The 121896-nt window shown below is 42.6% G+C and overlaps 1 protein-coding gene across 1 annotated transcript; it reads left to right on the forward strand.

The window, feature by feature from the left end:
* The first annotated feature begins 5275 nt into the window (after positions 1-5275).
* LOC117360296 (sodium/hydrogen exchanger 2-like) lies at positions 5276-121356 on the forward strand. Its single transcript, XM_033943987.1, has 11 exons — positions 5276-5531; positions 19391-19851; positions 21925-22175; positions 26690-26907; positions 38545-38741; positions 47587-47676; positions 70076-70146; positions 76308-76472; positions 82098-82203; positions 111888-112019; positions 121270-121356. The coding sequence occupies exons 1-11, from the start codon at positions 5276-5278 to the stop codon at positions 121354-121356; spliced, it is 2034 nt and encodes a 677-aa protein (XP_033799878.1).
* Positions 121357-121896: the final 540 nt, after the last annotated feature.

Below are 121896 nucleotides of genomic sequence, written 5' to 3' on the forward strand. Positions count from 1 at the left end.
TGGATCGTAGCCTAACTTTAAAAAGGCATACTGATTTATTAATTTAAAAAAGTTACACTGTATTGTGGAAATTAAGGATCATCAAGAAGTACTTTGATGGGGAATCCTTTTGGTTATTGGTACAATCTTTGGTACTATCAATATTAGGCTATTGCAATATAGTTTACTTGGGGCTACTAAAGAAGACTCTACAAAGACTTTGATTGGTCCAGAATGCTGCTGTGCGCCTGATTTTTGGACTCAAAAAATATGACCATGTCAGTCCTTTCTATGCTAAACTGCACTGGCTACCATTCGGTGCCAGAGTATTCTTCAAGTTTGGGTACATATGTTACAAGGCACTTTTTGGTTTATTGCCATCTTACTTGGTTTCCTACTTGAAATTTTTCTATTCAGCAAAAGATACCAGAAATTCAGGTATTTTCGCCTTCCCTACCCCAAGTTTGCCGTTATAAAACTTTTTTTGACAGGACATTGGAGTACCAGGCTGGGAAGTTTAATTCCTGGTTACATCCATTGATCGCTCAAACTTATTCTTATACTACATTTAGGAAAGTTTTAAAAACATATTTATTTGATAAATTAGATTGTTGATTTTAATTGTGATGGGTTCAATCATTAGTTTTTAGAAGAATCTGCTGTAGGCCATTTTTTATATATTATATTTCTCTTTATTAGATTTTATAATATTTTGAATTGAATAATAGTCTCTACTGCATTTGATTATTTACGATGTATTGTTTTTTGTTATTATGAAATTGTATCCCTTTCGCTAAATTGTTCAGTTTTATTCCTTGTTGTGAACAGCCCAGAACTGTTGGTAGGGCGGTGTATAAGAAAATAAATTATTATTATTATTATTGTACCCATCATATTTGATCTATCAGTGACAATGAAAAAAAAATCCAATATTATCTCCTGCTGCTCAGGCTACTATATATCGTTCCCAATATGATTTTTTCAAGGCTTGGGATAAAGTATCTGGAAAAAGATGATTGGTCCATTCCACAGGCTATTATAACTGCATTCTAGAATGATCCGTTGCCAAGGAAATGAATGATACTCAGTAACTTTGTCAACCCTGGTATGGAATGCCTTCAAGTAGTGGCTGGATCTCTGTTGGTCATTATTAATTTGTACTGGGACAAAATTGCCTTTCTACACAATCGGTAGGTCCATACCATAAGTCTCTTTAGTATCTTCCTCTAGAGTTGCCCTTGGTTGAAATATGTGCTCTCTTGCCTGTCTAGAGGGTCTCATGATAGCTTGTGTCTGATTATCTTCTCTTCCCTTTTCTTCTGCCTGGTTGCCCTGCTCTCACCTTTGTTCTCTGTTTTATCCACCTTCTCCTTGTCCAGCCTCATGAGATCAGTAAAAGAAACTGAGGATAATTCATACCTGCATAAAACATTTCTGATTTCTAACAAATGCAGAAGTCCACACACTTCTTTACCTCAAGCCATGTGCTTAACTTTTCCACTTCAAATCTTATAAAATAGGGACGTCAAAGTACCAAACTGATAGACACTGGTTATCAGCTCCTGCCCTATACAAAGCAACCGTTTGCTGCCTGTGTATCTGCTCTAACTTTCTCTACAAATATTTAATCTACCCTTTTCAAGAAAAATATCTGGCTTAGTATCTAAAATCTCATGAGAGCACACCCTATGGAGGGATGCTTAGAAAATGTTTTGATCTCACTATGCACTCTAGCCAGTTGGAATATGTCCTTCTTTTCTAGGCACATGAGCTAGCAGGGAGCCAGTGGACCCTTTTATATTTTTCCTTCTTTACCTGCACATCCATTATGACCTCAGATTCTATTTTGTGTTGAAAGCAATGTCAATGCCTACACTTAGAAGTTTTCAAATAAAAAAGTCAAAGATAAATTTAAAGAGAAGTGTGACAAATATATTTGCAAGTACTCCAAAAATGGAACATCAATGAGATTGCATCAATTAATAATGTGGAATATGGTGATGTGATTAATAACATAAATGATATGAATATTGTTTGTGAATGAATAAATATCTTTTATGTAGACCCCTGATGTAGGCAGGCATACCGAAACACGGCCCATGCTGGGTCCATCAATACATCGAAGTCTGATTGCCTGGAACTTGAAGGCCCTTTGTATTTTTTTCATGCTTCCTCTTTTGAGAAAATAACAATAGAAGCACGGAGCCTTGGTCATGTGGACAATAACCATAGGCAGGGAGAAGTAAAAAGAAGAATGAATATAACCCTGATCTTCTTTTCTGTTATACGAATGCTGTAATCTGTAAATTGCATTTTTTCTAAAGTTGAAGACAAGTTATTTTCAGTTTTATAACATAATATGCATGTCTACAGCATCTTCTTTCACTCAAATCAATAGGTCTTAAGCCTTGTAGTGAATTAATTCTCCCCCATCAAAAAATATATTTGATTTCATATATGCATTTCTGAAAACTATTAAAGATATCTCTTTTTGAAAAATTCTTAGGAAAGTAAGGGAGATGATATTTTTTTTGTATTTCACTGTGATATAGTCTCTTGATGATGTAAACCGCATTGATCTGGAAGGTATTACGGTCTAGAAATGTATTTTTATGTAACGCAATGTAATGTAATGTAGGTTTGTAGCTAGGTAAGGATCTTTGAACCTGAAGTCTTTGTTTTCCCCTATTGGGATGCTGGACTACTGCAACATACTATACCTACCATGTCCTGCGACCATGATGAAGCAATTGCAAACGGTGCAGAATACAGCCCTGAGACTTGTCTATTCACTAAAAAAATATGACCATATCACAGAGGCATACCATGACTCGCATTAGCTTCCAATAGAAGCGAGAGTGAACTTCAAATTCTACTGCTTACTTTACAAGGCTATCAACGGAGAAAGCCCAACTTACTGGAATAACAGACTAAATCAATCCTCCTCCATCAGACACAGAAGAACCCATTCACTATTCTATTACCCACCATCCAAAAATGTCAAACGAAAAAAACTTTATGACAACCTAATAGCCTCCAAAGCAGCTAAGTTGGACAAACAACTCACCACTGTGTTATCTTCATCCACAGATTACAAAACCTTCAAGAAAGAAATTAAAACCATACTCTTCAAAAAACATGTTAAACCTATCCTGCACAACAATCCTAACCCAACATCCAACACTCTATAAACCCTTAGTACTCTCTAATTTTTCTAGTTACCAAACATTATCTAAAACCCATAATTCTCTCTTAAAATTTTATCTCATCGTTTAATCTATTACTTCAAAGTTGAAATGTAATTCTTGTTTTAGTTTGGATGTAATCCGCCTTGAACCGCAAGGTAATGGCGGAATAGAAATCACTAATGTAATGTATTGTTTATATATACCTCAGTCTGTATCTCGGTCTTATTCAGTGTGCACATTCAGAAGCAGCCACTTAACTCTTTGCCAGTACTTGATGCTGGGGTGATGTGGATGCCAGTAAACGTTGACCTTCTCACTCTTAAGTGGCGTCTTGTCTACTAGTCAACATTTCACGGTATACAACCGTTTCTTCAGGGCTTCCTGACTCCCACTTTCTTTACACAAATTGCACCAGCTGAGATCGTGCGAGCAAACAATGCAATAACATAACATAACAATGCATAACATAACATAACTTAGGTTGTAGTCCTTTGACTTAGATCAGCTTTACCTCTTCTGTAAACCTCTTATGTTGTAGCTCACTGACTTTTCTCAGTTTATCTCTTTTGTAAACCACATAGAACCGAAAGGCTTATGTCATATAATAATAATAACAGTTTATATACCGCAGGACCATGAAGTTCTATGCGGTTTACAAAGATTAAAAAAATGCTACAAATTGAGAGGAGTTAACAAAGTTAAAAGCAAGAGATTAACATTTCTAGGGATCGATTATTATGGAATAAGATTGTGCAGGTTAGTTGCCTAAATACTTCAGGAACAGATATGTTTTTAGGCGTTTCCTAAATTCCCCATAAGTAGTAGGCGTAAGCAGTTGTTCTAGATCTTTACCCCATAATGCTGCCTGATGTGAGAAAAGATGTTGATGATGTCTTTTAAATTTACATCCTCTAACCGGAGGGGAAACAAAATTCAAGTGTGAGCTTCTCTTATGTCTGTTGGCTGAGAAAGAGAAAAGGTCAGTTATATATTTAGGGGCTAAACCGAATAGTACCTTAAAACAAAAACAACCAAACTTAAACTTCACACGTGCCTCCATTGGCAGCCACTGCAGAAGTCGGTAGGAAGGTGTTACATGATCAAACTTCTTCAACCCGAAAATCAGTTTGACCGCTGCATTTTGCACCAGTTGTAGTTGCTGCATGTTCTTTTGGGAAATTGCCAAGTAGGCGATATTACAGTAGTCAAGTTGACTCAGTATGAGGGATTGTACCAGGATTCTGAATGATGACACAGCAAAATATGCTCTAATGGACCAAAGCTTCCAGAGAGTGAAAAAACTCTTTCTGATTATGGAGTCCACCTGGTCTTTCATGGTAAGGCTCTGGTCTAGTGTTACACCCAATACCTTCATAGTAGATTGAATAGGATAACTAAGTTTATTGATGCATAGTGATGTTTTTGTATCAAATGGATGTGGCGAAGCTACAAAAAATTTTGTTTTTTCTCAATTAATATAACTAAAAACTTATGTTATGTTTAGCAGTTATGTAGTATGTCACTTATACTGTATGTGCCATTGCCAAATAGCATCTAATCACGCTGCTGTCACTTTCATGTGCAAGTGACAGTATTCTGTCCATTTATGTACACAGGTGGCATCTAAAAGGTGGGTATCCCATTATGGAATTTTCCTTTCAATGGGAAATCATGAGCCTCAGTCAATTAAGCAGGGTAGTACCTTTGAAATCCCATCATCTTATCAAAATGATATCCATTAATAAATGATCATCCAGGAAGAACACATGATTAAAGTCTTTTTATTACCTAGCAAGTTACAAGAAAATATATCCAACAGAGAAAAATGAGGTGGGAAGGAATCCATTAGTAACTGTTTCAAGAAGGTGGTATATCAATTTTTTTTTTTTTAACCTCTAATATGATTATGTCAAGATAGGACTCCATGCTCTATGAAATCTTTATAAACTAAGCCCCTGATTTCAAGCATTCCAATGTTCATCATTGAATATGGTGAGCACTCTAATAACACTCAGTATCTTCTTACTCATGTTTGCAGCAAGGAATAGACAGTGGCTACGATTATTGCCAGTCAGAGGACATCTCTGGAGAGATCTATTGAAGCAAAAATGAAGCATGCAAGTCTTCTAGCCATAATCCTCAGCCTCTGCGTGCTCTTCTCTTTGGTAAAATCACTGCCCCCTGCAGCAGGTTCTCAGCAAATTAACGAAGTGTCGGGCAACAGAAGCAGACTTTCTAAAGGGTTCAGATCCAATGGACAGATAGAGAGTTCCAATCGCACTTTCTTCTCTTGGCATTATTACCATATTCAGGTGCCTTTTGAAATAACACTGTGGATTATGCTAGCATCGCTAGCCAAAATAGGTAAGAGAAAACTTATTTATTGAAACTAAGAGGTGATTACAATCAGTAGAACTATAGATTTCCAAATAATGTGCATAATGTGTTATTTGCTATGAAGATGGTCTGTGTTTTGCATTATTGAAGGGATGAATGTGCTTTAGGTAATGAGTTACCATAACCAATGTATTAGCCCTGGTTGTGTGACCATAACAAAAATGAGTGCCATGAAAACTTCTTAAAATTGTTTTAAAATTAAAATGACTAGCATTTCATTGCATCACTGTGGTTCTTACTTTCAGATATTTTAATCATAAATGTTTACAGAAAATTTTCAGAAGAAAGACTTATATGGCATTTCATAGCAATATTTCTGTTTCCAGGGGGACAAATGTACCCAACTCTACTCCATCATGTGAAACAGTTTCAGGGCTTTGTGTTTATTTCTTGGTCAAATGACTACTTATTTATTTTTCATTCTGTTTGTTGGTCATGTACACTTTTGTTTGAACTTCATAAAATTCCTGTCAGACATTCATAAGTTTAGCAAATATATTGAACCAGATATGTTAATCCACATTTACTTTCTGTCATTTCTGAACTGTGCATCTTCAAAAGCATTTTATGTAATGCAAGCCCTATTATTTGCAATGGGAACAGGTTTTTACTGAGCAGTCTTTACCACAGACTTTCACTGAAACTTCTCCAGGTTTTTACTGTAAAGCAGGGACTCCTCAAAATGGCCAAACACTGCTAAACTCACTGAGTTAGGTTGGCACTTCTCTGAGGCTCCCATTCTGTTAACCCTTACTTCTGTAACCTTAGTGTTATCAGCAAGACACTGTAGTTTTTTGAACAACTTTCTTTAATAACTTGAAGTAAAGAATAAACACTTTGATGATTTCAAGGCAGTCCAACTTTGTTACATAATCTTCTCACTCTACCAGCACATCCTATCCAAGGGGATGCTGGGAGTGTGTCCACATACTTTGTGGGGAATAACACTGTGTTCCAGACTTAGATACAGAACCTAAGCTGTATTAGGCTAGCGGAAATAAATGGTGAAAACCTGGTGAGAGGACAATGTTAGATCTAAGTTTTCATGCAGCCTTGTGGTCTCACAAAATGGAAATTGTTCTCTCCCAGAAGCTAAAGAAGGGCAGGCTATAGCTCTCTGGTTGGAGCCTGGCTCTCTAGGAGAAGCAGAGCATTCTGGGGATTTGAGTCAACAGGACACACATTTGATTACACATCCCAGAACAAACACATATACTTGTCCTATACAAGAAACTGAGAAACTGCCCTCATGAAATGGGGGCAGAACACTATTTATTAACTGGCAAATTCTATATATGGCACCTAAAGTTGTGTGCGCACATCAGTGCTGATGTGCACATACAACTTAATTGCTTAATAGGCCTAATTGGTGCTGATAACTGGCAATCAACTCTCAATTAAGTTGGAATTAATTAAGAGTTACATGCACAACTTGGTAGGCATATAGCTCAATGCAAGGTTGTCCAACGTTGGTCCTCGAGGGCTGCAATCCAGTGGGATTTTCAGGATTTTCCTGATGAATTTGCATGAGAACTCTTTGCATGCACTGTTTCCATTGTAGGCAGATCTCATGCATATTCATTTGCATGTCCTGCTTCCATTGTATGCAAATTGTTCTCTCATGTATAGGTCTCATGTACATTCATTTGGAAAACCCGAAAACCTGGAACCAGCGAGGCCCGAGGTTGGACACCCTTGGCCCAATGTGCTACGTACCATTTCCAGTGCACAAAGCTGAAAAGAGGGCATGGCCAGGGGAGGAGCATGGACAGATCATAAGCATGAGCATCCGCAAAATCTATGTGCAGAACAACGGGTCAGTGTATATGTTAGGCACAGATATTTATTTATCTGGAATAAATAGGTGTGCCTAAAAGTTACGATACACTTGCGCTTAGCACAATTCCATAAGGTGTGCGTAACTTTCACAGAATCGCGCTAAGTGCCGTTCTAGTCAGCACTAATATTTTAGGTGCTTATATAGAATCAGGCCCTTAGTACATAATTAACTTAAGGGTTGGTTTTTTTTTTAAACTAAAGATTAGCTCATATTATCTGCTCCAGTACCCATTATTGAGAGAACAGAACAGGGGAAAACAAAACCATAGATAAAATACAAGAAACCAAAGATGGAATTGTCCAAGGATGAATGATGTGCACTAAAATAGTGTCCACAAACTCATCTGTAGGCATAAAGATCTTTATTCATCCAATATTGTCATGGTACAACCAATGATTCAGTGACTCGACACGTACATGTTTCAGCCAATAGGCCTGCCTCAGGAGTCTTGAGAATCACAATATGAGCTACTGCAAAAACGCATAGGACGCAACCAAAAGTAATACACAAAATCTGAAAAAACTGGTACGCTGAACAACTCAAACCCGAATGGGATCAGGGCGTTTTACGTTGTTCAGCGTACCAGTTTTTTCAGATTTTGTGTATTACCTTTGGTTGCATCCTATGCGTTTTTGCAGTAGCTCATATTGTGATTCTCAAGACTCCTGAGGCAGGCCTGTTGGCTGAAACATGTATGTGTCGAGTCACTGAATCATTGGTTGTACCATGACAATATTGGATGAATAAAGATCTTTACACCTACAGACGAGTTTGGGACACTATTTTAGTGCACATCATTCATCCTTGGACAATTCCATCTTTGGTTTTCAGTACCCATTATAGTCATACAGATAACATGCACTGAGGTTTAGTCAAAGATCCCTTTAGTGTGCAATGCTGAACATGGACACACATTAAAACTTTAACACAGATTAGTATGGGGTCCTTTTACTACAGCTTAGTATGTGCTAATTCTGTTGGTGTACCCCAAATGCTTTGGAAAGCACTGAGTAAGGCAGGAATGCCAGCGCACCTGACCAGGTTAATCAGATCACTCTACCAAGCTCAAGAAGCAGATATGGACATACAGAATGGTTCAAGGTCAAAAAGGGTATATGATGAGGATGCATGCTCTCTCCTTTTATTTTTTTCAACCTCTATGCAGAAATAATCATGAGGAAGCTGGACTTAGATGATTCAAGTGTTGGGGTGAGAATAGGTGGAAGAACCCTCAGCAATCTGACATCATTGTGACATCGTCAATATGCACCTAAATGGCAGATTGTCACTATAAAAAAAATAGGAATATGTTCCTGACCATACCAGGGATTTTAACCCACCACTTTGGGAAGATGGAGGAGGCGCCTTCGCGCCCCTCTCCCACCCTTTTCCCCGCCTCCCCATGCCACGCGTGTACATTTCCCCCCTTCCCCGTACCTTTTTAATTTTGGCGCCAGCAGCCCGCATCAGCTTCAGCGCTCTCTCTGACATCGCTTCCTAGGCGTGGGTCCCAGAATTGATGGTCGAGAGAGCGCCGAAGCCAACACGGGCAGCAAGTTGGTGGCCGCTCACCCCAAATTAAAAAAAAGGGGCGCGCATGTAGCAGGGGGAGGAGTGGGAGGGGGCAGAGAGGAGGAGGGGTGCAGGTGCCCTGAGCAAGACTGCGCCCGGGGCAGATCTCCCTTGCCCCGCCTCCCCCCTTACTATGCCACTGCATGGGTGGGGAATGAGCAGAGAATGAGCACAGAAGCATTAATTAGCATGCTCACATTACCTTGGGCTAAATGGTTAACACAGAATTAACCCCCTCCCCCTCCCCTTTTCACAAAGCTGCGCAGTAATGACACTGAAGCCCATGAATTCTCAATGGGCTTTGGTGTGATTACCACGGGCTGCTGTGGCGGCTGATGTCATTTCCTTCTGAGATAATGTTAGACAACGTGATGATTCCAGTCAGTGTAAATATCTAGAGGTAATTTTTGATTCAACATTATCATTTAAGCCCCAGATAAAGTCGGTGGTGTCTCATGCATTTTTCAAACTTTGACTACCGCGCAGATTAAGAGACTCTCTATCTGCAGGTAATTGTAGGACTATTATTGGTATGCTATTGACTCCAGTATTCGATTACTGTAATGCATTGTATCTTGGTCTGCCTAAATATGTGGTTCAGGCTCTACAAATTGCTCAAAATGCTGCTGTTTGTGTTATCATACGAGCCTCAAGATTTGATCATGTTACCCTGATTTTGAGAAATTTACACCAGTTGCCTCTTTGTGCGCGTATTGAATTCAAGGTTCTGTCTTTAAGCTTCTGAAAGACAACCGCCCGCTAGTATTGCGCTCTTTGTTGCATGCTTACTAGCCGACATGTGCATTAAGGTCCATGGACAGGCAGATGAGGAGGAGACCCAACAGAACCCAGAGGAAGGACTAGCTGACTGCGCCACTGACACAGACCTGAGACCGGAGAGACAGCTGAGGAAGGGGAGATCTGCTATCGCAGTAGGAGACTCAATCCTGAGAGGAGTGGACAGTCACATAGCTGGAGGGAGAGAGGACCGACTAGTGACATGTCTCCCTGGGGCAAGAACGAAGGATGTCATCGACAGAATTGAGAGGATCCTGGAAGGGGCCGAGACGGAGGAGACAGCTGTAGTAATCCATGTTGGAACCAACGATGTCAGCAGGAGGGACTACAACAGGACTGCACTAACTGATCAGTTCAGGATCCTGGGGAGGAAACTGAAACTGAGGACAAGGAAGATAGCCTTCTCGGAGATCCTGCCAGTACCGAGAGCGGACGCACGGAGGCAGAACGAACTACAAGCAATAAACGGTTGGCTCAGGAGATGGTGCGAGGAGGAGGGTTTCCTTTTTGTTCGGAACTGGACAACTTTCTTGGGAAAGAATAAGCTCTACAGGAGAGACGGACTGCACCCGAGCACAACTGGGACGAGGATGCTGGCACGCAACGTCCAGAGCGCCATAGACTTGGCTTTAAACTGAGGAAGAGGGGAAAGCCGACAGTCAATCTGACACATCGGACAAAAGTATCAAATAAGGATACTGAACAAGGACATTGTAAAAGAGGGCTCGGGACTGAGTGGGAATTTTTGGAAAAAGGACCTAAGGAAACATTACAAGGGCCCAGGGCCAAGGACATTGAGCAAGGACGTTGTAAAAGAGGGCTCGGGACTGAATGGGAATTTTTGAGAAAAGGACCTAAGAACGCAGTACAAAGGCCCAGGGCCAAGGACATTGAGCAAGGACATTGTAAAAAAGGGATTGGGGCTGAGTAGGAATTTTTGAGAAAAGGACCTAAGGACGCAATGCAGATGCCCAGGGCCAAGGACCTTGAACGAGGACACTGTAAAAGAGGGCTCAGAACTGAGTGGGAATTTTTTGAAGAAGGACCTAAGGACAAATTGCAGGGGTCTAGGACACAAATAAAACTGGCAAACAGGACTAACAGAGAACAACGGAATCCAGAGGGACAACCAAAAATGAGGAAACAGGCTGAGGGCGAAACAGACGCACCACAGGAGGAGGATGACCGAGACGAGGCTTGGGGACTGGCAACTCACGAGGGGGTCGCCAGGAGCGCCAAACCACGAGGAAAACCAGCAAGAAAGGTGAACAACCGGGACTTACACTGCCTGTACACTAATGCTAGGAGCCTAAGGGCTAAAATGGGAGAGCTGGAAGCATTAGCCAGCACAAAGAGCCTAGACATAATTGGGGTCACATAAACGTGGTGGACTGATGACAATGAATGGGATGTGGCTTTACCAGGGTTCAAACTCTACAGGAGAGATAGGTCACACAAAAAGGGTAGAGGAATAGCGCTATATATAAAAGATTCCATACCTTCAACCAGGATGGAAACAACAATAAGGGCGGATGACTTGGAATCACTATGGGTTAAGCTACCAGGAGGAACAGGAGCGGACATAAAATTGGGTCTGTACTATCGCCCACCTGGCCAATCGGAAGAAATCGACCAGGACCTGGAGGCCGAACTGATAAAAAACATAAAAAACATAAAAAACACCAAAAGGAGTGTCACTGAGTAGTTAGGAAAGCAAAAAGAGAATATGAAGAGAAACTGGCAGGGGAAGCAACAAACTTCAAATCATTCTACAGGTACGTCAAGGGGAAGCAACCAGCTAGGGAGGAAGTGGGACCCTTGGATGATGGAGACAGAAAGGGAGTGGTCCCCTGTGGAACTCCGCTCGTGACCCATTTCCAATCTGAGTAATGGCCCTTTACTCCAACCCTCTGTTTCCTGTCCGCCAGCCAGTTTTTGATCCATCGGTGGACCACCCCTTGCACCCCGTGGTTCCATAGCTTCCTTAGCAGTCTTTCATGTGGTACCTTGTCGAAGGCTTTTTGGAAGTCAAGGTAAATGATGTCTATGGATTCCCCTTTATCCACCTGGCTGTTTACCTCCTCAAAGAAGTATAATAAGTTCGTGAGGCATGACCTGCCCTTGCAGAAGCCATGCTGGCTCGACTTTAGCTGCCATTGTTTTCGATGTGTTCCCAGATGCTGTCCTTAATCAGCGCTTCCATCATCTTTCCCGGGACCAAGGTCAAGCTCACCGGCCTGTAGTTTCCCGAGTCTCCCCTTGAGCCTTTCTTAAAGATGGGCGTGACATTTGCTATTTTCCAGTCCTCCGGAATTTCTCCAGTTTTTAAGGATAGGTTGCATATCTGTTGAAGTGGCTCAGCTATTTCGTTTCTTAGTTCCTTGAGTACCCTTGGGTGAATCGTCCGGACCTGGCGATTTGTCGCTCTTTAGCCTGTCTATCTGCCTGAGGACATCCACCTTGCTCACCTCTAGTTGGACCAGATTTTCATCCTGATCTCCTTTTACGATCTCTTCGGGTTCCGAAATATTGGTTGTGTCCTCCCTTGTGAAAACTGACGTGAAGAACTCATTTAACCTGTCCGCTGTCTCCTTTTCCTCTTTTACCACTCCCTTTCTGTCTCCATCATCCAAGGGTCCCACTTCCTCCCTTCAATATATTTATTAACGACCTGGAGGTGGGAACAAAATGTGAGGTTATTAAATTTGCAGATGACACTAAACTATACAGCAGGGTCAAAACCATGGAGGACTGCGAAGACCTCCAAAAAGATCTGACAACGCTGGAAGAGTGGGCCAAAAAATGGCAAATGAGCTTCAACATAGGGAAATGCAAGGTCATGCATGTTGGGAAAAAGAACCCGATGTTCACTTACAAGATGGGGGGATCACCGCTAGGGGTGAGCAACCTTGAAAGAGACCTGGGAGTGATGGTAGACACAACATTGAAGGCGTCGGCGCAGTGCGCCACAGCCTCAAGGAAAGCGAACAGAATGTTGGGTATCATTAAGAAAGGTATCACGACCAGGACGAAGGAAGTCATCCTGCCACTGTATCGTGCAATGGTGCGCCCACACCTGGAGTACTGTGTCCAGTACTGGTCGCAGTACCTCAAAAAGGACATGGCGGTAATTGAGAGAGTCCAGAGAAGAGCAACTAAGCTAATAAAGGGTATGGGGGACCTCTCATATACTGACAGACTGAAAAAGCTGGGGCTTTTCTCGCTGGAAAAGCGACGACTTAGAGGAGACATGATAGAAACCTTCAAGATCATGAAGGGCATAGAAAAAGTGGACAGGGATAGATTTTTCAAACTATGGGGAACCGCAAGTAAGAGGGGGCACTCAGTGAAATTGAGAGGGGAAAGGTTTAGAACAAATGCCAGGAAGTTCTTTTTCACCCAGAGGGTGGTGAATACATGGAACGCGCTACCGGAGGATATGATAAGCAGAAGCACGCTACAGGGCTTCAAAGAAGGTTTGGACAGGTACCTGGAGGACAAAGGGATTGAGGGGTACAGATAAGAGTAGAAGGATAGGATTAGAGGTAATTTGTAAAATTAGTCAGAGACCACTTTTCAGGCAGTGGGCCTGATGGGCTGCCGCAAGAACGGACCACTGGGCGAGATGGACCTCTGGTCTGCCTCAGCGGAGGCAACTTCTTATGTTCTTATGGATAGGATATACTTGGAGGTACCATCTTTGAGTGTGGTGAGACTGTCAGGGAACCGCAAAACTATGTTAGCGGTTCAGGGGCTGGTTTGTTGGAATGCAGCAGACTTCGTATATGTTGCAGTTTAGGAAGATGTTGAAAACGGTGTTATCTGAACGTGTTTTCCCTAACTATGGAGACTGATAGGGGCTATTCTGTTTGTTAATTTTTAGGAAAGTTTTTGATTGATCTGTAAAGTGAATTTTTAATGTTCTTAAGTTGGTGTTTTTGCGCTTATGTTTTTTTTATATGTAACTGTTAGTAGCTATATTATATGTTATTTTTAGTCTTTTGTCTTGGTTGCTTTTGCTGGTCTTTTGTTATGTGTGTTTTATTGTTACCCGCATAGAATTGTAGAATATGTGGGCTACATATTTGTACATAAATAATAATTGATTTTGTAAAAGAGGGCCTAAATGCTCCTCTTTCCTCCTAAACCCTCTGCTCCTCCTCCTCCTCCTCCTCTTTTCTCTATCTCAGTAAATAATACTTCCATTGTTCCAGTCTCCTCTGCTCGCAGTCCTTGGAGTCATCTTTGATTCCGACCTCTCATTTTCTACGCACATCCAACAAGCTGCTAAGGCTTGCCGCTTCTATGTCTTCAATATCACCAAAATTCGCCCCCTTGCTCTCTGAACACATTACCCAGACCCTTGTCCACATTCTTGTAACCTCATGCTTAGATTACTGCAATCTACTTCTAACTGGTCTCCTGCAGTGCCGTCTCTTCCCCCTTGCAATATGTGCAAAACTCTGCTGCACGTCTCATCTTCTACCAACCTCACTGCACTCATGTCACCACTCTCCTTAAATCACTTCACTGGCTCCCTATCTGCCATCACATTCCTATTGCTGACCTACAAGTTTGTTCATTCTGCTGCCCCTCAATATCTCTCCTCTCTTCTTTCTCCATATACACCTCCCAGAGAACTCTGTTCCTCAGATAAGCTGCTCTTAGCTGTACCCTTCTCCTCCACTGCCAATTCTGGACTTCATTCCTTTCATCTAGCTGCCCCCATGCCTGGAAAAATTTACCTGAGCTTGTCTGCCAAGCCCCTTCCCTTGTTTAAAAGCCGACTGAAAACCCACCTTTTTCAATCCTTAACCCTACTCCTCTGCCCACCAACCCAGCCGATTAACCGTTCCCCTTAACTGTGTCCATGATAGTTTGTTTGTCTGTCTTGGTTGTTTAGATTGTAAGCTCTTTCGAGCAGGGACTGTTTTCTTCTTTGTGACTCTGTACAGAACTGCGTATGTCTGGTAGCGCTATAGAAATAATTCATAGTAGTAGTAGTAGTAGTAGTAGTAGTAGTAGTAGTATTAAAGAAATGTTTTCAAGTTAAAGCGGTTAAGAGCAATTAGATCATGATTGTCAGAAGATAGTTTTAGACTTATTGTTTAGCCTATTTTGTTGCCACAACTTGACTATTGCAATTCCTTTTATTTAAAAAAATTTATATTCCACTCTACCAACATTTCTAGGCATAGTCCAACAAACATACATAATTTATAACAAATAAATACAGTACTCCCCTGAAATTCGTGGGGATTCTATTCCAGGAGCACCAGTGAATTTCAAAAAACCCATGAATGCAGTTTAGGAGCAGATCGGAGGTGGGAGAGGGCTGCAGGGGTGGCGGCGGGTGCTACAAAAACAATATTTAGGCTGGCAGGCAGTTTGGCTGTGCAGAAGTCTGATAGGCTGACTGGGGAGAGAGGAGGAGGAATCGGCTGTGCACAAGGCTGATTGGCTAACCGGGGGGAGAGGAGGAGGAATGGGCTGTGTACAAGGCTGATTGGCTAACCGGGGGGAGAGGAGGAGGAATGGGCTGTGTACAAGGCTGATTGGCTAACCGGGGGGAGAGGAGGAGGAATGGGCTGTGTACAAGGCTGATTTGCAGACTCAGCCATTCCCTGTATTTTCTGACCGGAAGAGGCAGTCAGAAAATACTGCAAATGACTGAGTCTGTGATTCACAAACAATTTAGAAAAATAAATCAGCACTGATATACTTCCCTACACAAAAATGTTTATGGTTCTGTAACAGCAAAACTGTCTAGACAGCTGCAACTTTTGCCGAACACAGCTGCTAGATTGATTTTTTTCTTAAACACGCTTTACTATTGTTGGCCAAGCTGCATTGGCTTCTGGTGTCAGATAGAGTGGATTTTAAAATTGCATGCTTGATTCATCAAGCCTTCTTTGGACTTTTACCAGAAGGTGTTATTGAAAATATTTTATTTTACCATCAAATTGGTTATCTTCAAGAACTGTGCAAAAGTTAAAGTTGGGTGTCTTGTCAGTTAAAAATATTAGATTTAAAAAACTGGAGAAGACATTTACCCCCTCTATTACGAACGCATAGCTTGGGTTTTAGCACCAGCTGCGGCGGTAACTGCTCCGACGCTCATAAGAATTCTATGAGTTTCGGAGCAGTTACAGCCGCTGCCGGCACTAAAACCCGCCCTATGCGTTCGTAAAAGAGGGGGTTACTTTTTTGAGTGCCAAAGTTTGGAATAGTCTCCTATTGCAAATTAGGCTTTTACTATCATACTTATAGTTTCGTAAAGCTTTAAAATCTTATCTTTATCCTGATAATAAGTAAAGTGTATTGCATTAATAGGTTCGAGTATTGAATTGTGTTTGAATTATATAATTGTTCTCTCCAAGTGTTAGAGGAATCTCTTTTGTAGTATTATTTTTGAAAATAAGTGAAATATAAGTTGCATACAGTATTTAGTATAATGGAAAAGTAAACATGGACTAATTAAAAAAAAAAAGAAAAAGAAAAACTTATATTTCACAGCCATGGTAAAAATAGGCTTACTATGTGGGAAGGCCTACATTAGGACAAGCTTTTTGTGCTAAGCCAATCTTGTATTGCAGCTTAGTAAAAGAACCTCTAAGGGGTCGTTTTATCAAGCTGCAGGAGGGGTTTAACGTGCGTAATACTGCGCGTTAAACCGCCTGCCGCACTAGCCTCTAACGCCTGCATTGAGAAGGCGTTAGTTTTTTAGCCGGCCGCAGGGGTTAGCGTGTGATAAAATGTCTGATGCGCTAACCCCACTAGCGCGGCTTGATAAAAGGACCCCTTAGTTAACTTAGGCCCTCTTTTACTAAGCAGTGGTAGAGGTTTCTACCACAGCCGGGGGCGCTAAATGTTTTAACTCTGCCTCAACATTCATAGAAATTCTATGAGCATTGGAGCATTTAGTGCTCCAGGCCATGGTAGAAACCTTTACTGCATCTTAGTAAATTTTTTTTTTTTGGGGGGGGGAATAGAAACACTTAGAATACTGAAAAATTATTAGTCATATTGCCTATATTGAATGCATCTTCATCTAATCCTCAAACCAACATATTTTCTGTACATAACTGCTTAGTTGTGGAAATGAACTTCCTCGAAGCTTGATTTTGCAATTTAGAAGGCTGAAGGCCCATTTTTATTTGTTGCCTTTTCTTGAATTACGAACTGAATAGTTTTGGGCATTTGGGACTAGATTCAGTAAATGGTGCCCTAATTTGGTCGCCAAATAAATGAGTACCGAGTGCTATTCTATGAATGGAGCTCTGAGTTGGGCACTGTTTATAGAAAGCGCTTAGTGCCAGGATCCAGATCCAAGTTTAGGCACAAGAATTTGCACCAATTGAAAGCTGGCATAATTCCTCTTGCCTAAATTAGGTTCAAATCCCTCAAATTTTATAATAGTGCATTCATCTTCAAGTTTATTTAAAATTTGTTTTGATCGCAATATCGTGATCCAATGTGATTTACAAATATAAAAACAAGGTTTTAGTAAATATAAATAAATAAATAAATAAAGAAGTATACTTTAAGACTCTGACAATACATGAAACAAGAGGGAAACAGGTTGAACTACAATGTTTAGGAGTAAAAGAGAACATATAGGGTTAGGACATTAGGATAGGATAGGGCAGGGGTAGGCAAATCCGGTCCTCAAGAGCTAGAGCCAGGTCATGTTTTCAGGATATCTACAATGAATATGCATGAGATGGATTTGCATGCACTGCCTCCTTGAGATGCAAATCTATCTCATGCATATTTATTGTGGATATCCTGAAAACCTGACCTGGCTCCGGCTCTCGAGGACTGGAATTGCCTACCCCTGGGATAGGGAATTGTTACCCATTAATTTTCTTTTATAAGGCTAATAGCTCTTTGAGGAATATTTGAGTTTAAAAGAATCCCCAAAACTCATTTGAAAGCGTCCTTGAAATGCCAGATTTTTATAAAAGTGCTTTTAACTTGTTAAGCGACTTTTCTTCCCTGATATATATCGGCAGTGAATTCCATCTTTAGTGCAGTGATTCCCAACCCTGTCCTGGAGGAACACCAGGCCAATCGGGTTTTCAGGCTAGCCCTAATGAATATGCATGAGAGAGATTTGCATATGATGGAAGTGATAGGCATGCAAATTTGCTTCATGCATATTCATTAGGGCTAGCCTGAAAACCCGATTGGCCTGGTGTTCCTCCAGGACAGGGTTGGGAACCACTGCTTTAGTGAATGTCCCTGACTCACCCATGCCCCTCCCAGGTAGAGAACCGGTATGGGAGGTGTTTGGTAGTTAGTACTTACTGTGTGCTAAAGTTAACATGGGACCACTTCCTGCCTCCTAAACATGCCTCCCTGGTAATTGCACACTGATTACACACACTAATGGGCAGTTTTCTGTGGGACCTGTATGGAACATTTCCAATGTTTGCCATTTTAAATTTGCAGCTACGGCATGGTCAAGTCCCAAGTTAAGCCATGGTAATTGCAAATTGTACTGAGGCTTAGTATAAAGAATCCTACATAAATAACCCCTCTTTTACGAAGCTGTGTTAGGCTTTTATATCGCTGGCTGTGGCAGTATTAGCCCTGACGCTTAAAGGAATGCTATGAGCGTCGGAGTTAATACCGCCACAGCTGTTGATAAGGAAGCTTAACGTGGCTTCGTAAAAGAGGTGTGTGTGTGTGAAAAGTGAATTCTTATTGTTCTGATGCTTAAATTTGCCTTATTTATTTACTTATTTTGATTTTCCATTTTAGAGGGGACATTAACAGTGTGGGCTATTGTTAAGATTTTGCTGTTACCCCCAGTTATTAGGAGCTAGAACCCATTGCATAAAATGGGACTTGTGCTGAAATACCATGAGGTAGTGGTAAAATAGCATGTCTTAACAGTAGCCCACATTGATAACTGTGCCACTTAAAGGGTCACACCACAATTGTACATATTTCACTTTGACTTCACCTTGGATATATACATGGGAGACAGAATCCCGGTTTAATTTTTTCAGACTCGGCTGACATGTAGACATTAATGTGAATTTACCTGATATTCAAAGTGATTTAAGCGGGCAGGAGAGGCTTTGAGCTGCCTAACCCCTGATATTCAGCAGCATTAAACTGGGCAGGGCCGCTGAATATCATCTCTGACCACCCATGATGAAAGTAGGCACTAGGGAAGAGCTGGCAGTTATGCAGGTGCCTAAACTATTCAGTGCCAGAACTTGCATAGGTAATCCCTTTCCCACCCTTGATTTAGTCCCTCCTCCTTGCCCTCCCCTTCCCCTCAGCCAGTGAGTCACAACACCCTCCCCTTCAAAACAACTCCTGGTTTGGGTGACCCCCTGGGCCTACATGGTATCTCTGGTGGACCAGTGGGGACATTGGGGACAGAAGCAAAGCCCACTTGCTCCCGCCCCTTGCAGCTGCCTAAACAAAATGGCTGCCGCAACCTCTCATAGCAGCTCAGGACTACACAAGTATCGTTTACCATTGCCAATTGAATATCACCTTGAGCATCTTTTATGAAACCTGAAAATGTGAGCTGAATATATCATTATTTTGTTTCTGAACTGTAGCTTGATTGCTGTTGCCTCTTTCTTCTGAACAGGATTTCACCTATACAGCAACCTTCCATCAATTGTTCCTGAAAGTTGTCTGCTGATAATTGTGGGGCTCATCATGGGAGGAATTATTCATATTGTGAAGAACAAGGCCCTTATCATGGGAGGTGACACCTTTTTTCTGTATTTACTGCCACCGATAGTGCTTGACGCTGGCTACTTCATGCCCACTCGGCCCTTCTTTGAGAACCTTGGGACGATTCTATGCTATGCTGTAGTGGGAACATTATGGAATGCATTTGGGGTTGGTATCTCACTATATGGAATATGTCAGGTGGAGGCCTTTGGCCTGAAGGATATTTCAATACTCCAAAATTTCTGGTTTGGAAGTCTGCTTTCTGCAGTGGATCCAGTGGCAGTGTTATCTGTGTTCGAAGAGATCCATGTAAATGAAAAGCTTCACATTTTAGTGCTTGGAGAATCCCTCCTTAATGATGCTGTTACAGTTGTAAGTACCTTGAAACAGAAGACAAATATTATTTATAATCCACCCCCTACTTTATCAAAGTGCACTAGAGGTTTTTAGCGCAGGCTGGTGAGGCAGGCGTTCTGACGTTCATATGAATTCTATGAGCGTTGGAGAATTTACAGTGTTGGCCCACGCTTAAAGCGCAGCTTCATAAAAGGAGCCCAATGTTAGTTGATATGCTCAAAGAGCCCAATGTTAGTCGATATGCTCAAAGAAATGATATAGTGGCATTGTTTTCTAATGCTTTAGATGAATGTATTGCAAACTGTGTGCTGCAGTGAGATTCTGGGTGTGCCACGAGAGGCACGTCATGTAGGTGAATCAGTTGGTGCCGATGCCTTTTCTCCTCGCCGGCACCTCTCCTGCTCTTCACACCTCCCCACCAGTGTAGTAATTTCAGGGTTAACAAGCTCAGGGACCTACCTGGAGGACATCCGTGCATGCGCAAACGTCAACATGATGACATCACACATGTGTATGATGTCTGTGCATGCACGGAGGCCCTCTAGCTGCGACCCCGGGTTTAGTGTACCACGGTTTGGAAAAGTTTGCGAGACACTGCTTTAGATCTTGATGTTCTTTTCAAATTTAGAAGTCTTAGTCATCAAGATTTCTAATTTTTAGTTAGATTCGCTTGATTGTTTCAGTTCACATTACAGCTTTTTTTTTTCATTTATGAAATTTCAATAATTATACAAGAATACTCTTGAGCAGAACATAGAAAAAGTCATCAGAAAAACAAAATACAATAGGAAAATAAAAAAAAAAAATGAGGTAAGATCACAGCTTTTTTATGGCCTCATTCTTCCAGGGACAAAAATTTGAATACCCTCTCACCTTTATGCTTTTGAATGCAGTAATAAGATGAAGAGATTCTGTAAGTGTTATAACTCCAGATTGCAACTGCAGAGCTTTTCTCTGAATAAATGAAACGTGGGAGCCACTTTTGCCTTCAGATGTGCCAGTTCATACAATGGTCTTATTTGCAATGATCTTATTTGCATCCCACTCCAGCAATTTCTTATATTGTTTTCTTTCTCACTGTGATACTGTGAGAGAGGGGGTGAGCCCCACAAATACACAGCCAGACACTGTTGCAAAAATAATGCAAAAACACTTTATTAACTCAAAACCATGAGGCTTGTTACTTCACAGGATCAGGAAAACAAAGAAAAGGAGACAGACTCTTAAGGCATAGGGAAAAGTCTGGAGGCAGGCCTTTAGCTGCTACGTCCCAAACACAGTCTGTAAAGTCTTTATCTTTCTCTCTCTGGGGTTGCAAGGTCTAGCCCCAGCCAAACCTCAAACAGGCTTCCAAATATTCAGTAGGAAAACATTTGGCTTACCTCAGCCAAGCAGAACAGCTAGACACATGTAGTCAAAGCATATTGGTGATCACTCCTTCCTTCCCTGGGCCTTCTTAACCCAACTCTGAACCCACCTTATATATTTCCTAACAGCTGCTTCCCTTGTTCCACCCCTCCCTTGTCACTTCCCCCTTGGGAGGGGCTATGAAAATTAAGGCTCCCTGAACTATGATGGCATATCCAGCAGGGGGAGTGGTAGCATCCTATAGGCTCCCTTACATTTTTCCTGAAACAAAATAACAATGACTAGAAAATGATCTGACCACTTACCCTAGTATTCTATAACATGCATAACTATTGAGATAGAATTCATGCTTAGCACACAGCATCCTAACTCCTACATTTTGGTGATCTTTTCAGGATTACTTCCTATACGGATAGTATCAGGCTGAAAATCTTACTGAATTGCCTACCACTATACATTTAGGTTTGGAATGAGTTGAAAGGTTATCTGGATAGCATCCAATTTTATATTTAGCTTAGGCCTGCTGCAGAAAACATGCTGGCATGATCACAGCACTATTTGGCTATTCATGCATTGATACAGTATTTGTTCTGAGTTGGAATGCTTTCTACACGTCATTAAATAGAAATGGCAAAAGATGGCCATTAAACCATACTTCATAGTTATGCAAATAATATTATAATTTCTTGATTCATAGCATTTCCTGTATTCCTCCTCCAGGTGCTGCACAAGCTTTTTGAAATCTTCTATCAAATGCCTGAAATCAAGATTGAAGATATCGCTGCCGGAGTAGGACAATTTTTTTCGGTCAAATTTGGAGGAATATTGATTGGCATTTTGTTTGGAATTCTCGCAGCACTGACCACCCGTTTTACCAAGAATATCCGTGTGATTGAACCTCTCTTTGTCTTCCTATATAGTTACCTCTCATATCTCACTGCAGAAATGTTCCATTTCTCTGGTATTGTGGCGTAAGTATATATTACCCATTTTTGTATTATACCAAAACAGAGCAAACAATGATAGGAAATCTTTTAGATTTTGGATTTGGTAAATCTTGGTGTGTTGGGGTATGCCAAATGGAAATCTAAATGAAGTCATTCAGGGTCATAATCACATTTTGTAGATTACTCAATCGCTAATGGATAAAATAATTTTCCTTGCACACAATGCACGGAGGATTGAAAGTCCCTTCTATGCCCAATGATTTTCATGTCCCTCCTAAATGCCTTCATGCCCAGGAATGCCGCCCCCTTAATATAGCTAAAAGTCTAATGTGTTGTAAAACCTTATTTATAATTTTAGCTAGATTGAGTGCAGGCAATTGTTAGATAGTCTACTTACCTGGGTAAATGTTATTTATGGAAGCAAATTGTCCTCATTAAAGAGCCCTTTTATTAAGCTGCATTAGTAAACAGCCTTGGCATGCCCCTAAGTGGACTTTTTCTCATGCTAAGACCATTTCTAGCACGGCTGTAAAAGATGCATTTTTTTAATGTGAGCACTAGCATGTGGCCATTTCAAAAAATGAATGCGGGAGCATTTATTGACTCCTATTTAAGAGGCGTTAAGAGCTCCCATGTTATGAATGCGCTAACCAGTTAGAGTGGTGACAGTGTCAGCAAGCTAGCTGAAAAGCATGTATGTTCCCATTCTATGCCCCTAACATGCTCCTCCCCCACAAATAAGCTAAAATAAATACCACATGCTTAGCATGTGAAGATAACAAAACTAACACAGAATGCTTTAGTGTATATTAGGCAGGAAAAACCTGGCTTAATATACTGGCGGATAGCATTATGTAGTCCAGTGGTTCCCAATCCTGTCCTGGAGGACTACCAGCCAGTTGGGTTTTTGGGATAGCCCTAATTAATATACATGAGAGAGATTTACATATAATGGAGGTGACAGGCATGCAAATCTGCCCCATACATTTTCATTAGAGCTAGCCCAAAAACCTGACTGGCTGGTGGTCTTCCAGGACAGGGTTGGGAACCACTGAAATAGCTTACTGGCACTTAAGTTGATTTAGTCACCAGTTGGCATGATTCTGCAAACGACATTTAACTTTGATTACCATGTGGTAGGTGCCGCTTTGCCCTAGCACCTATTGAGTTAGGTGCCATTTATAGAGTCTGGCCCTGGGCATCCGCTGGAAGTCATCTGGCTACCATCATTATTCAGTAAATAGCCAATATAGAGCTCTATTTATGCAGTCATATTTGCTCATATAGTTATCTGGGTGCTGGCACTAAATATTGGCAGCACCTGGATAACTCCCGGCTCCACCTATGCTTTGGCCAAGGATCGCCCTGGAACTAACTGGCTAGTGCTGCTGTAGCAGGACATGATATTCAATAACAACTGTCCACTTAGGTGCTTCTGGATCTCATGGCAGGACCTGATCAGTGAATGTTCACCTAGCAGGATCCAACCCTGCCCTTTTAACTTCTGCTGAATCGACTCCCTATTTTCGTAGAGATGATCTAATCTAATATTTGTATGTCACGCACTCCTAAACAGGCTCTAGGCGACTTGAGAGGAAGGGAGGGAAATGGGATAGGATGAGAGGAAGAAGTGGAAGGGGAACAGGAAACATAAAACTTAGGCGAATTAAATAGAGGTCAGGTGCTTATGAAGATCTTAGAAGAATTAATTGTCGAGGTTTTCAGTTTCTTTCGGAATAGGGTATGGTTGGTTTCTGTTCTTATAGTCTCAGTGAGATCAATCCAGATTTTGACTCTGAGGAAGGTGAACATGGACTGGAAGATTCTTTTGTACTTGAGATTTTTTGTCGAGGGGAGGTTCAATTGGATCCTGTTGAGAATTCAGTTAAGAATTTGATGAGCGGGAAGGCTGAGTTGCCACAGATAACGTGGTGCATGATACTGGCTGTTTTGAATTTTATACGAGCTGTGATGGGTAGCCAGTGAAGTTGTTTGTGGAGTTAAGTTTGTATGTTCATAGTCTCAGAAGATCATGAGAAACCTTGTGAGCTGTGCAATTGGTTTCAGAAAGACAGAATAAAAATTTCAAGGGTTGATTCATAAGTCATGGCAACTAGTTTTTTTTTTCTCTCGAAAATGTGCCAACACTGGAAATCTAATATATAAGTTTGAAAGTGTGTGACATGTACTTCTTAATGTTGCTACCAGATCAGAGATGAGTGCAGCGGTCTCTAGTAGGAGAGATGCAAAATAAAAAAAAAAACTCATGACATTTGAAATTGTTTTATTATGGTGTATAACATGAACAACAAAGTACAAGTTCAAACTGTTTAGCTGTTAACATCCTTCAAAGTAGTCTCCCAGGTTGTCTTGTGTGTCATCCAGTTCATGAGGGACACACTGTGAATGCAAAGTATTACAAGTCATTTCTGCAATACCACCCATGACATGCAGTATGGGAAAAAATGTCCAGAACTGTTGCACAATGCCTTAATCTTATAAGACGCTTTGAAAGATGTTAACAGTTAAACATATTCACTCGCAAGCTGATTGTTTGCTTGGTTTAGTGAAACAGTTATTACTTGCTTGTTAATGAAACGATGATTTCAAATGTCATGTTTTCTGCTTTTCCCCTACCAAAGACCGATGCATTCATCTCTCATCTGGTGGCAACATTAAGAAGAACATGTCACAAACTGTCAAACATATGTATTAGATTTCCAGAGTTGGCGCATTATCAAGAGAAAAAAAATAGTTGCCATGATTTATGAATCAACCCTCGTACATTTTGAGCCAATCAGGGTCTCACTGCATCCCAAGGTGCACTGGGAGGGGGGAAGGGCCGTCATTCTGAAGAGGCAGCCCTATTGGCGGGAGGGTGTAGGCTTCCCTCCTGCTGATTTTGCATTGGAAAGTACGGGGGTGTTAGCTGATGTGTGTGTGTTGACTGATATGAGGGGGAGGAGGTGTCAGGTGATGTGGGGGTTGTTGACTGATGTGGGAGAGGGGGTGTCGTGGGGGAGGGGGGGGTGTCGTGTGATGCCAATGATGTTAAGGTGATATAGGGGGATGTCAATTGCTTTTGGGGGGTGTTAGGGATGTTGGGGGGGAGGGTTAGAGGGCTCTGAGCACAGCAGTTCTCTGTAGAGGGGGGCTGGGGGATCAGTGGGTGTGAGGGAGGGAGAGAGGAATCACATTCTCTCTGCTGGTTCAGCTGATCCTGACAGGGAATCCATGATTAGCTGAGCTGGTGGGTCTCCAGGAAACCGGCTCAGCCGATCAGGATTCCCCTGCCGTGATCAGCTGATGGCAAGCCTACTGGGTTTTTCCCTCTTTGGAGGTTAGGAAGGAGTCGTGGTCACTGAGGAAGTAAAGGGGGTGGGGTAATGCCTTAAACCCTCCAGTGATCATCTTGTCACTTTCGTTTAAATCCCGGCTTGTAAGTTCCACCTAGGATGTCCTGGGAAATCTTTGATTATTGCTTCAAGATGTCCAGGTTTAAGCCCACCCAATGTCCACCCATAACACATCTCCCAACACGCCCCTTTGAGCTCTGGACACACAGCAGATTAGAAGTGCTGCTGAACATCCAGAAAGTTGGTTTTGATTGGCACTTGGACGTCTCTGCTATTAAGATGTCCAAGTTCTGATTTGGGCTGGTTTTTGGACGTTTCAAAGTTTTGACTGTGAGCCTCTAAGATTATAGACTCCTAGCACTAGTGTGGGTGAATGTAACATTCATTCATATAAGCGCTAAGCGATATTCAACAAGCTTAGAAATAGATTTTATAAATCTTCAGGAACTGCAAAGGGGCATACACATGGATAGAGCATGAATGAGGCATGGGCATGAATCCAACCGGGGCATAACTTAGGGAATATCATTAATTTCATGCATTACATGGTGTACTTACATGCCCTTATTTAGACCCACCATTCACCTGGCATAAATGGTCATGCCTACATTTTGGCATGCCAATTTATGCTAGTATTTTATGATCTACTTAGCTTTATTACCACACCAATATACTGTTGGGTAGTATTTTATGATGGCATCATGGCAAATAGATGCTGTTTTAGAATTGGCACTTAGCCTACAGCATCAGCATACTTAACTGGAGGCTTCAAGTTATAACATTATCCCTATAGATTTTATTTTCAAGCCTACTGTATGTACATTATTTTCCATAGAAAAATCTACCTCTGCAGGAAAAGCAGGTGTAAAGTCTGGAGAAACTTTGCATCATTTCAAAGTGAAAATACTCGCATACCTACTCTTTGACAGTTGGTGTAAAGTCCACGGGTCATTTTAGAAATTAGCCCCCTCTTTTACGAATGCATAGCACGGGTTTTAGTGCTGGCAGTGGCGGTAACTGCTCTGATGCTCCTAGAAATTCTAGGAGCGTCGGAGCAGTTACCTCCACTGCCAGCCCAAAAACCCGCACTATGCTTTTGTTAAAAGAGGGGGTAGGTTTAATCCTCTGACTTAGCTTCATAAATATCACGACAATTATTTGTTTTACTTTTTCCCCCCACAGAATTGTCACTTGTTCCCTGAGCATGAAGTATTATATTGAAGCTAACATCTCTCATAAATCCCATACTACAATCAAATACTTCATGAAGATGTGGAGCAGTGTTAGTGAAACCCTTATCTTTATCTTTCTTGGAGTATCTACTGTTGGAGAGAACCATGAATGGAACTGGCCTTATATCATCTTTACAGTTGTCTTCTGCCTTATCTGGAGAGCATTAGGTAATTGGAATGAAATAGAAATAACTATCTGTAAATCAACTGGTAAATTATCTGTTGACTCAACATGAGCATTGCTAAGGGGTATGAAGCTCTTAGTAGACCTATTATTAAAACTGATGATGAACTAAATGTGTTGGTATTTCTATCACCAAAGATGGACCAGTATTACTAGTTTCTATAATGCCACCCCTGATGGGGGCTTCAGTGATTCATGTTCTCCCCCCAGTTCAAAAGTAGAATCTACTATGGCCTGAAGTATATACTCAACCCAGAGTCAAGATCAAGGACCTCCAGGCCAATCAAGCCTCTCCCTAGCCAGGTAAGCACTTTTCTTACCCATTCTGATGAACAGTCACTGAATATGTGCGCAAAGGACAGCAGAATTTCCTAGACCAGGGATGGGCAACCAAGATCCTCAGAGGCCATAATCTACATAAGAATATAAGAGTTGTCATACTGGGACAGAAAAGGAAAGTGGGAAAGGAGCTGGGCACATCAGCTAGGGATATAACAAAGTTTATTACATATAGTCAACTATATATATATATATAGTAAACTAAACGGAACGGCACCCACCCACCTAAACAACCGTCTAAACAGGAACCTCTCAACCAGACAGAGGAGAACCCAATCCCCTTTCTCCTACCCCCCTTTTAAAGGAACTAAACGCAAAAAGATGTATGACAATTTACTAGCAACACATGCAGCTAAACTGGATCCCACTATCACCAACCTACTGACAGCTTCAACTGACCTCAAGGCTTTCCGCAAAGAAATCAAGACCCTACTATTCAAGAAATTCACCCAAACGTCCTAATCCCTCCCGTTTCCCCTCTCACCCCCTCTTAGAATCATCTCATCAAAATTGCTTTAGACCTTACGCCTTCAATTGTATTCCTTTACTGGAAAAGTCCAGCTATCTTTTTTGTTGTACTAGGACCAACTTCTTTAATTGTATTTCTCTTCCTGGAAATGTCCAGCTATCTTTCTGATGTAATCCGCTTAGAACTGCAAGGTACAGGCGGAATATAAGCATGTAATGTAATGTAATGTACTGTAATATAAAAAATATAGAATAACCAAACTATCTTGTGGAAGGAACCACAAGAGGTTTGGTTAATCTATATGTTTCCAAAAGTGACCAACCAGGTCCCAAGTACCTGGCAAGATCCCAAACAGTAAAACATATTTTATACTCCTTATCCTAGGAAGAAGAAGTAGATTTCCCCATATCCATTTTAATTATGGCTTATGGACTTCTCTTTTAGGAAGTTATCCAAACCTTTTTTAAATCCTGCGAACTCCTTTCCCCACATTCTCCAGCAACAAATGCCAGATTTTAATTATACATTGAGTGAAGAAATATTTTCTCCTATTTGTTTTAAATCTACTACTTAGTACAAAATATTTTATAGACCTCTGTCAAATCTCCCCCGAGCACAGGGCTGGCTCAACCTATGGACCAGGTAAGGCCCTGGATGATAAAGGGTACTAAAATCCCAGTCCGGTCTACCTTCAAACTTCTAGAGGAACAGATGCTAGACTGGGATTTTGGCACCCTTTATCATCAATGCTCTGAGCCAGTACCTCACCTTGTTCAGCAGGAGGGGGAAGCTTGAGAGAGAGGGTTTCAATGTATCCTCAACAATGACACCTAGATCCTTTTCCTGGGCAGTGACTCCTAACATAGAACCCAGCATCATGAAGCTGTAGTTCGTGCTCCTCTTTCCCACATGCATCACTTTGCACTTTCTCACATTAAAAGTCATCTGCCATTTTGAAGCCCAGTCTTGCAAGGTTCTCATGTAATTTTTCACACACCTCTTGCAATTTAACAACTTTCTGTCATCAGCAAATTTAATTCTCTCTCTAATTATTCCCATCTTTAGATCATTGATAAACACAGTATGTTAAAAAAAAACCAAAACACAACCAGCGATCCTAGCATAGACCCCTGTGGAACCCCACTATTTACCCTTTTCCATTGAGAATATTGACCATTTAAACCTACTCTGTGTTTTCTGTCTTTTAACCAGTTCTTAATCCATTGCCTCCTATCCTAATTTCCTCAGGTGTCTTTCATGAGGTATTTTGTCAAATGCCTTTTGAAAATCCAAATACACAATATTAACTGGCTCACCTCCATCCACATATTTATTCACCCCTTCAAAGAAATGTAGTAGATTGGTGACTCGGATTTTCAAGATTTCCACAATGAATATGCACGAGATTGATTTGTATGTACTACTTCCATTATATGCAAATTGATCTCATGCATGTTGATTGTGGAAATCTGGAAAACTCAACTGGGTTATGACTCTTGAGGACTGTGGTTATCCACCCCTGCCCTAGACATAGAAGTGAGTAGTATAGAGCTTACTTTATGCCGTGCAGATGCTTGATCTGGATATTGAAGGATGGGTTACTTTTGGCCATGTAGATCTATGATCTAAAAGTTGAGGGCTAGGATCTAAAAGTTTGAGGGCTAGGCCATATAAGCCCTTGATGTGGACTTCAGAAGATAGGGAGTAGGGAGAGCTTATCATCAGGGCTGCTTTAGCTACTGTAGGTTAATGCTAAGATGAACTAAGGAATCTGCTTAACCCTTTATTTGGCATTGTTGCTCAGAAGCAACAGGTGTTTCTATGGCTCTTATGGGAGATCTGCATCTCCATATGCCTGTTACTTGGCACCGTTGCTCTTGTTCAACATCAAGTTACGTAAATCAGCCGTTTTCACCATCTGCCAATTAAAGGATTCAGTTTCAGCATTCCTAGTGAGTTAAGACAAATTGCATTCGTTAAAATAATTTATACTAACTTCAGATTGTGCTGCATACGCCTTTGAGCACTATATAAGTGATAAGTAGTAGTAGAGGAGGCTGTGTTGACAAGTTTAAAGTTTTTATTAAGATTTGATTTGATTACTTGTCTTGTACTAAGCGAAATACAATTGATAAAAAAGCATAATAAGAGTAAAGGACTAATCCAAAATACGGTATTAATCAGCTTTTGAGATCCCATAGGTTCCTTCTTTGAATCAAACTCTCATAATGAATAGCATTGGATGAGGTGTTTATCTGGGTGATAATAATTAATCTAATCTGTTTTGTAACATGAATAGACAAATAAATATTCAAATAAGAGCAATGTCCTTTCTTTAAGAGCTTAGAGTCTAAGGGCTAGATTCACTAAACTCACTGGTCCGGATCGTTGTTGGGTGATTCATGGCTGAGTTCTGCCAGGCGACTGATTCACTAAAGAGTTCTCATTTGCATGTGCAGATCAGATCGGACGCACGCCCCATGGATCGCTGCAGAGCGATCGCGACGCACGTGCAGACCATCCTGGTTGGCTGTAGATGCGAACCGTGCATGCACTTGTTCTCCCCACAAGAGAGGTCAAAACAAAGGGGGAGGAATGGCATAGGTACAGAGCAGCTCCCGAAAGGAATCATTTAAATATGTGCAGGCAGAATGGAACAGAACACGTTTTGCAGCCAAAACAGAACTCACTTTAAACCTACGGGTTAAAACTATGAGCTCATATTTTTGCACAATATGTAAAAAGGGGGGAGTATGCATATGTACAGTTTTTTATCTTTTTTTGTTGATGGTTGTTTTCAGGGCGGCAGAGAGCAGGGAGATTTCAGGGCGGCAGAGAGCAGGAGAGCAGGAGAGCAGTCGCTTCATTTTAGATTGGCAAACCCAATCGGTGTTCCTTCTGTTTAGTGAATCAGGGGCTTCCTACTTATGCATGGCATAGAAACATAGAAACATAGAAAGATGACGGCAGAAAAGGGCTATAGCCCACCAAGTCTGCCCACTCTACTGACCCTCCCTATCAAGACTGAGTGTCTTATTAGGCCTCTGTAAGGATCCCACGTAGATGTCCCATTTATTCTTAAAGTCAAGCACGCTGTTGGCTTTGGCCACCTGCTCCGGAAGCTTATTCCAGTGCTCCACCACTCTTTCCGTGAAGAAATACTTCCTAATGTCACCCCTAAATTTCCCTCCTCTGAGTTTGAGCGGATGCCCTCTTGTGGCCGAGGGTCCCCTGAGTAGGAAGATGTCATCTTCTACATCGACACGACCTGTGATGTATTTAAACGTTTCAATCATGTCTCCCCTCTCCCTGCGTTCCTCCAGAGTGTAGAGTTGCAGTTTGTTCAGTCTCTCTTCGTACGAGAGACCCTTGAGCCCCGAGATATTCCTAGTGGCCATCCGCTGAACCGACTCGACTCTGAGCATATCTTTACGGTAATGTGGCATCCAGAACTGCACACAGTACTCCAGGTGAGGTCTCACCATGGTTCTATACAGTGGCATTATGACCTCAGGTTTCCTGCTTACGAAACTTCTATTGATACATCCCATCATTTGTCTCGCCTTGGATGATGCTTTTTCTACCTGGTTTGCAACCTTCATGTCTGCACTGATGATCACTCCCAAGTCTCGCTCTACTGTCGTCCTAGCCAACGTTTCTCCATTTAAGGTGTAGGTTTTGCACGGATTCCTGCTACCGAGGTGCATGACCTTACATTTCTTGGCGTTGAAGCCCAGCTGCCATGTTGCGGACCAGCTCTCCAAAGTAAGCAGGTCCTGTGTCATACAATCCTGCAAATTATTTTCCCTTACTATATTGCATATTTTGGCGTCATCGGCGAATAATGTTACTTTACCCTGAAACCCTCGTGTCAAGTCCCTTATGAATATGTTAAAAAGGAGTGGACCCAGGACTGAGCCCTGCGGGACTCCGCTGGTCATTTCTGATGTTTCAGAGAAGGTGCCGTTGACCACCACCCTTTGAAGTCTACCACTCAGCCAATCTTTGACCCAAGTAGTTAGTGTCTCACCTATCCCCATTGATTTCATCTTACTTAAAAGCCTGCGGTGTGGGACAAAAGCTTTACTAAAATCCAAGTACACTATGTCCAGAGACTCCCCGGAGTCCAGCTTCATAGTTACCCAATCAAAGAAGCTGATGAGATTCGATTGGCACGACCTGCCCCTAGTGAATCCATGTTGTTTGGAATCCCTCAGATTCCCCTCCTCCAAGATCATGTCTAACTTGCGTTTAATTAGTGTTTCCATGAGTTTACACACTATCGATGTGAGACTCACTGGTCTGTAATTCGCAGCCTCTGCTCTGCAACCCTTTTTGTGCAGAGGAATGACGTTAGCTGTTTTCCAGTCCAGTGGGACTCTCCCCGTCCTTAGGGAAAGATTGAAGAGCATGGCTAATGGCTCTGCCAGGACTCCGCACAGCTCTCTGAGCACTCTTGGGTGCACTTTGTCTGGTCCCATGGCTTTGCTCACCTTGAGTCTTGCCAGTTCGCTGTAAACATCAGCTGGTGTGAACTCAAAGTTCTGAAATGGGTCTTCCACGCTTGGTTTTGCTGCCAGCTGAGGTCCGTGTCCAGGTGCCTCGCAGGTAAAGACTGAGCAGAAGTATTCATTCAGTAGATTGGCTTTGTCGGAGTCCGCTTCTGCATAATTCCCATCCGGGGTTCTAAGGCGTACTATTCCGCTGGTGTTCTTTTTCCTATCGTTAATATACCTGAAGAAGGATTTGTCCCCTTTTTTAATGCTCTTTGCTAGGTTTTCTTCCACTTGTAGTTTGGCCTACCTAACTGCTGCTTTGACCGCTGCAGACCTGGTCCTGTATTGACTGTTAGCTTCTCCTTTCCCCGTATGTTTGTATGAAAGAAATGCTCTTTTTTTTTCCTTGATGAGGTGCGAGATTTCATCCGTGAACCATTGAGGTTTCTTGTTTCTTTGTTGTTTGTTTACCGATTTTATGTAACGGACAGTTGCCTCCTGTAGGGTCAGTTTCAGGTTTGACCACATAGCTTCCGCATTATCAGTTTCCTCCTGATCCTGTAGCGTTTGCTGGACGAAATCTCCCATGCGTGCAAAGTCCGTGCCCCGGAATTTGAGTACCCTCGTTTTTGTTTGTGATTTAGGGAAACCTTTCCTAAGGTTGAACCATACCATGTTATGGTCACTGGAGGCTAGCATTTCTCCCACCGAGACCTCTGAGATGCTTTCCCCGTTAGTAAGAACCAGGTCTAGGATGGCCTGGGCTCTAGTGGGCTCGTGTACCATTTGTTTAAGCCGTACTCCCTTCATGGATGTTAATATCCTCTTGCTCCCACAAGTTGTTGCTGAGAGAGTATTCCAGTCTACATCAGGCATGTGCAGATCGGATCGGAGATTGATTGCACAGCTGCTTAATGAATTGGGTCAGGGAACAATCGGGTCGGGGAAATGATTACAAAACCATCGGTACACGATCGGTAAGTTATGTGAATGTAGCCCCTAGTCAGAGCTTCTCAAACCTGTCCTGGGAGACCACCAGCATGTCTAGGTTTTTAGGCTATCACTGAAGAATATGCCTGGGAGAGATGTGCATAATGAAGGAGACTGTTTTATGCATGTGCATTAGGGATATCCTGAAAGCCAGACTGGATGGTGGTCTCTGAGGACAGATTTGAGAACCACTGGTCTAAGTTATATCCAGGTACATTACGTTGGAGCAAAGGCGTGGCCTAATGGTTAGAGCAGGAGACTGAAAACCAGGGAAGCACAGTTCAACTCTCACTGTGGTTTCTGGTGATCTCAGGCAAGTCACTTATCCCTTCATTGTCTAGGTCCAGACTTAGATTGTATGCCCTTCAGGGACAAAGAAGATACCAACTGTACCTGAATGTAACTGAACTACAGGTAGCAACAGAACCAAGAGGAAAAAAAGGGGGTCCAACCTTGTCTGCAGTGAAAAAACCAACCAGGAACAAACAAACCAAAACTGCAGATATGTACAACGATGTAGGAAAAATTTATTGTGACAACCAAAATATATTTAAAAACCTTTTTACCAAACAAGGGACCTGACACGGTCCATGTTTCGGACAACCTTCATCAGGGGTCCATGGTAGAAAAGGGAAAAAACATATGTCACAAAAAATGTTGAAAAATACAGTAAAAACAAACAGATGATGTGTCACGCCGAGAGTCACTAAATATCGTAAAAATCTCGCTATTTGTTTTTACTGTATTTTTCAACATTTTTTGTGACATATGTTTTTTCCCTTTTCTACCATGGACCCCTGATGAAGGTTGTCCAAAACACGGACCGTGTCGGGTCCCTTGTTTGGTAAAAAGGTTTTAAAATATATTTTGGTTGTCATAATAAATTTTGCCTACATCGTTATACATAACTGAACTACAGGTGAAATAGTTATGAGCTAAATCCTGAACCTTTTCTCTTTCCTCTCCCCTAGTATGTTCCACCGTTATTTTCTCAATTATACTCATACTTTGCTGCCATCCCTTCTTGAGCCTCAGATGTAAAATCTGGCTTTGCATGTTTCCCAATCCAGCAGTTTCAGTCAGTATAACATTTTGGCAGGCATTCGTACTTTTAGTCAACCCCTCTTTGACAAAGTTCAAGTTTAAAAGGAATGTTAAGCAGCAGGATTTCTTAAAGCATTAAGTAAATGAGGCTATTTGCTGCTCGTAAGCCTGTGGATCGTCCTGTTCAGTCCTTAAAGAGCAACAAATCTACTCACGTAGAGTAGTCATGCCTGACAATGAAGGCTTGGTATATATTATGCTCCTTTAAAATTGTTTAATAGAAATTTGCTCTGTGCTATAAACAAATAGTTACTTAGGGCCTCTTCTATTAAACTGCGCTAAAAACTGCTAGCACAGTTTAATAGAAGAGGGGGGTTAGTTTAGGTCAGAGATGTGAAGAAGCACTTCTGCTTAATAGCCACCAGGAGGAGCCTGTGAGCAGCAGTCCTGATATAGGGAAAATTCATTCAAAGGCTTTTAGCCAGCAGTATTCAGGGACCTGATTCCTTTTTCATTTAAACACAGACCACATACAGATTACTGATGTTTAATGTTTTTCATGCTCGTATTTATGGAGTTGCGAACTGCGATAATATACTTTAACTCCGACCATCACATTTCACTGAGGAAAAGCATGCGATTTTCTATTAACCTTAGAGAGAATTGAAAATACATTTATCAAATATTTTCCTTATAAATATATAGTGTGGAGTTTATAAAAAGTACATATTATAGGGAAAGTGCAAGTGTTGTACTAGTTACTGATTAATTAATTGCCTAGGTGTATGTAAGAAAAATGAAATTACGCAAATACAGTTGTGTGGAGTTGGATTTCACATGGTGCCTGCAACCAGAGACGTGATGGAGAGTCTCTCCAAGAATTGAGAGTGGGAGGTCCTAAGCCCCAGTTTCTATGTACCTTCAGAATTTGGGACCTTTAGCACATGTATGTGAGTGGGTTAGGTGCTACTGATTCGGTTTTGAGTCCCAGTGACTTGATGAATTACATCTCCAAAAAGAAGCCGGTTTTGTGCTAGCTCAACAAGGACCTCCAGTGGCATCCCTATGTACCTATGCCTAAATCCAACCCTGCACTTATACACTGAACCTGTGGCAGTCAGAGCCAGTGCAAGGGTACAGGGTGACCTATTGAAATCCTCATCCTTGCTACTAGTAATGGCTTACATAAGAATAGCCTTACTGGGTCAGACCAATGGTCCATCTAGCCCTGTATCCTGTTTCTATAGTGACCAATCCAGATCCAAAGTGCCTGGCAAAACCCCAAATAGTAGCAACATTCATACTACCGATCCCAGGGCAAGCAGTGGTTTCTCCTATGTCTGTCTCAATAGCAGACTATGGACTTTTCCTCCAGGAACCTGCCCAAACCTTTGTTAAAACCAGCTATATTAACTGCTGCTACCACATCCTCTGGCAATGCATTCCAGAGCTTAATTATTTTCTGAGTGAAAAAATATTTCCCTGTAACTTCATAGGGTATCCCCTAATTTTTGTAATTTTGGTTGCCGTTTTATACCACTCAGGATTTTGTAGACTTCAATCATATCACCCCTCAGTCATCTCTATTCCAAGCTGAAGAGTCCTAATCTCGTTAGTCTTTCCTCATATGTGTGAAGTTCCACCCCCTTTATCATCTTGGTTGCTCTTCTTTGAACCTTTTCTAATTCCGCTATTTCCTTTTCTGAGATAAGGTGACCAAAACTGAACACAATACTCAAGGTGAGGTCACATCGTGGAGCAATATAAAGGCATTATAACATCCTTAGTCTTATTTACCATTCCTTTTCTAATAGTTCCTAGCATCTTGTTTGCTTTTTTAGCTACTGCTGCACATTGGGCAGAAAGTTTCAGCATATTATCTATGATGCCACCTAGATATTTTTCTTTGGGCGCTGACCTCTAAGGTGGACCTTAGGGCTCCTTTTACTAAGCTGCGCTAGCAGTTTTAGTGCGCGATTAGCATGCAGTACAATGCCACACCCGCTGGATGCTAACGCCTCCATATTCCGCTTAGCAAGGGGGTTAGCGCGCGCTAAAAACACTACCGCAGCTTAGTAAAAGGAGCCTCTAGTATTTGGTAACTATGATTTGGGTACTTATATGTTTAAACTCTGATATTCATCACATATCTGCCTATGTTAAGTAGCAATATATTCAATGCTAGGACTTGGATATGACCTGTTATTTAATATCCAGAAAAAATGGAACTAGTGGCTAAAAAAATGCTCCTCATTACTGGCTGTTGTTTTTTTGGGGTTTTTTTAAATATTGCCTTTGAAAATTTTTCAGTGAAAGAATATCTTTATAATCTCCCCCTTTTCATGCTTTTCCCTTACCCTGGTTCACACCTTTTTCCTGACTGTGCATGGTGTATCTCAGCACGCTTTATGTCTATTTAGATATAAGGTCCTCAAGCTTGTAATAATAGCATCACACAGCCTGAAATCAACAGGGAAGGAGAGGAATTGCCACAAATATATTCAGAGAATTGAACATGTACCTGCAATGAGCTATATCACTTTCTGGAAGCACCGCAGGAAGCCAGGAGCAGACAGTATCAGAAGCTCATAATTGAAGAATAAATGCAAATTACAATTTCTGAAAGCACAATCTCATATGGGTGACATCTTTATGGCCTAGGGATTCAGCATGGGGCTATTGTGGTGGCCAAGCGTATTACCAGGGGCGGCCAATTGAGATGACAGCCTCAGGCAACACTCTTGAGGGAGCGGCATCTTTAGGCTCTCTCTGCCGCTCCCCTTCCAAGCATCTAATGCTTTCAGTTGTCTCCCCCAATTGGCATTTTCCCCATTCCCTCACCCCATCTACCTTTAATTTGTAGCAAAAAATTCCGGGTAGTAGCAGTCATTCATAGAACTACCCTGCGTGCCAGCGGTCCCTAATCATCTCTCCACTGCAGCCCACCCTCTGACAAACTTCCTGTTTCCACTGGGGTGGGCCATAGTGGGTCTCATGCTCTGATTGTAGTTGTGAAGAGGAACCTCCCGGAGTGTGGTGCCATCTTATCTTTTGCCTCAGGCAGCAATTGCCTTGAGTCACCCCTGCATATTACATTTAAATGCCACTCATGTTCATTGTCACTTATTAAACAACTTATTACCTGTATTGTTGTATAGAAGGTGAGTTAAGGCTTTGGGGTTTTGGGTTTTTTTTTCATTTTGTTTTCATGGTACCCTTTTTAAGCTGGCAAGAAAAACCTCCCTCCATTATTTGAAAACACCATAATCTTTCTCTGCTTTTAGGCCACGGCAAAACATTTTGGCACATGAGGTATGATTTCTGTTTGGTGACCTCCCCTCTTATTTATACTGTATAATATTTACCTAAGAGACCAATATGGGGAGAGGAGGGAGAAGATTCTGGAGTCTTCACATTGCTCAATGGTGACACCTAGTGATCAGAGTCAAGATTTCTGGCTGCTGATCAGATCTGGATTGAAGATGTAGAAACATAGAAACATAGAAACATGATGGCAGATAAAGGCCATATTGCACATCCAGTCTGCCCATCTGCAGTAACCATTATCTCTTCGTCTTTCTAAGAGATCCCACGTAACTATCCCAGGCTTTCCCAGCACCCTTTCTGTAAAAAGTATTTCCTTAGATTACTCCGGAGCTTATCACCTCTTAACTTCATCCTATGTCCTCTCATTCCAGAGCTTCCTTTCAATTGAAAAATACTCGACTCATGTGCATTTACATTACCGGTACATAGGAATTTAAGCTTCTCATAATTAGCCAGGCAGATTTGGCAAAGCCATTGGGTGTAGGTAACAAGGAATGGATCTTATCTTCAGGCTACTGCTGTGTGCTTGTGATCTGGTCTGGCTACTATCAGAGAGGGTACTGGGCTCAGTGGATCTTGGTCTGTCTCAGTATAGCACAACTTATTAAGATGGGTAGTTGCGAATGTGGTCGTCAGGAGTCAACTTTGACTTGAAGCCACATCTGGAGTTGTGAATCCAGCTTCTGGACAAAAGCTTTATCTACCAAAAATCACTTCGAAAATTGCCTTCGAAACTGTGCATCTCCAGAGGCAGATCCTCGCTACCTGCCACTTCTGGAACTGCATTAACATATCATGTGATCCTCCACTCTGTTTTCTTCCTAGTAAGTTGATAGCACCTGTGCCTGTGCAGCTGAATATTATCCAGACCAAATAATGAGGGAACATAAGACATATGTGTTTCTGTATTTGTATTTTTCTGCTGAAGATTTTCCATGCCGGTTTTTGTATTGTAGGTGTTATTGTGCTGACGTTTGCCATTAACAAATGGCATATGAATGCAATCACCAAGAAGGACCAATTCATTATAGCATATGGAGGGTTGCGTGGGGCTATATGTTTCTCCTTGGTGTTTCTGCTTCCTAATTTTTCCAGAAAGAGGCTCTTCAATGCAGCATCAACGGTTCTTATACTTTTCACAGTGTTCGTCCTGGTAGGTATTAGTATTGTGTACCGCGCAAACATAATTAAGCTAATGTACCACTTGGAGGGAAGGCAGCCTTGTGACCTTGAGCAAGTCACTTAACCCTCCTTTGCCCACTATGGACAGTGAAATATATCCTGTACCTAAATGTAAAGGTGTGAGCTTAATGCTTAAAATAAAATACTGTATATGTAAAATTTCCAGGTGATCTAACATAGCAACACACCCCCTGTCTTGGGATGAGGAAAGGATTATTCTTTAGTTCTAGTGAACTTCATGTACGAAAGTGCAGAATTTGTAATCTCTTATAGTACAATGTGAGCCTTCAGTGCTGGTGATCCAAATATGTGCTGTGAATCCTAGGAAGTCCACACTGTTGGCAATACAGCTAGATTGACACTTAAATCTCACTATTGCTCAATAAATACTCATGTCATAAATGATCATTCACAATGCCTTCACTAAATATTATTTGGTTTTATAAGAAGCTGGATTTTCAGAAATGCTTCTGACTGGTATTATTGCACCATTCGGGACTGCAGAAACAATTATCATCATTCCACTTTATCCATATCCACTGGTATATTTTTCAATTTAATTTGTGAATTTATACATTTTTTAATTTCAAAATAAAACCAGCTTATCTGGCCTGTTGTTCTCTGATATGTTGGCTGGGAACTGAATCTGACATGTTTTGCTTACTGGCTTGTTTCAAGGATGTCCCCTATACAATGTTCCACCCGGAAACATTTCTTGAAAATCCAGCTTCTCATAAAACCAAATGATATTTGGTAAATGCATTATGAATGATCATTTATGACATGGGTATTTATTGAGCAATAGCTGGTAGAGAAATGGAATGGGGACTTGTATGCCACCTTTTTGGTGGCTTTGGCAATTTCAAAGTTGATATTCAAAGCAGTAGGCACTAGAGGATTGAGCGACGTGCCCATGGTCACAAGGAGCAGCACTGGGATTTGATCTCACAATGTCTGAGTGCAGAGGCAGCAGCTCTACCAGTAAGCCACACCTTCCCAATAATGAATTCTGGGAAGACAGGAATAGGGTAGTGGGTTTCAAACCTATCCTGAGGATACCACCAGCCAGTTGGCTTTTTGGTTCATCCCCCCTCCCCCTCCCCTTATTAAGCCACTGGCGGGAAGCACATGTTTATGCTTACCGCCCCTTAGAAAAAGGGCCCCTTTGTCATGTGCTAGCAGTAAATGAGCTTGTTGGTAAAATTTTACATTGCTGCAATACATGAACTTTTGCAAACAAAACTATATGCAAAAATGTAAAATCTGCAAACAATTATACAAAGTCTATTACGCATGCTAAAATGAAAACTTTTTTATTCTTTCACAAATATTGAGCACTATTTGCCATTTTAGTGGGTGAATAGACTTTGCAAAATTTTGCTTCCTGTAGGACATCAGTCTCAGTGTCAGATAAAGCCAGGATTCTTCTGTCCCATTTCACTCAAGGTTCTAATATAGTTTTACAGTGTATGTATGGGTTAACCATCACTGTCACTATTAGTTTCCAAATGCTCATAACTTGGCGGATTTCCAAAATTTTTTATTTCTAATTATTTTCAGAGTAATTTTACACTCTCCTTAATCTAGCCCTTAGCACAATTGAACGCAGAGCTCAGAAAAAGCCGTTTTGAAGTGCCATCTGGTGGTAGAAAAGCTATATATGCATGCTTTCAGATTGTTAAAAGACATTTTTTTCTTGTTATGAGTGAAACAATACAACTACTGTGATAATTCATTTAAATAGAGAAATAAAGGCCAGTAAACTAGCTGCAGGTAACATGTCTTTGATGGATTCACTTCATATACTTGTGGTAAGTTTTCCACAAATATCCTGCCACTTGGGCCAGAAAGGAAACAAGATCCTGATTCCATTACTTCCTGGTGCAGTGAAATAGATGCATGGCCTGTTCTAAAATAAGAGAAACAGCATATCCCTGTGAATCAGGAGACCCACCAGGAATCTGAGAAGCGGCAAGGGATTCATGCAGATGTGACATGGTTTAGCACCATGTGTCCCCCTGGGTCAGGCAATGGGATTTGACATCTCTGTGTACCAAAGATTAATTTTTGATATGTTTCTGGCAGGCTGAATGGCGTGCAATGGAGAGAGCAGCACTTAGACACAGGTTGACAGTTTTAAGATGCAAATGAGGGTCAGGAATTGAAAAGCCCAGGTCGCTTGGCAGGTCTGTTCATGCAGAGACTCAGTGTGGCTTTGATAGAAAAGGTTATTGTGCAGCGGCGCTTCCATTCTGTGGAAACTAAATAAAAGAATTTCCAGGGCTTAGGAAAAGGCTTTTGTGCAATCTAACAACGCAAAAGCTGATGTAATCTCCAAGTGAACGGATGACAGAGGTAAAAAAAAAAAATAAAAATCTGTGTGTGTGTGTCAAAAGAATGACCCTTTGACCTTGGTTAATTCAATAAAAACTCAGTCACTGATGAATGGGGGACTGGTTTGATTAAAACCCTGAACCAGGATACCTCTGACATCATTTGGTTACTGTTGATTGGAGTGACAATAGATACATGTTTTTTGGTTTGTTTGTTTTTCTCATTTACTGGATATAGAACTTAATCTTCACAGTCATCAAATATGAAATAGGAGGCAAATTCATACTTGTCCAATTCAAAAAGTCATCTTTGTGCAAATGTATCACCAGCCTTTAAGTATCCAGAGATAAAATTCAACAGCATATAGTATCTCCAACAAGAAATCCATGATCTTTTCTACTAAAAAGCTACTTGTGGGTTCAAGTTGAATCAGGGGCTCATTTCACCCATATTCTTTCTAGCTTCTGGGGAGGTGAACAGCATTAAATGCTGAAGCATGGTTGATTAACAACCCTCATAGAAAAAGATATGTTCACAAGCCTTTCAGCAAAGATGTAAAAAATGAAAAATAATAAAGAAGAAGAACAACAAAAAGATATTCAGGGAACACATACTGGCAGTGGTATCTTTGTGGATTAGGTGTCAGGTCAAAACCGCAGAAGACAAAGGCGCGCGCGGACAACTGAGTGCAGTGCGTAGGTGCGCGCCGAAGAAAATAACTGTTTTTAGGGGCTCCGACGGGGGATGTAGGGGGGGAACCCCCCCACTTTACTTTATACAGATCGCGCCGCGTTGTGGGGGCGTTGTGGAGGGTTTGGGGGGTTGTAACCCCCCACATTTTACTGAAAACTTCACTTTTTCCCTAAAAACAGGGAAAAAGTTAAGTTTACAGTATAATGAGGGGGGTTACAACCCCCCAAACCACCCACAACGCCGCCACGATCTGTATTAAGTAAAGTGGGGGGCTCCCCAACAAAACCCCCCGTCGGAGCCCCTAAAAACTGTCATTTTCTTCGGCGCGCACCTCCGTCTTGCGCTCAGTTGTCAGCGCGCGCCTTTGTCTTCCACGGTTTTGTCTATGAACCGTGGATTAAACTACCATGATATAATTCAATGAGCAGCTGTCTTACAGCCTATAAGTCACCTAGGAATCCTTTTACAAAGCTAGGGGGTATGTTTCAAAACTCTAAGACTGTTAGTGCAGGTTGCTATCAGCTAGGTAGTTTGTTTGCTCCATCTTATTATATATTAAAATGTTTCATGATTATTTCATGTTAAATGTTGTTATATGAGCATAACAGGCTTGATTCTCGTGGAGTCTTCCCATAGCCCTCCCTGTTATGTTTTCTTCTCTAAGGCTGCCTATCTGCTTTGATACAAACTGAGGAGTTACAGGACAACCCAAAGTGAGGGGAGGCGGAGCAGAAAAAAATGTAAATGAGGCTCTCTGTACCAGATCTCGCAATCAGAGATAAACAACTCACAGGTTCAAGAATGATGTGCCTATTTACTAGAAAGAAGATTATCAAGGTAAGTACCTACATCTTCCCTTATCAAAAATATTTGCTGCAAACAATTTTATTTATTTGATTTGAACTCTGCCTGTCTTCCTAGGCACATTATAAACATGCATACATAATCAAATAAATCACAAGGACATTAACGTTAAGACACATATCACAAACCCCAAAACACTAGAAATATCAATAAAACTGTACTGCTATAAAACTCAACTGTCGGCTAAGTTTTATTTTTTCGATGCATACACCTCCCCCTCCCCCCAAAAAAAATTCCAAAACATGTGATGGTTATTTCTTTCCTTTTGAGTATTGGTTCTGCTTTTGGCTTTTATTTTTTTTGTGTGTGTGTGTGTGTGTATGATCAATCAGCTGCATTGTCTCATTCTTTATCTGCTCTTTTTTTTTAAAATTCTTGTTAGTGTTACCAAGGGGTGCTGAAAAGTTCTCAGCCCAACCAACTTCCTAAATTCTGAGCATTATTTTGCCACAGTAGCTGAAAAGAGTGTTATTTTATTTTGCAAAGTGCCAATTTGCAGACTCATAATGTTATATTTTGACATTGTTTCAGATCATTGATTGAACCATATCAACGAAAAGTGTGGAATTTTCAAGTGTGGAACTCTGAGTCGTCATGAAGTTCCTATTCCTGCAGAAGAAAACACCAAAAGAAATCCATGACTGTTTGATGCAAACAATGAGTGGCAAATGCCCATTGTACTCTACAGTGAATGCAGCAAAATTTGAGAGGTCTCAAACAGTGTCAACTCCTGAAATTGTTGACCATGTCCATAACCTGATTTTGGCAGATTGACGAATATCAGCTAAAACAGTTCCTGAGACACTACAGATATCTAAGGAATGTGTTGGGTGTATAATCCATAAGCAGCTGGGTATGCAGAAGCTATCAGCCAAGTGGGTGCCCAAATGTTTGAATGCTGATGAGAAACAACATCAAGTGGACACTTCCAAGTTGATTTTGCAGCATTTTCGGCAAGCTGGTGCCAACTTTGTGGAACGACTAGTTATTGTCGGTGAAATATGGTTACACCACTATGATCCTGAGGTGAAACAACAGTCCATGCAATGATGGCATTCAGGCCAAGGAAATTCAAGACCCAAAAGTCAGCAGGAAAGGTCATGGCCACAGTGTGTCGGGATCAGGAATGCGTTGTAATGACTTACTATCTTCCAAGGGGGCCAAATAATTAGTGCAGAATACTACTGTAACTTGCAGTGCCAATTAAAGGAGGTACTGAAAGAAAAAAGGAGAGGAAAGCTGGGGAAAGGAGTTCTCTGTTTGCAAGAAAATGCACCTGCTCCAGGGAAGGGGTAAAACGCGGACCTCACGGACCTGACGGACCTGGCGGATCTAAACCCGTACGGCCTTAAAAATCTGAGGTCCGTGTCGGTCCGTGTCCGTGGCGTTTGTAATTGCTGTCGCTGACAGACCTTGATGAGATTTTTGCACTGACGGATCCGTCTCAGCATAGGGAGGGAAAAGTGTTAGGATCCGTCAGCGCTAAAAATCTCTTCCAGGTCTGTCAGAGCCAGAGACTAGCGCTGGAGTTTGGAGACTTCTTTTCCATAACGCACGTCCAAAACCTATGTCCCCGCTCTCTTGGCTTCTGCTCTGCCGCTCCAGCACTAGTCTCTGGCTCTGACAGACCTCGAAGAGATTTTTAGCGCTGACGGATCCTAACACTTTTCCCTCCCTATGCTGAGACGGATCCGTCAGTGCTAAAATCTCATCAAGGTCTGTCAGCGACAGCAATTACAAATGCCACGGACATGGACCGACACGGACCTCAGATTTTTAAGGCCGTATGGGTTTAGATCCGCCAGGTCCGTGAGGTCCGTGTTTTACCCCTTCCCCCTGCTCCACCTTGGGGTTTCAGTGCATAGATCATCCACCCTACTCACCAGACCTTGCTCCATCTGACTATTTTCTGTTCTCAAACCTTAAAAAAAGTTTGACAGGGTGATGATTTTCGAGTGGTTCGGAAGTGATTACAGCAGTGGATCAGTATTTCAGTGACCAGACAGAGTATTTTTTAGAAGGGCTACAGAAACTTCAGACATGATGTGCCAAGTGTGTTGAACTTAGGGGTGAATATGTGGAATAGCTTTGTAAGTTTCATGGTTCCACGACATTCCCTTCTTGGCTGGGCTGAGAACTTTTCAGCACACCTGCGTGGAACTCAGAGTGGTGCCTAGCGATGCCTAAGCTACGATATCTGTGGAAAGTTAAGTATTGTTGAAAATTTGAGATTGTGAGTTTGTAACTATGAAGAGATTTGTTCCATAGGGAGGACACTATTTTTGTGACTGGATATATGGACTGATAGTTTGCTAAAAAGAGCAAACAATTGCATGTGGGAGTTTGATCTTTAAGATAAACTTTTGCATTGTTTAGGATAGGGCATTGTTTTTTAAATGCTAATTTTGCATTTATAATTGAGTCTTGGGAAACAAGTGAAGAGCTATATGTGCTGTGAAACAAGTATTGTTTGTATGCTAGTGGAGGTTTTTTTTTTCAGCCAAAGGCTGATTATGAGGTAGTCCTTAATTTTAATGAGGGCTGGACTCCTGAGCTTTTTTCCCCTCTGAAGTAAAAGTGTACTGTATAGCTGAACATTGTACGTGGGGCTCTGCAAGGGAGGAGTGTGTGGCGCAGTGGTTGAAGCTATAGCGTCAGCACCCTGGGGTTGTGGGTTCAAACCCCACGCTGCTCGTTGTGACCCTGGGCAAGTCACTTAATCCTCCTTAGCCCCAGGTACGTTAGATAGATTGTGAGCCCACCGGGACAGATAAGGAAAATGCTTGAGTACCTGATTGTAAAAACCGCTTAGATAACCTTGATAGGCGGTATATAGAATCCTATTGAAACTTGATATTGATGTTTTGAGAATACCCCAATACAAAAAAATTGCAATAAATATTGGCAAAATATTACAATAAATATTGGCAAAAGCAAAGATAGTAGAACCAAATTACTGTATTATGCAGCCAAAAATATCAACTAAACATATAAGTCGCACTGGCCATTTTAGCACGTGCTAAATATTAGCATATGCTAAACGCTAACACGCCCACTATAGTCTTTGGACGTATTAGCGTTTAGCTCACTAAAAGGGCTAGCGCGCCTTAATAAAAGGACCCCATAATGTTAAACAACGTCAAAAAATAGTAAAACAAATGTGAAGAGAAAGACCTCAATAGAGCCTGAATAAACTGGAATTCGCTGCCGGAGAATGTGATGAAATCAGCATACGCATAGCAGGGTTTAAAAAAAGGTTTGGCTAATTTCCTAAAAGAGAAGTCCATAGGCCATTATTGAGATGGCTTGGGGAAATCCACTGCTTATTCCTAGGAGAAGCAGCATCAAATCTTTTTTTACTACTTGGGATCTAGCTAGGTACTTGGGGTCTGGGTTAGCCACTGTTGGAAACAGGACACTGGGCACGATGGACTGTCCCAGTAAGGCAATTCTTATGCTCTTACAGAAACAAACAAAAAAAAAGAACTGCAGGAAATGTACAAGGGATGGTAATTTTATTCAAAACAATAAAATAAAAGTCAGGAAAGAGTTTTGTCCCAAATTAGTCCAGGATACAGAACTCTTTATTGATTTTTATTTTATTGTTTTGAATAAAATTTCCATCCCTTGTACATTTCCTGCCATTCTCTTTTTGTTTCTGTTGTTGCATTTTTACTGCAGTTTTGTTGGTTTCTTTTTACTCCTTATGTTCTTATCAGGCAAAAGCTACTGATCTTCACTCTATCAGGTAAAATGTTTTATCACTGGCCATAAAACATTACCTTTTTTTTTTTTTTTAACATCAAATGGCTCAGAACATCATCTGGAAAATGGACAAAAACATTCAGACTCAAACTTATGTGGCAAGTCCAATGCTACTCCCTATGTGATGCTCCACAAGTCATCACAACTATTCCCAGTGTGGATCAGGTGGAGCTTCATGTTGGCAGTCGCAGTGGCCTTCTACCTCTTCCTGTGTAACCGTAGTCTAATTGATTTCTTCTGACAATTCACTAGCAGTCCTATCAATGCGTAATGTGCCTTGTGGTCCTTAGTGCTGTTCCTAAGTTACAGATTTCTTCCTTTTTCTGCTTTGTTCCTTGTCAGTCAAGAACATGAATGTTGAATCTTTACTATATAGGTTGTTGCTTTTGTTTCAAGCCTGTTCCAGGAACTTATTCTCCTCATAGCTGTATTGGAGTACAGTATAATCCTGTTATACCGGACTCACTTATAACGGAACCTTGCATATAGCGGACGAGATCTGCTGGCCACGGCCGAGCACCATTGTAAACATACAGAAAATCATCGGATATAGCGGACTTGCATATAACGGACTTTCGGATATACCGGACAACTCGTTTGGTCCCCAGAGCCGCTTTTAGCTGTAGTTTTATTCGGCTATAATGGACATGCGGGCTCCACCTACATGGCACGTGACATGCCGGTGATATACTATCAAAATGCAGCCCAGAAAAGAAATGACAGAGTATTTTTCTTTCCAGTACAGTGTTCTGGTTTGCAATCGTTTCGTGCCATACCAATATTTTGCTGAGTTTTGTTATTGATGTTGCTGATATGCTTGTGCAGTGACTGTTGTTCATTGATTTACGTTGTTTCAAGTTGTCCTAAATAAAGTTAAAAAAAAAATAAATGCAACTCTGGATATAATGGACTCTGGATATAACGGACTGTTTTTCCAGGTCCCTTGAAGTCCGTTATAACAGGATTATACTGTATTAACAATTGTGACTTGCCTCTGCACCACTGGCCTGCCTCCTTCTGCTCCCCCCACCTCTTTCCTGCTGTCCCCTCTCATGTCCTTTTTATTAACCTTCATCCCCTTTCTGTCCTCTCCTGCTGTCCCAGCTCTCCTATATAGGTGTATAAAATATTATTCTTTTTTTTTTTTAATTTATTAACAGGGGATTACAATTCGCCCATTGGTTGAATTATTAGAAGTCAAAAAAAGGAGAGAAACTCCCCTTACTGTGAGTGAACAGATTCACATTCGGGTAAGTTGGATTTCAGTTTTTATGATATGACTGCAGGTGCATCAGCCGCATAAACCATGTGAAAATGTTGCTTACAAGGGCAAACGGCGCAGCGCATATGTGTCTTACCTATCCCCCTCCTTTACAAAGCCGCGCTAGCGTTTTTATTGCCAGCCGCCGCGGTAACAGCTCCGACGCTCATAGAATTCCTATGAGTGTCCGAGCTGTTCCTGCTGTGGCCGGCATTAAAAACGCTAGCGCGGCTTTGTAAAGGAGGGGGCATATGTGGAAAGATGATGAAAGTAGCTAGGAAAATGAGCACAGTGTCCTTCCCTCTTGGGCTAGGGGGCATAGCAATTGGGTTGAAACTGGGCCAGTCAAACATATGGCATAGTGGTGCTCAGACAGCAAAAACTTAAGTTCAACTTAAGTTTTTTAATAGTTTAACATTTATTACTGTTTCCAAGATCAAAACAGAAACACACTAACAGAAAGGGATGGTTTGGATGGGCTGGAGTGAGCTTTGATGGAGACTTCAGTAGATGGAACCTAAGCATAGTACTGGGCAGAGCTTTAGGTTCAGGCCCAGCGATAGCTAAGAAGGACAATTTAAATTAAGTCAGTAATTTAAAGAGTGGGTAGGGTTGGGTAGACTGGATGGACCATTCGGGTCTTTATCTGCCATCGTCTACTATGTTACCATGATAATAAACTCAAGAAATACAGTATAAGCAATGCAAAACGATACACTAAACATTAAACAAGGCAATGCTCTACTAGTCTATCACTGGGGGAGAAACAGGACAGAACTAAACAAAAACTACAAAGTGTCAATAAAGAAAACAGTCTTCAATGATAATTAACTATATAGCCTATACCTTAATATCCTTTTAAGAGACCAGAAACTAGAAGAAATATTCAGCCCACAGCGGTAAGTCCACTTTCATTCGCAGGCTGAACTAACCTTGGATATTCAGTGCCAGGGCATGCATGGCTCCCACCATTGAATATATGGGTTGACCCAGAAGTTAACTAGTCTTACCAGTGCCCGATTAACTCGGTGCATAGAGTTAAGATAGCCTTTTTATTTTGGACCTAATGTTATGTGCTTGCTTAGCCAGTAAGTAGACTGAATATCGCTACTAACTGGTTAAGCTGACGTTAGAAACATAGAAACATAGAAAGATGACGGCAGAAAAGGGCTACAGCCCATCAAGTCTGCCCACTCTACTGACCCACCCCATTAAGTCTGAGTGCTGATGACTTAGTTCCTTAGCTCGACCTTCGTAGGGATCCCACGTGGATGTCCCATTTATTCTTAAAGTCGAGCACGCTGGTGGCCTCGATCACCTGCACCGGAAGTTTGTTCCAATGATCCACCACCCTTTCTGTGAAGAAGTACTTTCTGGTGTCACCACTAAATTTCCCTCCTCTGAGTTTAAGCGGGTGCCCCCTTGTGACCGAGGGTCCCTTGGGAACGAATATGTCGTCTTCCAGCTTGACACGACCTGTGACGTATTTAAATGTCTCAATCATGTCACCCCTTTCCCTGCGTTCCTCTAGAGTATAGAGCTGCAATTTGCCCAGTCTTCGTATGAGAGACCCTTGAGTCCGGAGACCATTCTAGTGGCCATCCGCTGGACTGACTCAGCTCGAAGCACATCTTTACGGTAATGTGGCCTCCAGAATTGCACACAGTATTCCAGATGAGGTCTCACCATGGCTCTGTAAAGTGGCATTATGACTTCAGGTTTACGGCTGACGAAGCTTCTCTTGATACATCCCATCATTTGCCTTGCCTTGGATGAGGCCTTCTCTACTTGTTTGGCAGCCTTCATGTCTGCACTGATGATTACTCCCAAGTCCCGTTCTTCTGAAGTCCTAGCTAGTGTTTCTCCATTCAAGATATATGTTCTGCATGAATTTCTGCTGCCGAGATGCATGACCTTACACTTCTTAGAGTTGAAGCCCAGCTGCCATGTTGAGGACCAGTTTTACAACGTGATCAGATACTGCTTCATACTGTCCTTGAGATTGCTTTTACTTACTGTATTACACAGTTTGGCGTCGTCGGCGAACAGTGCTACTTTACCCTGAAGCCCCCGGGTCAAGTCCCTTATGAATATATTGAAAAGGGATGGTCCCAGGACTGACCCCTGTGGCACTCCGCTAGTCACCTCCGATGTCTCAGAGAGGGTGCCGTTGACCACCACCCTCTGAAGTCTTCCACTCAGCCAATCATTGACCCATGCAGTTAGTTTCTCACCCAACCCCATCAATTTCATCTTGTTTAATAGTCTACGGTGCGGGACACTGTCAAAAGCTTTACTGAAATCCAAGTACACTATGTCCAGAGACTCTCCCGAGTCTAGCTTTCCTGTCACCCAGTCAAAGAAGCTGATGAGATTGGATTGGCATGACCTGCCCCTAGTGAATCCATGTTGACAGGGATCCCTCAGATTTCCCTCATCAAATATCGTGTCTAATTTTCCTTTAAGTAGAGTTTCCATGAGTTTACACACTATTGATGTGAGACTCACTGGCCTGTAATTCGCAGCCTCTGCTCTGCAACCCTTTTTGTGCAGAGGAACAACGTTGGCTGTTTTCCAGTCCTTAGGGAGAGATTGAAGAGCAAGGCTAACGGTTGCGCCAGAACATCGCATAGCTCTCTGAGCACTCTTGGATGCAAATTGTCCGATCCCATGGCTTTGTTCACCTTGAGTCTTGACAGTTCTCTGTAAACAACAGCTGGTGTGAACTCAAAATTCTGAAATGGGTCTTCCATGCTTTGCTTTGCTTCCAGCCGTGGCCCGTGCCCTGGTGCCTCGCAGGTGAAGACTGAACAGAAGTAATCATTCAGCAGTTTGGCCTTATCGGAATCTGTTTCCACATAGTTCCCTTCTGGCGTTCTAAGGCATACTATCCCGTTTGCGTTCTTTTTCCTGTCGCTAATGTACCTGAAGAAGGATTTGTCCCCTTTCTTAATGTTCTTTGCTAGAGTTTCTTCCATTCGAAGTTTGGCCTCCCTGACTGCTGTTTTGACTGTTGCAGACTTTGTCCTGTATTCAATGTTTGCTTCTTCTTCCCCCGTGCATTTGTATACGAGAAATGCTTTTTTCTTCTCTTTGACGAAGTACGAGACCTCATCAGTGAACCATTGAGGTTTCTTTTTTCTTTGCTGTTTGGTTACCGATTTTATGTAGCGTTTAGTTGCCTCATGAAGGGTCAATTTCAAGGTTGACCACATAGTTTCCACATTATCAGTTACTTCTTGAACCTGCAGCGTCTGATGGACGAAATCTCCCATGCGTGCGAAGTCAGTGCCTCGGAAATTGAATACTCTTGTTTTTGTTTGTGACCTAGGGAAGCCTTTCTTAAGGTTAAACCATACCATGTTATGGTCACTGGTGGCTAGCTTTTCTCCCACCGAGACCTCCGAGACGCTTTCCCCATTCGTAAGTACCAGGTCCAGGATGGCCTGGGCCCTAGTGGGCTCTAGTACCATTTGTTTGAGCCTTACTCCCTTCATGGACGTTAATATCCTCCTGCTATCACAAGTTGTCGCTGAGAGTGTGTTCCAGTTTACATCAGGCATGTTGAAGTCTCCCAACAGAACGACGTCCCCCCGTAAGGTGATATTCTCAATGTCTTCAATTAATTCTGCGTCCTTGTCCTCCGATTGCCTTGGAGGTCTGTATACCATACCAAGGTACAGGCTTTTTTCTCTGCCTCTGGCCAGGTTTACCCAGATGGATTCCCCAGTATACTTGACATCCGTGATCCTGGTTGTCTTGATGTTCTCTTTGATGTAGAGGGCTACCCCTCCTCCTAACTTACCTTCTCTGTCTTGTCGAAGCAGGTTGTATCCTGGTATAGTTATATCCCACCCATGAGAGTCTGTGAACCATGTTTCAGATACTGCTACTACGTCCAGGTCTGCATTAACTATTTCTGTTTCTAGTTCTAGAAATTTATTCCCTAGGCTGTGTGCGTTAACATACATAGCTCTCCACTCTTTCTGTTTACTAAGCTCCTGTAGTGAGCCATCCATTTGAATTAAAGTGTCACCTAGTGTTTCTTTTGCAATAAGGGTACTTACCTTAGACTTAGAAGCGGAGTTTTGGTTCGCCCCATCAGGATTGTTACTTACTGCTCCGGTGTAAAAGTGGGTACCCACCCCCGACTTACCTAGTTTAAAGCCCTTCGAAGTAGGCGGGCTAGCCTGTGTCCGAAGACATTCTTACCTCTGTTGGTCAGGTGGAGTCCGTCTGGTCCCTGTAGTGCCTCTCCGTGATTCAGGAATCCGAAGTTCATTTCCCGGCACCATCGTTGTAGCCACTCATTCGTCTTCAGGATACGTTCGTCCCTGTCCCTTCCTCTGCCCCTAACAGGAAGAATTGAAGAGAATACTACCTGTGCTCCTGTCTGCTTTAGCCTCTTTCCCAGAGCTCCGAAGTCTCTAGCTATGTCCTCCAGGGTGTTCTTGGCAGTGTCGTTCGTCCCGACGTGGATGAGCAGCATGGGGAAGTGGTCCTGGGGCCTGAGAAGTCTATCAAGACAGGTGGTCACATCTCGTATTCTGGCTCCGGGCAGACAGCAGACCTCCCTCAACTGCATATCCGGTCTGCATATTGGTCCCTCGGTGCCCCTCAACATGGAGTCCCCAATGGCTATCACTCTACGCCTCTTTTGGGGGTGTCGATCCATTGTCCCTGGAGATGGAGATGTGTGTTGATCCTGTTCCATGTCCACAACGGTAGTCTCTTCCTGCAAGACCTGGAATCTGTTCTTCAGGTTCAGATGCGGAGTCGATGTGGAGCTGCCCTGGTGAGAGAAAGAGTGAGAAGGTGAAGAGATTGTAAATGGGGGGGAGGGGGGTATCCTACGTTTACCTGTGGAGGAGGTCACTAACTGCCAGGAGTCAGTGTCTCCATCCATCTCCTGAACTGCAACAGTTGGTTTCTTTATCGACAGCCCTGGTGTCATCATGGGAGATCCGTCACGATCCCGTTCTGTGATTTGGGATAGCTCCTGCACTATCCCATCGATATAGGCCTCATCCTCTCTAATGCCTCTCAGACGTTTCACCTCCTCCCTGAGGCTCCTTAGTTCCTGCATGATGTAATCCTGCTGGCCGACCTCCTCTGTCTGTGTAGAGGCCGTAATGTACTGCTGTGGGATGTTCTCGGTCTGCACGGAGACATCCTTTCCTGGTGCTGTGTTCTCCTCCGTCTGTGCACAGGCTGAGGTCACCTCCCGGATCACCTCAGTGTTGCTGATCTTGCTTGTAGGTTTCACACTTCTTGTCCGCCCTGCCATATTCGGATAATATATGAGGTCTGCCTGTTAACAAAAAGAAAGAGAGAGAGTAAATGAGAGAGAGTAAACGAGAGAGAGAGATAGTATGAGAGCTAGTATGAGATAGTATGAGAGTATGAGAGGTTGGGACCTCTGAAGGGTAGAGTTGAAAAGTAAGGGTGTCAGAGAGTGTATAGATGAAGGATTTGCCCTACAGTGTTCAGTTGCCCTAGGTTTGGCTCTTCTTAAGGCTCTTCGCAAAGGCGCTCTCGCTAAGGCGAGCGCCTTTGCCGCTCGTCTTCGCCGCGCGCCGAACGGCTGCGTGCCGTTGGCTTGCCTCCTTTTATGGAGGAGCCCGGTCGCACGCTACTGATGCGTGGGGGTGGGTGGGCGGAGCTACCTCGCCGCTGCCCCGATGTCTTCCTGGCTTGTGCTGGCACTTCTCCTCTCTCTCTGCGCCTCACACAGTCCTTCCTCCTCTCCCTTGGTCTTCTGCCTGCCTTGTGCTGCTGCAAACAAAAAGCTGCTGCAAACAAAAAGCTGACGTTCCGCCTTTATTCTGCCCCTAACCCAGCCGGTAGGGAATGGATGGTTAGCGGAGATGTTCAGCGGCACTTACCTGATTAAGTGCCACTGAATATCAGCAGCTAGCTAGCTGAGTGGGTTTAACTGTGCAAGAGTCTCTCCTGCCCCGTTTAACCCTTTTGAATATGAACCCCCTTAATGAACTTCTTCCTTACCTTCTATACCAGTGTCTCGCAAACTTTGTCGGGCCGCGGCACGCTAAATGTAGTAGCTGCGGCTCGAGGTATCTGGAAGTGTGTGGACGGCGATGCGATGTCACGTGCATGCATGACGTCATCATGTCAACGTCCACGCCTGCGCGAAGGCCCTCCAGATGGGTCCTGAGCCACTGGTGGTGATGGTGGTGTCAGCAGGGAGACACGCAGAGAGGAGAGGCGCTGGCGCCAGCTGATTGCCTGCAGGATATGCCTCTCGCCACAAGAGGCACATCCTGTAGGCAGTCAGCCAGTGTCTGTCCTCCTCCCCAGCATCTCACGGCACACCTCTAATTTCAGGAGGCACACTAGTTTGCCATGGCACACAGTTTGTGATACACTGTTCTATACACTCTTTCAGCTGGGATAACACTAAGAAGATATAAAATCTTGTATTTTTTTTGGCAATACACTTTCAGGGCTAAAACTCTGGGTCTCAGGACTAAGAATTCTCTCCTAGTAAAGTAGCAAGGAAGAGATCAGGAAATACATGAATTCTAAGACCATGAAAACAAACCAATCTAAACTTGAAAAACAGAATTACGTAAGAACATAAGCAATGCCTCTGCTGGGTCAGACCTGAGGTCCATCTTGCCCAGCAGTCCGCTCACGTGGCGGCCCAACAAGTCCAGGACCTGTGCAGTAATCCTCTATTTATACCCTTCTATTCCCTTTTCCAGCAGGAAAATGTCCAATCCTCTCTTAAATCCCAGTACTGTATTCTGCCCTATAACGTCCTCTGGAAGCGCATTCCAAGTGTCCACCACACGTTGGGTAAAGAAGACCTTCCTGGCATTCATATTTAATCTGTCCCCTTTCAACTTTTCCGAATGCCCTCTTGTTCTTTTATTTTTTGAAAGTTTGAAGAATCTGTCCCTCTCTACTCTCTCTATGCCCCTCATGATCTTATAAGTCTCTATCATATCCCCTCTAAGTCTCCTCTTCTCCAGGGAAAAAAGACCCAGTTTCTCCAATCTTTCTCTATCTATCTCTCTCTATTTCTGTCTCTCTCCCTTTCTCTCTCTTTCTTTCAATCTCTCTCTCTCTCTCTCTCTCTATTTCTCTCTGTCTCCCTTTCCCTCTCTCTTTCTGTCCCTCTCTACTCTCTCTATGCCCCTCATGATCTTATAAGTCTCTATCATATCCCCTCTAAGTCTCCTCTTCTCCAGGGAAAAGAGACCCAGTTTCTTCAATCTCTCAGCGTATGAAAGGTTTTTCATCCCTTTTATCAGTCGTGTCGCTCTGTTGGAAGCCTCTTCTACAGAGATTTACAGCAAACTTACTAAATTCACATTCCCAGATGTCATAAACACATCAGAAGCTTCCCTTTCACCATTCCTCTTAACAGAACCAGGAACGCAATATGCCCTTGAAATATCAGGTAAAGAGTCAGAATTGCAAAACATGAAATGAAAAATTCCCTTAATTGGCAGACTGACCTGCTTAGTGTATCCTAGGTGGTCTCAAGAAAGCAAAACAGTGAAGCTTCGTTTAGCTGACTGCCCACTGGCCCAGCAGGAGCTATCCCTGATTGCCTGTGCCATTTTAACAGTCCTTGCTCCGGATCTGCTTCCTGAATTTCTCTTATGGCTTCTTTGTTCCTGTTTCCTACCCAAGATTCTCATCTTGTTCCTATATGGTTCCTCCTTTCTGGATTCTTTCCCCCTTCCTAAATTTCTTCCTGTCTAATTTGTTTTTGGAATGATCTTCTAGCTGTGGGCCATTTCCTGGACTTAACTCTTCTACTTGCTTAAATTTTGCCATATTAGGTATGCTAAGTCTGTTAGCAACCCTTTTACTCGTAATAAAGTGCATTAAGCAATTAATGTGCAAATTAGCGTGTGTGAACTGTTGTCATGATGGCATGACTATTAGAACATGCTAATTCGCCTGTTAACTGCATATTGTGCTAAGAAGTGAACTAGGTCATGGATGAAGAAGGGAGGAACGGCATACTCTATATTGTGTACGTCAGGGGTGCCCAAATGGTTGATCGTGATCGACCAGTAGATCGCAAAGGCAATGCAAGTTGATTGCATTGCCTTTATGATTATGTTCTTCCTGCCTCTCCGAGCCAGGCCAGGCACGTACAAGCACCGGACCCACAAGCCTTCACCTCTGACGTCAATTCTGACACCAAAGAGGAAGTTCTGGGCCAGCCAATCGCTGCCTGGCTGGTCTGGAACTTCCTCTCCGACGTCAGAATTGATGTTGAGGGGAAGGCTTGTGGGCCTGGCGTTTGTACATGCCAGGCCTGGCTTGGGGAAGCAGGGAGAAATCGGCATGGTGGCTTGGGGGGGGAGGAGCAGGGAGAAATAAAGAATCGGGGAAGTGGAGAAATCAGCGCGATGGCTTTGGGGGGCAGGGGAGAGAGAAAGAAAGATAGGCAGGCAGGAGGAGAGAGAAAGACAGAAATAAAGAGGGGGGCAGGGGAAGAGAGAAAGATAGAGAGACAGAAAGAAAAAGGGAGTAGGCAGAAAGAAAGAAATATTGGATTTACAGAAGAAGGTTTGTGCAACCAGAGACTCATGAAATCACCAGACAAAAAGGTAGGAAAAATGATTTTATTTTCAATTTTGTGATCATAATGTGTCCGTTTTGAGAATTTAAATCTGCTGTCTATATTTTGCCCTATGGCCTCCTTTTACTAAACTGCGATAGTGTTTTTTTAGTGCAGGGAGCCTATGAGCGTCGGGAGCTGCGAGGGGCATTAGTAAAAGGAGAGGGGGTATATTTGCCTATTTTTGTATAGTTGTTACTGAGGTGACATTGCATATTTTAAAGTCATCTGCCTTGACCTCTCAGACCCCCCCCCCCCGAATACAAATGATAATTAACATTTTTTCTGCGTACTGTGTGCTTTGTGTTGTTTAAAATTTTATTGTTGGTAGATCATTTTGACTTGGTCATTTTAACAGTAGCTCGCAAGCCAAAAAAGTGTGGGCACCCCTGGTGTACATACTAAATACTACTTTGTGTAGCTACCTTGGATTCACTTAGCGTCTCCTCAGTAGGAGACATCAAGTGCATCTGTTTAATGCATACTAATGAACATTTTGGTGTAGGACCTGCAGAGGACATGCTGACCAAACCCCCAACAATTGCCATGCAATCATGATCCTTACCATGCATTAATATTTGCTGTTAAGATGCAGAAGTGCTAACACTTAAGAGGGCTCCTTGTTGAGGGTCTTGAACTATTCAGTTGTGTATGGTTTTCCTACTACATGAGAGGTGAAAATGGAGAAGAAAAGAAAAGAAAGAAGTTGATAATGGCCAGTGGCACATCTAAATTACTATCTTGAACTCTGGAGATGAGATAATACAATTGTAAAGAGACTGGACCAAAAGGATTGTGACATTAAGAATCTAAGTATTCCCGAAGCCCATAGGAATTGAATGGGCTCCAGTGCATTTGCCACGGGAGAATTGCTACTGCGGCATTGTAAAAGGGGACATTAATACAACTATAAATAGAATGTAGGACATAAAAATCAATTAATGCCATAAAATGAATAAATGTAAATATCTATCATTGATGATTCAATCTTGCATATTTTTCGCTTTCTCACATTGTTGTACCTGCTAGCCACCACAATTTGTTACCATTTACACATTCATTTATGTCTTAAAGAATTTTTTAATTCACCTATTCTTTTGATACACCATTCATTTATAGGCTTTTAAAACAGGTCTAGCTCCGGATGTCTAAGTTACGTCCTAGACATCTTGGGAAATGTTTGATTATCAACGCAAGACATCCAAGTGCTAAGCCCGCCCATAACACGCCTCCAACACACCTCCTCAAACTCCACAGCTGCTAAGAAGCCTAGGAATAATTCCAGAAAGTTGGTCTTGAAAATCGGCATTTGGACATTTTGATGAGAAAAACGTCCACTTGCCAATTTATGCATTTTTTATGGATGTCTTAGTGTTTTGAAAATGAGCCCCATAGAATATAATTTCCTGCCTGAAATATGTATCATGTTTATCTTACAATCAAACACATATAGTATGTATATTTTTTTACAAAAGTGAATTGGATTCAAAAATTGTTCCCAGCACAAAAATATAAATATCAGCACTGCTTATAGCCAAGACATTTATAAACATGTGGCATTCACCAGGTGCATTACACTCAGGGCTCCTCTTACTAAGGTGCGCTAGCGTTTTTAGCGCACACACAAAATTACCGCACGCTAAACTGCGTGATACACTTCTAGAAGAATGCCAGCTCAATGCTGGCGTTAAGATCTAGCACGCGTTATTCTGTGCGTTAAGGCCCTAACGCACCTTAGTAAAAGGAGCCCTCAGTTTCTCAAACTCATAAATGTCCAAATACCTAAATGCTCTTTAGATCTTAAAAACAAAAAAAAAAACCTGATTCATTCACTTAAGGTAATCTACTATTTGTACAATCTTTTTTTTTTTTCTCATGAAGTCTGAAGCTTTTATGATTTCATTCGCCCCTTGTCACAAGTGAAAAAAGCCAGTCCTTCAATTGCAAATGAGAAGGAAGAGCATCTGACATCAGTGATGTTTAGTCCTACTGGCTTAATTTGGAGGTTTCTGCCTAAAGAATAGACACCTTTACAGCTGACTTTCCTACAAAGTTCCATTAATAATAATAATAACTTTATTTTTATATACCGCCAGCTATCTTGCGACTTCTAGGCGGTTTACAGTAAAAGAGATTGTGAATACAATAAAAGAAAATGTAAATTCAATAAAGAGAGGCTTTACGTACAATGAATTAAGGAGTTAGCAGTATACTTCTCGTACAGTGACTTAAAGAGTCAAGCAGGCTACATCTGATAATATTAATAATGTTAACAACAGTTTGTGTGTTGCAAGGCCCGGAAGTGCCAAGCTGTTTGTTCAGAAGTAGAAATATTCCGTGACTTGAGTCAGTGGCGTACCTAGGGTATGTGGCACCCAGGGCCCATCATTTTTTGACACCCCCCCCATCTATATGAAAAATATGATTTTTAGTACCAATCTACATATCGCTCCACAAGAGTGTACCTAGGAAAAGGCTGCATCTTAAACATTGCAGTGAGCACTAGAACACCAACACATACATTGTAAAACTAAACAAGCCAGATCCCGCACAGTCAATTGGTCCTGTAGTCAATGCCAACTGAAAACTATGTCTTTTTCAGAACACACAGAACAGAGATACACCCTCGCCCAAAATGGAATAATCACAAACTAAAAATAGAAATATGTAGACAAAAGTTAAACTGATCCGCCAAGAAACCAGACCCTGGATACAATGCAACACCACAAAAAACAGTAACACATGTCCTCTAATACAATGCAAAATATAAAGACAGTAGATGTAAATTTGAAAAACCTGATACATAACAATCACCACTTTATAAATTAACAAATAAAAATAAAACAAATAATGAGAAATAAAAAAATACCATTTTATTGGACTAATCCCCGTAAGCTCGGTCCCCATCCCCGCAAACCACCTGATTCCATCCACACAAGCCTTGAATTGTTTATATTAAAGTATAAAAAGAAACAATATTCTGTACAATTGTCAATTTATAAATCAGCGTCTTCTCCCCACTCTCTTCCCCATTTCCCTTCAGCATCCTCAGCCCACTCTCTCTCCACTTTCCTTCAGCGCACGCACATAAAAACAAGCAAGTAATTTTATATCATTTTCATTCTATTCATTCATAGAAATTAAAGTCTAGATAATGCCAGTCACATAACAAAACATGATTTTACAAAAATAATTCCCTGCAGTCAAGCCTACAAGGATTACTAGATGTCTTTCAGCAGTTCCCCTCCCTCCCTCCCCCTTACCTTTGTGGCCAAGTCAAAATGATCTACCAACAATAAAATTTTAAAAACACAAAGCACGCTGTACGCAGAGAAAATGTTAATTATCATTTATATTCCGCGGGTTTTCAAAGAGGTCAAGGCAGATGACTTTATGCAATGTCACCTCAGTAACAACTATACAAAAATAGACAAATATTCCCCCTCCCTTTTTACTAAACTGCGATAGCGGTTTTTAGCGTAGGGAGCTGCGCTGAATGCCCCACGCTGCTCTCGACGCTCATAGGCTCCCTGCGCTAAAAAACTCTATTGCGGTTTAGTAAAAGGGGGCCATAGTGCAAAATATAGACAGCAGATATAAATTTTCAAAACGGACACATTTTGATCACTAAGTTGAAAATAAAATCATTTTTCCTACTTTTTTGTCTGGTGATTTCATGAGTCTCTGGTCCTTCTTCTTTCTCTCTCCCCCTGGCTCCCCTCTTTATTTCTGCCTTTCTTTCTCTCTCCTCCTGGCCCCCCTCTTTATTTCTGCCTTTCTTTCTCTCCCCTTGGTCCCCCTCTTTCTTTCTGCCTTTCTTTCTCTCTCCCCCTGGCCTTCCTCTTTCTTTCTGCCTTTCTTTCTCTCCCCCTTGACCCCCTCTTTATTTCTGCCTTTCTTTCTCTCCCCTTGGTCCCCCTCTTTCTTTCTGCCTTTCTTTCTCTCTCCCCCTGGCCCCCCCTCTTTATTTTTTCCTTTCTTTCTCTCTCCCCCTAGCCCGCACAAAGCCAGCAGCCGATTTCTTCCTGCTCCTTCCCCGATGTCCTGATGTCCTGAACTTCATCGGGCAGCAGCAGCATTCACAATTCACTGCTGTTGCCCGCTTCAGGCCTTCCTCTCTGTCGGGTCCTGTCTTCATGAAAACTGGAAGTAGGCAGGACCAGGCAGAGAACAAGGCCTGAAGCCGGCAACAGCAGCGAATTGTAAACGCTGCTGCTGCCCGAAGAAGGTAATGGAGCACCGAGGCAGTCCGCTTCTCCCCCCTCCCAGCCGAACCCCCGCTGACCCTCCTATCTCCCCCCCCCTCCGTGAACCTTTCCGACCTTCCCAGCGAGAGCAGCAAACCTCCTTCGCGGCTTTCTCCTCTCTCTGCCGCGTTACTGATGACGTCATCAGTGATGCGGCAGAGGGAGGATAAAGCCGACGCTACTGGAGGGAGGTTTGCTGCTTTCGCTGGGAGGGTCGGAAAGGTTCACTTGGGGGAGGAGAGATAGGATGGTCAGCGGGGTTTCGGCTGGGAGGGGGGAGAAGCGGTCTGCCTTGGTGCTCCAAGGCCTGGCGCCATTACCTTTTTCGATAATGGCGCCGATGCTGCTTTCGCTGGGAGGGTAGGAGCGCGATAGGGACCGGGCCAGCTGTGCACCCCCCCCCTAAGGCGGCACCCGGGATGGACCTCCCCCTCGCCCCCCTTGGTACGCTACTGCCCTGGGGAAACAGCCTGCAACAAGATCGCGCGATGCCAGAGATCTTTGCCTGCTTCGGCTGTTTCCTCCGCCGCGGTCCCGCCCCTCCTCTGACATCAGATGAGGGGCAGGACCGTGGCGGAGGAAACAGTCGAAGCAGGCAAAGATCTCTGGCATCGCGATCTTGCTGCAGGCTGTTTCCAGACGCGACACCCGGCGCAGGGGGGGGGGAACTGGACCGGACCGGGAGCCCCCCCTCAGGGCTTGGTACCCGGGGCGGACCGCCCCTCCCGCCCCCCCCTTGGTACGCCACTGACTTGAGTAGAGTGTTCGTAGTTAGTGATTCGGGTTTGGGGTTAACAGTTTGCAAGTTTAGTTATGTGATGATGTTACGAGGGGGTTGATGTTCCGGTTCGTTGCCTAGGTGTTTCAGGAATAGGTAAGTTTTTAGGTGTTTCCTGAATTCTTCGTAATTGTTTGTGTGTGCAATGAGTTTTTCTAGGTCTTTACCCCATATGGCTGCTTGATATGATAGCAGTTGTTGATGGTGTCTCTTATATTTGCACCCTCTGGCCGGTGGGGAGACAAATTTCATGTGTGTTTTTCTTTCGTGTCTGTTGGTTGGGAATGAGAAGAGATCTGTGATGTATTTTGGGGCTAGACCATTTAATACTTTGAAGCAGAGACTCCTCTCCATAAACCAAAACCAGTAATCAAAGTAATGGCTTGCTGTAACTTAAATTCAAATAACCAATTAAAGACAGACAATCAACAAAACCCTCATAAAATTAATAAAAATTTACTCATTCTACGGTATTTCAAGAACTAAGGCTGAAGGAAAACTGGTCCATACATGGTTGATGGACCCAATACTATTCATTTTGTAGTTGTTTCTTGTCAAATTTTTCATCCTTGAAGAGATTGAAAAATGTGGTTGATAATCACAAACCTCATTATGTTTAAAGCGATGATTCTTTGGAAGATGAGACACCATTAGAGCTTACAAACATCTGTTCCCAAAGTCTCTGTTTTGTTCAGGCATTTCAATATGAAACATCCTTGTAGTTTTGCCAGTATAAAATAGCGGATGAACAAGGACACTTGATATCTTAAACATCTATTGTGACAGTTCAATTGCAAGCACGCTTCAGTGAAACAGTTCCATTGCCTTGGAAATTAAAAACTGACCCTTGGTGTCTGGGGGTAAATTAAATTTTGGTCAAAAGATTTAAAAAAACATTAAAAAAAAAAACAAACCCCAACGCACAAGATGCCAATGAATATAAATGAACCAAAACATCATGAAGATTATATCCTCTCTGAAAGGCAAAAACTGGAAGATTTTAAAGGCTCGTATTCTATAAACAGCGCCTTAGTTAAGTGAAAAATGCTGTTTAATTGATGTTTTAAAACGATTTTCCAGGCACCTACCAGCCCCGGCACCTAATAATAATACTAATAGTTTATATACCGCCAAACCATCAGTTCTTGGTGGTTTACACAATAGTAATTCCAACAAGTAAAATACAGATCCAAATAACAATGTCTAATAAAAGATACTGACTAACAAAATACAACCCTGACTTATTCAAAGTTAGGGTTGTATTTTGATAGTCAGTATCTTTTATTGAATTGTGTTATTTTCTTTTATAAGACATTGTTATTTGAATCTGTATTTTAATTACTGTAGGCATGACTAACACCAGAAGTCTTGAAAATCTGAGAACTTCACTCCCACAAATTTCTATGCGTGCAAACAAAGCTCTAATATTTATAGGGATTTTCAGACCACCTCTCGGATAGCATAACTCGCAGCAGTCCTAATCCTCATTAGTCCCAATAACATTCGTTATAACCAGTAAAATCCAATTGAAATGTTTTTTTCTTTAATTTTAAATAGTTTTTTTTTTTTTTTTTAGAATTTACTTAGCTTTTCTTAATTCATTCCCCTTGCTTGCAAGCACTTAAAGACAGCAACAGAGGCAGCCACAGATGGCCCCATACTCCTAGGGGCCCTGCGCTTAACTGAATCCGTTTTGTAACTGATTGTTGATTGAAAGTTAAAGCTTCTTTTCTCTTTCTATCTCCTTCTCTCTTCCTCCCACTTGGTAATCATCAGGGCGGTAGCAAACGATGTGTGAGCAGTACAGCCACACAGGGTGCAAGGGAAGTGGGGGGGCTCCAAAATTGTGTCCTGCTTATTGCCTTCTCTGCTTGCAGGGGGCGTGGCGCACAAGGTGCATTTCCGGCATGGGACAGTCCTGGTAATCATGCTCCTCCTCAGTACTGATACTCTATTCCAGTGGTTCCCAACCCTGTCCTGGAGGACCACCAGCCAGTCGGGTTTTCGGGATAGCCCTAATGGATATGCATGAGAAAGATTTGCATATAATGGAGGCGACAAGCATGCAAATCTGCTCCAGGCATATTCATTTAAGGTCTGTCCTGTGAGGAGGTGAAGCTTGACTGGCTGGTGGTTCTCCAGGACAGGGTTTGGAACCACTGCTCTATACTCCTTCCACCATACTACTGGCTCGCCCTTACCTCTCCTCTGTCTATTACCCCCTTGCCCTTTGGTTTCACACTTCTCGGAGGGATCGCACCATGTTATTGTCTTTTGGGCTTCACCTCCTCACAGGACAGACCTTAAATAAATAAATAAATATCTGACACCTCATTTGAAATCTTAGTCCTGGGTGGGGCCACCAAACTAGTTTGCACAGGCCCCTGGAGATGAGTAGAGAGCTGACTAACAGGCAGATCCTTTTATTAATGAAAAAAATGAAAAAGCGAAATGCGCTGTATGTTTTATGTGCAGTAGGAGAACATTATAATAAAGCTTACCGATAAAGGAGGAGCAGTTCTTGAGGCTTAATACTCAGAAGACACCGCCGGAAGAATTTAGTTAATGGCACCGTAACGTTAGGCCCCTGAGAATTTCCACATTGAACTCGTATACTGGAAAGGGCCTTCTGTGCAGAGCGTTCATTGAAGAATACTAGCTTGGTGCCCAAACTGGGCAGGCAACACCTTGGCACTCTTTCATCCCACACACAATATCAACACACAACATAATGCCTAAGAAGTATTTTTTATGGCCGCAGCATTATACTACTTACATATATTAAACACAGGTTACAGTATCTTGTGATTACATACATGAGTGCAACTTACAGCATCCCCGTAAAGATTCCATCTTACAATAATTGCAGTAAGGGGTACTATTATTTATTTAAAATTTGTTTTTTTTCTCGTTGTCCCCAAAGAGCTCAGAACCGGTTACAGGTTAAACATACGTAGTACGCAGTTAACAGGTTTGGACTGGATTTGCCTTCTGCTTTAAACTGGTGTGGGGAATGGCCCCTACCTATCTCTTACCACATTTCGAGCTACGCATCCCCACTAGGACAACCAGAAATTGCAATCGTTTTGCCTATCCAAGGATCACTGATTGCAAATACAGGTCCTTTCTGGACAGAACTTTCAAGTTTCAAGCTAGTAAACAGCAGACCTGGGTAGGCAATTACATCAACAGAGCCAGGTTGACCTACGGCGCATTTCAGAAAGAAATTAAGACAGCACTGTTCGATAGATTTATCTCCTAATGAGATACCATTTTAAAACTATTAACACCATGCTGATAACTTTGAGAAATATGTGTATTTTTTACTAATTGTATTCTGTAATTCGCTGACTGTTCAGTGACATCTTCGCTATTTGTATTCTGTAATTCGCTGATTGTCCAGCTCTCTTCACTGTAAACCATTTAGAACTCACAAGATTATGGCGGTATAGAAAAAATAAAGTTATTATTATTATTATTATTATCTCTGATGCATATTCATTAGGGCTATCCTGAAAACCTGACTGCCTGGTGGTCTCCCAGGATAGGGTTAGGTACCACTGTTCTATAGCATCATGCCTAAATCCTGGGCATGTCCCTGCCCGCCCCTAAGCCACACCCCCTTTGCAATTGTGCGTGAGAGAAGTTAGGCGCTCAGTTTACAGAATAGAGGTGTGAGTCAGTTATGTGTGCAACTGCTAATTAGTGCAATTAGTGTTTGTTAAGGACAGTTATTGGTACCCATCTCCAATTAAGTGCCAATTAGCTAATTAACTGACCTTATTCTATAACTGGGCATGCAATTAGGTGCCTACGTTTAGGTAGCAATTATAGAATTTAGGGGTATGTGAGAATTGACATTTCTTTTCATCAAGTTTTAACTGGTGAAGATGTGGCTACCATTGCCTTGGAAGGAAGTCATTGATATTGTTGAGGAATGCATTACAGTGAGGGAATATTATGGCTGAGTAGAGAAACTTTCGAATGGTCAAAGGATCCGGTTACTCCAGTGTTTTATACTTTATTTAAGATGAATACAAAATTGCTCAAATTCTGATGGTTATCGGATAATGGGGCTCATATTCAAAAAAGAAAAGCGTCCAAAACGTTGCATAAAGGGGCAGATGGACGTTTCTCTCGCCAAACCCTTCCAATTTTCGAAACCTATTGTCAAGATGAATTTCTATGCTGTTTTATTTATTTAATTTTCTATGCCTTCTCCCAAGGGAGCTCAGAACGGTTTACATGAATTTATTCAGGTACGTCAAGCATTTTCCTTCTCTGTCCCGGTGGGACAGTGGAGGATTAAGTGACTTGCCCAGGGTCACAAGGAGCAGTGTGCTGAGGCTGTAGCTTTAGCCACTGCCCCACACTCTCCCACCTGCAGTTTGTGTTTCAAGGGGACATGTTAGATGCACCCCCTGCTCCTTCCTACTTCTCCCCCACTGAACACACGCTTTCACTCCCCTCCCCCACAGTACCTCTAGCTCTTCGCTGGCGCCAGCAGCAGCTCCAACCTGCTCCTCGCGCCATGGTCTGTTCTCCCTCTGATGTCACTTTTGGGTCCCATGCCTAGGAAGTGACAGCAGAGGGAGAGCTGACACCGATGCAGGCAGCAAGTTGGTGATGGTGAAGTCCATTGACTGAGCCTGACTGGCGGTACTGTTCCCTAGGTAATGGTAAGCTTTGAGCTTACTGGGCATGTGCAAGTGGACTCTACTCCTTGAGCTCCTCCCTCTGCCTTGAAAGTTGTGTCCCTAGCAGTGCCAGTAGACAATACAGTAGTTGAGGGGATGGTGGGTGGGCAAGTGGAGCTGCATTCTCCTGCTGTCTACAGAAAACACCTGTTACAGGTAAGCAACTTTGCTTTCACCGGAGACAAGCAGGGGATATGCATCCCCACTTGAAGGTGAGTCCCAAGCTGAAGTTATGGAATGGGTGGAGGTAGGTCCTATAGTACAAATAAATTGCGTAGAACTGACTGTCCAAAGCGTACATCCTGTGCTAAGCCCTGGTCTAAACAGTAATGCTTTGTAAAAGTATATATGGAAGACCAAGTGGCCTCTTTACAGATATCTTGAAGAGGGACTGATCTCATATTTGCTATGGTGGAAGCCTTAGTTTTTAGTGCTTGTGGTCCAATAGAACCAGGAGACTGAGCCTGAGCTTGAGCATAACAGAACTTGATGCAGTGAACAATCCAGGCAGATATAGTTCTCTTTGTTACAGACTGACCTTGAGTAACAGAATTGAAGGAAACAGTTGATTAGATTTCCATAACTGAAGGAAAGTTAAAGAGGTACGGGGAAAGGGAAGAAGTGGGGGACGGAGGTGAGGGTGGGGGAGGAGCACCACTGTCCCGGGTGCTTCAAACCCTCGCTACGCCACTGTATAGGCATAAATGTGGTCTTGTAAAACAGCGGGGCAGGCGGTTTGCAAAACCCAAGCTGGTGGTCAAAACAGCAGCTCAGCCAACCAAGAACGATTTATTGTAGTGCAGACATAAAAACTATATATAAAACCCGACACAGGCCACGTTTCCCCAGTGCGAAGGGCTGCATCAGGAATTAGTAGACCAAAAGAAAACAAACTGCGGAGAAATACTAAATTTCTTTTATATCTTCAAGATATCTTCGAACAATGGTAAAACAAGTCCACATTAGACGTTTAAAAGACTACTGTGACCCGACCCGGGCCCTGTTTTGACTGACAAAGCCTTTTTCAAGGGTCCAAGGCAGTCAGCCTGGACCTCTCTGAAAACCACAGGCGTCTCTGCTTTCCTCTCCTAACAGTCAGAGAAAGAGTCATTTACTATTCCACATAGACAGGCCCGACAAGAACTCTCATTATAGCTAAAAGCAGAGAAGCACTTTGGACTGGATCAGAAAACAATGCTCATATCAGGAGTTAGTAGAACCAGGTGGTGTATAAAAACTGCATTACCAGCCAGGTAAAAACAGCATAAAATCAAGAGATGGGAGCACTCAGCTTATGCTGCTGAATATTGTAGAGACAGTTTGCTGAGTGTTGCCATCTCTTGATTTTATGCCACTTTTACCTGGTTAGTAATTCAGTTCTTTTACACCACTGGTTCTGCTAACCCATAATGCAGCACTTAGTGTGGGTGAAACATGGTTAACAAGACTAAGAATGTCATAATGCCCCTGTATCGCTCCATGGTGCGACCTCATTTGGAGTATTGCATTCAATTCTGGTCTCCTTATCTCAAGAAAGATATAGTGGCGCTAGAAAAGGTTCAAAGAAGATGGAAAGGGGATGGAACTCCTCTCGTATGAGGAAAGACTAAAACAGTTAGGGATCTTCAACTTGGAAAAGAGACGGCTGAGGGGAGATATGATTGAAGTCTACAAAATCCTGAGTGGAGTAGGATGGGTACAAATGGATCGATTTTTTTACTCCAATAAAAATTACATAGACTAGACACTCGATGAAGTTACAGGGAAATACTCTTAAAACCAATAAGAGGAAATTTTTTTTCACTCAGAGAATAGTTAAGCTCTGGAACACTTTGCCAGAGGATGTGGTATGAGCAGATAGCGTAGCTGGTTTTAAGAAAGGTTTGGACAAGTTCCTGGAGGAAAAGTCCATAGTCTGTTATTGAGAAAGGCATGGGGGAAGCCATTGCTTGTCCTGTATTGGTAGCATGGAAAATTACTTCACCTTGGGTTTTGGCCAGGTACTAGTGACCTGGATTGGCCACCGTGAGAACGGGCTACTGGGCTTGATAGACCATTGGTCTGACCCAGTAAGGCTATTCTTATGTTCTTATGGCCTGTGTAGGGTTTTATATACATATTTTTATGTCTGCACTACTGTAAATCATCCTTGGTTACTATACTTTAATAAATTGCATTTCTTCAGTTTTGGACTGATCTGCATTTAGCATTTCAATTTAGGGCCATTATGTTAAAAATAAGATAGAAAAGTCTTTGATATCCTACTGTATGCCAGAATTTAATGTTGTCTTGTCTATAATCTGATTCTTTCTTTATAATCCGGTGGCCCTAAACATTGAGCATATATGTTGACACCATATAAATCTCTCTCTATGAAATCAGATTTATATATGTATGTTCCAGCATAATTCTGAAAGCATGGACAGATTTCAACCAAACTTGGTATACATATCACTTACTATCTGGGGAAAAATACTGTGGAGGTGGGAGGGGGGGGTGACACACACACTGATACATCAGAATTGAAATATATAAGATGGACCAATGGTGTGAAGCTTGGGGAATGATGTTACACAGTCAAAATGTCACAGTCAACAGTATATAAGGGCTTGCAGCTGTGGTGTAGTGTGGTGAATCCTAAACAGAAACTGAAAACTGGAAATTTGTGTGATGTTAATCCTCAAGTGAATGTAAACCAAAACCCAAGGGAATTTATATCCGGGCAATACCGCAAACAACGTCAACTAGAGGTATGGGGGAAGGGAAGGAGGGCACCTACGTGGAGGGGAGGAATGGGAAGAGGCAGGGGGGAGGGGGCAGAAAGGAGGAGAGATGCCAGCTTTAGGAATGATGTCACACAGTCATTTAACAGTATATAAGGAAGTGCAGCTGTGGTGTGGTGTGTTGTGGTGTGGTGAAGTCTAAACAGAAAGTGAAAACAGAAAATTTGTGTGATGTTAATACCTCAAGTGAATGTTCCTCAAGTGAATTTATATCCGGGCAACGCCAGGTGATCAGCTAATAGTATATAAGAGCTAATAAAAACTGACACAAAAATCTCAAAAATTCTTCGTCTGGACAAGCCAAGATTAGGCACTAGCCAGATATCAAAATTGTGACAATACTAAATAATCATACAAAAACCACCAAACAAAATGCTAGGAATTATTAGAAAAGGGATATTAAACAAGACTAAGAATGTCATAATGCCTCTGTATTGCTCAATGGTACGACCTTATCTCGAGTATTGTTTTCAGTTCTGGTTTCCTTATCTCAATAAACATATAACAGCACTAGAAAAGGTTCAAAGAAGAGCAACCAAGATGATAAAGGGAATGGAACTCCTCTCATATAAGGAAAGATTAAAGTGGTTAGGGCTCTTCAGCTTGGAAAAGAAACGGCTGAGGGGATATATGATCAAAGTCTACAAAATCCTGAGTGCTGTAGAACGGGCACAAATGGATCCATTTTTTACTGCATCAAGATTTACAAAGAGTAGGGGACACGAAGAAGTTACAGAGTAATACTTTTAAAACCAATAGGAGGAAATATTTTTTCACTCAGAGAATAGTCAAGCTCTGGAATGCGTTGCCAGAGGATGCAGTAAGAGCGGTTAATGTAGCTGGTTTTAAAAAAGGTTTGGACAAGTTCCTGGAGGAAAAGTCCATAGTCTGCTGTTGAGACATGGGAGAAGCCTCTGCTTGCCCTGGATCGGTGGCATGGACTGCTGCTACTATTTGGGTTTTTGCCAGGTACATGTGACTTGGATTGGCCTCCATGAAGACGGGATACTGGACTAGATGGACCATTGGTCTGACCCAGTAAGGCTATTCTTATGTTCTTACCATATTTATATTGAGAGGATTCAGTTCTAGAGGACTACATACAAATTATAAATAGCAGTTTATCTCTAAATGGTATCTCAAATGAAGTACCTGTAGTTTGAGTAATGACTTACTACATCCTTCATAAATTTTAACATGCAAGATGGCTTATCTCGTGATATACAAAGCATTAAAATAGCCACGGTTCTATAGCAATGATTTTCTCTTCTATTTTAGGTTTTGGATCATTTATTGGCTGGAATAGAAGACATTTGTGGCCACTGGGGACAGTATTACTGGAAAGACAGGTAAGAATGTACTGATTGTAATGGAATAGTTTGGATTTAAATTAGGTTTCTGATGTGCTTTTATGTTTATGGCACTTCACAGATACACATGAAAATAATGTAGGTATCAGTCTTGAATCTGGTATGTAATATTACATTAAATCACATCAAAATATCACCATTTGAGGAGGAAAAAAAGACCTCAGCAAGGACAGTCACACTATGCTGTAAATCGTCAGTAGTGACATCACTGACCCCATCTACAGGCCAAAACTTTCCAAATCGTGTTTCCTTATGTTGCTCACCATCTTTACCAATTCTTCTTCCCTAAAACATGAAAATTATTATCTTTCATTGTGTATTGCCCACAATATCAATCAAGCAGACTTAAAAACTTTGTAGTTACGATCCACACATCTTGAATATGTCCAATGTGCATCCACAGTTCTTAACTCCGAAAGATGAGATAAGGGTGGATCTTAACGAAATATATCTTTCAAGCATGTCGGCTTGATTGACATTGTGGACGTTCAAAGATAATAATTTGTATGTTATGGGGAAGATGCATTAGCAAAGACGGTGAACAACACAAGGACACATGATTTAGAGTTTTTTAAGCTATAGTTATAGAAGGGGGGTCAATGATGTCACTACTGATGATTTACAGCATAATGTGACTGTACCTGCTGAGGTCTTTTTTCCCTCCTGTTTTGATGCGATTCAAAGTAATATTACATATCAGATTCAGGGTGGATACCTACTTTTTTTTTTTTTTCGATTTGTGACGCCACAGAGATTGTGTGAGGGGGTTTCCCTCTTATTGATTATTATTTGTGTAACTTCACAGATTCTGTCAGGTTTATGTTCGATAATGTGACAGAGTATACTTTATATGCAAATGAGGAGGGAAAAATGTAATTGTTACAACAGAACTGGTTCTTTTCAACCCAGACAGAAAGAAGCATTATAGTAGCAAGTAGGAATAGCTATTCTCCTGTGACCTCATAACAGAATCTATTGTGAAACTGAAGATTACCCAGTTCATTCAATAGTTATTTATAAACCTCATCTCCAGGAACCAGTAATAGGTCCGTCCAAAGTGGTATTTATAATATCATTAATAAATAATTTAAAAAAGGATCCCTAAGGATATTAGTGCACATTAACTATTGCATGAACAACTAACAGTTAAAGTGGGTACCCTTCCAACTGTTAAATCAATACCTTAGTAGTTAGCAGGGAATGGTTGAGGATGATTCTGGATGTAGCAGATAACGTGCGCTAATGGATTTAGTGTGCACTAATGAATTAGTGTGCATTAAGTGCCATGGAGCTCATAAGTATACAAGTTTATTATTAAGTTTTCAAGTTTTTATTAAAATTTGATAAATCGCCTATCCAAATTCTAAACGATGCTAAGGAACCAGGCGAAGAGGGTGACCTGCAATCAGATGGCCGGACAAGTTGAAAACAACCACAGGGATGACGCTGGAGGACCTTACCGGACTAGCACAAAAATGATCTCTTTTTAGATCTGTACTTCATCATGCCGCTAGGACTCGAGCACAAGTTGATGGCACTTAACTAACGCCCCCCTTTTACAAAAGCGTGGAAGAGGTTTATAGTGCCGGCCAGAGTTCCTATGCTTGGACTTCCTCCCTGTCTGCCAAGATCAGGCAGCGGGGGGGCAGGGCTAGGGTGGGACTGGGGACGGGATTAGGGTGTTACAGGGCGGGGATGAGCGGAACTGGGCGGGCCTAGGGGGGCGGGTCTAGGGGGTTCCAGATTTTCCGATTAGAAAATATGGCAACCCTACCACATGCTAAAAAATAAACTTAATTTTTTTCATGGTGGGCATAGGTCTGGGAGCAGAGAATGGGTGTGTTATGTGGTAATCAGTTGGCGCAGCTACATTGCCATGTGTTATCTGATTAGCGAAGGATAGGTATGTGATCCCTTACTGCCTACAGAATAGGTGACAGTAAGGGCTCATGCCAATCTGCTTTTATGGCCACCCGCTCATGGTAAAATTAGTGAGGGTCCATTAATACAAAAAATGGTAAATTGCCTTAGCATGCAAGAAAGACCTGCATAAGGGCGTGCTAAGGCCAATTTCTACCACTGTTTGATATAAGAACTCCTAAATTTGCTGACAGCACAGAGTAAGTCAAAATTATTAAATCAAGAGAGGATTGTGAAAAATTGCAAGAGGATCTTATGAGACTGAGAAATTGGGTATCCAAATAGCAGATGACATTTAGGGCTCCTTTTACTAAGCTGCGCTAGTGGTTTTAGAGCACGCTTAGCGCACGCTGTAATGCTGCGCACGCTAGACGCTAACGCCTCAATTGAGCTGGGGTTAGTTTTTCCGTGTAGCTTGGGGACAGCGCATGCTAAAAACGCTACCACAGCTTAGTAAAAGGAGCCTTTAATGTGAGTAAGTGCAAAGTGATGCACGTAGGAAACTAGGATGCATGGTTCCACATTAAAAATCACCACCCTGGAAAAGGATTTAGGCGTCATTAATGATGAAGTAGTGTGAAGTAGTGGCTAAGAAAGCAAAGAGAATGATAGGGATTATCGGGAGAGGAATGGAGAACAAAGCAGAATATTATAATGACTTTGCATCACTCTATGGTGTGACTGCATCAAGAATGTGCAATTTTGGTCACTGCACCTCAAAAAGATATAGCGGAATTAAAAAAGGTACAAAGAAGGGCTACAGCAATGATAAAGGGGATAGAACGACTTCCCTAAGAGGAAAGGCTGAAGAGACTAGGGTTCTTCAGTTTGGAGAAGAGACAGCTGAGGGGAGATATGATATAGATCAATAAAATCCTGAATTGAGCGAAACAGGTAGACAAGAATCGCTTGTGTACTCTTTCCAAAATACAAGGACTAGGTGGCATGCTACTAAGTAGCATGCCAACCTACTAAGTATTGCAAAATTCAAAATAAATCGGAGGAAATATTTCTTCAATCAACCTATAATTAAATGCTGGAATTTGTTGCCAGAGAATGTGGTAAAACAGCTTAGGGTCCCTTTTATCAAACCGTGGTACAGCTTTTTACCGCGGTCTGACAAAGTAAATGCTCCGACGTTTATTCAACTCCTATGAGCATCGGAGCATTTACCTTGCCAGCCTACGGTAAAAAGCTCTACTGTGGTTTGATAAAAGGGGGGCCTTAGGTTTAAAAAAGGTTTGGACAAGTTTTCAAAAGAAATGTGCATAAAGCGTTACTGGAATTGACTTGGGGAAATTTACTGGGATAAACAGAATAAAATCTGTTTTACTCTTGGGATCTTGCCAGATTCTTATGAAATAGGATACTGGATTTGATGGACCTTCAGCCTGTCCCAGTATGGTGATACTTATATACTTATGTCCTTAATTATGTTCTATATTGAAGATTTTATGTTTCAATATTACAGAATATGGTGGTATTTAGACTGATTTGTCATAGTCAGTGAAGACAGATTAACAAATTAGCAGAGCCCTGTAACTCATTCCATGGAGGCATTCATTATATACCAAAAATAAAACAACGTACTTACATGGTATAAAGAGGGCAGTTTTGTTTAGCAGACTGAACCTAGGACTACTTCCCATCCGAAATTCCACATAGTGGAACCTGCAGAAACTCCCTCCAACACTTCAGAAAACATCTGAAAACCTGGCTCTTCTCCAAAATGTAACTTCCCCCTCCCTTCCCCCCCCCCCTCTCTCTCCTGTTTACCAAGCCCTCCTTCCTTCCATTGGAGTTCCTTTCTTTGTTTTTAATTCCTGTAAACCGTGTCGAGCTCCACTTCTGTGGAGATGACGCGGTATATAAACTTAAGGTTTAGTTTAGTTTAGTTTAGTTTATATCTCTTACCACTAGAGGGGGCTAAAACCTATTGTAAAATACTGTATCCATTTACTGTATGATTCATAAGCCACATGAGAAGGCATAAAAAGGATAATTCTAGAACCCAGGTACCTAGAATTACATGTGTGTTTTGTACATAAATGTTTAGAATAATATGTGCATATACAGTATGCAGACATATGAAGTACACACATAAATGCAAAAATTCTGCCTAAGTTTTATTCAGCATACCCACTAATTTATCTAGCAAGAATTTGCAAGAAGGAAGTGTCATCAGAGGGAGAGCTAAGGTCAGCTTGAGCAGCAGCTAAGAGCAGCAAAGATTTTAAAGAGGTACGCAGGGGAGTGCACACGATGGGGAACAATGCCAGGAAGGCATGTGGCAGGGAAGAGTACTAGGGGCACTTTACATGGTGATGCCGGGTGCCACAGTCCTCGGTACCTCCTTCCTTGCTATGCCAGTGGGGCCAATATTCAGACCAAACAAAGAAGGAATAACCAACAGGGTCTGCAGTGAAGGGTATGAAGACAAAACAAGGAAAACTGCAGACACACGTTGCATGTCGGAAAGTGAAAATTGATAAATCCCTGAAGAAATGGTCGTATACCGTGAAACATTGGCTAAAATTTCATATCGCTTATACCTTCACAGCACAAAGGCAGCTAGTTATCTCAGTCCTGCACTAAAACTGAGTAGTGGTAATAGCACATTCTCCTCGGAAGTTTTTTGCTGATGATGCGGGTGGAGGTGGTTTGAGCATTTATGCTCTACCAAAATAATACCTGAGGCTTTTTCTTCCGTTGAGATGGTGCTCTCAAATAAATAAGTGGAGCATTTATATTGATTATTATTATTTGAGTAATGGCACTGATAATCTGTGTATAACCCTGGAACCCAAACTATACTGATACTGGGTTCTATGTTAGGAGTCACTGCCCAGGAAAAGGATCTAGATATCATTGTTGAGGATATATTGAAACCCTCAGCTCAATGTGCAGTGGCGGCTAAGAAAGCAAATACAATGTTAGGAATTATCAGGAAAGGAATGGAAACCAAAGATGAAAATGTTATAATGCTCTTGCATCGCTCTATGATACAGCCACACCTTGAATACTTTGTGCAGTTCTGATTGATATATTAAAAAAAAAAAAAAAGTATCAGAATTGGAAAAGATACAGAGAAGGGCAACAAAATGATAAAAGGGATGGGATGACTTCCCTATGAGGAAAGGCTAAAGCAGCTAGGGCTCTTCAGCTTAGAGAACAGATGACTCAGGGGTGATATGATAGAGTTCTATAAAATACTAAGTGGGTTCATAGACATAATCGCGGAAGACAAAGGCGCGCGCCGACAACTGAGCGCAAGATGGAGGCGCGCGTCGAAGAAAATTACTGTTTTTAGGGTCTCCGACGGGGGGTTTTGTTGGGGAGCCCCCCCACTTTACTTAATACAGATCGCGGCGGTGTTGTGGGGGGTTTGGGGGGTTGTAATCCCCCACATTTTACTGAAAACTTAACTTTTTCCCGAAAAACAGGGAAAATGAAGTTTTCAGTAAAATGTGGGGGGTTACAACCCCCCAAACCCCCCACAACGCCCCCACAACACGGCGCGATCTGTATTAAGTAAAGTGGGGGGGGGGTTCCCCCCCACACACCCCCATCGGAGCCCCTAAAAACTATAATTTTCTTCGGCGTGCGCCTCCACGCTGCGCTCAATTGTCTGCGCACACCTTTGTCCCGGCGCGCTTTTGACCTGACACCTACTAAGTGGAGTGGAAAGGGTTGATGTGAATCGCTTGTTCACTCTTTCCAAAAATACTAGGACTAGGGGGCGTGCGATGAAGCTATAAGTATTAGATTTAGAACACACCGGAGAAAATATTTCTTCACACAACATATAATTAAACTCTGAAATTCATTGTCAGAGAATATGGTGAATCAGTTAGCTTAGCGGGGTTTATAGAAGGTTTGGTTAATTTCCTATAAGAAAAGTCCAAAGGCCACTATTGAGATGGCTTGGGGAAATCTACTACATATTCCTAGAATAAGCAGCATAACATCTGTTTTACTACTTGGGATCTTGCTAGGTACTTGGGACCTGGGATGGCCACTGTTGGAAACAGGATACTGGGCTTGATGAACCTCTCAATATGGCAATTCTTATATTCTTATGTTCTTAAGGAGTTGGCACTTCATGGGAAAAGACCACAGAGGGTATCTGTAAGTGTGATTTTGAATTTTTCTAAGCCAAATAGGAGTAAAATGAGGCTTGCAAAATTGTCAATGCTTGTTCTACTTGTTTTCTTGCACAGATTAGAATATATCAATGATAAGTACTTGATGAAGATTTTTATCAGGGACCACAATTATCCACAGTCCAGCATTGTCCGTCTTTATCAGAAGCTAGAGAAAAAGCATGCCATTCAGTTAGCGGAAGCAGGCTATATGTCTTTAATCTCATCAGCCCCATTTTTACGGTAAGTGATCTTACCTTGGCATATATGAACTGTATAAAGTTTATTGAGAGAGTGGCATCTGGGCAGACCCAGTAAATCTTACTGTCACTTGTTGCTCAGTCCATAGTTACCTTTTTTATGAATCTTTAAAATGTCACGTACTAGGCCAATGGTTCCCAAACATGTCCAGGGGGACCCCCCAGCCAGTCAGGTTTTCAAGATATCCCTAATGAATACGCATGAGAGAAATTTGCATACCTGTCACTTCCATTATATGCAAATCTCTCTCATGCGTATTCATTAGGGATATCTTGAAAACCTGACTGGCTGGGGGTCCCCCAGGACAGGTTTGGGAACCACTGTACTAGACAATTGTATGTCCAGTGGGGGGGGGGGGACTGTTCTTTAGTTTTTAATGGATTCCTGTTGCAGGTGGAGATAGAGCTAAAAACTGAATCTGAATTCAAGAAAGCATCGTTAAAGCATGCAGGATCTCTTAAGGAGAGGAAAAGACAGTAGATGGTATAGAAGGGCAAACTGAATAGTTCATATGGCCTTTATATCCTGGCTGGAGTCTCCCTTGGGCATGGTGAATGGTGTAAAATAATCAAACTGCTAAACCTTTAAACAGTGTCTTTAAACACAGCTACTACTGCTATTAATTATTTCTATAGCGCTACCAGACATACGCAGCACTGTACAAAGTCACAAAGAAACTCGAAAGAGCTTACAATCTAAACAGACAAGACAGACAAACAAGATGTCATGGTTACAGTTAAGGGGAACGACTAATTTGCTGGCTGGGTTGGTGGGCAGTGGGGCGTAGGGTTATGGATTGAAGGCTATATCAAAAAGGTGGGTTTTCAGTCTGCTTTAAACAAGAGAAGGGAAGGGGCTTGGCGGACAAACTTGAGTAATTTATTCAGGTATAGGGGGCATCTAGATGAAAGGAACAAAGTCTGGAATTGCCAGTGGAGGAGAAGGGTACAGCTAAGAGCAGATTATCTGAGGAATGGAGTTCTCTGAGAGGTGTATAAGGAGAGAGAAGAGAGGAAAAATATTGAGGGGCAGCAGAATGAACAAACTTGTAGGTCAGCAATAGAAGCTAGAACTGTATTCGAAGGGGGACAGGGAGCCAGTGAAGTGATTTAAGGAGAGGGGCGACATGAGTGGAGTGGAGGCTGGCAGAAGATGAGTCGTGCAGCAGAGTTTTGCGCAGATTGCAGGGGGAAGAGGTGACACTGTGGGAGACCAGTTAAAAGTAGATTGCAATCTAAGCGTGAGGTTACGAGTCTGTGGACAAGGGTCTGGGTAGTGTGCTGAGAGAGGAAGTGATGAATATTGGTGATGTTGTAGAGATAGAAGCAACATGCCTTAACAGTTTGTTGGATGTATGTAGAAAATGAGAGGTCGGAATTAATGACAACACCTAGGTTGCGAGAAGAGGAGACTGGAATGATGATAGTATTATTTACCGAGATGGAGAATGGAGGAGGAGGAGGAGGACGAGGAGCAGAGGGTTTAGGAGGAAAGAGGAGCAGCTCAATCTTGGACATGTTTAGTTTCAGATAACAGCAAGACATTCAGGCAGCAATGTCAGCCAAACAGGCAGAGACTTTCTCTTGGACTTTAGGTGAAATTTCAGGTATAGAGAGGTAGATCTGGGAGTCATCAGCATATAGGTGATACTGGAAAACATGGGAGGAGATCAGGGCACCTAGGAAAGCTTACATGTCTTATTGACAGTTCAGCCTTGAAATCAATATAATATTTCTACCAGAAATACAATATTTACAATAGAGGAGGGACATATAAAGTTAATGTTAATAAAACGGAGGTAATGGTGGTGAAAGGTCAAAGAGACAATTTTGAGCTGGAAAGTGTGGTTGTTATGGTGAAGAAATTACCAGTAAAAAAGGAGATGACTATCTTAGGAGTGTGTTTAGATAGTTTAACAAATGGAAAATCAAATTTTGAAAACAATCAGGGTGGATTATTTGCAACTTCAAATGCTCTATTGATTGAAGCCAATATTACCAGCATTTGATTTTCGTACTGTGGTTCAAGCATTGATCCTGAGTAGAGCGGATTATTGCAATTCACTCTACTTGGGAGTTGCAAAAGGGGAGTTTAGAGCTTGCAGTTGCTTATCAACTCTGCTGCAAGATTAATCTCAGGGGTTTCGAGGAGCACTCATATAACTCCTGTGTTGAAAAAATTGCACTGGTTACCCATACAACAAAGAGTGCAGTTTAAGATTCTTGCGATTATCCATCAAATATTGTACCATGCTTCTCCAAAGATTTTACAAGAATTCTTTGAAATTTATAAATGAAGAAGAGAGCTTAGATCTGTAAATGGGATGAAATTAAGTTTGGAGAGAAGAATATCGATTATGCATGTTAGCATTGGAGCATCAATGATGTCTGTGGCTGGTGTAGAACTGTAGAATGCCCTGCCTGGTATCCTACGATTCTGTATTGGGAGGATAAATTTTAAGAAAATGCTAAAAAAAGCAATTATTTGCTAATGACTTTCTATGCTAATGCTTATTTCATCTGAAATATCTTCCTCAAAATACGCTGACAGTAATGTATGATTTAAAGTTTGTTTGTATTCCTGAATTGTTGGAACTTAATTTGTTTTGCCTCTATATGTGGATTGGTTTTGTCATCTACCTTGGAATGGATCGTTTGATCTAATGGCTTTCTGCTTCCTTAATTGTTGAAATCTGATTTGATTTGGTATATTGCCATTTTATATTGGGGGGATGTTAATGATGTTGTCTAGTTATGTCTATGTTATATGTGGAAATCATAGGGAAGTAAGATTGAATGTATGTGATATGTAAACCGCATAGTTGTATGCGGTACATAAATTTTTAAATAAATAAATAAATTTTATATGTGCGTTGTGAGCATGTGTGTTGGAAGCGTGTCTTATGCGCACCCATTAACAGAGTAAAATATAAAATTTAAGCGAGGGCGGAGAAAAGATGTGGGCCAACGAGAGAAGGCAAAAAGTTTTGTTCAATAATGATTAAAATATCCAGTCCTCAATTTCCCTCTTTTCATTGTGTCTACCTACACCTTGCCACCTCTTTCCCTCAACCCTTCCAGTAACCTTTACCCCCAATCCAGCATGTGCCCTTTTTTCTTTCTCCTTCCCACTTCCATCTAGCATATGCTCCCCTCTCTCTCCTCCCCACTTCCATCCAGCATGTGCCCTTTTTTCTCTCTCCTCATCACTTCCATTCAGTATCAGCTCCCCTTTCTCACTCCCTTCCAGCATCTGCTCCTCTCTCTCTCACCCCTTACTTCCATCCAGCATCTATCCCTCTCTTTCTCCACACAATAAATCTAAAGCACCATTAAACCTCTTTCCCTTGGAAGGCCATTTCCCTCCCTTTCCATCACCTTCATGGACATTTTTCCAAACCAAAGTTTTCTCTCTCAGATAGGCCCTAACGCGGCAGCCATTCTCACTAGTTGCACATGGCTGCCCCAGAACTTCTCCTCTGATGCGATCCACATACATATTTCAGTCGTAAGGCCTGCCTCAGGGGTCTGATTTTCAATGTAGAGTTTTCTTATGATTGAAGTGTTCAAGCCAGTCATCACAATAGACTAAATGGATGATCATAATCACTCATAACAGCGTGACTGCTATGTGGAGTAGTACAATAATCTCATGTAGCTGCTAAACCAAAAAATCGCCTTTCCAATTCAAATTCAACGTTTTCTTTTTCAGACGGGCCCGCCATTGGCAACCGTTGCAAGCTGCTTCTTGACTCAAACCTTCCCATCTGACATAGCTTCTTGTTTCCGCCTGGCATATGGTCTATATTGTACATCTAAACAGGTTAATAGTTGACAAACTGAGATCATATAGATATTAAAATGGCAGATAAGACCAATCCCTAGGTACGCCTAAAGATAAATCCTTCCATGTAGAAAAATTGCCTTTCCACGTAGGTACTACAAATGTGGTATTTCATTTTGTATATTCATTAGCCTTTTTTTAGATTGGTAAAGGGCCCTTTTTCTAAGCTAAAAATGGAGTAGTGTGAAATGAGCTCAGACATCCTGCAGTAACTTTGAAATGAGTGTACTAATTGTGTACTAAAAAATTATTCTTTTTTTTTGCAGGGGGGGGGGCATGTCAGGGTTGGAGAGAGGGCATGTGAAAAGTAGTTAGCACATCTACATTACTTTGTGTTAACTAGTTAGCAGAGGGGTACTGTGTGTACCATTACTGCCTACAAAATGGGTTAGGTATTAATCAGTGCTGATAATTAATAATTATTACCTTGTAATTGAGGTAAATTGCACTTCACTGGATGACAGGCGTCTACCACTTTGAGGAAGGCACCTATCCAATGTGCCTACCAGAAAGTAGGTGTGTTTAGGGGACAGATTGTAGATGTGTTTCTCATGTAGGTGCATGTTTTGGACTTAAGCGCATTCATTTGGGCCAAGAAAACCCTGGCATAAATAAGGTGTGCCTAAGGGTTAGAACGTCTATTGACGCCTAAGCCTGCTTTAGGTGCTAAACTATAAAGTACACCTACTGGCTAATAATCAGCGGATTTTAAACTTTCCTAAAAATCCCATTACAATACCTCGAGATATGTTGAAGAGATATTTTCTTGAAGTCTTGAATGTTCCAGAACAGTCATTACCTCCTTTTGTTAAAGTGTATTACCTTCCAGATGAGAAACAACAGGAACATTTAGATCAAGACCAAAATGATCAAGATAAGCCTCTCGATGTTTCCGAATTGTTGGAAACTCCAGAGGAAATATTAGTGAAACCAGCAACTTTATTAGTAACAGTGGCTCTTGCTCCTGATAAAGAATGGATAATGAGGTTATTTTTTAAAAATAAATTGAGAACATTTTTGGGACAAAAAATATTGATGTTTCCAGATGTCTCCAAAGATACTCAGAGAAAAAGGAGAGAATTTTTACTAATGAGACCAGCAGTTACTTCTATGGGTGGAGTTTTCTTTTTGTGCTATCCATGCAAGTGCATAATCAGATATAAATCCTTTAAATATGTTTTCTTTGATCCATCTCAGTTGTCTGGTTTCTTATCTCTAAAACGCCTTGATAAAGTATAAGATATAACAACTTCATTTAACGTAGAATTATTCTCCTACCATTATAGGCTGTTCTTTTTCCTTGATTAACTAATTTGATTGTATTATGTTTAGTCACTTAATGAATCTTGGAATCTCATAATTGAGGACTTGAGAATGACAGGAAATTTTCTGATCTTTTGGAAGTATATTCTTTATTTTATATTTTTTCAATTTCTGTCAATCTTTCTGTTCAAGATGACTATGCTTGGAATGTATTTGAAAATTAAATAAAGACCTAATAATAAAGTACACCTACCTTTTATAGAATTGCACTTAAGTGCCTACACAGAAATTTTTAACATTGGCGGCACATAATGGCAACATCAATGCATGGTCATTAAATTAAAAAAATAGAAAATAGGCCACTTTAGGCGGCTTTGCGAAAGAGGCCCAGAATCACAAACTATACAAAAATAAGCAGTTTTATAATGTACTTGCTAGTCTTGCAGTTCTTGTCATATAGCTACTGATAAGGAGCATGGTTTTTCTTCCTTTGCTCTACAGGATGACACCTCAGATTACTGTGAGCCATGCAGAACCAGTTATTATCGAGCCAGCTGACAATTTAAATGATCTACTGTCAAGGAATCTTTATCAAATAAGAAGAACGGTAAGGATTTTAGTTTTTTCTTTAAAAAAAAAAAATAAAATTTTTATTTATAAGAATTTGCAATTCATTCGCAAGCAAATAACACTTGATACAAAAATAGAGAAATATTCCAAATCACATTTATCCACAGATTTAAAGGTAATAAAGAAATAGAGTCCACTCCAAATAGCCCTCAAACTGGGAGGCTTTAGAATACAAGGAGGAAGTAGGGAAATTATAAAGAACCACAACAAAGGCATTAGGCATAAAGCAAGTATTTAAATATCAAACATTTCATAGGAAATTGGAGGGAAAAACCACCTCCACTTTGAATATCTCTAGTATGAACATAAGAACATAAGCAGTGCCTCCGCTGGGTCAGACCAGAGATCCATCGTGCCCAGCAGTCCGCACACGCGGTGGCCCAACAGGTCCAGGACCTGTGCAGTAATCTTCTATCTATTTCTATACCCCTCTATTAGAGAATGACACGGGGAAAAAATCTGTCCCCGTCACCGCCCCGTCACCGGCCCACCATCCTCTGCACCGCCCCGTCACCGCCGATCCCTTCACCGCCCCGTCACCGTCACCGCCATCCCTTTCACCGCCCCGTCACCGCCACTGCCATCCCATTCACCGCCCCATCACCGTCCCCGCTGCATCCATATAAGCCTTTTTCCTTTCACTCCCTCCTTCCAATTTGAGCCGGGAACACTAGCGATCGCACGGTCCCCGCGGCCACTACCTGCCTGCCCGGTCGATCCTGGTGTTTGGCCGGCTCTCTCCCTTCTCCTCACCTTGGTTTGTGGGTTTTCTTTTTCGGCAACCTGCGCGCTTTCCCAGGGAGCCGCACATGCGCGGCTGCTCAGTGTTCGATCTTCTGCTCTGCTGCAACTTCCTGTTTCCGGTTGCGTCAGAGCAGAAGATCGAGGCTGAGCAGCGGCGGGTGTGCGCGGCTCTCTGGTAGCGTGCAGGTCGCCGAGGAGGAGGATCTGCGGACTGGGGTGAGGAGAGGGGAGAGAGCTGGCTGGACACTGGAATCGATTGGGCGGGCGGGTGTGAGCTGCGGGGACCGCGCGATCCTTCATGCCTCACTGCGGGGGACAAGACCATTCACCGCCCCGCGGGCGGTGAATGGCCTTGTCCCCGTCGCCGCAGCGACTGCTAGTTTTCTTCCCCGTTTTCGGCGGGTGACCCGCGGCTAAAATGCGGTGGCCGCAGGTAAACCGCCACCGTGTCATTCTCTACCCTCTATCCCCCTTTCTAGCAGAAAACTGTCCAATCCTTTCTTGAACCCCAGTACCGTACTCTGCCCTATTACGTCCTCTGGAAGCGCATTCCAGGTGTCCACCACACGTTGGGTAAAGAAGAACTTTCTAGCATTCGTTCTGAATCTGTCCCCTTTCAACTTTTCCGAGTGCCCTCTTGTTCTTTTATTATTCGAAAGTTTGAAGAATCTGTCCCTCTCTACTCTCTCTATGCCTTTCATGATCTTGTAAGTCTCTATCATATCCCCTCTAAGTCTCCTCTTCTCCAGGGAAAAGAGTCCCAATTTTTCTAATCTCTCAGCGTATGAAAGGTTTTCTATCCCTTTTATCAGCCGTGTCGCTCTTCTCTGAACCCTCTCGAGTAATGCCATATCTTTCTTAAGGTACGGCGACCAATATTGGATGCAGTACTCCAGATGCGGACGCACCATCGCCCGATACAATGGCAGGATAACTTCTTTCGTTCTGGTTGTAATACCCTTCTTGATTATGCCTAGCATTCTATTTGCCTTCTTAGTGGCCGCTGCGCACTGTGCCGTCGGCTTCATTGTCATGTCCACCATTACCCCCAAGTCCCTTTCTTGGGTACTCTCCTTCAATAATATCCCTCCCATCGTATAGCTGCACCTCGGGTTTCTGCTTCCCACATGTAGTACTTTACATTTCTCGACGTTGAACTTCATCTGCCATCTCGTCGCCCATTCCCCTAGTTTGTTCAAGTCTCTTTGCAATTCTTCGCAGTCCTCTTTAGTCCGAGCTCCTCTAAATAGTTTGGTGTCGTCCGCAAATTATATTATCTCACACTTCGTCCCTGTTTCTAGATCATTTATGAATATATTAAATAGCAACGGCCCAAGAACCGAGCCCTGCGGGACACCACTCGTGACCCTCCTCCAGTCCAAGTAGTAGCCCTTCACTCCCACCCTCTGTTTCCTACCCGCCAACCAGTTTCTGATCCATCTATGTATATCTCCTTCCACTCCATAGTTCTTTAGTTTCCGAAGTAGGCGTTCGTGGGGTACTTTGTCAAAGGCTTTATGGAAGTCTAGATATATGATGTCTACGGGGTCACCTCTGTCCATCCATTTGTTAATTCCTTCGAAGAAGTGCAATAAGTTAGTTAGGCACGATCTCCCCTTGCTGAAACCATGTTGGCTGGTTGTCAGAAGTTTGTTTCTTTCAAAATGTTCGTCGATGTTGTCTTTTATAAGTGCTTCCACCATTTTCCCTGGAACCGAGGTCAGACTCACCGGTCTGTAGTTTCCCGGGTCACCTCGTGATCCCTTTTTAAAGATGGGCGTAACATTGGCTATCTTCCAGTCCTCTGGGATCACACCTGTTTTCAGGGATAGATTGCAAATTTGCTGCAGTAGTTCCGCTATCTCCTCCTTTAGTTCCTTCAGAACCCTTGGATGGATTCCGTCCGGACCCGGGGATTTGTCAGTTTTTAGTTTTTCTAGCTGCCTGCGTACGTCTTCCAGGCTCACTTCCATGGATGTTAGTTTTTCTGTTTGATCTCCCTTGAAGATTTGCTCAGGTTCCGGTATGTTGGATGTGTCTTCATTCGTAAATACAGACGAAAAGAACATGTTAAGTCTTTCTACTACATCTTTCTCTTCCTTCACCACTCCCTTCCTGTCTCCATCGTCCAGTGGTCCCACCTCCTCCCTGGCTGGCTGCTTCCCTCTAACATATCTAAAGAATGGTTTGAAATTTCGAGCTTCCCTGGCTAGCCTCTCCTCATACTCTCTTTTGGCTTTTCGAACCACACGGTGACATTCTTTTTGATACTTCCTGTGCTCTTTCCAGTTGTCCTCAGTTTTGTCCTTTTTCCATTTCCTGAATTAATATTTCTTATTTCCTATCGCTTCCTTCACTATTTTAGTTATCCACGCCGGGTCTTTTGTTCGACTCTTTTTGCACCCCTTTCTAAATCTGGGGATATACAGATTTTGCACCTCGCTCACAGTGTCTTTGAAAAACGACCAGGCATGTTCTACCATTTGCCATTTTCTGGAAGTGTTCCTAAGTTTCTTCCTTACCATTTTCCTCATTGCTTCGTAGTTTCCTTTCCTGAAGTTGAAAGTTGTCACTATGGTTCTATTTCCTTTCGGTATTCCTACTTCGACCTTGAACTTGATCATAATATGATCGCTGTTTCCCAACGGTCCTACTAATTCCACTTCCTTTGCAGGTCCCTTTAACCCATTTAGGATTAGATCCAGAGTGGCATTTCCTCTCGTCTGTTCTCTTACAAGCTGCTCCATGAAGCAATCTTGTATAGCCTCCAGGAATTCTGTCTCCCTAGCGCATTTTGAGCTTCCAAGACTCCAGTCTATCCCAGGATAGTTGAAGTCTCCCATAATAACCGTGTTACCGCTTTTGCATTCACGCTTCATCTCGTCTTCCATTTCTTCATCGATATCTCTGGTTTGCCCGGGTGGTCGATAGTATAGACCCATCTTTATTTCAGGCCATTTCCTTCCCAGTATTTTAACCCATAGCGATTCCAGCTTGTTGGTTATCTCTGCTTTGTCCATTTTTGTCGATTGTTTGCTTTCTTTTATGTATAGGGCTATTCCGCCTCCTTTCTGTCCTGACTTGTCCTGGCGATAGAGCTTGTACCCTGGCAGTGCTGTATCCCATTTGTTTTCTTCATTCCACCACGTTTCAGAGACTCCAATGATGTCTATGTCTTCTGCATTGGCCATGGATTCCAATTCCCCCATTTTGTTTCTTAGGCTCCTTGCATTAGAATATATGCAATTTAGATCCTGGTATTTTCTTGTCTTCATTTCCTTTCCCTGTGCTTCAGTCTTTAGTTTATTCTCTTGTGCTACAATACTTCTAACCTCCTCTTCTGTATTAGTCAACTCCTGTAATTTGACCATTGTTTCTTCCCAGCCTTTTTTCCCTTTAGTATCTTCATGGGATACCTTCTTCCGAATCGTCGACGCTTGGTCGACTGTCAGCTTTCCCCTTCTTCTTAGTTTAAAGCCTGCTCTATTCCTCTCCTGACGTTGTTTGCTAGAAGTCTAGTTCCCGCCGCGCTCAGGTGCAGTCCATCTCTCCTGTAGAGCTTGCTCTTGCCCCAGAACGTTGTCCAGTTCCTCACGAAGTGGAATCCTTCTTCCTCACACCATTTCCTCATCCATGCATTTATTGATTGTAGTTCCTCCTGTCTTTTCACATCTACCCTTGGTACCAGTAGGATCTCTGAGAACGCTATCTTCTGAGTCCTCATCTTCAACTTCCTTCCCAGAATCTTGAACTGTTCAATCAGCGTGCTTCTTCTGTAGTCTCTCCTGCTGACATCATTCGTCCCGATGTGGATCAATACTGTGGTCTCTTCCGTCTCCGCTCCGTCCAGGATCTTTCCAATTTTGTCTACGATGTCCTTGGTTCTTGCTCCTGGGAGGCAGGTCACCAGTCGATCCTCTCTCCCTCCTGCTACGTGGCTGTCCACATGCCTCAGGATTGAGTCTCCCACTAGGATTGCTGACTTTCCCTTCTTAAATTTTCGCTTTGGTCTCAGGTCATTGTCTTTGGAGTACTTCGCTGTTTCTTCTTCTATGTCTTCGATGTGCTTCGCTGTTTCTTCTTCTAGGCATCGACCAGCCATTTTCTCCCCCTCGTGTGATGCTCCTCTGTGGGCGTCTTCTTTGAGATCATCTGCTTCTTTTTCTCCCTTCTATGTTGGTGTTGGTGTAACTTCGTCTTCCATCTGAAGTTCGTTCTCTTCCACCCTCCTCCTGTAGGCTTCCTCAATGAATTTCTCGAGTTCCCTGACTTCCTCCTCAATGTGTCTCTCGTTCATGAAATCTTCAGCTGTCCTGACTGGGTCCTCAGTAGTGTAGAGTCCTTCTAGCTCCTGTATCTTGTCCTCTAGTCGCTTTACTTCCTTCTTCAAGCTTTCCAGCTCCTGACACCGACCGCATATATATGACTGTCTCCCCAAGGGGAGGTAGTCATACATATGACAGTATGTGCAGAACACTGGAAAGCTCATCTTCTGGTTTCCCTCTACTTCCATTGTCGTTCCTGCTTTAAGATAACAGTTAGCAGTTTACGTGTGACTTGCTGATGTTATGTATGGTAGTGCCTTCTGTGTCTGCTTTGTGTCCTCTCTCTCACTCTCTCTGCCTGCTGCTGGTGTCCTCTCTCTTCCTCTGTTGCTGGTGTCCTCTCTGCCTTTTGCTTGTGTGTGCTGTCTTGGCTTTACCTTATCTGTGTGTGTGTGTTCCTTGTGTGTCTGTCTCTTCTTTACCTTTTGTGCCTGCCGCTTCCTTACCTTGCAGGCTTTCCTTGGTGTCCTTGGTTGTGGTGACTTTGTCCCTTCCTGAGGCTCTTCGCAAAGGCGCACTCGCCTTCGCCACGTGCCGAACGGCTGAGTGCCGTTAGCCCCTCCCCTTTTAAGGGGTAGCTACTCTGGATGACGTTGGGGGTGGGCGGAGCTAACTCTCGCCGCTGCCCCAGTCGATCCTGCCTCCTCCGCTCCTGCTCTTCTCCTCCGGTTGTGTTTGTGGCTTGTTTTTGCTCCCCTGTTCTCCTCCTCTGCTTCTCTGCCTCCTCTCTCGCTTCTACAGAGCCGAACTAAGAAATACCAGCAGCGTAAAATGCCAACTGGTAAAAAAGTACATAGCATGAGAAATTAAGAAGTTGAAGCTGATGTGGTGATAAAAGAAGCAGGAGACCTTATTAATTAATTAATAAATTAATTAATTAATTAAAAGGCGTACCCCAAAGTGCACACCATGATATGGTAGGTGTATACAATAATAATAATAACATAATAATAATAATAACAGTTTATATACCGCAATACCGTGAAGTTCTATGCGGTTTGGATGAAACATGGGTGAATTCACAAGTATACATCTAGGTGGCAATTCTATATAATCACCCAATATAGGCACCACTGAGGGACGTGCTAGCATCGGTTCTAATAATGATGTTCGCGCACCCCTAACCCATTATAAAATATTAGTGCAAAGAGGCCTTGGTGCACCAATATCTAGGTGTGATTGCTTACGACATGTCAATGGCAGGCACAAGTTGCAGTGCTTAAGTGCACTTTGCAGTGTGCACAATTCATAATATGACACACCCATGGTCTATCCACAGATTTGGTCTACTTGCAGGTGCACGCTAAGTAACAAGTGTGCCATGTTCACAGAATATTGCCTTAGCACGTGCACACATATTTGCTACTTAAGAACGTCAATTCTGTGCTTAAGTGCTAGCATTCTGTAAATATTGGCTCATATGTGTACGTGATTTATCTAGGTGTGGATATGTACACTAGCTTGAGAACAGGTGTAAGTATTCATGCCTACAAGGTAGGCATGATTTCTGCCACTAAGGCGAGTATTCTATAAAGACACATCCACCTACTGTATGTGGCTATATGTCTTTCTAAAATAACACCTGTAGGCACTTAATTGCCCTCTTAAACCACATTTCCTTTTATAAAGTTATCCTCGAAATTTCTGTTTAGCTAGTTTAGGAATCTGAAAGTCAATATTCAACTGTAGGGCAGTGGGTGTTTTGCTTACCACCAACGGTGCTATTCCCAAATATTCAATGCCAGGACCTGTGCAGGCTTTGGCTTTAAATATCCGGTTATTTTTAAGCCAGCTGAGATATAGCCACTTAAGTCAATATTCATCACTTAAGTGGCCATGGGTTACAGCATAGGGCAGACTTTTATGTGGTCCTATTTATGCAGTAAATCTGGGCCACAGATTATTAAGACTTGGATAAAAGGGGCGTGCATGAAACATAATTCTTAATTTTTAAACCATTTAAATCCAGTCTATCATTGCAATAAACTAAACCCTGCCTGTCTATAAATACAAGATTTAAGGCTGATTATGATATTTTGACCTACGAGGGGCTGCTGAAAAGTTCTCAGCTCAACTAACAAAGTTGAGGCAGTCTGCATTGAGGGCTTTCACTTAGTCCAGTGATTTTCCACTTTTTTTCACTCTGTCGGAAAAATGCGGAACATAAAAAATGGAAAATCACAGGACAAAGGGCTAGATTCACTAATCTTACTAATCATGTGCCGATCAGTTTGCGACCCCTTTGTGACCCCCCACCCATTTCACTAACCTCGTGGCTGATCCGATTCCGATCTGCACATAGAAATGAGGGGAAATGAGAGGAAACGGCATGTAAAGTAGGAAGGATGCGATTCACTAAACTTTCTCAGGAACACCGACTGGGCTGGCAATCAAAAAAGAAGCAACTGGTGGGGACCAGTCACTCACGACCTTTTCTGCTCTCTGCTGACTTCTCCTGCCTTGCCGCCCCGACTTCTTCTGCCTTGCTGCCTGGACTTCTCCTGCCTTGCTGCCCCGACTTCTCCTGCCTTGCTGCCTGGACTTCTCTTGCCTTGTCACCCTGCTTTCTCCTGCCTTTCCGCCCGGACTTCTCCTGCCTTGCTGCCCCGACTCTCCTCTCGCTGCCCTGCTCTCTGCCCCAACACGCTGCCCTGTGCCCTGAAACTTATCTTGCTGCCCCGACTTGTCGCCTTGACTCTCCTGCCCTTCTCCCACAGTGCGAGCCCTTGGTTTTAACCCATGGGTTTAAAGCGGGTTAAAACCACGGGCTCGCGAAGAAAAAAAGGAAAAAAAAAAAAAGCAGCTCGCAGCTCTGTAAGCATGCACAGACCATCTACAGACAAAGAAGATGGTCTGCGCATGCTTCAGGATTGCTCACTAGCGATCCATGTGGTCGGTGGGGGGCACTACTCCCTCATTTGCATGCTGACCCTTTGTGAACTTGTCAGCCTGCTGCGGATCAGCCACGGATCGGGCACGATCGGGCAGGTTAGTGAATCTAGCCCTAAGTGTATAGCCCTCAATGGAGACTGCCCCAACTTTGTTTTCGGGGAACTTTTCAGCAGCCCCTCATAGGTTAGATTTCAGTGGGACTAAAGCAAAACATTGCAAAATACGGCAGCTACAATTACACTGTTGGATATATCACTTTTAACCAAGTCCTCACACATATTCTTTTCTGCAGTAGAACTGCAAATGAAAGTGAGGACAATGTATTTCACACCTGTAATATAAGCAGGTCATAATTTATCATTGTTTTTAAATCTGTGCCTCTTAGAGAGGACGGGATTATAGAGGTGAGAAGTTGGTATAGATGAGCAGACTGGATAAGCCATATGATGTTTATCTGCTGAACAAAAACATAAAGGAAATAAGGTGACACCTTTATTATTGGACTAACTTAATGCATTCTATGATTAGCTTTCAAAGGATTAGCTTTCGAAGGTAACCTCTTCATCCTCAGATCATAAATAAGCAAATGTTGACAAATATCAATATATATAAGGGAAACATGAATTCGTTCCAGTGACAGTCTTACAGGAAGAGCCTCTTGAGAAAATCAGAATACTCAAAAGAGCGACTTTTCTTTTTGGACTGATATGTCATTATCCAAAAATTAACCCTTTTAACTTGCTGCAGTATTAAATCTCTCATAGCGGTGCATTTTTTTCTGCAAAACTTCCTAAATCAATATGTAATAAAGTATAACAAATTTACATATCAGGACAATACAGTATAAAAGCTTTGATTAGATGATGGTGGTTATTAAAACAAAAACCAAACAAATTATTGCGGTGTATATATGGATATATAGAATATCCACGAGTAAATGCTAGCCTCATGTGAGTCAGCATTCTGGAATGACCCCGCACTGGCCCATTACCATAATCTCAAGATGAGGGAAGAAGAGAGGTCTGGTTATTGTAGGTAGAGGGGTGGAGTGGAGGGTATAGGAGTGAACAGAAGGCCATGGTCATTGCAGGGAGGAGGGCAGGAGGAAAGAAATGGTGCCTCAATTAATAGCAAAACCAAGAGAAACAGAAAGGGAGAATCTTATGAAATGAAGAAGGCCAAAAAGGCATGAACAAATGACCTCCGATGCAAACACAAGTTCCAAAGTACTAAAAATATAATGCAAAAAAGGTACATCCATTAACAAACCAGGGCTCTGCTGAGGAACATAAGAACATAAGAATTTGCCTCCACTGGGTCAGACCAGAGGTCCACTGCGCCCAGCGGTCCGCTCCCGCGGCAGCCCATCAGGTCCATGACCTGTAAAGTGATCTTTTTTCTAGAACCCGTTCTTCCCTAATCCTTTATATCCTTCAAACCCCTTTTCTTTTTATCTATACCCTTTCTTTCTCCTTTATCTGTAACCTTCAATCCCCTTATCCTTCAGGAATTTATTCAGTCCCTCTTTGAAACCCCATAATGTAGTCTGACCTATTACACCCTCCGTTCCATTCCAGGTATCCACCACCCTCTGTGTGAAGAAGAATTTCCTAGCATTGGTTCTAAACCTGTCCCTTTTCAATTTCTCCGGATGTCCTCTTGTTCTTGTAGTTCCCAGTATGCTAAAGAACCTGTCCCTCTCCACCCTCTCTATGCCTTTCGTAATCTTGTACGTCTCTATCAAGTCTCCTCTGAGTCTCCGTTTCTCCAGGGAGAAGAGTCCAAGTTTCTCTAACCTCGCAGCGTATGAAAGGTTTTCCATACCCTTTATCATTCGTGTGGCTCTTCTCTGGACCCTCTCAAGTATCGCCATATCCTTCTTAAGGTACAGTGACCAATATTGGACACAGTACTCCAGATGCAGGCGCCTGTGGGTTATAGGGACTTATGCTGTTTTCATTATTGGTTTATTGAATTGTAATACCGGGTTTCCACGAAAATAAGACACTGTCTTATATTAATTTTGGGCCCATAAAACATACTAGGGCTTATTTTGGGGGATGTCTTATTTTTCCTACATTCTCTCATTGTTTCTTTGAGTCTTTTATATTCTTTTTGCAGTGATTTCTTCTAATTCTCTCCATTGTTTCTTTGAGTCTTGTACATTTTATTCTACTTGTTATTTAGATATCCTATATACCTCCCTCTCCTTATTCAATCATTATGTCCTGTTACCAATCCTACCTGGGTCTAACTGTATTTCAGAAGCAGCCATCTCCCTTCTCCTCTATTCAAGCCAGCTTAGCTGGGAACATGTGAAGCAGCTGAGAATGTGGTGCAACATTATGACATCAGCTGATAAAATTGTTTGTCCCGCTTCCTGTCGGTGGTGGAGACAACCGGGACAAAATGCAGGTTGGAAGGATGTACAGCAGCCGCAGAGATGCTTCTGTGCGGCTGCTGCAACTGATAAAATTGCTTTTCCCGCTCCCTGTTGGCGGCGGAGACAACATACGGGACACACGCAGGATGGAGGGGGCCGAGTCACGCTGCTTCATAACTAGGGCTTATTTTCGGGGAAACATGGTATGCACACAAGGTTTGTTATTTGTACGGTGGATTGTTTCCTTGTACTTATGTATAAACTTGAATAAATAAAAAATAATATTCTCCTCAAAACAGGCACAATGTTTCTCAACCTCACTGCAGCCTATGATACCATCTGGCCTACTGGTCAAGCTGGCTTAAACTCTTCTTATTTGGTTTGTTAAAGCAACGGAACTTCTAATTAGCAAGTGTTTATTCAGCGTGCATTTCGGCAACAAAGTGAGCACCTGGAAATGCCAGAAAAATGGACTGCCCCCAGGGTCAATGCTTTCTCCAGCTCTTTTCAATTAATACACTAACGATCTCACAGTTACCCAGTCCAGAAAATTCATTTATGCAAATGACATATGCCTTGGCTTGCAAGCACAGAGCTTTTTGGACTTGGAGGGATGGTCTAAATGCTGATATGGATGCAATCCAGCAGTACTGCCAAACCTGTCAATGCATTCCAAGTTCCATTCACATCTTACAGATCTAGCAAAAGAATGCAACTTATTTCTGTTTTAGTCAAAGAGTGCACCATTAACCAAACTCAATATACCTTGAAGCCATTTTAGACGGCAGTGCTCTATCACTTATCTAAGGCTCCGTTTACTAAACGGCACTAGAGGTTTTTAGTGCAGGCCAGTGAGCTAAATGTTCCGACGCTCATATAATTCATATGAGCGTTGGAGCATTTACCTTGCCAGCCCACCCTAAAAAAAACCCTAGTGCTGTCTAGTAAAACTCAGCGTAAGTTAGCAAACCAATGCTGCCTAACGACCTGATCTCAGAGTTGGCTGGAACAAACTGGTTGCACTTAACATAGACTGAGAATGAGCACGCTGGTGCTCTGCTACTCCCTGGTGAAATGCTGTTCACCAGTCTGGGCCAAATCTGCACACGTGCATTTGGTGGACATAGCTAAGTTCCACAATACAGTAAAACCTTGGATTGCAAGTAACTTGGTTTGCAAGTGTTTTGCAAGGTTCATAGACAACGGCGCGCCGACAACTGAGAGCAGACAACTGAAATAATAATAATAATAATAACTTTATTTTTGTATACCGCATTACCATGGAAGTTCTATGCGGTTAACAGATAAAGAGACTGTACATTACAGCGAAGTTACACATTTTTTTTTTTTGGCATAGCTACATTTACATTTTCGGCGACGCTACATTTGCGGTGAAGTTATTTTTCGGGTCGGTTACTATTGCAGTGAAGTTACATTTGTTGTAGGTTGCATATATATAGCGGAGTTCATACAGTAGTGTTACATACAGCGGTGATATATACTGCGGCGTTCAATAAAGCCGAGCAGAGGCATTAAGTAAGGGGGGTAAAGAAGAAGGGGTGATTAGTTGGATAGGGTGATCCATTTTGTTAAGCCGTTTGGTGGCAGACAGGATTGGAAGAGTCGAGAGACTGAGGTAAGTCAAGGTCCGAGGAGGAGGCAAGGAAGAGGGGGGGGAGAAGTTAGAGGAATTTATCAAAAAGGTAGGTTTTGATTGTCTTCCTGAACATTTGGTAGGGGGGGGGATTGGAGATGAGTGCTGTGAGGCATTTGTTCCATTTGCCCGCTTGGAATGCGAGGGATCTGTCGAGAAATTTCTTGTAGAGGCAGCCTTTCAGGGAAGGAAAAGAGAACAGGTAGGTGTTTCGTGTACGAGAGGGGCCAGCGATTTCAAGGTGCTCGGATAGGTAGATTGGGGAAGAGCCTGTTTTAGGGAAAAAGTTCAGTTTTAAGTATAATGTGGGGGGTTACAACCCCCCAAACCCCCTACAACTCCAGCGCAATGTCTGTTAAGTAAAGTGGGGGGGGGGGGGGTTTCCCCCCACACCCCCCATTGGAGCCCTTTAAAATAGTGCTTTTCTTTGGTGCGCCGTCAACCTTGCGCTCAGTTGTCTGTGCTCAGTTGTTGGCGTGCCGTTGTCTCGCGCGATTTAGTCCCATCACCGTTTTGCAAGACAAGCAAAACATTTGATTAAATTTTAACTTGATATATAAGCAATGTCTTGCAATGCAAGTACATACAGTATATACACATCACAACTGAGCCAATGGTTCTTCTCTCTCTGACGCTGCAAGAGTGTAGGGACTGTTTTAAACGAGCGAGGTCTTGCAATACGAGTACATACAGAATACACGTGTCACATCATCACAACTTTACCGATGATTCTTCTCTCTCTGACGCTGCAAGAGTGTAGTGACTGTTCTAAATGAACGAGGTCTTGAAATACGAGTACGTATAGTATTTTGTATTAAAGGTTTTAGGTTGTGGAATGAATCGTCTGAGTTTCCATTATTTCCTATGGGGAAATTCACTTTGATATTTGAGTGCTTTGGATTACAAGCATGCTTCTGGAACGAATTATGCTTGCAAACCAAGGTTTTACTGTACTGTGACCTACCAACACCCAGTAGCTGTCAGTGCTGAACAATATTACCTGACCCTCATTAGTAGAGCACTACAGCAAGCTCGCTCACTCAGATCCAAGAATTTCCAGAGCTTCCACTTCACTGCAACATTTACAACATCTCCCCCCCTCCCCAAGGGCTCACCTATTCAGACACACACCTTACCATACGCAGTCTGTGGTGAAGAGATGTTTGGCCAGAAATACACATTACTCTGGACTTGTACAAGGTCTGTCATGTTAACAACTTGATATCGACCTTCCACATGGACTGTGGTCCTAGCTAAATCAATTTCAGTCAGGCTGTATCCAGTGCACATTTGATGAATGGTACTAGGGTTTCAGGGGTAACTTGCACTGCTCTTGTGCGGTCAACCAGACAATAGAACATATTATTAACACGTGCCCTCAAACATCTACCTAGTGCTCTTAATGCTTTGCATACTGAATCTGACTCTACTATCAATTGGCTTGGTTGAGTGACAAGCATAGGCAGTCGGATAATAGCTGTCAATTTTTCCATTTCATTAATCTTCCATACTTATTAAACCAGTTAATCAGAGTTAAAGTTTTCACATCCTTCCAAATGGCAGCCACCCCCATTTGGCCAGCCAGCAATAGCATTTGGACCATTTTCTCTTTGGGCACATTTATCCCATCATTATTTATGCCACATTCAAGCAAAACTAACATATAATCATCCCTGATGGGGTAGCCTACAATGCTGTGGATACTTCCCATCCAGAATTTTCAAACATTCATATACTCCCACCACATGTGTTTAAATAATAATAATAATAAATAATAAATTTATTCTTTTATACCGCCATTATCCAAAAGTTCTAGGCGGTTTACATCATAAGAAACTGAACAATCAGCGAAACACGTACAACTGGCCCCTTCACTGTAACATGTTAATACCACATTATCCCAGGACAAGCAGGCAGGTATTCTCACTAGTGGGTGATGTCATCCGACAGAGCCCCGATACGGACATCTTGCAAGCATGTCTTGCTTGAAGAAACTCAGAAGTTTCGAGATGCCCGCACCGCGCATGCGCCAGTGCCTTCCCGCCCGATGTATCGGGCGTGTCTCCTCAGTTCTTTTCTTTCCGCGGAGCTGAGAAGTTTGTCTTCATTCTGCGCTGACTGAATTTCAGTTTTTTTGCCTTCTTAACCCGCGTTTATATTTATTTCTTTGACTTTATTTCAATTTTACTTTATTTTTCTAAAAAAAAAAAAAACAAAACTTAAAATTATTTCTTCCGGCGGTTCGGCCGGGCCGGCCTCGTGGCTGCGGCCTAGCGCCTTCGACCTTGCAGCGTCGATTTTCCGGCCTATGTCCCGACCAATCACCGGTTTTAAAAAGTGCAGCAAGTGCCAGCGTGCGATTTCGCTGATGGACCCACACCGACGCTGCCTTCAGTGTCTTGATCCGGAACACGTTCCGAAATCGTGCCGGCCTTGTTCCACGCTCACTGCACGCTCGTTTAAGCGGCGCTGCTTGCTCTGGGAGTCGATGTTCAAGATGGAGACTGCCAAGGACATCCCTGCTGCTGCGGCTGTTGAGGTTTCGCCGGTCCATTCGAAACCTACATCTGCGACTCCTTCATCGAGCATCGTGAAGCCCGCATCATTTGCCCCGGCTTCAGCTTCGAGTTCAGCATCGGCGCCTGCCTCCGTCTCCTCGGTTCAGGTACCGCCTTCCACTGTCCCTCCCGTGGTCATCAAAGTGCCTAAAGCTAGCAAGCAGAAGCACTTGGCCACGAAGGAACGCGAAGACCGTGCAGGAGGACCCCCTTTCGGTGCGGATCCCTCCATATTGGCTTCACTTCGATCCCTGCTAGAAGCTCAGTTTGTCGAGCTTATGCGCACTATGGGACCCCGGCTTATCGCCAACATTCAAGGTGAGATTCCGACCCCGGTTTCAGAGGGCGGTCCGCCCCCTCCCCCTCCTCCTCGTCGTTCGATCTCTCTGCTCGACGAGGGGGATCGGCGGAGGGCGGCGGAATCCTCCAGGAGGGCTTCCCTTCCTGAGATGCCACCTTTGGAGCCCATCACACCCCCACGCCAACAGGGTGCTAGGGCGGCTCCTGATAATCGTAGTCCTGGGCATACTGCATCGCAGGAGGAGTTCTTCCGCACTCCATACCAGACATGGGTGGCGCTGCGCGAATCCGCATCTCTGCCACCTCTGCGATCCACTGCATCGAGCCCTATCCATTCCTTTGAGGCTTCGAAGGATCAATCGATGCATAGGAGATCTCGTTCTCCGTCCCGTCACCGGGAGGGGCATCGATCTCGGCACTCTTCTCGGCACTCCTCACGTCATTCGGAGGTGTCTCCGCAGAAGAAGATGCAGCGTTTGGGGTACTCCTCGTCGGATGTGTCCCAGCCGGATGGACCAGAGTATGAGGAACCATCTACCCCCTATTCTCCATGCCGATCTCAGCTCTCCCTGGACCCGGAGGCTTCCACGTCTTCTAGTCCGTCTCGCCGGCCGGCCTTGGCGGACCAACTGTCTTTCTCATCCTTTCTCCGACAGATGGCGGATGACTTGGATGTGACTTTGGACACTGGGTCCAAATATTCTAAAGAGTATTTGAACACCATGCATTTACCTCACCCTCCGGCGGAGACACTTCGGCTTCCTCTACACAAACTGCTGGACCAGACTTTCATGCGCTGTTTTGAGACACCGTATTCCTTGCCTGCAGTTCCCAGTAAACTGGATGCTCGATACCGCATCGTTCACCACAAGGGGTTTGAGGGAGCTCAACTTTCTCACCAGTCCCTTCTGGTCGAGTCTTCTCTCAAGCGTTCTCATCCCTCCCAAGTCTATGCTTCCGTGCCTCCGGGCAGGGAGGGGAGAACGATGGACAAGTTTGGTAGACGTATCTATCAAAACTCGATGATGGCGACTCGAGTGCTCAATTACAATTTTTTCTTCTCTTCATATTTGGATTTCTTCTTGCCGGTGCTCCGCAAGTTCATCCCTTTCATCGATGCTCAGGCTCGTTTCCAGTTTGAAGAGGTGGTGGCGACCCTGTCCCAGTTGCGGCTGCAGCTGATGCAATCCTCCTACGATGCCTTCGAGCTCTCGGCACGTGCTGCGGCCTGTTCGGTCGCCATGCGTCGCCTGGCGTGGCTTCGCACCATTGATATGGATCCGAACCTCCAAGACAGACTTGCTAATGTGCCTTGTGCGGGAGCGGATCTGTTCGATGAGTCTATCGAGACTGTTACTAAAAAGCTTTCGGACCATGAGAAGTCTTTTCAGTCTATTCTGCGACCTAAGCCGAAACCTCAGCAGTCTCGTCCCTCTAGACCGCCTCAGATTTACCAGCGGCGTTATCAACCAAGGCAGACTCCTCCTGCGAGACAGCCTGCGAAGAGGCAGCCTCCTCAGAAGCCTCAACAGAAGCCTCAGATGCCGGCTGCACCTAAGGCTACTCAGCCTTTTTGACTCTCTTCCAGGGAGCATAACCGACTTCGTTCTGTCCCCCCCCGTTTTTCCCATCGGGGGTCGTCTCCATCATTTTTATCATCGATAGGAGACAATCACCACGGACCTCTGGGTCCTTACCATCGTAAGAGAAGGATACTCTCTTCATTTCCAACGGGTCCCCCCGGACCACCCACCAAGAGAGTATCCTTCCAACTCGACGCAGACCGCCCTTCTCCTCCAAGAGGCTCAGGCTCTGCTTCGGCTTCGGGCCGTCGAGCCGGTACCGTTAGATCAGCAAAACCGGGGGTTCTACTCCCGGTACTTCCTGGTCCCGAAGAAGACGGGCGATCTGCGTCCCATTTTGGACCTTCGAGTCCTCAACAAGTTTTTGGTCAAGGAGCGGTTCCGCATGCTGACCCTTGCTTCTCTCTATCCCCTCCTCGAGCAGAACGATTGGTTATGCTCTCTGGACCTCAAGGAGGCCTACACTCACATCCCGATTCATCCGGCCTCCCGCAAGTTTCTCAGATTTCGGGTGGGACATCTACATCTGCAGTATCGAGTGCTTCCATTCGGCCTTTCCTCGTCTCCCAGAGTCTTCACAAAGTGTCTGGTGGTGGTGGCCGCTGCACTCAGGAACATGGGTCTTCAGGTGTTTCCATACCTCGACGACTGGCTCATCAAGGCACCGTCGGCTCCAGGGGTCATTTCGGCGACCTTGACTACAATTTGTTTCCTGCAGAGTTTGGGCTTCGAGATCAACTTCCCCAAGTCTCATCTTCAGCCCACCCAGTCTCTCCCCTTTATCGGGGCTGTTCTGGACACCATTCAACTTCGAGCATTCCTTCCTCCTCAACGCATGGATGCTCTCCTTCTACTCTGCCAGTCGGTGTCTTCTCGCCCGTCCATCTCGGCGAGACACATGATGGTCCTCTTGGGCCACATGGCCTCTACAGTTCATGTGACGCCTTTTGCCAGACTACATCTCAGAATTCCTCAATGGACCCTGGCATCTCAGTGGACTCAGGTGTCCGACCCGTTGTCCCGTCACATTGTCGTCACTCCTGCTCTACGGCAGTCTCTTCTCTGGTGGATGACCTCTTCGAATCTATCCAGAGGTTTGCTGTTTCATTCTCCTCCCCACCAGAAAGTTCTAACGACCGATTCATCGAACTATGCATGGGGGGCCCATCTGGATGGTCTTCGCACTCAGGGGTTCTGGACCAGTGCGGAACGACTCCATCAAATCAATCTTCTGGAGCTCAGAGCCATCTTCAATGTTCTCCAAGCCTTTCAACATCTGCTTCACGACATGGTGGTCCTTATTCGCACAGACAATCAGGTCGCCATGTATTATGTCAACAAACAAGGGGGCACGGGCTCGGCACCTCTTTGTCAGGAAGCTCTTCGAGTCTGGGATTGGGCGGTTCACCACAACACCTTCCTCAGAGCAGTCTACATTCAGGGGAAAGACAACGTCCTAGCAGACAAATTGAGTCGTCTTCTCCAGCCTCATGAATGGACGCTCCATTCCAAACCCCTTCATCAGATCTTTGCTCAGTGGGGAACGCCTCAGATAGACCTCTTCGCAGCCCCCCACAACTTCAAACTGCCTCAGTTTTGCTCCAGGATCTACACTCCTCTCCGCCTCGAGGCAGACGCCTTTCTACTGGAGTGGGGGAATCGCTTCCTATATGCGTTTCCTCCATTTCCTCTCATTCAGAAGACTCTGGTCAAGTTGAGATCAGACCATGCCACCATGATTCTGATTGCTCCTCGGTGGCCCAGACAACCTTGGTACTCCCTTCTACTTCAACTGTGCAGCAGGGAGCCAGTACTTCTTCCAGTGTTTCCTTCACTACTTACTCAACATCAAGGTTCACTACTTCATCCCAACCTGCAGTCTCTCCACCTGACAGCTTGGTTCCTTTCAACATAACTCCTCACCAGTTCTCTCAAGCAGTGAGAGAGGTCTTAGAGGCTTCCAGGAAGCCTGCTACTCGACAATGCTATTCCCAAAAATGGACTAGATTCTCTTCCTGGTGTATTTCCAATGCCACGGAACCTCAGCGAGCTTCCCTATCTTCTGTATTGGACTATCTTCTGCACTTGTCTCAGTCTGGTCTCAAGTCTACCTCTATACGAGTCCACCTGAGTGCTATTGCGGCTTTCCATCAGCCTCTGCAGGGGAAACCTTTGTCTGCTCATCCTGTGGTTTCCAAATTTATGAAGGGGCTTTTTCATGTCAACCCTCCTATCAAACCTCCTCCTGTGGTTTGGGATCTCAATGTTGTCCTGTCTCATCTCATGAAGCCTCCGTTTGAACCTCTCAACACGGCTCCACTTAAGTATCTCACCTGGAAGGTGGTTTTTCTGTTGGCCCTCACGTCAGCTCGTCGGGTCAGTGAGCTTCAGGCCCTAGTGGCGGATCCACCGTTCACTGTATTCCATCATGACAAGGTGGTTCTCCGTACTCATCCAAAATTCTTGCCTAAAGTAGTCTCTGAATTTCACATCAACCAATCCATCGTGCTTCCAGTGTTCTTTCCAAAGCCTCATTCTCATCCTGGGGAATCTGCTTTGCACACTCTGGACTGTAAACGTGCTCTAGCTTTCTACTTGGATCGCACAAAGCTATACAGAACTGCTCCTCAACTTTTCGTCTCCTTTGATCCAAACAAGTTGGGACGACCTGTATCGAAGCGCACCATCTCTAACTGGATGGCGGCTTGTATCTCTTCCTGCTATGCCCAGGCTGGATTATCCCTTCCCTGTAAGGTCACAGCCCATAAGGTCAGAGCAATGGCAGCCTCTGTAGCCTTCCTCAGATCGACACCGATTGAGGAGATTTGTAAGGCTGCCACTTGGTCCTCGGTTCATACATTCACCTCTCATTATTGTCTGGATACTTTCTCCAGACGGGATGGACAGTTTGGCCAAACAGTGTTACAAAATTTATTCTCTTAAGTTGCCAACTCTCCCACCATCCCATTGAGGTTAGCTTGGAGGTCACCCACTAGTGAGAATACCTGCCTGCTTGTCCTGGGATAAAGCAATGTTACTTACCGTAACAGTTGTTATCCAGGGACAGCAGGCAGCTATTCTCACGTCCCACCCACCTCCCCTGGGTTGGCTTCTCAGGCTAGCTACCTGAACTGAGGAGACACGCCCGATACATCGGGCGGGAAGGCACTGGCGCATGCGCGGTGCAGGCATCTCGAAACTTCTGAGTTTCTTCAAGCAAGACATGCTTGCAAGATGTCCGTATCGGGGCTCTGTCGGATGACATCACCCACTAGTGAGAATAGCTGCCTGCTGTCCCTGGATAACAACTGTTACGGTAAGTAACATTGCTTTGTAGTTCGCTGATTGTTAAGATTGTAATTCACTGATTGTACAGCTCTCTTTATTGTGAACCGCCTAGAAGTCATAAGATTATGGCGGTATGGAAAAATAAAGTTATTATTATTATTAAAAACAGAGTAAAAGATTAAAAAATTACAATCTTAAAACAATCTAGTTAAGTGATAAATTTGTCATACAAAGCAGATTTTACTAGTTTACGAAAAGAGCAATAAGACATGGCTTGATGGATGCATTCACCGAGCCAACATTGTATTTTGCCTGCCTGAATGCTAAGGTCCTTTCAAAAAAGGTCTTATATCTGACTCCATTTGGTTTAGGATAAGTAAATAAGTTGGAGCTTCTTGTAATCCTTGATGGTCTGTAAAATTCAAAGTGAGAAGACAAATAAATTGGAGACTCCTGAGATCAGCTTAAAACAAATACAAGAAAACTTAAATAATATTCTTGCCTCCAATGCCTGTCAATGCAGTAAACGATAATATGGACTAACGTGATCGTTTTTCTTTCGGCCAAATATCAATCGAACCGCCGTGTTCTGAATTATTCTCAGTCTTCTTAAGGTCTTCTGGGTAGATTCCAGATAAATGATGTTACAATAATGTGCCCTTCACTGCGTAATCCCTCCAGCAATTAGCTGGTATGTCCCTCTGTATCTTTTGTAATAATTCTGGAGTCAATGGCTCCCCAAAATTTTTTATACTGAATATCTAAGTGACTGGTGCAGATGTAGCTCTTCCTCAATGTGTGCCATATCCAATTATACTGGTCCTCTTGGAGTTGATACAAAGGTTTGCCTAGGGTTCCCATATGGCTCCAGCAAAAAAGAAGACGGCTTGAGATATCCGGGTTTTACTTTCATTGCAACCCCTTCCATCTAAACCCCTTTCATGGCAATTTAAACAGGAAATATAGTTTACTACGATTAGGGTTACCAGATTTGTTAATGCAAAAAAGAGGACTTATAGCCCCACCCAATTCTGCCCTCAGCTTTAACCCTCCCCCCCCCCTAAACCTCATCTCTTCTTTCTTGAGCTCAGGGATGTATCTAGAGGGCCTCCAAGCATGTGCATGGTTTAAAAATTTATTTTATTTTTAGGTATTTTTATACCACCTATCTAAGCGGTTTACAATCAGGTACTCAAGCATTTTCCGGACACCCGGACATCCTCTAAAAAGAGGACATGTCCGGGTAAATCTGGAGATCTGGTAACCCTAACTACGATCTATCGAGACCTCTGTAAAATTTATAGGCAGCATCTTTGTCTTGATTTCATTTAGTTTATAGCCAGATATTTGACTAAATTCTTTGTGGTCTTTCCTGGAAGACCAGCAGCCTTAGCATTGGTTTTGCAGCAAATAATAAGAATGTCATCATTGTACCGCATCGTTTTATGCACTTGTCCACTGTCATTAACCACCATTATATTCAGAGATAATCGTAGCTTTTGGGTGAACAGCTCTGTCGCAAATGCGAATAGGAGATACAAAAGGAGGTCAATTTCTCTTTAATAAGAGAATTTCAAAGAGCACGGCGTCCATCATGGCGATGGCTATTGGATCACATTAAGGTGATTGTGATGCGTTAGAATCTGGCAAGGACCTTTGTGACACTATTGCATCCTAGTGCCAAACTGAGAGGTGATACACTTTGGCATTATTTGCTGCTGGACTGTTTTTGCTCCTTTTATTTTCAGCTCTATTTTCAATTAAAAAAAAAACAAAAACAAAAAACATGACAGAGAAGCCACTCTCAGATTAAAAGTCATAAAAACATCGACCCAAAACAAATAACAAGATCCCAGGCCTGCAATAATTTCCACAGCAGAGTCAGGGCCATAATTTATATTCCAGCCCTCTGCTCTCCATAAACCAAAGCAACTCCCTTCATACTACAGATAATCAATAATCTAAAAGCTACTTGCAAGCTGCATTGGACAAAGAAACTCATAATAACATAGTAACATAGTAGATGACAGCAGATAAAGACATCTAGTCTGTCCAACCTGATTCAATCTAAAAATTTGTTGGGTTTTTTTTCCTTCTCCTTAGCTATTTCTGGGCAAGAATACAAAGCTCTGCCCGGCACTGTTCTTAGGTTCCAACTCCTGAAGTCTTCATCAAAGCTCACTCCAGTCCATCTACTCCCTCCCAGCCATTGAAGCCCTCCCCAGCCCATCCTCCTCCAAATGGCCATATACAGACACAGACGGTGCAAGTCTGCCCAGTTCTGGCCTTAGTTCTTCAATATTTACTATTATTTTCTGATTCTAGATCCTCTGTGTTCATCCCACGCTTTTTTGAACTCCATCACCATTTCCCTCTCCACCGTTTTCCTCTCCAGTGCTACATTTGATCTCTTTCCACTTCTATATCTTTCTATCACCATCATACTGTACAGTACACTATGGGGTCCTTTTACTAAGCTGCGCTAACCGATATGGCGTGTGCTAACGATTAGCGTCAGCTAAATGCTAAGGTGCCCATAGAATATAAGGGGCGCCTTAGCATTTAGCATGTGCTAATCATTAGCGCGCCTTAGTAAAAGGACCCCTATATTATACCATTGTGTCAAAGTAGGCTCTCGTGCAACCTCCAGTTTACCAATCTGTTTTTGTTCCTTTTGCAGCAGTTGCTACTGCCTGAGATGACTTTTTCTTAATCCGGATGGGTAGTCATGTTATGTGCTCAGGGCTGGATTAATTCATTGAGGGCCCCTAGGCACACAAGTACACTAGGCCCCCTGCCTCACCCCACCCTACCATGTGCCCAGGCGGAAACAGGAAGCTGCTTCAGAGGGAAGCTTTGGGCAAGCAGTACCGCATGCAAAATTACAGTTCCCGTTGCCTTTTTTACCCGCGTTGCTTGCTTGTCTTACTTTTCGTCGATGGGGGGGGGGGTGCATTGCTGATCGGGGAGGGCCCGCGTTGCCGATCGTGGGGGCCCGCATTGCCGATTGGGGGGCCCGCGTTGCCGATCGGGGGGGGGCCCGCATTGCCGATTGGGGGGCCCGCGTTGCCGATTGGGGGGGGGGGCCTGAATTGCCGATCGATGCTGGAGGGGCCCATCGCCGTTTGGAAAAAACAATATTGATGCCCTCCTTCATCGGGCCCCCGTGACCATTTCGGGCCATAGGCACTTGCCTACTGGGCCTATTGGTTAATCCTGCCCTGTATGTGCTTAGCCCTATGCTCAGTTCCTTCCTTCCTTCCTTCCTTTATTATACTGTCCATAGGTTATTTTTAATGAATTGGGAGTAGAGCATGCCCGCTCCTCCGACTGCCATCATGTAACCCAACTGACATCGAGTTTTACTGGAATTCCTTCAGATTTTGACAGATAAAACACGGAATTTCATGTTTTTTTTAAACCCAAAACTAGGAAAACTGTACTAGTCTATAAATTAAGTTTGAGATCATTTCAGGAGATTTAGCACCAGTTATCTGATTACCCCCTCCCCCCTTTTACAAAACCATAGTAAAGTTTATAGCGCCGGCCGCAGCGGTAACAGCTCCAGTACCTCATAGAACTCCTATGACCTTCGGAGCTGTTACCGCCATGGCCGGCACTAAAAACTGCCCTACGGTTTTGTAAAAGGTGGTGTGTGTATGTGTGTTTAAATTCAGTAATTTGATTCTGTGTCAGAGTCATTGAGTGCAGCTTTGGTGTTGATTCTAGGCATTTTTCAGTAACTCATAAGAACATAACAGGAGGGTTAAAGTATAGATGCTGAAGGATAGGGGTTATAATTTTCAAAGCCATTTCCTTAGGTAAAATAATACTTTTCCTCTAAAAGAGAGCTTTTTTTTTTTTTTTTTTAAATAATAGCCTGCCTGCCTGATACATAGGTAAAATAATGCACTTGGTGCCATTTGGGGGTAATTTACTCATTGTAGGTGGAAACATTCCTGGAAGCTGAGTTTGAAACTATAACTATACATCTGAATTTCAAATTGTATATTTTTAGTTAAAAAAAATTTCACACAAGCAATCGGGTATATAGGTGGAGGTAATATCTCCTCTGATAATTTTCAAAGTGAAAATATGAGCATATTTTTACTTTAGAAAGCCTGCAAGAAGTATATGTGTGCTTGCTACCAGTACGAGCAATTAGAACATGACTTTTGTTATGTGCACATTTAAAAACTAACAATGTACACAGCAGACTCAGAATGGTCCATCTAGACTGCCCAACCATACATGCTCTATAAATTAATCACAGCAGACACAGCACATAGTAACTTAGTAAATGACAACATCGAACTTATCGGTTATACGGTATAGAAATGACTTGTTCTGTTCAGCAGATAAAGACCAAAATGGTCCATCTAGTCTGCCCATCCATTCATGCTCCGTAACTTAATCATTTAATCTAAATGGTCCTTTTTCTTAGATATTTCTGGGCCAGAAACTCAGAGTACAAAAAGATCCCACTGTACAAAAAAGGGAGCACAGACAAAGGGAGAATGAGGATCCCAGAAACCCGCCCGGTAACCTGGCAAACAACCCCCAGTCAAGGCTCACAAGCTCCACACCCTACCCATTGATCCTCTAATCCTCTCCCACCCCACTCCAAGCCTCCCCACCTGCCCGAGACCTCCCCATTCAATCGTCTCAAAATTCTTCACAATATCTACTCATTCCAAACATAGCAAAGGACAAAAACCACTCATCTCCAAAAATGTAGACATTATTCTGGTGTCTTCAACATTTACAGTGCCTAAGTCCTCAAGAAATGGCAAATTCCTAAATAATAATAATCATAATAATCAACTCCAACTCTAAAAAAACCCAAGGACAATAGATATGGAAGAGAGATAGCCATGGAGCACTGTAACTGCATTTAATAGTATTGTTAAGGTGGTGTGGGTGCTGTAATCCCAAATCTGGCACTAGATGGCATCATGAAGCTGATTTGAAAGGCTTGTATTGTATTGAAAGTAAGGTTTTAAAGAAGCAGCCCTGCTCTTCAGGGCTGTCCAGAGAAATAGTTCTTGTTTCTTTCTGTTTTAATAAAACTTTAAAAAGAATTTGTCAGTCTATTTACAGCAAGGAGATGGAATAGCCCAGAATTACGTGCACAGAATTACATGAAATGCTGGGTATTTTAGAGGCTGCTTTAAGAAGAGCTTAGGTGGCACCAGTTATGTTGTGGATGGGGAAATGAGAAACAGGCAAAGGAGATGGATGAAGAAGAGAAAATAAAATAATTGAGAAGAACATAAGAACATAAGTAATGCCTCTGCTGGGTCAGACCAGAGGTCCATCATGCCCAGCAGTCTGCTCACGAGGCGGCCCATCAGGTCCAGTACCTGTATAGTAATCCTCTATCTATACCCTTCTATCCCCTTTTCCTTCAGGAAATCATCCAATCCCTTCTTGAACCCCAAAACTGTACTCTGTCCTCTCACGCCCTCTGGAAGCGCATTGCAGGTGTCCACCACCCTCTGAGTGAAGAAGAACTTCCTAGCATTGGTTCTGAATCTGTCCCCTTTTAATTTTTCCGAATGCCCTCTCGTTCTTGTAGTTTTCGAAAGTTTGACGAATCTGTCCCTCTCCACTTTCTCTATGCCCTTCATGATCTTGTAAGTCTCTATCATATCCCCTCTAAGTCTCCGCTTCTCCAGGGAAAAGAGCCACAGTTTCTCCAATCTTTCAGCATATGAAAGGTTTTCCATACCTTTTATCAAGCGTGTCGCTCTCTTCTGAACCCTCTCACGTATCGCCATATCCTTCTTTAGGTACGGCGACCAATATTGGACGCAGCACTCCAGATGCGGGCACACCATCGCCCGATACAATGGCAGGATAACTTCTTTCGTTCTGGTTGTAATACCCTTATTGATTATACCTAGCATTCTATTCGCTTTCATAGCGGCTGCTGCACACTGTGCCGACGGCTTCATTGTCTTGTCCACTATTACCCCCAAGTCCCTTTCTTGGGTACTCTCACCCAGTGACAGCCCTCCCATCATGTAGCTGTACCTCGGGTTTCTGTTTCCTACGTGCAAGACTTTACATTTCTCTACATTAAACTTGATCTGAAGAAGGAGAACGTGTAAAAAAGGAATGAGCAAGAAAGGAGAGGGGTAAGGAGATATGAAGAAGAAGTTATGGAGTAAAAATGAGATAAACGGAAGGAAAAGGATGAATAAGAAAAGGAAAATTAAAAAAATTGAAAAGAGCTAAGAAAGGAATTAAGGGAGTCAAGAATTTCAGCCTTTCTTTAGCTTTTAAATTTTCCCAATTATGAATGAACTTCCTGTAATTTTGAGATGACCCAGTTCCTTCCAATCTTTCGTAAATCTTTGAAAAACTTTGAAAATTAATATCCATGTATTTTAGCATTTTTATTAATTTATTGTTAACCGTGTCGTACTTCCTATGATTAAAGACCTGGTATACAAGGCTAAGTTTTAGGGCTCCTTTTACAAAGGTGTGCTAGCGTTTTTAGCGTATGCATCGGATTAGCGTGTGCTACCCGAAAAACTACCGCCTCAAGAGGAGGCGGTAGCAGTTAGCACGCGGGGCAATTTAGCACACACTATTCCAGGCATTAAGGCCCTAACGCACCTTTGTATAAGGAGCCCTTAATTTAGATAAAGAAAGTAATACATTATAGGAGCCTATTACTACTAGGGCAGCATTTTTACAAAAATGGCCACACAGACAACCATGCAGAGAAAAGAGACAGCAAATGATATTGGACTGTAAATCAGGGCATCCGGGTTCATATCCCCCATAACTCTTTTATTTTAAATGCCCAGCCCTCCAGGAATAGGGGAATACCTAGTGTATCTGACTGTACACCAACTCAACAGCCTTCAGGTGTCAGAAATATTTAGCTACGGAAGGAAGGGAGAAAAGAGAGCCAAAATGGGTCTTCTGGCTTACCTGGGTCTTCTGGCTTACACTCCATTATACTGAATACCTGACTTAATTCATGTAAACCATTCTGAGCTCTCCTGGGAAAGTGGCATAGAAAATTGAATAAATAAATAAATAGACTGACCACTAGGCTACTCCTCAGACTTGTTCTTTGCTTTGTTCAGAATGCCCCTAGTACCTGATGCAGTTATAGAGCCTGGTATTCCTTTCCTTTTTTACTTTCAGGGGAGAGGGACGGGGACACATTGGGAAGAATAATCCAAATTATAGTTATCAGATGCTAGGGACCACCTTGAGGGTCAGCGCTCAAGAAAAGGATCTGGGTGTAATCTTATACAATACGCTGAAACTTTCTGCCCAATGTACGGCAGCGGTCAAGAAGGCAAACAGGATGCTAGGAATTATTAGAAAAGAGATGGTTAACAAGATTAAGAATGTTATAATGCCTCAGTATCGCTCAATGGTGCGACCTCACCTTGAGTATTGGTCTCCTTATCTCAAAAAAGATATAGCGGCACTAGAAAAAGTTCAAAGAAGAGCGACCAAGATGATAAAGGAAACACTAAAAAGGTTAGGGCTCTTCAGCTTGGAAAAGAGATGGCTAAGGAGAGATGTGACTAAAGTCTACAAAATCCTGAGTGGTGTAGAATGGGTACAAGTGGATCGATTTTTTTACTGCATCAAGAGTGAACTTACAGAGTAATACTCTTAAAACCAATAGGAGGAAATATTTTTTCACTCAGAGAATAGTTAAGCTCTGGAACACGTTGCCAGAGGATGTGGTAAGAGCGGATAGCGTAGCTGGTTTTAAGAAAGGTTTAGACAAGTTCCTGGAGGAAAAGTCCATAGTCTGTTGTTGAGACAGACAGGGGATTGTAGCAAGGAATGTTGCCGCTATCTGGGTTTTTGCCAGGTACTTGTGACTTGGATTGACCTCTGCGAAGATGGGAAGATGGATCATTGGTCTGACCCAGTAAGGCTGTTCTTATGACAGCTGACCCAGTAAGGCTGTTCTTATGACAGCATGCCTTAATCCTTCCTGTTGTCAGCTGCTCAATTAGAGCACTTTTTTGTACCCTGGATGTGACTAAAGCAAGCCTAAATAAAAATGTCCTTATTTATAGAGATGGATGTTTCTTTCTATTTGATTATCACTGTTGGACGTCCAAATTTTAGGCCTCCTTAGTCTCACACAAACATTCCCAAAACATGCCCCATTGCTCTTTGGGTAAACTGCAGTGTAGGATATTCAAATTCTGGTTCTGATGTTCCAAAATTGCTATATAGACGGTTTTTTATTGTCATTGTGAAAAGTTCATGTACTTTAAAAATGACCCCCCTAAGCCTGCTATTTTGAAGTTTAATTTATATGGATTAATTATATGGATAGCAGCAGAGTGTTCATAGAAACGTAGGTCTCATCCCCAGAACACACTCATCCTTCCTTATAACATATACAGTAGATATGTATTGGCTACTGTATACTGTATATTGGCATATCAAAATATCTAGCATATCTGCATGTAAAGCACCTTCAGCTGTTGCTGAAGAGGCATGAGATAAATCCAAATAAATATGTATAATAGGGGTGCCCAAATGGTCAATCACTCAACCAGTAGATCGCAAAGGCAACGCGATTCGATCACGTTGCCTTTGCAGTCTTGTTATTCCTGTCTCCCTGAGCCAGGCCAGGCATGTACAAGCGCCGGACCTACAAGCCTTAAACTCTGATATTAATTCTGATGTCAGAGAGGAAGTTCTGGGCCAGCCAATCGCTGCCTGGCTGGCCTTGAACTTCCTCTCTGATGTCAGAATGGACATCGGGGGTGGGGTGGGGGAGAAAACCTGTGGGCCGGGCGCTTGTACGTGCCAGGTCTGGCTCGGGGAAGCAGGAAGAAATTGCCATGGTGGCTTGGAGGGGGGGGGGCAGGGAGAAAAAGTCTGGGAAGTGGAGAAACCGGCGCGATGGCTTGTGGGGCAGGGGGACAGAGAAAGAAAGACAGAAATAAAGAGGGGGCAGGGGGAGAGAGAAAGAAAGACAGAAATAAAGAGGAGGGCATGGGGAGAAAGAAAGACAGGCAAACAGGGGGAGAGAGAAAGACAGAAATAAAGAGGGGGCAGGGGGAGAGAGAAAGAAAGAGAGACAGAAAGAAAAGGGGAGGGGCAGAAAGAAAGAAAAATTAGATTTACAGAAGAAGGAAATGCAACTAGACACATGACATCAGCAGACAAAAAGATAGGAAAATGATTTTATTTTCAATTTAGTGATCAAAATGTGTCAGTTTTGAGAATTTATATCTGCTGTCTATATTTTGCACTATGGCTCCCTTTTACTAAACCGTGATAGTGGTTTTTAGTGCAGGGAGCCTATGAGCGTTGGGATCTGCAGGGGGTGTTCAGTGGAGCTCCCTGCACTAAAAAACGCTATCGCGGTTTAGTAAAAGGGGAGGGGTTATATTTGTCTATTTCTGTATAGTTGTTACTGAGGTGACATTACATATTTTAAAGTCATCTGCCTTGACCTCTGAAAAAAAACAACCCAGAATACAAATGATAATTAACATTTTCTCTGCGTACAGTGTGCTTTGTGTTTTTAAAAATTTTATTGTTGGAGATCATTTTGACTTGGTCATTTTAAAAGTAGCTCGCAAGCCAAAAAAGTGTGGGCACCCCTGATGTATATGGACAGTTTTGTTCATTTATTGGAGGGATAAATTTTAAACAAAACCACTTATGTGGCCAGGACTTGTTGCTCTCCTCATAAGTGCCTTTGGATGCAAACTGTATTATACCTGATGAAAACCCTGTTACAAAATGTTAATTTGTCCTAAATGGCATTATGAGGATGGAAGCTATGTTTATCTAATGCGTTGATTCTGATAGTCCAAATATATTGAATCTGACTGATGCGATCTGATGTTACAATTGCTGTAATTGTCACCTTTATTTTAATAACCCATCTTTGTTGTATGTTTTTGCTGCCACTCTCTGGAAGACTTCTAACTATAACAGGCATACTCTCCCCGTGGACACTGGGACAGAGCAGGCAAAAGAGATTCTGATTCGGCGACGTCAGAGCTTACAAAGTAGTTTCTCCCGGCTGCATTTAGATCCTTTCAAAAAAGAGGTAAAGTACAACTCCCAGGGCTTAAGGATTTCTGCTTTTCAATCTCAGAGTTTAACTTCTCATTGAAAGCAATAGCAGAATTTCAATCAAAAATAAACATGGGAAAAAAACCCCAATATGATGTTTTTATTAAAATTCAGGTTTAAGGCCCCTTTTACAAACATGCGCTAGTGATTCTCCTGTGGCAAACGCACCAAAGCTCTTAGGAATTGAAAGGGCTTCGGTCCATTTGTCGTGGAGGAATTGCTATAGCGGCTTTTTCTAAAGGGGCTCTTAGTAAATTATTTAAAGCTGCAGTTTGCAATTTACTGAATATCATTTGTATCATTAGTGTTTTATTTAAAACAATGGACTACTAATAGAAATTGTATCTGCTACTTGGGCTGGTTACTTTATTGATTATATATTAGGTAGTCCTATCTTGTATTAGTTTAGATTTTGTTATGGAGCTGGTTTTAAATTTGTTTTTGTTTACACTTGCATTTTAGGCTCCTTTTACAAAGCTGCTATAGCGGTTTTAGTGCACGCTAGACGCTAATGACAGCATTGAGCTGGCGTTAGTTCTAGCCGCGCAGCGTGGGTTTAGCACCCGCTAAAATTCAGCACGTGCTAAAAATGCTATCGCAGTTTTGTAAAAGGAGCCCTTTGGGTTGTCCGTGTTACTTTATTTGTTAGTGGTCAGCCACCCAAAATGGAAAATAGGTAGATTACACTATTGAGACTCACTGTTCACAGAGCTACCTAAAAGCTACTTCAGGGATGCAATCCAAAACATAGCAGTCACATAGGGCTCCTTTTACGAAGCTGCGTTAGTGGTTTTAGCACACACAGCTTTTTAGCGCATGCTAAACCTGCGCTATGTGGCTAGAATTAACGCCAGCTTAATGCTGGTGTTAGCGTCTAGCGTGGCTGGCAATTTAGCACGCGCTATTCCGTGCGTTAAACCTCTAACACGGCTTCGTAAAAGGAGCCCATAGTGAATATGCACGAGAGATCGGCGTATCGTGGCTCTCCAATAAGTGCAAGCCTTGTGCATATTTATCCTGCTAATCCTGCAAAACCCCCAACCGGCTAGGTGCATAAGCAGAAGTGGCTTGAAAAGCACTGGTCTAGAAAGATCACTCAGCTCTTTCATTTACAGGATTTTTAAAGCAGGGAGGCATCTTTTGAAGAGCATTTCTGTAATAAACTGTCCCCCTTTGATGTTTTGAAAAGTATATAAAAAAAAAAATGAGAGTGCTTGGTTGATGGTGTTCTTTTTCCCTTTTCTCTCCGATTGTGTAAAAGGGGTTTATTATAGACACAGGGAACTGTGCTTGCCTTTCTATAATCTCATTTCAATTTTTTCGTAAAAATTTAAAAACATGGTTATTCTCTAAGCTGTAAACTCATCTTCTTTTCTATATTTTTTTTTAATTGATGTAAACCGAGTCGAGCTTTATTATATGAAGATGACCCGGTCTATAAATCTAAGTTTTAGTTTAGTTTAGTTGTCAAGTTATTGACATATTTTTAAGAAAGAAATTCCTATCTAAAAAGACTTTCACTGCTTCCTTTATCTGTTAGATATTTATTCATTCAATTTTCTATTCCATTCTCCCAAGGGAGCTCAGAACAGTTTACATTACTCAAGCATTTTTCCCTGTCTGTCCCAGCAGGCTCACAATCTACCTAATGGGGGCAACAGGGGGATTAAGTAACTTGCCCAGGGTCACAAGGAGCAGCATGGGTTTGAGCCCACAACCCCAGGGCGCTGAGGCTGTAGCTTTAACCACTGCGCCACACACTCCAATGTTCCTCTTCAGATGTTTTAATATTGTGACTTTATGACTGAGATGTTGTGAAGCTTTGAGCCTAGATGTGTCCTTCAATCACTACAGCAGGTTTGCTTGATGCACCTAAGATGGGGCTGGACAAACTGGAATCTTTGTGCTAAATAGCAGGGGTATTGTGGGCCCAGTTGCCTTCAGATATCAATAATAATAATAATAATAATAAATTTCTTATATACCGCTATACCGTGAAGTTCGAAGCAAGGCTAGCAACCTGTGGGTTCAATAATTATCCCCCTCCTTTGCAAAGCCACGCTAGCGTTTCTAGCACTGGCCACGGCGGTAAGAACTCCAACGCTCATAGAATTCCTATGAGCCTCAGAGCTCTTACCACCGCAGCATTGTCTTTCCTACCAAGCAGCTTATTATGATAAAGATTTCTGTCCATTATTGATTAGATCCACATCTTATGAACATTATAGAAAACTTTTGATGACTTTTCTTTTTTTCCAAATTCTTGATCAATTAGATTTCTGTATATCCCATTATTCCTGTATTTTCTCATAGCACTGAACTTATGGTTATGCGGTCTAGAAATTTGCTATTATGTTATTTTATGCTTGTATGGCTATGTAAAAGAGGACCTATGTGCACAACTCAAAAAAAAAAATTTGTTCATTGTCAGTTCATAGTAACATAACATAGTAACATAGTAGATGACGGCAGATAAAGACCCGAATGGTCCATCCAGTCTGCCCAACCTGATTCAATTTAAATTTTTTTTCTTTTTTTTTCATGTAATTATTTTCCCCCAATTTTTACATGATTTCTTTTATGCATTCATTTTAATATCTTAAAAAAACTTTTAAAGTCTCAAATGTATAGCATCACTCTGGATTACATTTGTTCCTTTTTACAAACCAGCATCTCACTACAGCAATAAAGAAACCATAATTTTTGAGCAGTTTCAAATTCCCTTCCCTCAAATCCCACTTCCATGAAAAGCCCCTCTCTATCATCTACCTGGCTTTCCCCCTCTTTTACAAAACTGTAGTGGTTTCTAGTGATGGCTGCGATGGTAACAGCTGCAATACACATTGAATTCCTATGAGCGTCAGAGCTGTTACTGCTGTGGCCGGCGCTAAAAATCACGCTATGGTTTTGTAAAAAAAGGGGGGGGGGGTAATTATTGCTGTTCTCACCAAAATTTAGATGAAGCATTTAATGACACAAACATTTATCTCTTATAGCCTCCTTTGAAATTTAATAATAATAATACCTTTCAGTTCAAGACGGTGTACAATAAGAGGTGCTGATAACAGCGAGTTAACATCGGTTGGAATTGGGAAGGGGTAAGTGGGCGGTTATGTGGACTAGACAGCATAGGGGTGGGAGGGGGAACGTGTATGAAGCAGTAGGTGTTGAGCTATTTTGGAGGTTCAGACAAATTTGTCGAATAAGTGTGTTTTTAGTGATTTTCTAAATATGTGGTATGCTAGTGAATTCAGGATTAGGTCGTTTAGGGTGTTGTTCCATATCCCTGCTTGGAAGACGAGAGTCCTGTTGAGGAACCTTTTGAATCGGCATCCTTTGGGGGAGGGGAATGTAAACAGGAGTGTTCTGCGTGGGAAGCGGAGTATGTTCTGTAGGATGAAGTGTTCAGAAGGTAGGTGGGAGCGATGCCGAGGAGTGTCTTGTAGTAGAGGCAGCCAAATTTGAAGATCATTCTGGCCTTGATGGGTAGCCAGTGAAATTTCTTGTAATATGGGGTTGATGTGTTTGGATTTCTTTCAGGCCAAAGATTAGTCGAACAGCCGTATTCTGGATCAGCCTCAGTTTCTTTTGATTGTTTTATACTGTTATTTTACACTTTTCATGTGTTCAACATTCTCCTCTCCAGTCTCCCTTGTTTAAGTACCATAGCCAAACACCAGAAGATAGCCAGTTTCCCTATACTCTCTTCCTTTCGCTCTGGTCTCATATTCAAAAAGAAGAATTTAAAATCTTTTTTTCCAGTTTTTCCCTGTCCACTAAATACCTGAATAATCTTGTGCCAGTAATCTTGGATTTCTGAGTAAAACCACCAAACATGGTAGAAACTCTCCAACTGCTCATAGCCCTATCAGTATTTCTTATTCATTGTCTTATGTATCGTATTCAACATTTTCATAAGTACATAAGCATCACCATACTAGGACAGACTAAAGGTCCATCAAGACTAGTATCTTGTTTCTAATAGTGGCCAATCCAAGTCACAAGTACCTGGCAAGATCCCAAAAAGAGTGGAACAAATTTTATGCTGTTTTTTTGAGGACTTTTCATTAGTGTGGCATCAGTTTTCATTCAATTTTCACCAGTATTTTTTACGCATCAGCATTTTATATATATTCAAATTCTTACCTTTACACATAGGCGTTGGAACAAGGGAGGCCGCAGGGGCCATGGCTTCCCCAAAAATTGGCAACTAGAAGTATGGCTCTCCCAACTCAACAACCTACCACCTCCCTGCCGCTGTAATTTAAAATCTTCGGGCAGCTGGCGGCACTACAAAGCGAGCCTCCTGCTGTCGGCCTGACCTAGAAGCGTTCTTTCTGCAGCGTCCTGCCTATGTGAGAAGAGGAAGTGCTGCAGAATGAACACTTCCGGGGTGTTTAAACATCTCTATCATATCTCCCCTTTCCCGCCTTTCCTCCAAAGTATACAGATTGAGAGCTTCAAGTCTGTCCCCATATGCCTTATGACGAAGACCACATACCATTTTAGTAACCTTCCTCTGGACCGTCTCCATCCTTTTTATATCTTTTTGAAGGTTTGGCTTCCAGAATTGTACACAATATTCTAAAAGAGGTCTCACCAAAATCTTATACAGGGTCAATACCTCCTTTTTCCTACTGGCCATACCTCTTCCTATGCAACCTAGCATCCCTCTAGCTTTCGCTGTCACCTTTTCAACCTGTTTGGCCACCTTAAGATCATCACATACAATCACACTCAAGTCCTGCTCTTCTGTCGTGCACATAAGTTCTTCACCCTCTACACTGTACCGTTTTCTCAGGTTTTTGCAGCCCAAATGCATGACCTTGCATTTCTTACCATTAAATTTTAGCTGCCAAATTTCAGACCATTCTTCAAGCTTTGCCAGTCTTTATTCATGTTATTCACACCATCTGGCATGTCTACTCTATTGTAGATTTTGGTATCATCCGCAAAGAAGCAAATCTTACCCGACAACCCTTCAGCAATATTGTTTATAAAAATGTTAAAAAGAACAGGCCCAAGAATAGAACCTTGAGGCACACAACTGGTACCATCCCTTTCCTCAGAACGATCTCCATTGATCACTACCCTCTGTTGCCTTCCACTCAACCAGTTCTTGACCCAGCCCATCACTTTGGGATCCATCCTGAAGGCACTCAGTTTATTTATTAGACGTCTGTGTGGAACACTGTCAAAGGCTTTCATTTGTATATATTAGCAGTTTTAGTTTGTGGTCCTATGTTTGCATAGGGGTTATCTGTGTTCTGCATGTATGACCAAGGCCAGGTATTCTGGTAGGAATGAATAAGCACATAAGCACATAAGCATTGTCTCTGCCGAGTCAGACCATAGGTCCATCATGCCCAGCAGTCCGCTCTCGCGGCGGCCCCCCAGGTCAATGACCTGTAGTGATCTATTACTCAAGAGCATTTTGTCTTGTATAGTAACCCTCTAATTGTACCCCTGGATTCCCTTACCCTTTAGGAACTCGTCCAATCCCTTTTTGAAACCCAAAACTGTACTCTGCTCAACTACCCCCTCTGGAAGCACATTCCAGGTGTCCACCACCCTCTGGGTGAAGAAGAACTTCCTAGCATTTGTTCTAAACCTATCTCCCTTCAATTTTTTTGAGTGTCCTCTAGTTTTTGTTGCCCCCGCCAGTCTGAAGAATCTGTCTCTCTCTACCTTCACTATACCCTTCATGATCTTATAAGTTTCTATCATATCCCCTCTAAGTCTCTAAGTCTCCTCTTTTCCAGGGAAAAGAGCCCCAACTTCTCCAGCCTCTCAGCATACGAGAGGTTTTCCATGCCTTTTATCATTTTTGTCGCTCTTCTCTGGACCCTCTCGAGTATCGCCATATCTTTCTTTAGGTACGGCGACCAGTACTGGACGCAGTACTCCATATGCGGTCGCACCATTGCCCTGTACAGCGGGAGGATAACTTCCTTGGTTCTGGTAGTGATACCTTTTTTGATAATGCCCAACATTCTGTTCGCCTTTTTTGAGGCCGCTGCGCATTGTGCTGCCGGTTTCATTGTTTTATCCACCAAAACCCCCAAGTCCTTTTCTAGGTTGCCTTTTCCCAATGTCATCCCCCCCATCGTGTATTTGTACATCAGGTTCCCTTTCCCTATGTGCATAACTTTACATTTCTCCACATTAAAACTCATCTGCCATTTATCTGCCCACTCACTCAGTTTGTCCAGGTCCCTTTGGAGTTTTTTACATTCCTCTACAGATCTTACCTTACCGGAGAGTTTTGTGTCATCCGCAAATTTTATAACTTCACACTTTGTCCCTGTTTCCAAGTCATTAATAAATATATTGAATAGCAGCGGTCCCAGCACTGACCCTTGTGGGACGCCACTTGTGACCCCTTTCCAGTTAGAATAGTGTCCCTTTACTCCTACCCTCTGTTTCCTGTTTGCCAACCAGTTTTTGATCCATCTTCTACCCCGTGGTTCCACAGTTTCCTTAAAAGGCGCTCATGAGGTACCTTGTCGAAGGCTTTCTGGAAGTCTAGGTATACTATATCTATGGGGTCACCTTTGTCCAAATGTCCGCTTATCCCCTCGAAGAAGTGCAGTAAGTTTGTTTGGCAGGATCTTCCAGTACAGAAACCATGCTGGCTTGTTCTCATCAGCTTATGAATTTTGAGAAGCATACAGTATGCTTTAAGTAGTTTAATTTTGTGGTTAACCATTATATGTTGTTAATAAGATTATATTGTGTGTGTATATATATGAAAAATAAATGGGAAAAATAGTATTACAATTAGTACTATTATGGGGGCAGGGTCTAGGGTGGAGCTTCAGTGGGGTCTGGGGCAGAGCTTTTGGGCCTCCCCTCATACAAAAAATATTCTGCAGCCTATGCATTTACATATACACATTGGAGTGGTAGACAAGTGGGTATAGTAGGTTTTGAGGGAGTTTTAGAGGGCTCACCATAAATTATAAGTGGTATATAGTGAGATGTTTATCTGAAGCCCTTTATGTGAAGTTCACAACAGTACCCTTTAAGGTGCCCTACTGCTCTTTTGGTATATCTATGTGGCCAGTCCATTAGAATGGTAGCTCCTCCCATGTCTAAATGGTGCTGATTTGGACGTTTTACACTTGGACATTGTTGTAGTCACAAATGGCAATTAAAGTTAGGCATTCTGGCATTCTAGATGTTTTGGCGACCAAGATGTCCAAAAAGATGATTTAAAAAAAACAAACTTATATGGACATTCTGCTTGAAAATGGCTTTCTTTCCACTTCAGACTTTGGACGTCTTGCGAGAAACATCCAAATTTGAACTTAGATGTCTTTTCAAAAATGGCCCTCCATGTCAGTTTATTGATCACTGTAAGCTGCTTTGATGCTAATCATGAATGATAGGTTATTAAGTTGAATAATAATAATAATAATGTTATTACTTTTAGACAAGCCTGGGTTGCCCTATTGTTTATTGGATTAACTTGAGAATTATCTATATACAGTATGTTAATGTGCAGAAGTATTTTGCGACTGCCAAGATCTTATCTTGAGATTTGCAGAAGAAAAAGCCTGGAGTCAAGTTATGTCGATGAAGATGGATACATATAAAAATGTCTTGCCCAATGAATGAAGTTTGGGAGTTGGTTGGTTGGAGGGGTGTAGGGATCGATACAAGAGAAGAAGTAATGAAGAACTGAGGAATAAATGCACTTCTAAGAAAGTACAAAGATTGTGAAGCAGATGGGAGTGGTGGGAAGAACAATATAATGGTTTGAGAACAGGAGTTAAATTGTTATAACAATGTTAGAAGAAGGTAGGTGATGCATTTGAATTCTAAAATGGGTTGCAGGCTGATATGGTTACATTTTTCAGCTAAGAAGGAGTGATATTCTCTGAGTGGTCAAGTTAGAATAATAATAAAGGTAGGGGCAACCAAGCAGCCTAAGACCATATGGCCCTTATTTGATGAATTCTCTTATGTTTCTATGCCAATAGTTAAGGTTGAGATCATGTTGAGGTTATTATAGAAGTCGCAAGATTGTTGGCGGTATATAAAAATAAAGTTATTATTATTATTATTATTATAAAGGTAACAAAATACAGTGAAGCTTATAATGGGTGTGATTGTGTCAAGCAGTGGTAACAAGGCCACCTCTTGGCTCTTGAGAAGACATATTTTACACTCAGAATTGATATAACTACAACCAAAAGCATACAATCTACCTTTAGGATCACTTCTAATACCCAGCCTTATTTCTAACCCATTTATGTTTTGCCATCCATAAATAAAAACAAAATGAATTCCTTGTCTGCACATGCAATCCCAAGGAGAGCAGAGCCGCAAAGTTAAATATTAAATAGATATAGCCCCCACCATTCAGATCTTGGGAGACCACTGGCAATCTTTTGTGGTCAATGGCAAACCTGGAAATTCAATGTCAGCACCATATCCAGTGACTGGCCAAGACATAGCCAGTTAGGCCAATATTCAGCAGCTAGCTGAAGTTTCAAAGGCATTTTTCAGTGGCTTTATCTGGCCATTGAACGCTGATGAGCCACTGAATATCAGCAATGACCAGCTATGTTATGTGACACTGGCCAATCCACTAAGCTGGATATTCAATAGGAGCTAGCCGTCTATCTCCCACTGAACATCATGGGATAGTCGGCTATGTACTATTTATTTGGCCGGGAGTCATTCCTTGCCAGCTAAAGAGCAATGAATATCGCCCTCAACATTTATCCCACTATAATAAAGATTTTTTTTAAAAAAAGTTGAAAGTACATATTTTGTTTGGGAAATAAAGCCCATGTTGTAGTTATATAATAAACAATGCCATAACATGTAACCACAAGATGGAGCAATTATGTTTCATTGAAGGAGGAGACATGCATTCATGGTTCTACACTTGTTCCTTGCTGGTACCTTTGTTCTAGTGTACACATCAATGAAAAGACTCATTAACCCTAACAACAGTAGTATGAAATATTCCTGGCTCTCTGGGATGTCAGTGTTTCATTTCAGGAGACAAGAATGGGGGAAAGACAGAGGCACACATGCCTCTGACAGATAAGTAATATACTGCATTTTCAGTGCTCTGTAGAAGAACACATTTTTTTCTATAGTTGAGGTGGTAACTTGCTTTTAAAATCAAAGTACTTTTTTCTTTCTTTGAGACTTTTTAAATGATCTCAACAAATATATTAAATTTTTCTATTTATTTTTAAACTTAGAAGAATAATTCTTTTTCATCACTCAATGAATCTCAAAGAAAGACCAGTGTCTACCATCTCCGATTAAGTAAGTTGGAAGTACCATGAAGGGTGGGGAGATCTGAAGACTATTTTCTAAAAGTCATTTCTCTGTTCTTATTTGTAAGCTTTGAGGGTTTTTCATGAATATGCAGGAAGGTTGCATGGATGTGGGGTGGGGGAGAGGTTTATATGAAGAATCTAATTTTAAGGATAATGGATAGCAAGTGTACCCTATAGTAACTCACTGATGAGATAATTGGGGTCCAGATTTGTCAGATATAAACTCATACGAGGGGTTGCTGAAAAGTTCTCAGCCCACCTAACAAAGTTGGGGCAGTATCCATTTGAAGGCTATAAAATTAGTCCAGCGATTTTCCAACTTTTTTCATTCTATATTTTTCCGATGGAACAAAAAAAAAAGTAGAAAATCATTAGCCTGTGAGGTACATAAACAAAAAGAAAATACATCTAAAAATCTGCCTAAATCGGCACTTGGATGATCAAAAATACAGGTCATCCAAGAAATCGAACATGGTTTTAGATGTATCTAAAACCAACTTAGGCCTTTTCACAGCCTCTGTGCCCAGAGCGAAAAGGGGTGTTTTT

The sequence above is a fragment of the Geotrypetes seraphini genome, chromosome 5, assembly GCF_902459505.1.
Source record: "Geotrypetes seraphini chromosome 5, aGeoSer1.1, whole genome shotgun sequence".
Lineage (NCBI taxonomy): Eukaryota > Metazoa > Chordata > Amphibia > Gymnophiona > Dermophiidae > Geotrypetes > Geotrypetes seraphini.

Bases quoted from the DNA above. Each gene is read 5' to 3' on its own strand.
- LOC117360296 (XM_033943987.1), top strand. From the start codon at position 5,276: ATGAAGCATGCAAGTCTTCTAGCCATAATCCTCAGCCTCTGCGTGCTC. The intron at 26,908-38,544 runs GTAATTGGAATG...TTTGTATTGTAG, and splicing joins CCTTATCTGGAGAGCATTAG to GTGTTATTGTGCTGACGTTT. The intron at 47,677-70,075 runs GTAAGTTGGATT...CTTCTATTTTAG, and splicing joins GTGAACAGATTCACATTCGG to GTTTTGGATCATTTATTGGC.